The sequence below is a fragment of the Populus alba genome, chromosome 1 (genome assembly GCF_005239225.2).
Source record: "Populus alba chromosome 1, ASM523922v2, whole genome shotgun sequence".
Taxonomy (NCBI): Eukaryota; Viridiplantae; Streptophyta; class Magnoliopsida; order Malpighiales; family Salicaceae; genus Populus; species Populus alba.
This window is the reverse complement of record NC_133284.1, coordinates 29,059,244-29,202,519: the sequence shown is the minus strand read 5'-3', so window position 1 is coordinate 29,202,519 and position 143,276 is coordinate 29,059,244. Positions and strand designations below refer to the sequence as shown.

General features: G+C 32.5%; 13 protein-coding genes, 1 non-coding gene and 1 pseudogene across 19 annotated transcripts in view; 6 read left to right on the top strand and 9 right to left on the bottom strand.

Annotated features, from left to right (window-relative positions):
* Window positions 1-17,561, bottom strand: part of LOC118032890 (transcription factor IIIB 60 kDa subunit) — an 18,626-nt gene extending 1,065 nt beyond the window's left edge. The window contains exons 1-19 of one of the 3 annotated variants that reach the window (XM_035037681.2): window positions 17,329-17,561; window positions 17,138-17,236; window positions 16,949-17,030; window positions 16,755-16,827; window positions 15,956-16,041; window positions 15,796-15,872; window positions 13,793-13,849; window positions 13,577-13,689; window positions 12,968-13,047; window positions 12,760-12,846; window positions 11,584-11,664; window positions 8,392-8,550; window positions 8,219-8,305; window positions 6,489-6,561; window positions 6,279-6,394; window positions 5,093-5,173; window positions 4,428-4,565; window positions 1,802-1,891; window positions 954-1,007 (exon numbers count right to left, since the gene is read on the bottom strand). In XM_035037681.2, coding sequence (XP_034893572.1) covers window positions 954-1,007; window positions 1,802-1,891; window positions 4,428-4,565; window positions 5,093-5,173; window positions 6,279-6,394; window positions 6,489-6,561; window positions 8,219-8,305; window positions 8,392-8,550; window positions 11,584-11,664; window positions 12,760-12,846; window positions 12,968-13,047; window positions 13,577-13,689; window positions 13,793-13,849; window positions 15,796-15,872; window positions 15,956-16,041; window positions 16,755-16,827; window positions 16,949-17,030; window positions 17,138-17,199 — 1,596 coding nt within the window. In that variant the 5' untranslated portion in view covers window positions 17,200-17,236; window positions 17,329-17,561. Of the gene's footprint in view, window positions 1-953; window positions 1,008-1,801; window positions 1,892-4,427; window positions 4,566-5,092; window positions 5,174-6,278; window positions 6,398-6,488; window positions 6,562-8,218; window positions 8,306-8,391; window positions 8,551-11,583; window positions 11,665-12,759; window positions 12,847-12,967; window positions 13,048-13,576; window positions 13,690-13,792; window positions 13,850-15,795; window positions 15,873-15,955; window positions 16,042-16,754; window positions 16,828-16,948; window positions 17,031-17,137; window positions 17,237-17,328 lie in introns of all 3 variants that reach the window. The other 2 variants (XM_035037680.2, XM_035037682.2) reach the window with 2 other exon arrangements.
* A 17,609-nt stretch (window positions 17,562-35,170) lies between these two features.
* Window positions 35,171-35,845, top strand: LOC118032997 (copper transporter 6). Its single transcript, XM_035037820.2, has one exon. It carries the CDS (start codon window positions 35,171-35,173, stop codon window positions 35,648-35,650), a length of 480 nt encoding a protein of 159 aa, XP_034893711.1. The 3' UTR covers window positions 35,651-35,845.
* Window positions 35,846-43,558: 7,713 nt separating this feature from the next.
* LOC118032998 (UDP-glucose iridoid glucosyltransferase) lies at window positions 43,559-45,893 on the bottom strand. The gene is made up of 2 exons (XM_035037824.2): window positions 45,206-45,893; window positions 43,559-44,586 (listed from the first exon to the last, which is right to left on the bottom strand). The coding sequence occupies exons 1-2, from the start codon at window positions 45,684-45,686 to the stop codon at window positions 43,712-43,714; spliced, it is 1,356 nt and encodes a 451-aa protein (XP_034893715.1). The 5' UTR covers window positions 45,687-45,893; the 3' UTR covers window positions 43,559-43,711.
* A 5,711-nt stretch (window positions 45,894-51,604) lies between these two features.
* LOC118032999 (metal tolerance protein B) lies at window positions 51,605-53,260 on the bottom strand. The gene is made up of 2 exons (XM_035037825.2): window positions 53,096-53,260; window positions 51,605-52,739 (listed from the first exon to the last, which is right to left on the bottom strand). Exon 2 carries the CDS (start codon window positions 52,737-52,739, stop codon window positions 51,618-51,620), a length of 1,122 nt encoding a protein of 373 aa, XP_034893716.1. The 5' UTR covers window positions 53,096-53,260; the 3' UTR covers window positions 51,605-51,617.
* A 6,329-nt stretch (window positions 53,261-59,589) lies between these two features.
* Window positions 59,590-67,515, top strand: LOC118033000 (serine/threonine-protein phosphatase PP1 isozyme 2). Of its 2 annotated transcripts, XR_004684755.2 has the most exons (5): window positions 59,590-59,971; window positions 63,790-64,349; window positions 64,431-64,647; window positions 67,151-67,199; window positions 67,295-67,515. XR_004684755.2 is itself a non-coding variant. In XM_035037826.2 (4 exons), the coding sequence occupies exons 1-3, from the start codon at window positions 59,746-59,748 to the stop codon at window positions 64,602-64,604; spliced, it is 960 nt and encodes a 319-aa protein (XP_034893717.1). In that variant the 5' UTR covers window positions 59,591-59,745; the 3' UTR covers window positions 64,605-64,647; window positions 67,295-67,515. The 2 variants fall into 2 exon arrangements, 1 of the variants encoding a protein (XP_034893717.1); XM_035037826.2 differs by lacking the exon at window positions 67,151-67,199 and having other exon boundaries at window positions 59,591-59,971.
* Window positions 67,516-70,773: 3,258 nt separating this feature from the next.
* Window positions 70,774-74,835, top strand: LOC118032947 (pentatricopeptide repeat-containing protein CRR2, chloroplastic-like; annotated as a pseudogene).
* Window positions 74,836-78,855: 4,020 nt separating this feature from the next.
* LOC118033001 (uncharacterized) lies at window positions 78,856-83,890 on the bottom strand. Its single transcript, XM_035037828.2, has 15 exons — window positions 83,803-83,890; window positions 83,622-83,709; window positions 83,485-83,531; window positions 83,240-83,329; window positions 83,093-83,146; window positions 82,264-82,341; window positions 82,092-82,160; window positions 81,860-82,015; window positions 81,663-81,789; window positions 81,461-81,501; window positions 81,122-81,211; window positions 80,915-81,019; window positions 79,544-79,723; window positions 79,269-79,378; window positions 78,856-79,162 (listed from the first exon to the last, which is right to left on the bottom strand). Exons 1-15 carry the CDS (start codon window positions 83,836-83,838, stop codon window positions 79,087-79,089), a joined length of 1,347 nt encoding a protein of 448 aa, XP_034893719.1. The 5' UTR covers window positions 83,839-83,890; the 3' UTR covers window positions 78,856-79,086.
* A 121-nt stretch (window positions 83,891-84,011) lies between these two features.
* TRNAV-CAC (transfer RNA valine (anticodon CAC)) lies at window positions 84,012-84,085 on the top strand. Its single transcript has one exon. It is a non-coding gene; the product is annotated as a tRNA-Val (tRNA).
* A 7,865-nt stretch (window positions 84,086-91,950) lies between these two features.
* LOC118033002 (methylsterol monooxygenase 2-2) lies at window positions 91,951-95,722 on the top strand. Its single transcript, XM_035037829.2, has 7 exons — window positions 91,951-92,161; window positions 92,744-92,881; window positions 93,095-93,240; window positions 93,423-93,542; window positions 93,654-93,866; window positions 93,955-94,035; window positions 95,386-95,722. The coding sequence occupies exons 1-7, from the start codon at window positions 92,132-92,134 to the stop codon at window positions 95,465-95,467; spliced, it is 810 nt and encodes a 269-aa protein (XP_034893720.1). The 5' UTR covers window positions 91,951-92,131; the 3' UTR covers window positions 95,468-95,722.
* Window positions 95,723-97,479: 1,757 nt separating this feature from the next.
* On the bottom strand, window positions 97,480-99,692 carry LOC118033003 (probable protein phosphatase 2C 24). Of its 2 annotated transcripts, XM_035037831.2 has the most exons (5): window positions 99,131-99,690; window positions 98,883-99,040; window positions 98,455-98,763; window positions 98,252-98,357; window positions 97,480-98,164 (listed from the first exon to the last, which is right to left on the bottom strand). In XM_035037831.2, exons 1-5 carry the CDS (start codon window positions 99,426-99,428, stop codon window positions 97,803-97,805), a joined length of 1,233 nt encoding a protein of 410 aa, XP_034893722.1. In that variant the 5' UTR covers window positions 99,429-99,690; the 3' UTR covers window positions 97,480-97,802. The 2 variants fall into 2 exon arrangements, with proteins under 2 accessions (XP_034893722.1, XP_034893721.1); XM_035037830.2 differs by having other exon boundaries at window positions 98,883-99,692.
* Window positions 99,693-105,858: 6,166 nt separating this feature from the next.
* Window positions 105,859-107,780, bottom strand: LOC118033005 (tropinone reductase homolog At1g07440-like). Its single transcript, XM_035037833.2, has 5 exons — window positions 107,555-107,780; window positions 107,104-107,311; window positions 106,612-106,825; window positions 106,388-106,494; window positions 105,859-106,173 (listed from the first exon to the last, which is right to left on the bottom strand). The coding sequence occupies exons 1-5, from the start codon at window positions 107,644-107,646 to the stop codon at window positions 105,994-105,996; spliced, it is 801 nt and encodes a 266-aa protein (XP_034893724.1). The 5' UTR covers window positions 107,647-107,780; the 3' UTR covers window positions 105,859-105,993.
* Window positions 107,781-112,283: 4,503 nt separating this feature from the next.
* Window positions 112,284-114,718, bottom strand: LOC118033004 (tropinone reductase homolog At5g06060-like). The gene is made up of 5 exons (XM_035037832.2): window positions 114,324-114,718; window positions 114,028-114,241; window positions 113,173-113,389; window positions 112,983-113,089; window positions 112,284-112,808 (listed from the first exon to the last, which is right to left on the bottom strand). Exons 1-5 carry the CDS (start codon window positions 114,611-114,613, stop codon window positions 112,620-112,622), a joined length of 1,017 nt encoding a protein of 338 aa, XP_034893723.1. The 5' UTR covers window positions 114,614-114,718; the 3' UTR covers window positions 112,284-112,619.
* Window positions 114,719-115,964: 1,246 nt separating this feature from the next.
* LOC118033006 (protein PLASTID TRANSCRIPTIONALLY ACTIVE 16, chloroplastic) lies at window positions 115,965-118,850 on the bottom strand. The gene is made up of 5 exons (XM_035037834.2): window positions 118,274-118,850; window positions 117,261-117,710; window positions 117,064-117,132; window positions 116,698-116,756; window positions 115,965-116,609 (listed from the first exon to the last, which is right to left on the bottom strand). The coding sequence occupies exons 1-5, from the start codon at window positions 118,715-118,717 to the stop codon at window positions 116,081-116,083; spliced, it is 1,551 nt and encodes a 516-aa protein (XP_034893725.1). The 5' UTR covers window positions 118,718-118,850; the 3' UTR covers window positions 115,965-116,080.
* Window positions 118,851-122,861: 4,011 nt separating this feature from the next.
* Window positions 122,862-128,182, bottom strand: LOC118033007 (uncharacterized). Of its 2 annotated transcripts, XM_035037836.2 has the most exons (13): window positions 128,027-128,182; window positions 127,854-127,943; window positions 127,644-127,766; window positions 127,278-127,445; window positions 127,102-127,194; window positions 126,830-126,963; window positions 125,663-125,701; window positions 125,516-125,569; window positions 124,568-125,269; window positions 124,305-124,475; window positions 124,048-124,197; window positions 123,740-123,940; window positions 122,862-123,638 (listed from the first exon to the last, which is right to left on the bottom strand). In XM_035037836.2, the coding sequence occupies exons 1-13, from the start codon at window positions 128,045-128,047 to the stop codon at window positions 123,041-123,043; spliced, it is 2,544 nt and encodes an 847-aa protein (XP_034893727.1). In that variant the 5' UTR covers window positions 128,048-128,182; the 3' UTR covers window positions 122,862-123,040. The 2 variants fall into 2 exon arrangements, with proteins under 2 accessions (XP_034893727.1, XP_034893728.1); XM_035037837.2 differs by lacking the exon at window positions 125,663-125,701.
* Window positions 128,183-139,772: 11,590 nt separating this feature from the next.
* Window positions 139,773-143,276, top strand: part of LOC118032889 (transcription initiation factor IIA large subunit) — a 6,376-nt gene continuing 2,872 nt past the window's right edge. The window contains exons 1-6 of the mRNA XM_035037678.2: window positions 139,773-140,078; window positions 140,285-140,455; window positions 140,787-141,017; window positions 141,234-141,285; window positions 141,369-141,427; window positions 141,600-141,716. Of these exons, the coding sequence (XP_034893569.1) occupies window positions 139,956-140,078; window positions 140,285-140,455; window positions 140,787-141,017; window positions 141,234-141,285; window positions 141,369-141,427; window positions 141,600-141,716 (753 nt within the window). The 5' untranslated portion in view covers window positions 139,773-139,955. The remainder of the gene's footprint in view (window positions 140,079-140,284; window positions 140,456-140,786; window positions 141,018-141,233; window positions 141,286-141,368; window positions 141,428-141,599; window positions 141,717-143,276) is intronic.

The window sequence follows — 143,276 nt, the reverse complement described above, 5'->3', positions numbered from 1 at the left end:
AAGGGAAGATCTTTAATTCATTTATTGTTTTACTCTAACTAAAATTTGATCTTTACAGTACTAGATTTACTATTTGATGCTTAGTATTCTAAGGGTTAGAGATGGTCATACATTCATTAGTAAACACTATTCCTGATTGCAACTGAACATAGTCGCAAGAAAGATCCTTGAAAATGTGATATATATATGCACCAACTGAATAGTGAAAATGGAAACGAGACATGCATCAAAATCACAAGAAAATTTGAACTTTTCCCTTGTGATACTTTTAGATCACAAAATGGAAATGCTCATTCAAAAATATCCCACAGGAACTAAACTAAACTAAACTTGATCTATTAAAAGTAGGAAAGAAAATAGGAAAACCCCATTTAGAGACCCTGAGTTTGTATCATATTGGCAAATCAAACACTGAGTAAATAATTTTGTGAATTCAATCCTATATTCATCACTTTTAAGGCCTTTGATCCCAACTCCCCTCAATTATTAACATAAATCCATTTGCTATGTTAAAGCTAGCTAAGGTGGAGAATATTAACCATTTGGCACACAATTGACTGAGATGGTTAGTCCCAATTATGATTCATTGAAGAGTCACGAGACTCCTAAAAACCTCAAAAATGCAAATTTGTGGAAAACAGAAAGAGAAGTGTGATTCTTTTGTGTTATTTCCTTTACATTCTTTCAAATTTTTATTTTTTTAATCATTTTCAGAATTGAGTGCCACGTGGCCAATATTTTTCAATTTAGCAAGTTTTAGCATAGCAAATGTGTTCTGTCAACATTGTAGGTAGTTAGATTGGATTGCCTAAATATAACGAAGATGGGTTCAATTCGCAAAATTATTTACACAAGGTTCAATTTGCCAATTTGATACACACATAGGATCTCCGAAAGGGATTTTTACACAGGAAATGAATAATGTGCATATAAAGAAGAATACGATGACATACAGGTTCCTCAAATAGTTTCTCCAATACATCATAGTTGATTTTCGAACTGATTCTCTGCAAAAGAAATCATAATCAGATTCACAGTAAGCAAAAGATAAAGCATATGCCCATAAATTCTTCTTTGGGATTACAAAGAAAACTTAAATACAAGATAGAAAAAATATATTAGTTGTGACATTTACATGGAAAACATGTGTCATGCACGTTCATAACACGCACTAATATTGTAAATAAGAAACCTTCACAGAGGATTTCAATTCTACCATTTCTTTGGTTCCTGCCCCTAAAAAGTACGAAAATTACAAGATGAGCAAGAAATGACTTTAGCTAACCACGTGAAAGAGATCCTAAATAATTAGTCAAACAAAAGCAGCAAGCTATGGTGATAGTTACGTTATATCCTTTCGTTTCTTCTTCAGCATGAGCTACAAGAGGAAAATATAATTATATAACAGCCCTTTGGTTATGAAGCAGCAGAAGGCAGGTGTTTTTTCTAATATCCCACTCCACCTGGATATTTGTTTGTCATCTATCCAGGAAATGGTCTTTAGTGGGACCACTTAGGATGTTCAGGTTGTAGATCCCATGTGATGATGCTTTTTGGTTGGATACACTTAAGAGAATTGATAAACAGACACCCAACTGTGACATGTCACTGTTAACAACCCTAGAGTCTGATTTCCAAATTCTGTCATTCAAATGGTTAGTCAACTAATCTTCAATGGTTAAAACTTAAAACTTCACAGCTAAATGCTGCCCCAACAGTGAAATTAATTAGCAGCTTTTGTTATTGCAAATCAAAATAACAGTAACTTGCAGTGACTTCCCTTATTATCCATGCCAATTACCTTCTTAGTCAGCATTCGATGGACAGCTTCTGCAGCAGATTTAGCAGGAACTGAGTTCCTAGCTTCTGCAGCTCGCTTTTGTTGCATTTCCTGCAAATAAATATTCACAGAAAATTAGTCAAAAAAGTTAAGACAGAACAAAATAAACATTAAACATCATTAAATTCTAGACTTGAAAATAAAGAATTTTAAAGAAGTTTATAACAGCAATGCTAATAGGCTCAATATTGCAACAATTTGTGTATTTTTTGACAAAGTCAATATTCAATCATCACAATTCACATTCAATTTTCTGAACAAAATTTATTGTAACATTATGAATGGCTGCAAGATGAACAAAAAGTTGGACAGAAATACTGCATAGCGATTCACACTCTATTTTTGGCTTTTAATGAAGATTTACTTTATAAATTTGTTTGGCAATCCCTGATTGCTATGGGCATTTGGATAAAAAAAGGGGCATTATTATACAAATAATTTACCTCAACCAAGAAAACGTGTTAGAACTCAGCACACAGGTTGCTATCTCCTAATGGGTAATAGGCAATACTTCAAATGAGCAGCGGTAATTAGTTGAAAAGATTAGAACATGAAACATTTTGTGAGTTAGCTGTTGTTCCTAAACCAATATTAATCTAGGAGGTCTTTTTTTGTCCTTTCTCATATTGTGCTGGTACCTATATATGAATCTCATTTAAGTGCATCAGCAATTACTACTTAAAGATCCAATACTTTCTTCACCAACCTTATCTGACTGATCGTCCTGTTGTTCTCGTATATTCTCTATTCATTTCATATTCTACCAATGATCCAAGAAAATCAGTTTAATTGCTGTCAACATAATCTGAATGATTGTTCAGTAGGCTAATCAGACTCAAAGACATTCCATTCAGAAAGTTACTGCAGGTTCTAGCACCTAACCAGACCTACAGTTGGCCTTTATCGCAGCATATCTCAACTTATAACCAGAGACTCTGAATATCCTCACCAAAATTGCCAGAATGGAATTGAGTGAAAAATGGATGTAATCATGTAATTCAAAACCAAGTGGATTACTTGGATACAAGTTTGATGTTGACACTGAAGAATATAATGACATCCATAAACATGGGACATAATTATGGGGAAAAAACATCTGAATTGCCCCTCATAATTCAAGAATATTGCATGCAGAACAATAGGTGGGTAATTGCATTAATATTGATGAATTTAACAACATGAAAAGTGTAGAATTCAGAGAAATAAGATATAATTGATTTGGAGAAATAATAGAAAATAATTGCAAATGCTGGAAAAACAAAACAACACTTTAGAAATTCTAACTGATCCATTCATGAAGTTTTGAACATTATAATATTATAAATCAAACAATCCAATGACAATACTATCCGAAAATATAGATGCTAAACTCCAAGATGCATGAAAAAACAAATACCATTTCCAGGAAAATTGTATTGATCTGAACATAATTGAATACTAACTATAAAATCAACTTAACAATGTAAGTGGTTAAATATCTCTTAGTTTCTAATGTCAGAAGTTTTATTCTTCTAAAACATTCCAGTAAAAGTAGAAGTAACAGAAACCACAGTTTGGTTGACACAAGCGTGTATGAAAAGATAATGATCAGCAGTATTCAAAAAGAAATATAGTTTGATACTTTCTACCAAATCAATTCCAGAAAGGTACTCACTGAACAAAGTCAACTTATTGATATAGGCCAAGATCAAAATTTCATTTCCATGGAGTCTTTATATTGTTTGGTGATATATATTTAGTTAGGAGGAAGGATATTGAAAAGTGCCAAGTATGCATGTTATTTAGGAATCCAGAAAGAAACTTTCATCTTCTGGTTAGAGTTGGAAGCTCAGAGGTTTGCTGAAAAGATGTTGGCCACAGTTCCTCCCATTCATTAAAAGAAAATAAAAGGTAAAACATAATAAAGAGAGATTTTAACAATAGATGAAACAGCTCAAGTCACAAACCTGAACTTGTGGTGAGTATTATGAAACAAAAATATTTTCACAATATTTTATGGTTTCAGGGATATCTTGGGTTATTGAAACAGTCTCACCAGATGGTGTAGAAAAAAAATAAAATTTAGACTACACCCTTGGAGCCAATCAGCTACATATATTAAATACCTTCACAAAATTTGTTCGTGTTCAAGAAAGAGAAAAATAAAGCATATAGTTATATAGACATTTTATGCACTTATTTTTCACACTTAAATTGAAGAAAATCAAAGAGCATAAACCCTAGCATTTTATGTCACTTGGTGACAAACCATAAATAAATTAAAACACGGGCATGCTTTCTAAGCTATTTGAAACTTTCAGGATTTTTTTTATTCTGAGTTGGAAAGTTGAATGGAAACAAGGGCTCAAATCTAGTTGAGGATTCACAATCACCTATGTCTAAGTTCTACAAATTAAATACAAAACTGTTGAACAAAAAACATCAGCAACAAAATAAAATGGTTGGGTATTTATATTGTTGTTCTGCAAGAAAAAATCCAAGGAATATTATACAATAAGCAAAAGAGGGAACATATTACAAAACAATAGTTGAAATAATCCAATGATACAAAATGCCTCAAAATTCTCCTAGTAAACCAGAAATTTACCTTTTTAGATTTTGCTAAATCAGCTTTTACAGCAGCATCAAGCTTCTTTGCTGCCTGCAAGTCCTCTGGGCAATTCTTGAAATTCTCCTCCCAAGCTTCCTTATGAGTCGCTGTGGCTGCTTCTTTGGCCTCCTGTTCCTGTAAATGGCAATCACCATTGAATTGCAGGCTGAATCCATAGAACTAGAACAAGAACAACAACTGCACAGAAAGCATTTTATCATGCAAAGCCAAATCAAATATATACCAGGCAATTTCCCAGGCACCAGCTAAGCAGATAAAGAAATGGGAAAATGGCCATATAATAAGCTCAAGAAAAACCACCTAACGATTTTAAATGGTTCAAGATATGACATTATTGGTTGCATACAGACAATTATCCATAGCAGCACATTCTTAAGTTATGAGAATATGAATCCTAGGGTATATGTTTTGGATTAAAGTTCGTATCACAGTTTGTTAGAAAATATAGTGGTAATAGTTGTAACACCAGCACAAACTCATTAACCAGTTGTGAGGTCGCTGATCAACCCTTCAGCATTTTTGCAAGAAGTGACTGCTATAAAGACTTGAATTTGCTAGCCCATGTGTTACCATTTGACCAAGAAATGGCCCCCGGTGTGTGATGTAGATAAAGGAAATTTGACCTCAGAAGATTAAATTACCTGAAGATACTCTCGGTTCATTTCTTCCCAAATGATTTTCTTGTAACGTTTTTCCTCCTCGTTGTGAAGGTAGCTATCAACCTATAAAATATCAAAACAATGGAATCAACAAAATAAAATGAAACATCTGATTGAATGGATATAGATGAATAGAAATACAAACCCATTCATGAAAATACAAGGCAAAGCTGAATGAATTGGCGAAATAGCTACCTTTTCAATTTCAATAGCAATGCTCAAATTCACCGAATTAGTATAAGAACAAAATCATGAGAATTACAATCTTATTATTTCTCCCAAAAAAAATCCAGGAAAAAGAGAAGTGAAACAGTGATTGGTGCCAGATTTGTCAAAATCCAGCACTGCCAAAGAAATCTTTTTTTCCTTCTCCATTTTTCTGAGCTAAGGAAAGAGAGGAAGTTTGGTTTCTATGAGGACACTTTTAATAGTACTCATGCACATGAGTGAATGCATGCAAGGACAAGGATGCGAGCACGCGCGCATACATATATACTTAGAAGGATGATCATAGAAGATGTGAAATGTCTACGAGAATCCATTTCAGGAACATGGAATCTAAGAGAAATTCAAATGTTACAATTCCAGTACGTCTGGAAAGATATGACGTTTAATAAAGAAGGTATCACAAGACTACCAGAATGAAGTTTAAACAATTTGAATCCAGAATGACAAATGATGTCCCAATCATACAAGAAAATGAAATTCAGAGCCCAATTACTGTTCTGATTAATTATATTAACATAGAACAAGAAGCGAAGGCAATGAGATAGGTTTGGGATGATGAAGGTGATTTAAAGCTCCTGAAAATCACAGAACACAGAATGTTTTGGTTTCTGAAATTCAGTGTTGCAACTCATGCTTAAAAATGTTTCCGGAACACGATAAAAGCAAGATTTATGAAAATTTGGTTGTGTAAATGTAACTAGAAGGCTTATGATTTATTTTACTTGAAATTTATTACTCCATGATATTTTTGGCAAGAGAGCATGAAAGCAACCATGAGAAAAGCAAATCAAACCATTACTCTTTTTAAGTTTTTTTTAGATCCCCTCCACGGACCTTAATTTTCATGTTTATCACATATGCTGAAGAGTAGAAGATGGGATACATAGGAGTAGTGATATGCCTAAGAGAAAAACAAATTGTTAGACTCTTTAGTTCTCACCTCAGCATCATCAATATCGGAAAAGCCATCTGACTCGTAAAAATCTTTAGAGCTCATATCACCCACACCATCATCTTGCAGTTTATCAGGATCACTGGCTAAATTCCCCATGGAAGCTTCTGAAACATTTTAGTTTCAAATAAATATTTTCAAGTATTTTGGCAGAAGACCATGCCAGTTCCAAACCAAGGATAAAGAGAGTAAACTTACCAACACTTTTGGGCTCCTGTACTGGCCTTTCTTCATCTCTTCTCTCACAGTGGCTGTTCGATTCTTTTGAAAGCTAAAGGATAATGGGGATAAAAGACAATAAAAACTTACAATTAAAAAGCTGAAAATCAAAGATAAGTTTAAAGTTCATCAGAAATTCATATCATAAACATCAGAAACATGTAATCAATTGCTTGATTCTGTAATGTTATCATGTGTACTGTTTCCTAGTAAAGAGCATTTGGTGTTAAAATAATTTCATATGAACACATTCATAACTGATTCTAATGTCCTTGCAAATCATATGTTCATTGATTCCATGGAAAAATACACGAAACACCATGCATGGCTGTGTGTGCAGGCATGCGCACTGGTGAAAGATATTTAACAAAAACAGAAAGAGAGATAAGTAAAAACACTTAATTGACTATTGAAGAAAAACCGACACCTCACAGTGCAAGTTCCATCTTAAGTTTGTTGTCCTCTACATATAATTTATATGCTTGATACAGGAAAGACATTGCCCTATTACGGTCCCACAAAAGCAGGGTATATGGATATAAGAGACAGGGATGGTAAAGAGTGTCCATGGGTCGGGTTTCTATTATATCCATACCCTACCCATTACTGTCGGATAAGAAAATTAGATATCCATACCCTATCCATTAGTTTATGATACAAATGTATATATATCTTAGGTTAGGTTTGGGTCGGGTTTGACAATATCTATACCCTATCCATTGTCAATCGGGTAACGTAACTATCCAAAAAAACATCACCCTTTCATGTCAAGTCAGTATTCATCAAGTTCAGGATAAATTGCCATCCTTAATAAGAGATCTGCATTTCTACATAAAGTAGCTCCTCTATCCATTATTGCAAGATGCTAACTATTACACATGTGAAATACCTTTCAGATGTTTGAATCACATGTTTCACAATACATAAAAACCTCTGTTGCTTGGACTTGAAATTTCACCCTATAATACCTGTGACAACACAGGCACAGGAGTGCAAAATGCGTCTGACACTTCTCAATGTGCCCTCGAGATGCTACATGTCCCATCCAAACCACACAAGCAACATGACTGATAATAACGGTGGTTTGAAATTGAAGACAACAAAAAATGAGAGAAATTTCAAATATAATTAGCGATACCTGTTTCTAATAATTTGTAGATTCACATAAGCCTAGTAAATATTAATTCGCATAACCATAGACTAATTTGACTGGCTAGACTAGTTTTTAGGCCATATTTGTATGGCATATCTTGTTAACCATATTCAACATTTTAGATTTATGAGTTGAGTCCCTGTATCCTAGAATTTGGAATTTAACATGCCTGACAGCTCAATTCAGAATCACACGAAACCCTATAAGCAAATCTGAGCAACATTGCATATAACTAGTACTTGTAGAAGCTCATGAAGCTTGGTACGAAATACAATCGACGTTGCAGCAGATGCCTATTGACTCGGAAAAATCAGAAAATTGCAGCCCAAACAAAAGACATTTTCAATGCTAAAATTTTTATTACGTCAAACAAGTAAATTTTTAGCTAGCGTTTTCCATCTTGACCAACAAACCGGAGGGCAATTTACTCATCAGAATTGATAAAAACACAATTTTTTCAACAGCGACAAAGCCAATGGAGAAAAAAAATGTAAGTATAAGTTTAAGAGTACTCTAGCTTTAAGAAAGATGTAAAAACTGAATTTGAGTCACTCACATTATGCGTAACAGATGATAGCTTCATTCTTTGCCTCTCAGCATTCTGGAAAGCTGGAGGATCTGATCCTCCCTCAAATCCTATAACCTGCATTAGAATAGGAAAGTGGATTATAACATCTTTTTCTGGGTCAAAAAACCCATGTAATTTTCATTAAAGGGAGCATCACTCACTATTGCATAGCAATCTTTACAAAGTCCAAATCCAAAAGGAGGTTTATTTGTACCCTTATGTTGACAAAGCAACTCTTTTGAACTAGATGGCTCCCCAAAAATTTTCTGTGGCATTGAACTCTCTTTCAACTCCTCTGCCTTCGCATTCAGTTCCTCAATCTAATGGTATAGGAAGATACAGAACTTCAAAAGTTTCACACAGCATAATTTTGTAGAGAAAATAAGACACAAATTTTAAAAAAATCAATAACACAAGCAGCTTAGATGATGAATAATGATGTTGGCTTATTTTATTTTATTAAAATTATAAAGAACAAATAATTTTTTAGCTTATGCCTGAAGCAAGATCAGAAAAATAATTTGCAAATCTTTATCTTGGCAGTAATTTTCAACTATAATAAATGTTTTTTAAGACCTACAGTTGTCGTAAATCTTTTAGATAATTGTAGAATGGTTAGGATACCCTTGAGAGAAACAAGTATATGTCAGCAAACCTCATGGGTGAGCTTGAACTGAATTAATAAATAGATTTGATGCTACTAAGAAAGAATACAACTGATGAGCTAGCATTAGCTCAAATAGTTATTCTAAGGGAGAGTCATTCAATAGAAGAAAAGGCAATAAAAAATACAGAAGGCAAGCCCCAGTGGCGGCAGCAGAAATGGATATGGCTGATCCACTACAAGATAAATATATTTTTTTTAACTTCAAACCCTTACTATCTATTGCACTCTGTTTTATATGCTTCAAATCTCCATCCAGTTAATGATTGCGATCAAGGTACATGTTGACTTGCCAATTCTTGCTAATGTTAATATAGTTTGCTTATTATCAAGCACAACATTTACTATAGACTCACTTGTGGTATTAGGCAACAGTTAGTTTAGCCTTCGGGTAGTTTTGTTCAGTGGATTCTATATAGTAAGATAGGGCTCAGGGTAGCATCGTTCATAACCTTCTTGTTTTGTGACTTTTTTTCTTCAAGTTTTTTTATCCCAGTTTCCCCCACTTGGGCTTCTATCTTGGAGCCAAGAGTGGTTTTGCCAACTAAGCTAGAGAGCCCTAATGATTTTCATGCACTGTTTTCTTTTTGCAGCACCAAATGACCATATCTATCCTCTACTTACAACAGCCTTTACATCAATTCATCTTTTTTTTCCTTCTTGTTTTCAGAGTTTTTAGATAAGAGAAGATTATGTTCACTGACAGAAATTACAACAACATGTTGGAGAATAAGTTGTCCAAAATATGAAAGCAAAAGGGAATATCATCAAAGAGCAGCCCAATCCCACCAAATGTCAGCTAAAGAAACCTCCCTTAAAGCACCTGATGCGTAATACCACAAAGAAGAAAGGAAAATAATCCCACCCACAACAACTGTCTCGAATGGTACTGCTTTTTTCTCTTCTTTCTTCTTTTTCTGAGTTACATCAATTTACCTATGAATTAACACTTACTAATTAAACAGTAAGTTATAAAGAGAACCCTTCAAGTCAAATTTATCATCCCAACACGAGTCATTAGTAATGATAAAATTCTCCACAAGGGAGAGAACAAAAGGGAAACTAATCTCGGCCCTGTGGAGTAATGCCTCTTCCTTAGTTGCCAACCTCCCTTAGAGTTCACAAAATAGAATTTCAGCTCCAGACTTTTATTCCATTACCATGCTTGACAGAGTATACAACTAGAGTAGACCTAGTACTCATTTTCCTCTAAATAATCCTATCTGGAATGCCACCCCCTCTTACAGTTTGCAAAATAGAGTTTCAGTTCAAGATGTTTAATCCATTAACCATGCCTAACAGAACATCCAAGTAGAGTAAACCTAGTACTAAATCCCCCCCTAAATAATCCATTAACCATGCCTAACAGAACATACAAGCGCCTTGTTTAGGTATGCTTCCCTAAACAAGTTTTGGGAACCATGGATCTAGAAGGTGTGCTACCCCCTGATACAAGTTTCTTATGTGCTAGCAGCAGTAAAACCTCAGAGCAGTATTTCTTGCATTATGAAAGGCATGAAAACTTTGGACTGGGCTTTTCTCGATATATAGAGAACCATGGATCTGACCAAAAAAACTTAAGGAGTTATTGCTGATCTGATTTGTGGGCTTTGGCAGTAAAGTTGTGACATGTCTTCTATTATATCATGCATCTACTGTGAGAACAATGCCATAATTTTTCAGGAAAAGCAGTTTATATATATATATATATGGTAGTGCTTGTAGCTTCTCTCTGATGCTTCGCTACTGAAGATTTTACTGGTACCTCCTTAGCAGGCATCCAGGAAGACTGGAGCACTCTTTTGCTATAGTTTCCTGTTATTCCGTTTTCTCTTTCTAGGAGATGGCTTAACTGCTTTGCACATTATTTTAGTCTTAGAGAAATTTTTATTTCTACCCAAAAAACACGAAAGAAAATCCGCCTTCTTTGGAGATCAGATGACAAAACAAGAATAACCTACCAACTAGGTAGGGTCAAGTGTAATTTGTTGATCTTCAAATAAATCTCAGTGGAGGTATAGAAAGAATGCAACTTGGAAGAGAAAAAGACAACTTTCCAGTCAAAAGTAAGCAAAAAGGAAATTGGCCCCCTCAAATGGACAAAGAATGTCACCTTGCAAAAGAGGCAGCTTGTCTGCCAAAGACAAATTTTTGTTTACTATGAAATCCACGTGAACTGTCATGGAATTTCAGAGTATCACTAGCATGCTCACCAGTATATCCTAGAAGGAAGCTCAAATGAGCTGCTCATAGGTCAAACATGTGGCAACATAACCTCATCCCAAACCACATCAGTCAACATATGAAAAGTTCTACTGATACATATGCAGGAAGGGGGCTGGCAAGTGGAGATGTGTGGTTTATGTTTTTCCTCAGGTTATTTTCTCAATGTTGATCATGAAAGACATCTTATCGTATCTGGCCAACAACACACTGAATATTATTACCCACACACTACAGCATTTGCCCGTATGCAGGCAAGATACTGGTAGAGAAAGGAGAGGTTGAAGTGTCCCTCTAGCTTCTCATAGTTGATGATGACAGAGAACCCTTTTTAATTTTTGGCCCACAAGACAGTTAAAAGAGTATAATCGCTTGTATATTTGTTATTTCAAGACACTACGCACTATACTTTCATGTTTTGAATAGCTGGAGCCAAAAAAGTCATGAAATGCTTCCAGAAACATACCGTTAAGCTTCCAGACTCTGTATTCTCAAATTCAATCAATCTCTTTGACAGTGTTTTTCCACAAACATGCACCAGCCTTAACTGCAAAAGATTTAAAGCAAACATCAAGTAACCGCAACATGGACAAAATACCAATCTTAGCAGAACTCAAGTAGGGCTAATAGGCTCTCTGACAAAGAAAAAAGGTAGGCTCATAGGCTGGTAAAATTCATATAATACAAGACAAAAGTATATTTGAAACAAAAATTAATGTAGCTGACTCATAAATCAAGTATAATATGTTGCTTTGTAATATACACGTTCAAGAACTGGTACATAAGATTCAAATCTAGAAATAATAAAGTAACCAGTCAACAACATAAATAACAATTGAGAAAAGCTCAATTGAAGCTTCATGGATAATTAAACAAAGCAATCTGAACTATAATTTGTCTAGAAGCTCTTTCCACACCTCACAGTCACCTCTCGGAGACGCCCTTTCCCCACCTTACACCCTTGTCTCAACACTCCCCTTGGTCAATTTTTCTCACCAGTTTCAAATATGAGCATATTGATTCTCATACAGCCAAATATCTACATGGCGCTTCAATCTATGAAGAATGAATTCAAAAATTATTCAGTAAAGTAAATAAACAATTATTCCAATTCTTATGACCTGAATACAATTCACTTCTTTCCTAGTGATTCCAATGATATGGATTCAACAGCAATGTACTGATGACTTTAATCCACCAATATCACAAGAGCTCTAAATTGAATAGTGACTAGGTTATGCTGCAGACAGGTACCAGCACAACTAAAGTGTTCATAGATGCCTTCAAGACAGAAAAGTATCATTTCTAAGCCTAGACATATGCTGACACAAGTGGGTCCACTCTAATCAAGTTCACAACTTCCAAGTCATTATTTGAATTCACCAGCCTCTGCAACTAAAAACTTCTACTGATCTTTTCTTTTCTTCTGACCTCTTTGGTCAGGAACTACTCTGCTCGTTCGAGGAAAAACATACCCCACTAAACAATTACTAGTTAGGCGCAGCACTCAAGTAGCCCTACAGACGAGCTTACATCAATCAAATGAATTTGACACAATTGGGGTGATTTTTCAATGCATTTCATATTTGTCAATCGTCGAATTAATCACTACACATCAACAAATATTTCATGCATGACTTACAATGTCAGATTTGGAACAGTTGAGACCATGTGAAATTGCAGATATATATAATGCTGCACCCCATAACGCACTGGGTCTTCTCCCTGTCTGTGAGTAATATAAAATCAGACAGAAAACAGTATAAGACTTTGGATAGCTCATAAAGTATCCGAAAAAATGACTGAAACTAAATTCATCTTTCCCATAATATCAGAAGAGAATTTCAAACCTGCATCCAGTGATGATTCATGCTTGCAATAATGGTCAGTGCATCATCAGAAATTTCCCTGTTTTTTCCTCCTGATAAACCTTAAAAAACAAACAATGGTTATTACAATCCCCTACTTGAAAACAATATCTATCACATACATTCAGTTCCAAAAGGAAGGGTTTAAAGTCTTCCAAATAAAATTAAATAGAGAGGGGCATCATGATACTCCCTAAGCTTCTAAGAATACAACTCAAGAAGCAGATCACACCTACTTCTTGGATTCAGGAAAGCAAAAACAAAGAGTGGTGGGAATGCCAACACAAGATAGAACCAGAAAAGGAAAAGTTTACACAATAGATAGAGATGGAGTTCTTTTGTGGGAGGGGAGGAGAGAAAGTTGGATGAGGTATCATTGTACACTCACATAAAATAAGCATAATGTGTTGCTTAAATAAATAGAAGGTTTTAGTATGGAAGGGGATAGGGTATTTGTATTGCTTGATAGACCTCCAATCCTTGTACTCCAAAAGTTTCCATTAATTGACAGGAGAACATATTTAATAACCTCAAAATTTAATTACTGAAATACAATCACTAATCAATATGCGAGTGATTGTAGAAACTTACTAGCAGTATATTTGTGTATAAAAATGGAAGGATCGAGAAGTTTCTGACAAATGGCATGCTCAGTAAGATTTAAAACTTTGCAGAGCTGCAAAAATACAGCACCTAGTACATAACTGTAAACAATTTCGAGAAAACATTATGTTATTCACATGTAAGCAAGGGATAATCGTGATGACAACAACTTAAATTTGGCTGTAAAATTACAAGCCTCCTCACATATTTATCTGCAAGTAATTAGAAAAATCAATAAGAAGATACGGTTTCCTGTTTTCCCTGGAAAAAAAAAAGGTACAAGAGTAGTATAAGAAAATGCCAAAGTTGCTAAATCCAAGTATGACTGTACATAGAAGATATTCATGAATAAACTTAAGAGTAAAAATAAACAACTTCCCTACACTAGATGCTACATAGTTATCAATTACCCAATAATTAGTAAGTTAAATTTGAAAAAGTGTCTCACAGTATTAGTGAAGGTTAGTTCAATTTTTATATATTTTTTTATTTGGAGTGTCTTTATGTTCAAAAACAAACACAACGCAAAAGAAGGTAAAGGAAAATGAAAAAAGAATTGAGGCAGCCCCAACAACAACTATGAGTTTCATCTGATAATACCAACAATGATGATGTCAATCAAAACTCCCTCATTTCCCACTATCTTCTATTTTTCCTTGGTGAACACCATCTAGTCAAGCCCTAGTTGAGTTTAGCCTTCTCGTTCAACAAAAGTTTGCAATGAGCAAAATATATTAAGAAAAAGTAGAGACAAAAGGGAACCTTAACTACAAAAACAGTAATGGGAATCAAGGTTAAAATCGTGAGTTAATGCGTAAAATCTTTTTACAAGTAAACATATATCTAACATGCTAAATCGGACTAAAAACTTGAAACTAGTAAAATCGGACTTAACTCGTGCAAAATCGGTAAACTCAGTCTGATTTTACAAGTTTATTAAATTTGTGATATGAACCAAGTTAGGTCCAAATTTGGCCTTAAAATGTTTGCTGACTAGTTTTGCAAGATTGAGCATATCTTTCAAATCGTATATTGGATAAAGCTGAAATTTTACAAGGAAATATTAGATACATGAAAATATAGTGGTAAATTTTTAGGTCAAATAGAGTTAGGGAAAATAATATTTCAGAGGGTCAAATTAGTAAACTAATATTGTCAAATATGGCAAACAACACCTTTGTGTACTGTTTGGGACATATCTAAAGTTACTGATGGAATTTTGCTTCGATTAAAGTTAGGATAGAAATTAGACATTTGAAACTTTCCAATTATATATCGTAGGCCCAATAATTCATCCAAACAAGAGAGAACGACATGTTTGAAATCAGGACTCAAATCTACCAAGAATATACAAAAATTGAAAATTCAAGCTACATGGAGGAATTTTAACATAAGACTTTTTTTATTATTCTATTTTATTTATTTATTTAATTTTAAATAATTATTTTTAATTTTAATTTTTTCTAGTGCATTAAACATTATTTAGGAATTTATTTCATTATTGAATTTATGTTAGTTAATTACTAATTTAAACTCAATTAGCTTGCAACCCAAAAGGGGTCTATCAAGACTTATTGTGATGAGAACAACCAGGTTGTCACTAGATTTATGTGTGCTTCCTACCTTTTAGTGATTCTCTTGTATTGAGAACTTTTGTTCTGAGACTTTATTTCTTTATATTATTCATTTATTAATTCATACTATCTCTCTCTCTCATTTTATTTTGATCACTCATTGATTATAATATTGTTGACTCATTTTATCGGATTTTAATGTAATTTAATTTCTTGACTAGAATTATCAATATATAATTAGTTAAAAAAAGTTGCGATTTTACGATTCGAGTTTACAATCCGAGTTTATATTGTATTTTTCGTGTTATGTCAAAAAGGTGTTTTTGACAACCTTGATGGGAATAACAAAACAAATGAAACAAAAAGTAGTCCTCCAATCCTGTATTTAGTGGTCCGCATTCTATAATGGAAAATAGAAAACTGTTTGTTCAGGTCTTTTTCAAATTAAAATGCTTGTGAAGAGTTAAAAACTACCTTTCATAAGTGTGATTAGGAGAATCAACAAGGGTGCTTTCAGAAGATTAAGAAACTTTTGCTCACTCTTAAATGAATAGGAACACATACATAGCATGTTTCCTTAAAAAGATGGGGTACTGGAAAGGCACAAAGGAATTAGAGATATGTATTCCTTACCGACATGCAATGTAAAGACAAGCAGCCTGTACTTGATCTGTCCTGCGGCCCTTAGTGAAATTCCGTTCTACTGCTATCTTCACATAACAGATTAAGAGAATTCAATAAATTGATCAGAACATGCATGTGATATTGAGGCTTAAGTGGCAAGTAAACATACTCTATAATACACCATAGCTTGGTCAACTATGACAACATTTGGACCCATGTCTAAGCCATTTTTTATGTTTAGCAAGTCATCACGTGCTGCAAGATAAAAGGGAATTAAACAATACCAAAAACATTACACGAGAGTTCATGATATTCATGCAATTCCACTGTAGATGTTCAAAATGGAATGAAAATGCATAGATCCTTAGACATCAAACAGTTTTTCTGGTCATGAATAGTGAGTGGTGGCACCTTACCTTGTAGAGGAAAGCTAGGTGATAAAACAAATAGGACAGGCTATTAGTTGAGTTTTTCTTTTCCAATCAAGGCTTATCCTGTCTTATCTCTTTTACTGGTTATTTTACTGTGGTCCTTTTGACAGTTAAGATTAAATTATTTTAAGAGGTAGAATTACTTCTTGCTGGGGCTTCTCACTCTACAGAGGCAGCTATTGCAGTAAATACAAGGATTATTGTTCATATCTAAAAAAACTTGAAAATAGCTTCTTTGCTTTTGATTTCTTCTCTTTTTCTCTCACTTTAATACAGAACTCTAGATCTCTTTAAGATATCTTCATTACCGGCTTAATTAACCCAGAAAAGAACACTTATCAGATATCAGGAACCTTACAAAATTTGATAGAAAAACCTCGTTATTCATCAACAGAATTTTCGTCTTCTGACTAGTAACTAATTTCTTTCACAGTTTTCTATCTGCCTGGAAAAAATTAAACAAGCACAAACACTAGAAACGCATGTCAGGGAAAGAAATCGACAACAAAATTAAGCAGGAAAACAAACAAAGCATACCTCTCTCAAACAACCTCTCTCGAGAAGCATTTTCTCTTTCAACAGACCAAATTAATGTTCCTCCAGCACGGCTCTACAGAAACAGAAACCATAAGAACATAAAGAGAAGAACATCAGGAACATTGATTAACCACATCATTAACAATGAGTAGACAAGAAAATAATACATAAAAAGAAAAGAGAAAAAAGCAGACCTGCCCCGTCTTGTCTTTTACAAATGTGGTTTCAGTAGAAAAATTAGTGAACTGCAAAACTTTCCCACAGATGCTACATGACCTTCACGAAACCAAATATACATACACAACACAAAACTCTAAATGAATAAACAAAAAAAATCAAAGAACCAGCAAAAATTTGAAGGCGATGACAAACAAAGCACTTACAAGATGCCAGTTTCGTCATAGCTTGTAGGAACGCTTTTTCGACAAGAGCTGCAAAACACCATTGCGTGCCGATACCGGGTAAATACAGCAAGAAAAACCCTATAAATTCAACAGCAGGTCAAGAACAAGCTATTATTAGAAACTTGATTGGAAAATCAACTCAAATTCAGAAACGCATCGGTTTTTCTTACCACTTTTCGTTATATTTCCTTCGTTTTCTCTGCAAATTCAGAAGAGATTATGGCAAGGCTGACGAGAGGGAGGGAAAATTAAGGTTTAGGGTTTATCGCAAGTGACAGTAGTGAACCACGTAGGAAGCTACTTGCCCGGATAGAGGTGAGCAGGTGCGGGTAACGGTATGTGGGGAAGACGGACGGACCTCGCGCAAATCGTGTTTTCACTTTCTAGTCTTTTTCTCAAAAAAAGAATTATTTCATAATTTTTCGGTTTTATGGAGATTTTAGTCCTTCAAGTATTGAATTTGCACCATATTGAGACTTATACTATCAACTTAGTCAATTATATCAATATATTATATCTGTGTGCGTAAAATTTGTTTAATTTCACCACTAGGTTAATGGAACAAAACTTTGACTTTTGGCTAAAACTCATCCTTAAATATTTTATTTTTTAATTTTATATACATAAAAATACCAAATGAATTTATTTAAAAGGAGATGTAGAATTACTTGTCTCCTTGAATCTTTGAGATTGACGCATATTACAGGCTTTTCATCACTCTGAAAGAAATAATATATTTTTTTTTATTTTAAAAATCATTTAAGATATGTTAAAATAATTTTTTTAGCATACCAGAATAATATGAAAATATCAAAAAAATATTAATTTAAAATAATTTTTTTAAAAAATACTTTTAAAATATAATGTCAAACACTAATTAAATTTAGCTTTAAGCTTCAAGTCCTTTCTCTTTCACTCTCTTAACTCAACCATCTTCATTTAACATGTGTTGGCTATTATTTGCTAAAAATTAAAAAATATATTTAAAATTATTTTTTTATTTATTGATATTAAAAATAATTTTTAAAAAAAATATTATTTTAATAAATTTTTAAATAAAAAATACTTTAAAAAATAATATTACCAAAATACTAAATACAGTATTTACAGCTCTTTCTATCTACCCTCTCTCCAGTTCAATCTCAAACTCAAAGCCTGTCCCCCTACCCCATACGTGACTCACATATCTTGCATTCGTACTTTGATCCCCGAAACATGGTTTGCATACAATCTAAACTCCTTATGCCTATGTTGCTCGAACTTAGGTACAGATGCGGTATGTGTCCAAATGTCTCACACCAAAAGTATTAACAAAATATAAAGCGTGCAGAGAAAACATTATAACTTTGTTTACTGTTCATCCTTACCCAATATATTTTGGTCTTCAAATTATTGCTTTACACAATTAAGCCCTTAAATTAGCCCCGATTGCATTTTTTTTTTTTTGTAGGAACGGTTGAATTGAAAAACAGAAGATTGAAGTAAAAAATACAAGTAACATAAATGGTGTGTTATAATTTATTTGAAAAGTATATTTTAACCCCCATCTTTTTTATCTATTAAGTGATCGGTCCGTTGATTTTAGAAAATTAATTTTAATACCTAACTTTATTTTCATTATTTTTAGTCTTCTTTTGGGTGGGATAAGTTAAAGAGGCTTGTTGGATTCCAGCCTTGAGAAAGGAAATTGTTGTCATGACGATTTTAGCCACTAAAACAATTGATTTTTATATCCAATAATCCCATGTGGTGAGGGGAGTTCAAATTAGATATTTCGTTTTTTTTACCTTGAAGCGCTTAAAAAAAACAAATACGAGCTTATGAAGTTTTTTATTTTGGGTTTTGAGATGGGTTTTTGTGTTTTAGAGGTTACAAGTTGGTTTACCAAAGTTTCCAGAATGTTTTTTAGGTGTTTGGGGCAAAAATGGATTGAAAATAGGTTATTAGAAGAAAAATTCAGCATCCTTGTTTTTCTGGCCATTATGGTAAATTGGATTTTGAAGATTCTAGAGACACGTCGTCTATTTTTTAAGTTGAATTGGGGCGGATAACATCCCGTTGGCCCTATTAACTTACAAAAAATAAAATAAAAGCATGTACGCGAACCTTTTATGAATGGGCTTGATGTTTGGTCTGACCTCATTCTTTTTCTTTTGATTTTTTTTACTTTAAATATTTTTTTACATGTCTTTTAAAAAACATTTTTTAAGTTTGTATTTTACTTTGTGATTTTTTTTTTGCTTATTTAGCTATTTTTAAATAATGATTACTTTTAATTATATTGAACAAGTTTAATTTTTTAAGGGATTAGTATGATTCATGTGTAAATTTATTTATATTTCATATATATTAAATTTATTTTAAAAAATAAGAAATTTTTATTTTTTTTATAATATTTTTATTATGTATAGCCTTGTATATGATCTTTTTAATTTTATTTAATTCAATAAGTCTTATGTGTATCGATTCCTATTATAAATTGATTTTAACAAATAAATTCCTTAAACACAACTAGATAAACAACATGTATTGCGATATTAAATATCTTGATCTATATTTGTCTCTTAGTTTTTTCAATTTTATCTTTATTTATTGTTAATAACTTTTTTAAGAATTTGTTTACACAATGTTTCTTGATTTATTTAATTAGACGCGTGAATAAATTTTTCAATTTATATTTAGGAATTTTTTTATATTAAAACTGTGTTGAAAAATTCTACATGTTTCGTTTTTTTTTTTTTTTTTTATCATGTATTGATGTTTTCAACTTGATTCTTTTATAAAAGTTTTATTATTTTTAATTTCACTCTTCAATCAAAGTTTATAGTGTTTTTTTTTTTTTCATTTTGGTCATTATTCTATTTTTTTCTTTTGTTAATGTTTATGTTATTTACAATTTAACTCTAAAATTAAAATTTTTTGTTGCCCTTTAATTTATTTATTTATTAATTTTAATCTTAATTGCTATTTTTTTTTCTTTTTTGGGTAATTGTTTTTATTAAATCCCTCAATGTTTCATTTCTTAGGGATTAAGCTTCATGATTTTTTCATGTATAATGTTTCTAGTTTGATAACTTAGGTTACGGGTTTGAAAGCTTAACAATGATTGATTTTTTTTTTGTTTTATTTTCTTTTTCATAGCTTTCCTCTAGGCAATATTTTTTTTAAAATTTATTTTTTTGTTGCTTGATATTTTTTATTATATTATTAAATTAATCAAGATTTAACCTGACTATCAAATTTCTTTCACTTTTTTAAATATATAATTGTCTCAATTTTTGTTTCTGAGTTTACCAGGACTTGGTGATGAAGTATAAAAAAATTGGATACGGTTACAGAACTTGGGTAAATATGTTATGAATAATAGAAATTAAAAATTAAAACATATACATCTAGTATAAAGATAAAGTAGAATTAAAATAGAAAACATTATTAGGAAGGGTAAAATAGATTTAGCAGGTCAAAAAGATTATTATATATCAATAATTTGGAAGTGAAAAAACTACCAAGTACATCTCCAAAAAGATTTAAAAAAATAGTATGATGCGATGCTTTTAAAGCATTCAGAATTACAGATTGTGTCCCATACTTGAGGTATAAGAAAGCTCGAAGAGATTTGGATATCTAAGATAAGTTGTAATTTAAATAATATTTAATAGTATGATAGCGATTGTGTTTTAATATATTTTTTTATTTTTTAAAATATATTTTTGATTCGATATAAAAAACACTCAAATATTAATTTAAAATAAAAAAATAAAAAAAAATTCAAAATTTTTAAAAACCACGAAGACGATATCTTAATAATAACAACAGAATATTTAAAGAGTAGACCTAGAGATAGTTATATATGTAGGCCGAATTGTAACTTAAGAACCTAGGTTAATATAGAAAAAGGCATGGGCCTTGTATATTTTAACCTTGCAGGTTAAAAAATAGGACATTAGCGGTCTCTCTTCTTTCTTGTATCGTTTCTCGCCATCAGCTCGTCTTCTTTTTACTTCTTCACTGTCACAGCTATGTTAATTAGTTAAAAGTTCAAAAAATATTATTTATCAAATACAAATACCATAACTTTTTAAACTATTTATTCAAGTCAAAATGCTTACGTGGATAAGAAACAAGTTGATATTGGCAACCCACATAAGATCAACAAGCATTTTACCATGAAACTGATGCAAATTTACAAGCAAGGGTTTTCATATAAATGATCTGCAAGTTCCAGGTTTTTTCCTTCTTTCTTGATGTAGAAGGTCTTGTATATTTGATTGTTATTCAAACATTTTTATAATGATTTTCTTTAATGTTATGGAAGTAATTTGGTCATATTACCAGAGAGTTGCATTGTCATGTTAAGTAGGCTTAAATGATCAATTAATCATAAAAGTCTTCAAGTTCAGGAATTTAAGCTATCGATAGTGTTGAATGCTCTTTTGCTGAGAACACCTTTTAGAATGAGAGAGAAATAGAGAAATTTGTAGGAAATGATCCTAAGCTGATTTCTCTTAACTTGTTGACAAAATAACATAACAAAAGAAGAATAAATATTGGTACGGATTATGCCCAACACACTTGATATATATTGATTAATAAATATCGGATCAAGAAAAATATATGGGTATTATTTTTCTTGAATTCTCAAGTGTGTTGGGCTGGCATGTGCTAGCACCAAACACGTCCCGGTGAAGGCATGTTGGGTCTAGTACTAACCAAACCCAACTTCAGGTGGGTTTGGCAGCATGTAAAGCCTAGCCCCTAGAGGGCTCAGTAATGTGTCAAGCCTAGTCTTGAGTAGTAGGCTTAAATCTATCATGGCTGGATAAAAAGAGTGAAATATAACTCATATATGCAACTTAAAATATATCAAAGATGAAGTTACGCTCCAGCTCATTTTCTCCACAAAATGACAAAACTCACGGGCTATAAATACACCACGAGATCTTTAGAATAAAGGTTTATAATTTTCATTCTTTACTATATATATATATATATATATATATATATATATACTAGCCTTGGTACCCGCGCTATGCCGCGGGTCATTTTTTTTGGTATAAAAATATAAAAAAAAAACAAAAATTTAAAAATCTTGGGTTTTTTTGCAAGGCCATACCCAAGAATCTTGGGTTTGGCTGCAACGCCTGACCTAAAAGTAATATTTATAATATTAATAATAAAATTAAACTTGCATGACCCAAGTTTAAGTGAGCCTAATTGCAACACCGGACTCAAGAATTTTGCATGTGGGTCTGGCTATAAGGTCGTGTTATAAAAGTGTGATAATTAAATAAAATAATTAAAAAAAAACAAAGAAAAAAAATCAACAGAAAGGAAAAAACTAATGAAGAAAAAGAAAAAAAAATGAATTAATTGGGTTAACCCTTTAAACCAGGTTATCCCGTAAAACCTGAGATTCACGTAATGAAAGTTTGATAACTAAATAGAAAAATAATGACGGGTTTACCCAGAATTAATTGGGTTAACCCATCAAACCAATTTAACCTGTCAAGCTCAGGATACGTATCATGAAAGTATGAAAGTCTGATAATTAAATAGAAAAAAAATTAACTTTAACAAACTAAACTAAATGAAAAAAATAACTCGTCAAATCAGGTCAACCCATCAAACTCGAGATCCGTATCATGAAAATCTGATAACTAAATAAAAAAATTTAACATTAACAAACTAAATCAAACAAAAAAATTCATTAAAAAAAATTAAATTCTATTTAGTTATCAAACTTTCATGACGCAAATCCCAGGTTTTACGGGATAACCTGGTTTAAAGGGTTAACCCAATTAATTTAATTTCTTTTTCTTTTTCTTTATTAGTTTTTCTCTTTTAGTTGATTTTTTTTCTTTGTTTTTTTTTAATTAATGGTTTGGCTGCAACGCCTGACCTAAGAGTAATATTTATAATATTAATAATAAAATTAAACTTGCATGACCCAAGTTTAAGTAGGGGTGGCTGCAATACCAGATCCAATAGTCTTGGATGTAGGTCTGGCTGCAAGGTTGTGTCATATAAGTGTGATAATTAAATAGATTGATTAAAAAGAAAAAAAAGAAAAAAAAAACTAACAGAAAAAAAAACTAATGAAGAAAAAAAAAAATGAATTAACTGGATTAACCCGTCAAATCTAGAATTCGCATCATGAAAGTTTGATAACTAAATAAATGAAAAAAATTAACGGGTTTACCTAAAGTTAACTGGGTCAACACATCAAACCAAGTTAACCTGTCAAGCCAGGATACATGTTATGAAAGTTTGATAATTAAATAGAAAAAATTTAATACCAACAAACTAAATCAAACAAAAAAAATTCATTAAAAAAACAAAAAAAAATTCAAAACGAAAAAAAATAAGACAGTTAAATAATATAATATAATATAATATAATAATAATATATTAATAATGAGTAAAGTGAGGCGTGAAAAAAAAAACACTTTCATTCACTGATGCTTAGGAATAATATAATATAATAATATATTAATAATGAGTATAGTGAGGCGTGAAAAAAAAAAAAAACACTTTCATTCACTGATGCATAGAAGGCGTGGGGAAAGTCTGAACCTGGAATTCGCGTCATGAAAATTTGATAACTAAATAGAAAAAAAAATCAACAGGTTAAAAAAAAAATTAAAAAACTAAACTAAACAAAAAAAATTGATTAAAAAGGAAGAAAAAAAAATTCTGAATCAACTGAGTTAATCCATCAAATCAGGTTAACTCGTCAAACCTGGAATTCGCGTCATGAAAGTCTGATAACTAAATAAAAAAAAATCAACAACTTAAAAAAAAAAATTAAGAAACTAAACTAAACAAAAAAAATTGAGTAAAAAGGAAAAAAAACAAAAAAATTTATGGGTTAACCTGTCAAACCTGAGATTCTTGTCATAAAAGTTTGATAATTAAATAATTTTTTTTTTCACATTAACAAACTAAATTAAACAAAAGAAAATTCATTAAAAGAAAAAAAAACACAAAGAAAAAAAAAACCCATAAAGGCATAAAAAACACACAAAAAAATAAAAACAGGAAAAAAAATTAAAAAAAAAAAAAGGTTAAGAGTTTCACTGTGCACTGTGTGCATAGTGAAACACTGTTTCACCGATATATTACAGAACCAATCTTCACTTTTCAACCTCTGTACCGATACATTACAGAACCAATCTTCACTTTTCAATTTCTATAATAGATATAATATAATAATAACTAAGTGGAAAACACTAAAAGGTTATGAGGGGAACGGATAAAACAAAAACAAAAGGTTGCGTGGGAAAGCTACAGTGCTGGAAGGCAAAAACCTTAGAAATCTAATGGTATAAAAATAGATGAAAACTGCTTCAGAGCCCATCACGTGACTCTCACGATGGAGAGAAAACGACGACATCTTTTCATTCCACCCCTGTACTCAGCCCCATGGGATCCCCACCTCATTCTCACTCCTCTGTTGGCCGCCACTCACGTGAATCCTCTTCAAGCCGGTTTTCTGGGTCGTTGAAACCTGGATCGCACAAGATCTCACCAAATGATGCGTCTACAGGGGGTCTAAAGGGACAAAAGCAGTGGAAGGAGTGTGATGCTATCGAAGAAGGACTTCTTGATGATGAAGAGCGTCGAAAGGGTCTCCCTCGTAAATGCTATTTCCTAGCTTTTGTTCTTGGATTCTTAATCCTGTTCTCGTTTTTTTCTTTGATTCTCTGGGGGGCAAGCAAGCATCAGCAACCCGAGATCACAATGAAGGTATATTATATTTTAATTTCTTCTCACGAAAATTATTACAATTGAGGAAATTGGTTGGCTTTAATTGGTTTATTCTCTTGCAGAGTGTTACATTTGAGCAATTTAGAATCCAAGCTGGTTCTGATTCAACAGGAGTGGCAACTGATATGATCTCTGTGAACTCCACTGTGAGAATGACCTATCGCAACAAAGGAACATTTTTCGGAGTCCATGTGACCTCAACACCTATGGATCTATCATACTCTGAAATCACTTTAGTACCAGGAAGAGTAAGCCAACTGAAATCTTGCTTTTCCTATATTAGTTCAAAAGAAATGAAGACATTTCTGAAAGTTCTCTAATTTGGTGATTTGGGTATTGCAGATCAAGAAGTTCTACCAGTTAAGGAAGAGCCAGAGGTCGGTAGCAATATCTCTTATCATCGATAAAATTAACAATTATCAGAAAAGAATAATTAACGAAATGGCTATTTCCTTTGGCAAAGCAGATTGCAAGCAACAGGTAATTAATTACTCATGTATTCTGCAGTGGGTGAGAACACATCCGCAAAGAACCAACTCCCTCACCAGGTTTTCAGCGTCTCAATTGACACCAATCGACGAAGTGGTTCCGAGTGGTTTGATGATGATGGCCGCCCCAAACAAACTGGTAACTTTACTCTTCTTTATTTAATATTCTGGACAACTCTGAAAGAAAAAGAAAAAATATTAGCCATATGGTCGTGTTTTTTATCATGAGTCTTTCTTTTGTTGTTTCTCTAAACAGGAACTGTGTGGACTGCAAGTGCTCACATCATAACAGCTGTTATAGGGTCCGGAGTTCTCTCCTTGGCTTGGGCTATTGGTCTGCTTGGATGGATTACTGGACAACTGTGATGCTTTTGTTCTCGCTCGTCACTTGCTATACTTCGACTCTGCTATAGAGGTCGGAGCTGAGAGATGCATGATTCGCCTGGATAAGCAAGAAGAGAAGAAGCTACCTGGCCCGGGGGAGGTGCTTGCTGCTGTTGCTGGTTTTATCGTGAGGATGGTGGTGCACGGTGGAGCTGCTGGTGATACACTGCAGCCACTGGAGAAGGCAGAAAAACAACGGTGGATGTTGATTGCTAACGTGGTTTTTGGCTGGGGAAGAGGAGAGGTGACAATGAAAACCGAACAGCATGTATGTATAATGATGCCAACGCCACCAAAAAGATTGGCCAGCTTTACTTTATATAAATAAAACCTGAAAGCATTTAATGCAACATTAAAAAGACACTGTAATCAGTCGTTTCTTTCAGTCTGATTTTTCAAAGCATTTAAGACATTGTAATCATAATATCGTTTTTTTCAAACTTGTTCAGTGGTAATATATTTTATGGGAAAGTGAGCAAGATATTCAACAGCAGAGACAATATATGTTTTGGCGGAGAAAACCGTGGGGAAAGCTACAGTATTTTCCCCACGCGTTTTAGAGTTCTTTAATATATATATATATATATATATATATATATATATTTAAAGCATCTTTCTCTGTAATATTATTATATTTCTTCTATTAAAATATATTTATTTAAGCATCAAAAAGTCCTTACTTCTACCAAAGGGAACCTTTTGTAGGTATTAGCCACAAGTCACCTTGGCCTACCAAGCATTAAATATAAGTTATCAACCACCTTGGCTAAGAATAATGGATGAAATTAGTAGAACCAATTGATTAACTGACTATCCAATTCGAGAACCATATTCCCAGGCTACTTGGTTTTTGAGATTTCAACATTAGTGTCTGAATTACAACAAACAATTTAAGCTAACTAATATTGTTGTTAGACAAAAAAGATTTAAAGCTAATGAAGAGACAAAAAAAGCTAAGAAAACAAAGGCAATGAAAAAGAAGAAAAGGCTGAAGAATAGAAAGAATGGAGGTTGAAGTTTGAAAAGTTGCAACTCTGCAAATTTTATTTAATCATCAACAATTATCTAACATTTATATATATAAAAAATGATATAAGATAAATGGAGTAACTAATATGATATCATCCACTACTCTTTAAATACCATAAATTTTTTTGTTTGGAATCCATTAGATATATTATTTATTTATTTTTTTGTAAAACCCATGTCTCGATCTTTTTCATTTCCTTTATTTTCAGAAAGAAAACAATAATATAAAAAGTAGAAATACTTGAAAGAAACCTTCCTTATATGTTGACTTCAATTGCCTCCACCACTAAACTAGATTAATGTTCTTGGAGCATTTTTTAAGCTAAACGGCATAACTAAGAATTCGTATGCACCATACCCCATTACACACATCATTTTATGCTCACTCTCTTCAACAATTCTTACTTGCCAATACCTGAATCGCAAGTCCAACTTTGTAAAGTTAGAAGATTCACATAACCTATCTATCAAATCTTGAAACAAAGGAACTAAATATTCATTTTTAATTGTCACCTTGTTTAATGCTCGGTAGTTCACACACATGCGAAGACTCTCATCCACCTTTTTTTGAAACAAAACGGAACACCGTAAAGAGCCTTGAAAGGAAAGACATGTCATCATCAATTAACTCTCCCAGCCACTTTTTTAATTCCACCATTTTTGTAGGTGGTATTTAGTGGGGAGAATGAGATGGTGGGTTTGCTCTTCACACCAACTCAATGCGATGATCCATAGCTTTTCTTAGTGAGAGTTCTTTCAACGGTTGAGATGCCATCACATCCTTAAATTTCTATAGTATATGAGCAATTTCATTCGATACCTCATCATAACAGTTGGTTTTCTCATCTACTACAACCATAAGTAACACTTCCCAATCTTTTTGTAAAGCCTTTTTAATAGCAATGGCCAAGATCAAGATTTTTCCACATTTAATGGCATTTATCGTTGTGACATTATAACATGAGATAAAAAATAGGCAGACTCAAAATCATAACTCCGTTAAGATATGACATCAAAGTTATATTGGTTGTTCTCAAGAAATCAAGACCAATAATAATATCATAGTCATATAAACTCTCAACCAACATATCTTGCTTACTTTTCTATTGATCCAACACAGTTGACACATCATAGGACATACCTATAATCTTTTTTGCCTTAGAATTCATTGCATTCATGGAGGTGTGGATGTTGTTAAATCTCAAACCAAGATCCTTCATCGATTGATCAGCTATGAAAGTATAGGTTGCACCTGATAATAACATGACAAAAATTGGTTACTCATTTTCACTGATCTCTACACACATTAGATCTTATGCCCCTGACTTTCCCTCTCACAACGCATCAATCCTCACCAAGTATTGACTAATAAGACTGGTTTCAACAGTTGTATCTATGGCTTCAGCTATTAGACAGTTGAACACACATATATGATCGATATGCATAACTACCCTCTTATCATTATTGTTATCTCCAACTCGAATATCATTTAACTTCTCCCTCTTTGGACATTCCTTAACAAAGTGAGGACCATCACAAATGAAGCAAGCAAAGCTCAATTTAATACCTTTACCTTGTGCACCCATTAACTTAAACTATGCTCTTATTTATAATAGCCTTCGATGCACCCCCACCAAACTTTTTCTTCTTCTTTTCCTCATTGTCTTTTTTCTTAGATTTGAAGGAGGCTAACACATAGATCTATCTAGTATTTGATTTAGAGTCAACCAAGCTATTTGCAATAATGATAACAGAGGATAACTTTTTTATCTTTTATCGTCTTAGTTTAGCTTGTGCCTAAGGTTATAGTCCAAATATAAAAGTTGAATAACCTGTCCTTTTTTAACATATTATCGATATCAAAAATCAAAGAACTAAAAGATTTAACATACTACTGAACTAGCCTATCACGTTTTATCTTCTTTAATTCCTCTTATACAATCCAAGATGCGTTGTTTGAAAGGAACTACTTTTTTAGCTCTTGCTTTAGACGATACCATGTCTTAATCTTTGGACATCCAACATTTAAGTCCTCTTCCTCCATTAAAGTTTAGCATCACCTATGAGATACATCACGGTGATATCCACTTGTTCATCCATGTTGATCTTCGCAACACTAAAATATTGCTCTATGTCCCACAAGAAATTTTCAAGTTTTTTGGAACTTATTGCACCATTGAAAGACCTTGGTTTAGGTACTTTAAGCTTAGATGTGCTTGCCCTAATATGAGTGTTTGTTACTATCCATTTCAGAATGGAAATGGTTCTTCGATAGCTTGTAATTGTTTACTTGATTATGCCATAAGAGAGATATACAAACTTTCAGCCATTTCATCGCTTTCTGTAGCTTCCCTCAATCAATCAATGATAAAGCATTTTTCACTTACCCTATCAAAGTCTCAAGATGCATCAACCATTCTCAAATAAATTTTATGACTTTAGGTTGCATGATCTTAGAACCAACTTAGCTTTGATATAATTTATTACAAGGTTAAATTTTTCACCCTAAAAGTTAGCCTTATATGGCAGTCTAGTCCCAACTAAACTAAGCATTGCCTCTCCTTTTCACTCGTGTTATCCTACAACTATCTGTTGCACTCACCCAAAAAGGTTCCCATAATTGGCTTGTTGTAAGTAAAGAATTAACATAAGTAAATAAATTGAAAAGCACATAGCATATACAAAAAAATATCCTATCCTTTATTATTCTCATAAACATAGGACTTACATAATACAAATATGTGTGCTATGTATAAAGATTTCATCATATACAATCAAGGCCTTCGAAGCTTATTTATAAACAAGTATGAGAGGTTGCGACGCATACAACTACCATCCTTAATTTTTTAGAAGTAGTGGAGCATTTTCTCCTTCTTATTTCCCATGAACCTAATTGGTGCTTTTAGCTCATGATCCTATAATCTTAGTGTTTTTGACAGCAATCTTAGCCATGCCCTCATGATTTGGACACCCATTTCCCCTATGAAGCCTTATCGTAACCGGCATAATAACCAACTACACTGCTGTAACTGTAACTCACAAACTATTTGTCTAAATAAAAGCTATCTACTAACATTCCAACTGTGTTTTTGCCAACTTAGAAAGTACATCAATCAAGTTCAAACTCATGCTAAATTGAAAACCCATGACTCACACGAAACCAATACTTATCCTTCGTTACTAAATCTTAAGCATAATACATCCCTTAACACACCCTCACCCTAGTCCTCTAGTATGAGCCATTTTTTAAGAATTCAAAGATTCAACCTTATGAAGAGTGATCTTATCTCCCTCCGTTAAATGGCTAATTAGGTAAATAACATGTTTATCATTGTATTATTGTCTTTACACACACACACACACACACACACACACACATAATTTCAGATCTTTAATCTAGATGTAATATGATGAAAATTAATTCAAATTTTAGCGATGACACAAGAATTTGTTTTTTTTTTAAGGTCTAAAAACAAAAAATAAACTGTGTTTTCTTTTAGGCTTTTCTTGCTCTTTGAATTTTAATTTTTTTTTGTTTCAATAAATAAATGTTCTACATATGACAAATAAACTAATGAAATTAGATGGAACGACACAATTCTTTTAAAAAAACTAATTATATAGTGACTTGATCTATGAAAAATAGGAGTCTAGTGACGTGGTAATTGATATGTACTATATCAAACATTTTGGTGCAAAAATATAGATATTTCATTAGTTTTATTTTCAATCCTTCATGAATCACCGAGTCATACAAATAAGAAAAAATAGTGTATTGAGTTGCGCTTCGCCGTGGGTCAATATCATATTTTTTTTAAATGTAAAAACAATATTAAAAGTACGAGGAATTTTTTTTAATAATATTATTAAACCTAACCAAATGAGTTAATTTTAAAACCTCATGACTCAACTCTTCGTCTAATTCAACTTTTTTAATTAAATCGTGTGAGAGCTAGTTTAATTTAAATTGATCGATAAAAACATAATTTAGTTTTTTAAAAAGCTTCAAGTGATAATTGTTTTTTAAAAAGATATTGAGACAATGATAGATTGGATCGACCTCCCCTTCGCACGACCTGGGTTATGGACTTTATTGGATTTCATAAATTTTTATATTTTTTATTGAATTATATGATAAAAACAAAAGCTCACAAAATTGAGTCTCAACCTAAAAATAGACTTTTATTTGAGACAAATATCCCTAGAAAGCAAACAAAAATCAATAATACAGTTCATTTCCTAACCAATCCAATATTAAATAATGAAATTGAAAAGGAATAAATTAAAAATAATTAAAAGATCAAAAACAAAAAAAATATATCATATTGGTGGTTAAACTTGTCAAACCTTTGAATCAGGTATGAAGAGCTAGTACGCCAAACCTATGAATTGAGTTATGGACTCTACTAGGATTATAATTTTTTTTTATTAATTTTTTTATTTAATTACATAATAACAAAAAATAGATGATTACGAAAAAAAAAACTAACCCAATACCATGATTTTTTTAGATTACAATAACCTCATAAAAAGGCATAACAAAACTATTTATGAAACTGAATTCTCAATTAATTCAATATCCAAGTATGGAAAAAAAGTAATTTTAAAAAATTAAACTTGTCAGACCAACGAATCAAGTCAACTAGCTAAACCCGTGAATAAGTCTGTGGAATTTATAAAGTTTAATAACATAACTTTTTTCTGAAACTATTTTTTTAACTATATGAGAAAAATATTGATAATAAAAAAGTCAAGTTCAATAATAAATAAATAAAAAACACCCCACCAAACTCATAAACTAGGACAACCCAGCTTACCCTAACAAACCCGCAAACCATACTAACCTTATAGAAAGGTAAAATAAAAAGAAACAAATTATGAAGTCAAATTTTCAACCATCTCAATATTAAAAAAATGAAATTGACAAAGACAAATTTGAAAAAAAAATCATGAAAAAAATTTAAAAACATAAAGAAAAAAATAAAGAAAGCAAAACATTGTAGGTTGCTATTGTCATTCACAGTGCATTGTGTGTGGGTGAACAATGGTTTCCTCACACCCTTTAATTTTTGTTACGTTATAATGTTTAATAACATGATTTTTCTTTAAAACTATTTTTTTTAAAACTATATGAGAAAAAAATTGACTATAAAAAAATTTTAGTTCAATTAAAACAAAAAGATAACTTACTAAACTCGTAAATTGAGGCAACCAAAATTACCTTGGCAAACCTGTAAATCATGATAACCTCATATAAAGAAAAAAAAAAAAAAAAGAAGCAAATTAAGAAGCTAAATTCTTAACAATCTCAATTTTAAAAGATGAAATCAATAAAAATAGATTTGAAAACAAAATCATAACAAAAATTCAAAAAGAAAAGAAAGAAAAAGAAAAAAGAAAGGAAACCATTGTGAATTAGTATTGTAATCCATAGTGCAATTGGTATTGGGTGAATAGTGGTCCCCCCATATCCTTTATTTTTTTTATTTCATAAAGTTCAATAACATGGTTTTTTTTCTTTCTAAAATTATTTTTTAACAATATGAGAAAAAAAATAGACAATAAAAAAGTCAAGTTTAATTAAAAAAACTCATAAAATTCATAAACAGGGACAACCTGAGTTACCTTAACAAACTCGTAAACCACACTATTCAAAAAATGAAATCGACAATTTTTTTTTTGAAAAAAATCATAACAAAAAAAACAAAAAGAAAATGAAATAAAAACCATGTGAAAAAAAATACTAGTGTGGGGAAACACTATTGCAATCCACAATGTTTTGTGAGGAAAGCAACAATGCTTTATCTATATCATTTAGCTTTTGTTTTAAGTATGATTAATATATGAGAAATGGTTTGGGATTTGGGAAAATCACAATTGATCAATCATGTCACACCTGTGATTTAGTTACAGGACATAATTGTTCTAATTGTTCTCTTCTTATTAAATTATCTAATTTAGATTTAAATATTACTAGCCATGATTATCTATAAAAAGTCAAAGCTCACTTAGGATTGTGATTTGGGCTCGATATTATCTCAAATAACTGAGTTAGGCTTGGTCTGTACTTAAACAAAAATGAATAAGACTAGTGACCAACCGGGCCTATAAATAGCTTTACATTCCTCTCTTTCCATTTTTTTTAGTTAATTTTGAAAATATTTTAGATGATAAACTAGATTATTGACATGTGCTATATTATTGGTCAGGTTAATTTTTTATTGAATGTAAAAAAAAAAATATTCAGATATTGCTAATATTTTTTTTCTTCAAGAAAAAAAAAATCAAATTGTGTGATGGTTAACCCGATGTAACCTGATTGACTTTGCGATTCCAAAAATAAATCATAAAATCTATAAAAACATAATTTGAAAAAACATATTTCAAAATGACATTGTTTTTTAATATTAAGATAACAATATATTGAGTTAACATGAGTCAACTCGAGTTAACATGTAAAATCCGCGACCCAGGTTATGAGACTATGATAACCTTATAGAAAATAAATTAAAATATATTATGAAGCATGATTTCCAATTAACCCAATATTAAATGATAAAATTGAAAAAAAATCAATTAAAAAATGATCTAAAAAGACAACTTGAGTTAACATGTCAAACATATGATCCAAGTTATAAGACCAAGATAACCTCATGAAAAGCAAGTTGAAACAAATTATGAATTTCAATCCTTAATCAGTTCAATGTTGAAGGATGAAATTAAAAAATAAATCAATTAAAAAAAACATAAAAAACCAACTTGTGTCAATCCGCCAAACCCATGACCCGAGTTATTAGATTGAGAGAACCTCATAAAAAAAAAAAACGGCTTGACTTAACCTGGGTTAACCTACCAAATCCACGATTTTGGTCATGAGACTAAAATAACTCCATAGAGAGTAAATCAAAACAAATTATAAAGCTCAATTCTCAATTGCTCCTATCGAACCCAATGTTTAACGATGAAATTTATAAAAGTTTTAATTAAAAAAATAACACAAAAAATGAGTCAATTCAACCTATGTTAACTGGTTAAACACTATTTCTAGGTCATGAAGCCAAAATAACATAATAAAAAGTAAACTAAAACAAATCATGAAGTTTAATTCTCAATTAAACACAAAGTTAAATGATGAAATTGAGGGGGAAAAGTCAATTAAAAAACTAAGTCAATTGGATTAACTAGCAAAACTTGCAACCCGAGTCATGAGATAAAGATAACCTAATAAAAAGTAAATCTAGTGTTGAAAATGAGACTAAAAAAATCTTTTCGCAATAGAATTAAAAAATGACATGATTTAACTAATTTAAATATATGAAAATCTATAACCTTGATCGTGAGATCAAAATATCTTTATAGAAAGCAGATCAAAAAAATTATAAAATTCAATTCTCAACTGATTCAGTATTGAATAGTGAAATTAAAAATAAAAAACACAAAAAATAACCCGAATATATTTAAGATACCCCCTTATCTTTTTAATATTAAAAGATAAAATACAAAACTATTGATTGAAAAAAAAAAGAAAAACAAAGAAAAAATAAATAAATTATTATCCTAATAATTATTAGTGTTTTGTGACTATGGGTAAAGTAAAACCTCATTCCTTTTTAGTTAATAGTTAATTTGCAGCATTTTCAAGTTCAACGAAGCAATGTTTTAAACCATTTAGTTGCATGATTTATATTACAGGTTTGATGGGACGAGTTGAATCAATTAAAATAATATTTTTTAATTTTTGTTTGAAAATAAATAAGATTTTGACCACCGGTTTGTTCGGATGTTAATTTCTAATAACACTAATAGAAGGATGAGATCCGAGGAGACGAAATCCCGTTCCTGATTGGCTGATTATACCGTTGTAGCATCAAATCGCCCAATCACAGATACGACTCCCAGTATTTGTACTACTACTAAAAATACGACTCCCAGTATGTGTACTAAAAATACGACTACCCTAGATTTCATAAATGGAATATTAATTTTTAGTCCCTTCTTGTTGAGCACTATTATCACTTGATCCTTCGTGTTTTTAAACCTACAGTTTAGCCTCCTTTACTTTTTCAAAATATTTTTTTTTTCTCTAAACCTCTATGATCATGTTGATTTTTCTCTAATAATTTAAATTGTCAAAGGGTGCCTATCGGATTTATGAATAGCTAAAACAGGTTTTATGTTAAAAAGGAGGGTTAAGTGATAATTATGTTAAAAATACAGGGACTAACTGAAAAGAATAATCTACTCTTTCATTAAATAACCTCAACCTTCTCCATTGTAAATGGAAATAAACTCACATCATCCCTGAACAGGAAGGAAGCTTTTTTTTTTTTTTTTTTTAGAGAGCATGGATCATGGTCATGAAATGCCAGGCACGGGGGGCATGGCTGCACCGCCCCCCATGAACAACACAGGAATGATGCACCACCATAAGATGATGATGATGCACATGACATTCTTTTGGGGCAAGAGTGCTGAAATTCTCTTCTCGAGCTGGCCTGGAAGCTTTGAGAAGAGACCATACATGTATTTTGTGGCTTTGCTATTTGTGTTTGTGCTTTCGATTCTTGTTGAGTGGCTATCCCATTGCCGATTGATCAAGCCTGGCTCCGGCCCTGTGGCGGCTGGTCTGGTCCAGACTCTGTTGCACGCTTTGCGGGTTGGTTTAGCCTACATGGTGATGTTGGCTGTCATGTCTTTCAATGGTGGCGTGTTCTTGGTTGCAGTGGCTGGGCAAACTCTGGGGTTCTTCTTTTTTGGCAGTAGGGTTTTTAAAAAAACACATCCTCCAACAGAAACCTCTGATCTTCCTCCAATGAGTTGTTGAATTGTAGTAATTAGGTATCTGGTTCTTTGCAGTTCTCTCTAGTTATAGTAATGGTGGTGTGTTTTTCTTTTTCTTTTTTCTCTTTGAAAATTTTAAGAATAATTGCTGTTAGAAGAACGTGGGGTGTCGATTATTATTTGTGAAAAAAAAATCCATTTTTTTATGACGTCGCTGTTATTATTACCAGTTGATGAATTTTTAGGCCAATTAATTACGGAAAAAGCCAAGGCAAGAAAGCAGAAATTTGTGTTTATTTTTGGTCAGGTATAGATTTACTGAGTGGCTGTGAACATAACTTTAATTGATTTTTTCCTATTGACCTATTAAATTTATGGTCCACCCATCTGTATACTGTTTGGGACAAGCGAGTCCACGCTCCGAAGATTAAATTTAAGGATGATAATTTCTTTAAGGAAGAAGCAAGTCTACGAGAAATGCCTTCAAATTGAATTTAATTTTATATATGATTTGAATTTAATTAATTTATTTATTATAATTTAATTATTTGAAATAAAATAAAAGATTTTAAAATTAAATTTATTATACTATTTGAAATAATTTAAAAATAAATTGAATTGAAAATCTTAACTATTTTTTCTTAAATCAGTTTTTATTATATTTTTTATTTGTTACAAGATCCCTTATATTCACAACTTTTTAACTACTATATTTGTAATATTTTTATTATTTTTATGTTAATTTTCCAGTCTAACTCTAATATCCGAGCGTGATCTTAAAAAAACAGATTTAAGAATATTAATAATAGATTGAGTGCAGAGCATTTAATACAAGTAGAAATCTCAAGTAACAAACTTCAAACCATCCATTCATAAAATAGAAAAGAAAATTTAAGTGAATAACTAACATAATTTTGATAATATTAATAACCAAAAAAGATACAATAATTTTTAAATTCTAAAAAAAAAATATAGTATTCTTCATATCCATTGAAATTTCAGGTTAAAATTCCCTATGTTTTTATTGAATTTTTATTGCTCTCTTTATGATAAAGGAAAGAATAGCATAGATCTTTGTTTTTGAAAGAAATTGATTAAGAGTTAAGTTGAGATATGGTGATGAGTAGTGTTGGTATAGTTTATAAGTGAATAAAAAAGGAAAATATTTCTATTCCATATTGAAAAAAAAACATTCCATCCTAAGTGTTTATAAATATGGGATTTTGTTGTTTAGTAAATTATGTGAAAGTCATGATAAATAGAGCACTCGGAACTTAATATGTTAGTATGATTAATTCTTGTTTTTTAGTTTATTTATTTTAATTTTTATAATTAATTTTGACATTTATGGATGTTTGGATAAAAATAAATAAAAATTATTTAATTTTATTTAAAATATAATTGTTTCATTAACAGTTATATAGTTTCATCAACAATTATAATATTTCATTATAATATTAAAGTCTATATAAACATGTTATTATAGAGAAAAAAAAGATATACAAAAAACATATTTTTTTTCTATCTTTTTCTCTTATTCTTTCATAGGTTTAAAAGGTTTAGTTATATCCTCGAGATTTTGTCTCTATGTAGGATACATAAATACATTAAGGATAGTTATTCCACGCATTCAAGTCAACTCTTTATTTGTTTCTATACTCAAATATTTTAAAAATAACTTTAAGGTGTTTAGTTGATGGAGACAAATTTGAATTCAAATGTCAAGATTGCTAAGGATATCAAAATTCAACTGGATTATTTTAATGGTATGAATTACAGAAGATGGATAAACAAGATGGTGTTCCCTTTTATTTCATTAAAGATTTACTATATTGTTTATCCAAATCTGTCTGCACTACCTGAACCACAAAAAGATGAATCTATTGTTAATAAGACTAAAAGACTGAAACATGAGGAAGATGAAGTGCTTTGTTTATGGCATATTCTAAATACTCTAACTAGTCAACTTTATGACATCCTCTCTAAATTAAAGTTGACAAAAGAAATTTGACCAGCCTTAGAGACACACTATAAGTAAAAAAAAAACTAGGTTATGATCGTTTTCTTACTTTAATTTCTTTTTAGTATAAGATTATTGACAACAAGTCAATCATGGATCAAGTCCATGAAACTCAAATCTTGATGTCAAGACTCGGTGATCGAGATATTCATTCACTTTAAATGGGGATTATTTTATCAAAACTTCCTCAATCCTAGAATGAATATAGAAAAAAAAATTGCATTCGATAGACAATTATACCTTTGAACAGTTTCAAACACACATGCAAATTGAGGTTTAGTCTTGTATGTGTGAACTACAAGCAATGAATTCTAAAGTAAATTTGATTATTGAAACTGGTTTGAAAATAACTCAAAACAATCTAAAGGTGAAAAAGAAAGGAAAAAAAAACCAAGAAGAAACAAAATACTACCTAGAAGAATATGATTTGTTTCTATTGTGGAAATAAAGGGCACTATATAAAAGAGTGCATATTCTAGAATTTCAACAAAAGAGATGGTGCTAACAAAGTGAATATGATTAAAAATGATGAAGTCAAAAAGTTGGTTGCCATGGTTTCAAACTTTCAAATTAGAATGATTATTGAATTAAATATGACAACCACTATTGTGAAAACTTTAGATTAGTGGTTGGATTCTAGTGCAACAGTTCATGTCTGTAACAATAAAGTATAGCTCAAGACTTATGAGGAATTGAAGAAACCCGAAGAGGTCTTGATGAGCAACCATACTCTACCAAAGTTTTGGAAAAAGGAACTATTGAGTTGTACTTTATTTTTGGACAAAAAAATTATCTTTAGTTAATGTGTTGCATGTTCCTGAAATTAGAAAAAATCTTGTATTTACTAATATTTTGAGCAAAAAAGGGTTCAAAATTATTTTAGAGTCTGATAAGGTTATTATAACTAATAGTTAGGTGTTTTTAAAAAAGGGTTATTCTTGTGATGGCATGTTTAAGTTTAATATTTAATGAATCAATGTTGTTTCTACTTACATGGTTGAATCTACCTTTTTTTTTTGGCATGCCATATTAGGTCACCTAAATTACATATATTTGAAATATATGTGTAAGCATGATTATACTTTATATCAATATGATGATAATGATAAATATGAAGTATGTATTCAAGCTAAGATGACTAAAAAGCATTTTTCTAAAGTTGAAAAAAATTCTTAATTATTTAAGGTAATGCAATCTGATATATGTGAAGAAAATGGTATATTAACAAGGGGTGAGAAAAGATATTTCATAAGTTTCATTAATGATTATTCTTGTTATACCTATGTTTACTTGTTAAGAACTAAATATCAAACATTTGAGACATTCAAAGAATTCAAGAAAATGGTAGAACATCAGAAGGAAAGGAAAAACAAAGTTATTAGAATAGATAGAGGTGATGAATACTTTTCTTGGGAGTTTTTTATATTTTGTGAGGAAAACAAAATAATTCATCAAATGAGCACCTTATATACCTATAATTTAATAGATTTGTTGAAAAGAAAAATTGGAATTTGGTGGATATGGTCAATGCTATGCTTTTGAATGCTAAGTTACTAAATAATTTGTGGGGTAAAGCTTTGTTTACTGCATATCACATTCACAATAAAGCATTATCTAATAAATTAAATGTTTCTCCTTATGAAGTATGAAATGGTAGAAAGTTAAATTTGAATTACTTTAAAGTGCAAAGGTGTATAGCTTTTTATAAATTTATGATGATTAAAGAATAAAATTAAGACCTAAAGGTCCTAAAAGTGCTTTTGTTGGTCATGCATAAAATTCAAAAGTTTATAGGCTTTTGGATTTAAAAAATAATGTGATAGTTGGATCTATACATGTTGAGTTTATCAAAAATAAATTCATAAGTGATTTAAATATGCAAGAATCAGATCTAATAGTGATAACTCTTAGCTCAACTCTAAGTGAAAAGTATAAAAACTAAAAGTAATCGATTTAAGTGAACCTAGAAAGAGTCAAAGAGTTAGAAATGAAAAACATTTAGATACATATTTCATTTCTATTCATTCAATTGTAATTTTAGTGAAAGGTGATAGAAACATAGTATTAAAAAGGACACCTATAATCGTAAATATGAAATATAATCTAAAGATATTCCATGAAGCTATGTCTTTAGAGATGTTGCTTTTTGAAAAGAAACGGCAAATGATGAAATAGATTCAATATTGTCTAACAATACTTTAGTCCTAGTAGCTTTATCTTCAGGTTCTAAGCCAATATAATGTAAATGAGTGTTTAAAAGAAAATACAATACTGATAGTTATATACAAACTTTCAAGGCAATATTAGTTGCTACAGACATTACTCAAAAGAAGGGTGTTGATTATTTTGACACTTATTTTCTAGCTATAAGAATTACATCTATTAGATTTTATTTTCCTTAACATCAATTTATAAATTGTATGTTTATCCAATGGAAATTAAAAATGGCTTTTTTAAATGGAGATTTAAAGGAGGAAGTGTAAATGAAGCAAACCGAAGGTTTTATACTTTCTAGAAATAAGAAAAAAATCTATAAATCAGTAAAGTCCAAGGTATAAAACAATGGCATGAGAAGTGTATTTATTCCTAATTTACAAAGGACTTTGGCGTGATTATTTGTCTCTACATAAATGACATGTTAATGTTTAACATCGATATGATTGGAATAGTTGAAATCAAAATGTATTTCAATTCTATTTTTAAAATGAAAGATCTTGGTAAAGTTAATACAATTTTAGGTATCAAAGTTAAGAAGCATAGTAGTGGCTATGCATTTAATCAGTCATAATATATTGAGAAAATGTTTAATAAGTTTATGCATCGCAACATAAAAGGAGGTTAATATCCCATTTGATTCTAGTGTGAAGTTAAATGATAATTATGATAAAACAATAGTACAACTAGAATATGTTAGTGTCATTGGAAGTTTTATGTATGTTATACATTGTATAAGAACATATATAGCTTTTTTTATATGTAAGTTATCAAGATATACAAGCAAGCTAAATTCAGATCATTAAAAAGCTATTACAAGAGTCTTTGGTTATCTCAAAAGAATAATTAATTAGGACTTATTCTATTCCTATTTTCTAGTAGTGTTGGAATGATATTGTGATACAAGTTGGATAACTAGTTCGAGTGATAATAAGTCCACATCATGATGGATTTTTTCACTTAGAGGAGGTGCAATATCTTGAGCATATAAGAAACAAATTTTCATCTCTTTTTATACTATAAAATCAAAATGTATTGTTATGGTTGCTGCAAGTAAAAAAACAGAATGGATTGGAAATCTATTGTTAGATATTAAGTTATGGCTACAACCTATGTCAACTATTTCCTTATACTGCGATAATAAAGTAATTATGTCTTGAGCTTACAATAATATTTATAATAGTAAATCAAGACATATAAGTATTTGACATTAATATGTTCATAAGTTGATTACAAATGGGATAATCACCATTATCTATGTAAACTATGTAAATAATATAGCAGATCCTCTCACAAAAGGACTATCTAGAGACATTGTAAGGAAAACAAATGGTGAAAAGGGTTGAAACATATTATTAAAGATACTGGTAATGGAAACCTAACTTTGGATTAATAAGAAGTTTATCTATAAGTTTATTTAGTAATAAGAAATTAATATTTAGTATTTGTTAGACATTGATAATTAATTTTAAACCCTATTATGATAGTATTAAGTGTGTTCTATTACGTAAAGAAGAATGAACATTGGTTCTTAATAGAATTTAAAGTTCATGTTTAATGTAATAAAGACATGCATAATTCCACCTATAGAAATATACAAGTGGTGTTGTTTTTTACAAGAGTTAGGATTTTTTTTTGTAAATATTTCTAAAAATGAGATTTTAGCACATGACCATAACAAGTGCTAAACAATTGTAAACCTCTTTAAGCGTTCGAATGGTATTGTGTGTGTAATATCTTAGATTCTATAATAAAAAAATTAATTTAATCTGCAAACACCAATAATTTTAGTAGGATTTAAGTTCCAACACTAATTGAAGGTTTAAATTTCAAAATATCTTTTTGTAAGCATAATTCTATCAAGTGAAAAGATATTTATTACAAACTAGTGCGAGATTGTTGGTGTAGTTTGTAAGTGAATACAAAAGGAAAAGATTTTTATCTCACATTGAAAAAAAAACACTCCCTCACAAGTGTTTGTAAGTGTGAGTTTCTATTATGTGGTAAATTAAGTAAAAGTCATGCTAAATATGGCTCTCCTAGTAAACTTTCTAATGCTATTATATGAATATTTATAATACAAAAAAAGATGACACTTGAAACTTAATATGTCAGTGAGATTAATTTATTTTTTTTATATGTAATATTTTTCTTTTAATTTTTGTTATTAATTTTAACATTTGTAATTATTGAGATAAAATTAAATAGTAACTATTCAGTTTAATTCAAAAGATTATTATTGATGGATCAATATTTTTTGTTTTTACTTGGATCCTTTTTTATTAAAGAGTAACCAAAGATAAGGTAATAACTCAGTTTTTTTAGGTTCAATTAAGCGTTGAGCCCATACATGTATGGGTTTGGCGAGCTGCCACACCCCCTATCTCTAGGCTCAACCAAGCATTAAGCCTACAAATTTTCTTAACTATAAAGAATCTTAAGCTTCATAATTAGATCATGAGTCAAAGATATTTTATTGTGGTAAGTCAGAGATATTTTACTTTGTGACGAGTTAGAAATATTTTGCTTACACTATAACTCCTTTTTTTTGAAAAAGAATTACGCCTCATGAGCTATAAAAAGGACAAGGATATTTATAAAAAAAAGAGATTTTTTTCCCTGAATCTCTATTCTCTACGATATATTTATTTTCAAAATCTTTCTCTAAAATATGATAGTTTCTCTCTCTCTCTCTCTCTCTCTCTCTCTCTATATATATATATATATATATATATATATATATATATATATATATAAAAAGTATTGGAGAGTCTCCAAATTCATTAAAAAAGATCTTTAACATCTATCGATACTAACCATCCTGATTAGAAAAAATGATTTATATTATCATAACCAAAAAATCAATTATCTAAGACATGAGCTTTGTCCCTAAACTAGTTGAATTTATTGAGATATCATTAATTATCAATACTTAGGAAGTGAAAATATTAGCAATAACATCATCAAAAAGATTTTTAAAAAAATAGTATGATGCTTTATTTTTAAAACATACAGATTATGTCCCATGCACGACATATAAGAAAGGTAACATAGTTTTAACAATAGCCCAAAGAGAATTGGATATCTAGACCGAGCTGTAACTTAACATATGAAAAAATAACACTAGTATGTTTTAGTAGACTTAAAAGAGATTTGTATATATTGGCCGAATTCTAGCTTAAAACCTGGCCTAATATAGAAAAAGGCCCAATCCTTATATATTTAAGCTTTGTAGGTTAAAAAATTAGGATATCAGCTGTCTCTCTTCTTCCTTGCATTTGAGAGAGATTATGCTTTTGTATTTGAGTGTTTTTTTAAAATGTTTTGGGTTTTAAAAAATATTATATATTAATATTTTTTTAGTATTTTTTGATAGAATAATATTAAAAAAAATCTATAAAAAAATTATTTTAATATTTTTAAACAAAAAAACTAATTTAAAAAAACAATACTACAATCTCGAACACTCTTGATATCACCATCAGCTCGTCACATAGGTGTCCGGAATTTTGACGCACTGTCCGACTAGAATCTCTTGTCCGTACCTATGTAATTTTCTTTTACGTTATGGAGGTGATTTGGTCCTATTCGCAGAGAGTTGCGCTGTCATTTTTAGTAGGCTCAAATGATAAGTTAATCACCAAAGTTTTCAGGTTCGGGAATTCAAGCTACCAGTAGCGTTGAATGCTCTTTCGCTGAGAACACCTTCAAGAATCAGAGAGAAGTGGAGAAATTTGCAGGAAAAATCTGGAAAAGATCCCAAGCTGGATTTCTTTTAACTTGTTGACAAAAAGCTTAACAAAAGAAGAAGCACACATGAGCACAGATCATGAATGCTAGTGTCTGATTTATACCAAACAATTTAAGAAACTAAAATGACATGAACTCTAATAGCATTTTCAAGTTATTGTAGGAGGAACCACCTTCCTTTATACAAATCTCAACCTTTTCCTTTAAATTTTGAGCCTTATGCCTCATCTCCTCTCCTTCAGAATCCACCATCAGCCTTCTTATTGCCATTTCTATCTCCTTGCGCTCCAACTTGTTCTCCAGTTGCAGGCCTATTCCCCATACGTAACTAGCATATCTTGCATTCACTCTTTGGTCCCCAAAACATGGTGTGCATATCATCGGAACTCCTTCGGATATACTCTCCAGGGTTGAATTCCACCCGCAGTGGCTCCAAAATCCTCCCACTGCAGGGTGCGCCAATACTTCCTTTTGGGGTGCCCATCTCACAATACAACCTCTTCCTCCAACTATTTCTCTAAAACCCTCCGGCAACGATTCAGTCCATTCCGATCCCGGAATTGAGCCAGGCCTGACGACCCACAGGAAGCGCTGCCAACTGTTGGCGAGACCCCAAGCCATTTCTGCTACCTCTGTTTCATCTATGGAAGCTAAGCTTCCCAAGCTTATGTAAAGAACTGAATTACAAGGCTGCTTGTCAAGCCAGGTAATGCAGCTAGTGTCCTCATTTAGTAGACTACTAGAAGAGACTGGTGCAAATTTGTGCAAAGGGCCTATTGGAAAGATTGGAATGGGGCGATATCGTCGTTGCTGCTGTTCCAATGACGATTGTTCAAGGCAATCTATGGTGTTCCATATAACAGCTGAAGACGTTCTTGCATTGTACGTCTGGGATATCAGGTCCAAGAAATTATCTGGGACTCCAAATATGGAAACTGGTAAATCCTTGAACCTAAGAGAATGAAGGTTAGGAACTCGATCCTGTGACATAGAATCTGTGTTCCAAATTCTGTTAGAATACTATAAATAAGAATATATAACAAAGTCTAGATCAGGAGACTTGAAATGTTATCAGTACTACTCCAAGGAACAAATCACTAATAACTAGATTGGATCTCAACATGATAGAGAGAAGTCTTTCTATACCTTGTATGATAATTTATTGGAAAGTTTCTTACATTTGTGTTCTCTAACGCAAATCAAATAAAATCAACCGTTCACTATTAGAGATTGATAATCTATTAATCCTATTTCTGGAGTGCACACGAAAAACTAAGAAGAGTTCAAATACAAATTAATTGAGCTCGAGCTGTTAAAACTTAAAATACCTGCTCATGAAAGTATTGTTGTAACCGGACATGCAACAAATCTTAAAAATTCAGGATGTCTTTGGTAAGAGTATGGATTTGAATGAAATATAATTGATAGATCTATCAATCATTTTTTATTAGTGTGTGAAAAGGGACAGTTTGGGACAAGGCAAATTTAACAAAAGCAGCTGTTCTAAGACCATTGAAACTTGAAATGACTCTGCTGATGGTTTATTTTCTGCATAGTGAACAGCAAATGGGTTATATAGATTCTCTATATAAGCAATATATATTAGACATATACCTGGCCAAGGGATGCAACCTTCTTCCTTGAGTTGGCGAATGGCAACACGAGACTGAGCAGTGGCAACGCTGGTGGTGCACAATATCAAACTTGAAAGCTTCAGATGATTGGCAGCAGCTTCAGCAAAGTACATGAGCTCGTCGTATATGATGCAGGTAACCCTATCATCTGGCTTCTGCTGCTGAGTCATCCAAGTCATGCATTCTTGAAAGGGTGTTTTGCAATTGCAATTAAGTGCTAATAAAATAGCTACTAAATTCCCAGAGCTAATTTCATCGGGGGATAAGCAATCTTGTATAGGTTGAAAGGTGAATTCATGGTGGCAGGACGGGTTAGGTGAGTTGAATTTGGTGTGAACGACGGTGATGGAGAAGCCCTGGGAGTGAAGTATGGCGCCAAGCTGAAGCATTGGATTTAAGTGGCCTTGGAACGGACACGGCACCAGGACCACGCGGCCATGTCTCGGTGGTTGCTCCTCCATCAATCTCCTTCTTAACAATTTCGATGCAGCTTATTCATCAAAATGAAGAAGGAGATATGAGGCAGCTTGTCAGAGATGTGTTCCTTTTATTCTTCTTCGGATTATAAAATCATTAGACTGGATCTCAACTACTCGCGCGCATACGTTAAATATTTGATACTGACAGATTTAATTATTCTTAGGATCATCGAATCTTTAGAATGGTTCTCAAATCTCAACCACTCGCTTACGCTAAATATTTGATATCGGCAGACAGAGAGACTTAATTTAGTGTTGATTCTTAAAAGTTATTATTGGTGGACAAAATAGTAAGTTTATAATTAATATATCATAGAACAGCTCATTATTCGAGGTTGTTAACAGGTACAATCATAATTATTACACTTGGACTGTTTCAACGGATTAATTTAATGGTTGAGTTCAAATAAAATAAAAAATCAAAATTAATATTACTAAAAATATTTTTTTTACATTATACGAAATATACAATATAAATTTAAATCGTAAAATTATAAGTAAAATATTTTAATTAATTATACATTAATAATTTCAGTCAAGTTGTAAATAATAATTTAGTGTAGAGTTTAGCGATTGTTTAATAATAAGATAAATCTTGTTTTTTAAAGTGTTTTTAACTTTGAAATGTATTAAAATAATATATTTTTTATTTTTTAAAATTTATTTTTAATATTAATACATTAAAACAATTAAAAATATTAATTAAAACTTAAAAAATAATTAAGGATCAATTTCTATGACTTTACTCACAAAATCAATCCATAGTGTTTTTCTTCTGTCTTTCTTTCTTAATTGATGTTTTTTATTCACAAAATAATATAAATCATTGAGATTGGGTAGAATCTCAATCTCACAACACGACAACAAAGAAAACATAAAATCTTACTAAATAAAATATACAAATATGATTCGCCTTCCTCCTCCTTTTTCTCTACTTCGATGGCACAGACCAACAATCAAGAATTAAAGGAGAACCAAAGTAAGGATATGGACGAGAGATTGGCTTTAGCAATGGAGATGATGGGAAAGGAAAGGGAAAGGAAGAAAAAGAATATGAGAGAGAAAAGAGGCCTTCCCCTTTGTTAAGAGTTTCCACTATTTGTAACGATGCACGTGCAGGTGAGGTATCAACAAAAGATAACAACCTCGCACTAGCTATGGAACCACCACCACAACCTCAGCCACCGTCAACAACCACTATCTTATCTTTCACAGCCAACATCACCTCCTCTGAATTTGTCAACCAAATGGAACAACTTTAAATGTTTAGCAGCAATTAGCAAACAAGCCCAGTGTTTCTTCTCTACAGTATTGCCCAACGTTGCCACAAGAAATACTCTAGCTATTAACCGTTTGATCAAGAAACTTGTAGCATCATTACCAAAATCAATTGCCCTTGATGCACTCTCTCATCTTCTCTCCCCCAACTCCACTCACCACCCTCTGTTGTATCTTCTCACTCTCCCTGAAAGTAATAACTCAAGATCCATTAGATCTGCTTGGTAGGGACTTGGTGTTGAGGGTTTTGAACAACCTCAATGCATGCATGCAGCATGGCACAATGTGTCGTCGTCTCTCGTAGCTGGAACTGTGTTGCTTCTAGTGATCTTCTCTGGACCTCCAAGGTGTTTTTCTTCTACTTGAGATGGACACAAATATCAATAGAGAGTTGAAGAGTTTGTTAACTAACAAATACACAGAGATTTGAAGAGTTTGTTAAACTTGTAAACTCGGTTCAAGTATACCAAGTTAACTGACTTTGCTGGTTTTCGAGTTTCTAACCTGATTGTATACGGTATATACAAGTTAACTCATAAAATCGGATGATTTCAGGAGTTAACTCGCGAGTGTGACAACCTTGACCAGGATGAACAAAAACCCAGCAAAACCTGATTGACCTACCAGGTTGACCCATGACTCGGGTGACCAGGAAAAACCCAGTTAGGACCCTTTTTTTCGAACGTGTTTTTCCTCCCAGCCAGAGACCCTTTTTTTTATATATATTTTTTAGTTGGTTATTAACCTTTTTCAAAGTTCATTATATAAATACTAGAAGAATGTTTTATTTTTTCAATGTGAAATTTGAAACTTTTTAGTATATATACTTTATGTTCACAAGAAAAAAGTTATGTTTTTTCAATGTGGAATAAAAAATCTTTTTGGTTTAAATACTTCAACTTAAAATGATAACATACTAGCATAATATCTTTTCAATGTGAGATAAAAAAAACCTTTTGAAATAATCTTTTAAACTTTATTATTTATAACATATATAGCATATATTCACATAGATTGTTTCTTAATTTTTTCATATGAAATATTAAAACTTCAAATATTTTTTTTTTAATTTTTCTGAGTTGACCCGAGTTGACTCAGGTCAACTTGTATAACCTGAGACCTTGCTACTTGGCCGGGTCAACTCTCAGGTCGAGTATGATAACTATGGTTACAAAGCTAAAAGCCACTGTAAAGCTTTCTTTAGCGTTGAATGGTGAATTACTTTTTAAAATATTTTTTTATTTGAAAATATATTAAAATAATATATTTTTTTATTTTTTTAAAATTTATTTTTGACATTAACACATTAAAACGATTTAAAAATACAAAAAAAAATTAATCAATTTTTTTAATTTTTTTTAAAAGCATAATGCCACCACAAAAAAAACATTGCCTTGGTTATAAGATTTTTTTGGAATTAATTAGCAGTGAAGTTGATGTATGAGCTTTTTTTTAAAAAAATAAATAGATATTTTTTCCTAATAAATTTTATTTCTTTCTATTTTTTTCTCTTATTTTTTATTATAATGTTTTTTTTTTATTTTTCTATTTGAAGAGGATATTTTTTTTCTAATTTATTTTTTTTTATATTCAATATTATTAGGGTTATCTAGTTTTTCTTTATATAAAAGGATGTGATAGCATTTTAATAAAGGGGGACATAGAGGAATAAAATTAAGTATTTTGAGATTATTTTCATATTTATGATATTCTTGGTCTTTGAGGATTTTAACTTGTAAGTTGTAACAAACCTCTTATTCTTCACTTCGCCAACATTAATTGGTATTAAAGTCCAATGATGCTTGATGGTTATTTGACTTTGTTGTGTGCTGTAGAAGAGATTGTAAACTAGGACATGCTTGTATAGGTAGGGATGAGTTGTCCGCACAAAAATGTTGTATTAAGGATCCATGATGATGTGGTTGGTACAAAGATATTAGAGATGATAGGGTGGCTCACGCATAAAAAAGATATTCTCGATGAAAGATAATTTTTAATTGAAAAGTGAACTCGATGATGAGTTCCTTATAACCTAAAGAGACTAATAAATGAGCTGTTTTTTAGAAAAATAGATATTTTTCTTAGTTAATTATATTTCTTTCTATTTTATTTGTCTATTTCTTATTATGATGCTTTTCTATTGTTTTTATATTTGAAAGAGATATTTTCTCTAATTTATTTATTTTTATTCAGTATTATTAGAATTTTTTATTTTATTTTCTATATAAAAAGTTCCAATAATTTTTTCAGAAAAAAAATTAAAAAATTAAATTAAATATTTTAAGATTCTTCCCTCCATTTATTTATGGTATTCATGATATATATGAGACAATGATACTTACAACCAATGTCTTTCCATTCTAAGGAAAAACTTTGTCAATTATACGATGGTCTGTGGTCCATGCAGCAACAAAAACCAACCTTGCATAAATGCAATAGTAATCATATGATACACGAGGATTTCAAGGTCAAGATTATTTTTCTTTGTTATTATTATTTTTTATTTAATTAAAAAAAGTATTTTTTTATAGTGATTTTAGTTTTTTCCTATTTAGTTTAGGAAATCAAATATTAAGATTCATAATTTTATTTTTCTTAATTTGTTTAGGATTTCTATTATTTTTTTATTTTTAGGTTTTCTAGTTTGTTTAAGTTGATTTTTTGGTTTATTTAAGAACTTGTAAACCTCTTAAAGAGGTATGCCACAATAGAGTTTTATCTTCAATAATAAATTTATGAATTAAGGTTCTTGTATTTCATTCTATTTTGGTCATTAATATGTTTTCTCTTACTATTGTCCTATTGTTTGCGCTTTCATTTACATCAGTTTGTGCTTGCGCCTGCATCAGTTGGAATCATAACCTAACTATCATGACCTGAATTCCAGGCTCGTGATCGTCAGCGCATGAGCGATGCCACAAAGATACTCCACTTAAACTAAGCCTCAAAACTTACATTTTATAAAACAAATATATAAAATTTCACAACATTTCATAAATTTTCAAAATATTCTTCAATACCAATATAAATAATAATTCATAATAGTTATTACAATATAAAAATCCAAACTTGAACTTAAACATTAAAATAAAAGAGAATTCTAAGTTATCAAATTAAAGATATAAAAAAAAAAAAACCTCGTGAAAACAAGTAAGACATACCAACCAAAAACAAAAAAGCATGATTTAACACCCCCCCGCTTTTCCAAGGAGAAATCTAAGTTATTCAAGTTCATTATCCATGGTAAATCACTAATTAATGGCTCATTAATTCAAATTTTTGTAAGCAGTTTCTTTTTTATATATATAAATAAAATCAAATATGAAATTAAGTTGAGAGGTTTTTTTCTATCGATTTTATTTTTTCAATTTCATCTTCAAGATTTTTTTAACGGTTAGTCAAGTTATTTTTAAACTGATTAAGTCAACTAGATTATATCATTATAATTTTTACATAATTTAATTCGAAATCTAGACTAGATAAGAAGTTAAATTTAAAAAATTTTAAAATTAACATTTTGAAGCAAGCATAATAACAATGCTAGATAGTTTCCTACAACCTAATATTTTTTCTTACTATAAATTTTTTTTGGATATCATCCACAGCATAACGCGGCAGCCCTGTAATAGTAACTATAAAATAAAGCAATTTAAACTTGTATCTATTTGGTTATATTTTGGGGGAGATTTAGTCAATAAAACCATTCGTATGTGTGTTGAGAAATGGTTCATGTATTGGACATTTTCTTTTTAACAAATGATCCACTGGATGCATTCGACGAAGAATCAGTCAATATCTAAAAAACTAGTTCAAAATTCTTTTAACATATAAACGGTCCTTTTTTTTTTTTTCACTAAGGTTGGTATCTTCGGTCTAATTTTCTAAAAAGATTTGTTGTATCGAATACACACACACACACAAATATCCTAACACCTCATTTACACAGTACTTTGTTCCTTTATTTGGACCTCTGTTATGATATGTAAAATTTCGTAGAGTGGAATGCCCAACAGCCAAGATTGCTCTCCTGTTCAAGCATCAGAATCAGCTTTTCTGGGCAGGCATGCACCAATCTCCGATGCATACACAGCCTGCATTGCCTTCCCATTAATTTCATGTGGTCAACAATGGCGTGCCTTGAATAACCAATATGCGACACCAAGCCATTAATGGCATCCTTTCCTTTCAATATGAACTACATTTTTCACTCTCATTTATGAGGTCATATGAATATTGCCTTAGAAGGTTTGCCTAATTCTAGAGTTCATATGCGAGGCCACGGCCCTTTCTTCTCAGAACAACGGGCGAATTAAGCAATTTTAGGACTGCCGTCCGTAGAAACGTTTTAAATTGGCCCCTTTCACGCCCTCTTCATCTGGTAATGGGAAATTAAATAAGGTCTTATGATTGTGCAAGAATAAGATTTCAGATCATATCATGTCAAGTCAAATGATCATATACAGAGAAGCCGGCAAGGGAGTTGACTCTGCTACGATATCAAACTATTCTTCTGGTTTTTTTCTGCTAGCGTCTACTACTTTTTCCTGATATGCTTTGTTGCCATAAAATGCATCAAAAATAAAAATGATGAAAACATGTAAAAGAGAAAATCCAGTTGTAGAGATCTGAAAGCTACTACTCAATTTGTATTGTTATATTGTGAATTCTGTGCATTTTCTCACAATATTCCCCAATCTTACGAAGGATTTCAGGAGAGCTGGCTCCAGGCTCAGCCATGACATGGCAAGACAATACTAACTTCCCTGCTGTTATGGACCATACATGCAGGTTATGAACATCTTGAACTCCTTTAATACACTTCAGAGCACTCTCCAGCCTGCCAACATCGATTTCATATGGTGTCCTCTCCATTAGTATACAGAAGATATCTCTAAGCATTGGTAAAGTAGTAAACAGAACAAAAGTAGAGAAGAGTAGAGTGCAGAGAAGATCAACCACCAACCAATCTGGCTTGGCCCATATAATTGCTCCAGCAATCATCACCCCGACAGACTGAATTAGATCAGCCATGACATGGACGTAAGCCCCTTGGATATTTATGTTCCAAATCTTTGTCTTTGCTGGGGTACCTGGTACCAGCTTAGTCTCCTCCCCTTCATATGTTGCACATTTGTCCTCGCCCTCGTGGTTGTGAGTATGATCATGATTGTGATCATGGCATGCGTGGTGAGAGTGATCATGACCCAGCCACATGACCATGATAAAATTAATGATAAATCCAAACAAAACAATTGCAAACATTAGTTCCCCGTTCACCCTTGCATTTTTGTGAAGAATTCTATCAATAGCTTCATAAATTAAAACACCAGAAATCAGCCATATGAGCTGAACAGAGAGAAGGGCACCCAGAACTTCAAGACGACTGTATCCAAAAGACTGGTGTGATGTTGCCTTCCAACCCGACACCCACACTGTGAAAAGGGAAATAGAGAATCCAGCAACATCAGTCAACAAATGTGCAGCATCTGTAATAACGGCAAGACTATTGGCTTTCACTCCACCAACAACTTCTACTGCCATAACTATTAAATAAAAGATTATGAGTCCAGAAAGTTTCGTTGCTGACTTTGATCTCTCTTCTGATTCCACAGTGAAATTTTCTTGTTTGGGGAAGATACAAACAGACGTCAGCTGTGCTTCAATGGGAAGGATGACTTTTTCCTCGGATGCAATAGCAGCCATCTCAATATCGTTTTGGTCTTCTGATCTCAAAATGGAGACTCCGTCATGTTCCATCTGCTTAGAGAAGATGTTATCAATTCAATGAGACAAACAAGAAAATGTTAACAAAATTATCTAAAATATGCGATTGCCTAACTGGCTCCGCAAACAGGTAAGCAATACGAGTGATTTATTTCTCCAAATCACAAGCTAAAAAATGGAACCTAACATTTTGGAAAAACCACCATGGAGAAACCAGCAAAATTTGTCTAACCAAGAAATTCAAACATAGAAGTAAGGTAACTGGCCAGCCAGTGAAATTAAAATGTTTGATCGAGCATTTTTTTTTTTTGTGGAACCATGCCATAAACCCATTTCATAAAATCCAAAAGACATCCAGGAAACAAAATAGAAGGGAACGATGGTTATACCTGGGCTCCACTTTAAGGCTTGAATCTCAAGAATTGAGGAATTGGGTAAGATCATAAATTGACTAAAAATTTCGTATACGGAGATACAGAGAGAGAGAGATTTGAGTCCATTCCATGTTTCCTCTGTTTTTATTCGAAGAAACATCGGCCGGCAGGGACCTGTTATTGAACAGGAAAGGCATTTAAAAAAAATAATAATAGTGGTGGTGTAATAATACTTTCCTGGCACCGTATGTTTTAGCTATTTTAACTAGCTGTGGGTAAATTTTTTTTATATATATATTATGCATTGGGTCTATCTGTTACTCTTAATTCAAAAGTTATATTAATAATAATATTAAACTTGCATATCCCAAATTTAAGTGAGTTTGGTGGCAACATCAAACACGGAGCCTTTGATATGAGTCTGGTTGCAAGGTTTGTTATAGAAGTATGATAATTAAAAAGAAAAAAATTAATATTACATAATGAAATTAAAAAAAATTAATTGAAAAGAAATAAACAATAAATATTATTCTGATGAATAGTGCTTTGCAAGGAGGGGCACGGTAAAATCCCCTCATGAGATCACAATAATTTAATGATAAACAAATAAATCACAAAGTTTAATTCTTAATCAAATCGATATTAAAAAATAAAATTGAAAGAAAAAAACTACTTAAGAAAAAGAAAAAAAATTAATTAACTGGTTTAACTCATCAAACCTGGGATTCGTGTTATAAAATTGGAAGAAAAAAGATTGATGTCTTTTATTTATTGTTAATTACAATATTTAAAGAAAAAATTGGAAGAAAAAACTAATAAAAAAAAAGAAAAAAAATATGAATTAACTGGGTTAACCCACCAAATCAAGTTAACTCGTCAAACCTGAGATTCATGTCATGAGAGTATGATAACTAAATATAAAAAAATTAAAATTAATAAACTAAAATGAACAAAAACAAAGGAAAAAAAACCTACAGGAAGAAAAAAAAACTAATGAAGAAAAGAAAAAAAAATCTGAATTAATTGGGTTAACCCGTCAAACCAGGTTAATCCATCAAACCTGAGATTTGTATCATGAAAGTTTGATAACTAAATACAAAAAAACTTAATATTAACAAACTAAATTTAAAAAAAATAATTAAAAAAAAATACGAAACAAAAAAAATATTAATTTTTTTTAAAAAATCCTACATGAAGAAAAAAACTAATGAAGAAAAAAAAAATCTGAATTATCTGGGTTAATCCTTCAAACCAGGTTAACCCGTCAAATCTGGGATTCGTGTCATTAAAGTTTGATAACTGAATAGGAAAAAAATAATTTACGGGTTAACCCAGAAATAGCTGGGTTAACCCGTCAAACCTGGAATCCATGTCATGAAAGTTTGATAACTAAATAGAAAAAATTTAACATTAATAAACTAAATTAAACGAAAAAATTAATTAAAAAGAAAAACAAAAAAATTCGGGTTAACGCGTCAAACCCATATAATGAAAGTTTGATAACTAAATAGAAAAAAATTTAACATAAACAAAAAAAAATTAAACTAAAAAAATATTCATTAAAAAAAACAAAGAAAACAAAACAACTTAAAAAAAAAAAAAAAAGAAAAAAAAAACAACTTAAAAAAAAAAAAAAAAAAAAAAGACAGCTAAGCGTTTCACTGTGATTGCACTCAAAAAAATTAATTAAAAAGAAAAACCAGAAAAAAAAAATCCGGGTTAACGCGTCAAACTCGGAACCAATGTAATGAAAGTTTGACAACTAAATAGAAAAAAAATTAACATTAACAAAAAAAATAAAACAAAAAAAATATTCATTAAAAAAAACAAAGAAAACAAAACAGCTTAAAAAAAGAAAAAAAACAACTTAAAAAACAAAGCAAAAAAAAAAAAAATAGCTAAGCGTTTCACTGTGGACTGTACCTGAAAAATTTAATTAAAAAGAAAAACCAGAAAAAAAATCCGGGTTAATCCATCAAACTCAAAACATGTATCATAAAAATTTGATAACTAAATAAAAAAAATTTAATATTAATAATTTTTAAAAAAAATCATTAAAAAAAATAAAAAAAAAATGAAACAGCTAAAAAAAAAAAAGACAGCTCAACGTTTCACTGTGGACTTGTATAGTAAAACACTGAGCAGTTTTAGTTTATTCTTAATTAATTAATTAATTAATTCTCTGATGCATTTTTACCCTCTCCTCTTATCAACTGCGCCACAAAAGCCAGCAGTTATTTTCTTCTTTAAAAGAGTGAAATTGTTTATCAAGTTCCGAAAAGTCAGTCAATATCTTGTCAAATCTACTTTACGTAATATTTTATATTTGTGCCAGAAAAAAGAAAGAGATGGAAAAGCTATAACCTGTTAAAAAAATACATAAAAATATATGGTAGGAATATTGTCATGTCAACAAAACAAATGAAAAACAGTGACAGAAAATTGGTCGAAATTGTAAGAATGAATTTTAAATGTAAACAGTGCAATCTACAGTAATTTTAGACATAATGTACAGTGATTCACTGATCTCTTTTAGTTTATTTTAATATATATATTTTAAGATAGTTTTTATGCATTGATATAAAAAATAAATTTAAAAATATTTTTATAAAAAAAAATAATTGCTATTATAATACAAAACAAGCTTTTTATTTATTAATAAATGCGATGGTTTAGCTTACTAGAAAATAACTACATAGGTGGCTACTGAACTTTTTATAATCTAAAAAGATAATATTTAAGTACTATTTTAAAGAAGGATTATAATCTAAAAAGACAATATTTAAAGTACTATCAATGTATTTTAAAGAAGGGATAAAATTCATGATTTGACATTATAAAAAAAAATTAATTGTGAATCCCCAAAAATCCAAACATATAATGATAATATCAAGAAAAAAATAAAAAAATAAAAAACTAAAAAATCCAGGTGAGGTCAAAACTCGCGAACAAGATCATGCCAACAAGATAACCTAAAAGAAGGTAAAATGATGGGTTGACCCGTGACACATGTGAGTTGAAGCTTAAGGCGAGTTAGTTTTCAAAAGAAATTTAGGAAGAATTGACTTGATATGAAACGACAAAAAACACGAGTTGACTTATGACCTGGTCAACCCGTGGCAAACCGGGTCATAACTTGTCATCTATTTCCTTTATTTTATTTGTTTCAAAATAATTTTATTTTTATTTTTTGAAATAAAATAAAAAAATTTTAAACTTGAGTTAACTCGGATCAACCCACTTAACACGTGACTCAGTACTTGCCTCGGACCAATTCCTGAAAAATAAGAGGACAATTCAAAATTTCAAATTAAATGGAAAAAGAAAAAAGAAAAATAAAATTAACAAAAGAGTCCAAAAAAAATCAAGATTATGGATTCAGTGATAAAATTAAAAATAAATTAAAAATATGATAAAAGGATTAAAAATCAAAATTTAAGATCAAAACATTAAGGGCGTAATTGAATGGTAAAATTGAAAAGAAAATTCAAAACAAAAATCAAAATAATAAAAAATAAGGACTGGATTTGAAAAAATAAAAACCAAGATTATGGATTCAAGAATAAGATTAAAAACAAATTAAAATTTGATAAAAGAGCTAAGAATCAAGATTTTAAATCAAAACATTGAGAGCCTAACTTTAAAATATTATCAAGCTTTGAATTGAAGCGTAAAGTCGAAAAGAAAAATCAAATTTACAAAAAAATCCAAATCCAAATCAAAATAAAAATCAAGAAAATAAGAATCATACTTGAAGAAATTAAAATCAAGATTATGGATTCAATGATTAAATTAAAAATATATTAGAATTTGATAAAAGAGACCGGAATCAAACTCATAAATCAAAACATTTAGAATCAAATATGAAATGTCATAAAATAAAAGGATAGAGTTGATTTTTTTAATAGCCAACATGCAATTCATTTAGGAGGAATGTGATGCCCCCCTGTAATCATATAAGATAACTAATAATATACCACATAAGTAATGTGAAAATATATTTTTTTAACATAACCTCGGGCAACCCACAACATAAATACATTGAACTTAAATAACTATCCATCAATAATAATGACAACTTCATCAAAAAAAAAAAATAATCCATAATAATTTAATTATTTTGTTTATTACAAACCCTTATAAGCTACATAAATAATATAAAATATAAAGATGCTATAATTAAATAAAATTCATTGAAAAAGTCCTAGAACCAAATATAATAATAAGCCATCTAGTTTTGAAAAGTATACACATGAACTTGTTAAAAATAAAATACAATAAGAAATAAGAATAATAGTCAAATTCACATTAATTATTGTTTTTTTTTTTTATATATATAAATACACATGTTTCATATAGTCCATGACATACACAACGTAACTTTACGGTGTATACTATCTCCGCCAACACAACGCATAACTTGTACGCACACAAATATACTTTAACAACACGGGAAAAAAGCCCTACCTCTTCATTCTTCACATTATATATTTTCATAATGCCAATATGCTAGAAGGGAGGAGGGATCTGGACACGACGTGCAAGTACAGCTCATTAATATATATATTATTAAAAAAATATCATAACCCAATAATTTAAGTCTATGATACTATATATTATACACACACACACACTAAAAAATGATTTGGGAGAGATGGAAAAAAAAAACTCCTCGTATGATTGGTTGAAAAAATAGTCATCACTGTCGAAAAGAAAAGGTGAAATGAAAGTATGTAAAGTTATTTTGAAGAAGAGAGAAAAAAAAAAAAACTCCGGATTAAGGCAAAAACCATGCAAATAGACTTATTTTACTACCACAGTAGTGAAATAACTTTTATGTTTTTTTTTAAAGAAACCAATAGTCTGTATTTTGATATTTTTACATCACGCATTTAATCATTAAAAATTTATATGAGTCACAATCATCTTTTAACCTTTTTTAAATATAGCGGAATGATTTATTTGGGTCTAAAATTTTAAATCTAGATAAAAGAGGTTATTTGTTCTTTTTATTTTTAAATCATAATAGAATTACAATTTTGCTACTAGAATAAAAATAACTAAGCCATGTATTGAGGGGTATTTTTATCTTTTCAAATAGTTCTTGGTAAAACTTTTATCTTTCTAGTTTCATGAATTATTTTTTAATGCAAAAACATTGTCATCGCATGTGATGCATGCACAAGCACATGAAAGGTGTTTGCATAATTTGGATGACGTCTCTATTGGCCAAAATTAATTTTTTGTTCTGTTGTTGAATGTTTCACCATGGTTTTTTTTTTAGTAATACAACGCGTATCAATGGAGGTGAAGTAATCTATCGTCAGTTGGGTATAATGTAATATATTTTAATTTGATTTTTATTTTTTTGATTTATAATAAGATTTGAAAAATTAGAGTTGGATTAAGATTTGATTCATTGAACTATACTATTTTTTATTTTATTTAAAAAAAATATTTATTGTGCTTGGGTGAACTAGTATAATTTAAGATAAAAACTGAGAGATCTGGATCCACATGGTTTCTGGATGGTCAATCCAAATTACAAGTCCTGAATCTCTGCACACGTGGAAATTTTAATATTTGGACTTGCTGTTGCATAGATAATATATTATTTGTTTTTATATTTAAATAATATATTTTTAATATTTTTAGATTATTTTAATGCACTAATATTAAAAATAATTTTTTTAAAATAAAAAATATATTATTTTAATATATTTTAAAATAAAAATTATTTTAAAAAATAACCTGAACTCATAAGAAACGGTTTTGCCGGAAAGGAAACCAAGATTGCTTTGCATTTTCCCAACCACCGCAAATAAAAAAGGAACCCACTTGCATAGGCAAATTCGCAACGGTGGATCCAACCGTCCGAGGAATTTTATTATCCAGCCGGACCCACCTGCCCCCTTACATTTTCTTTATTTTATTTTTCTTCATAACATTAAAGTTATAATATTAGGCAGCACGTATTTACATCTTATAGTATACATCTCATTTCTAACCCGGTTTAAGGTTAGGTCACACAAGTTGATCGTAAATTTAAAATAATATATTTTTAATTAAAAAAATTAAAAAATATATTATTTTCATTTTTTTTTAATAAAATCAAATAAAATTTCACTGATTCTTATTTGGTTTACCAAATTATAAGTTAGCTTACTAAATTATTAGAGTTGAATCTGTTTTTTTGTTAAAATTTTAATTTTTTTGATTAATATTTTATATTATTTTAATGTGTTGATATAAAAATGTATTTTTAAAAATAAAAAATATTATTTTAATATATTTTTAAATAAAAAAAATTATTAAAATAATATATACCATGCTCCACAAACCATATTAGTACAATCCTCTCTCATCAAAATTATTAAAGAACCTAACCTAGATTAGGTAACAAATGAACAAGTTACCGAATGGATTCGTCATGTCAAATCAGGGTTAATATTATTAGCTGTAAAAAACTTATTATTATTATTATATGATAAATAAAAAGCATGCATTTCGTTGTTACCCTCGTCTCCCTTCCACTCTACCAATACATACACGACATTCAAAATCGCCAAAAAGAAAAGAAAATAAAAAAGAAGTTTTCTTTTTATTGATGATTTGAGAGAGGGAAATCGAGCTTGAAGATATACAAGTAGATTTTGTTTGTTATAATGGAAGAGGAAGGAAAGCGGCAGAGGAAGGAGGGAACAACAATGGAGGCTGGTCTTTTAGATAGCATTATAAGTCGTTTGTTAGAATTGAGGCAAACAAGGTTAGCCAAACAACCGCAGGTTCAGCTTAGCGAAAATGAGATCCGTCAACTCTGTGCTGTTGCCAAAGAAATCTTTCTTCAACAACCCAATCTTCTCGAGCTCGAAGCCCCCATTAAGCTCTGTGGTAAACCTCCCTCATCTTTTCCTCTTACTATTATTCACTAAGAAACACTGCGTGGTTTTTTGCTGGATTCATTCCATTTTTTTATTACATATAGGTGAAGACTTATACAATCATTTTTTTTTCTTTTCTTCTTTTTTCTTTGTTGGGATTAAACTAGACGGATCTAGATTGATGGGGGAAAACTCAATATTTGGGAATATTAATTTAATGCTGGCTGGAAGGATTATTGTTTCAAGCAATTTATACAGGGGATCTATTTTACCCTATGTGTCGTTTGATACAGAAGCCAAAATCTTGGATATGGTAATTGATGTGAAGACTGATAATTGGTGGACGCGGAGCTGTGGAGCGGAAGAAATCTCTATTCTAGATCGCTCCATTTTTCTGAAAGTCTTGGTCTTGGTCTGAGACCGAGAGCACGCTTTTTCTTACTTCAGAATTTGTGAGATAAGATTGCTTGGAATTCTCTTGTGAGATAAGATTGCTTGGAATTCTCTTCCTAGGCGCTTCAAGACTGAAGAGCAGCAACTACAAGCATAATCTTTGGTTCTATAATTGAGCAATGTGTTTTCTCCTTTTCTTATCTTGTTCAAGATGTTAGCTTATTGATTATTAGTTCTGGGTATGAAGGACTTGAAGAAAATTATATAAAGAAAGAATAAGGGAGATTGAAGGGTAGGATGGAAGAAATACCTATTCACTTCCGAAAAGAGGAAAACCAAATAACCAGTTCTGTATGAGCTAGTGAAACCAGTTTCACTTGGTTAAGTTGTTTGAAAGTGTGTCCATATGGTTGGGATCTAGGAAGCATTGATCCTTAAAAAATGATCCTGTAGCCATATTGGTCTTCATCATATATCAACCGGATATGGCCTGATAGATGTCAGAGAAGTGGGTATATGGAGAAAAATAATAAAACAATAAATTCAATTTTGGATACATGGAAGATAGTAGGATGTTTTTCTTTATTTCTTGTTAAAATAAGATTTTCGTATGCTACATAAAATATTTAAAAATTTAACATATCCCTCATGAATCATATACTAAATTTTTAAGAGTTTTCATATCTCCATATCCATATCATGCCATACCGGTATTCCATATTTGTGTCCATGCTTCATGAGGATGCACTAAAGGGTTCATATTTATTAAGTTTATGTGGAATTGATTTCATAATGAATAAAATCTATCAATGGTTTAGTTGTTTGTATATTGTTATGGTGAACTTGGGTGGTCATGGATTAAGCTGGATGAGCTTGTCTGTTCACAAACAACTTATGCTTTCTTTGGATCAATTGCATTTGAACAGAAAAAGACCCTCCAAGGTTAAAGCATTTGTCTAGACAACCAGGAGGCCTCATGATGCCTGGTGTCCGAGTATTTGCCCAATGCATCACTGTAAAAAGGAGACACAGTCATGTTTTTTTCATTTGAGAATCCAAAAATAGTAATCTATCCCAAAGTTGTTTGCTGGATATTTCCTTTTTTTGTAATCTGTCATAATTTAATATTTTTATATTTTAATTGTCTCAAAATTGCTAGGACAATATTAGCTAATTTCATAATATGCATAAGTATTAAGTGTATAGAATGAGATAAGACTTGTTTGGTGTGCTTGATATTCTATGTTTCGTAGCGAAGATAGATTTGGGATTTCATGCTTTAGTACCTGCTTGAGAGGCTTTTTTTGGACTGGTCGTATCAAGAGAGTTTGTGCATGGAATGCATAATTTCTTAAACTAGCAGCACCTTAACGTCAAATATGTTTTCAACAAAACATAAGCATTCATATGTACCTTACAGCTGTTTTTGTTTCTAGAATTCCATGTCAGGTTTAGCAATTTTTGGCTGAGCTTGTTCTTGTTAAGGTTTGGCCTGTAGAATTCACACTACATGGACAATTATCCTGGATGCTTATCTTGCATCTCTAGATTCAAACCCCTTCCACAATACTTGAATGAAAACCTCTATTCCTCTAAGTGAAAAGTTTTGTTCACTTGAAAATAAGCAATGGTTGGTGTTCTATGCTTAGAAACTTAAGTGATACTCTCAATCTTAATTTGACTAGCTGGTCTAAATATCTTGTTGATCCTTACATATAAATAGCACAAGCAATTTTAGTTTGAAGTTTGGACTTCTAGTTGATTAGACCAAGCTGAAAATGGTGGTTTGCAATCTTTCTAAGTAAGCCTCTTAGCATTTATAGGTTGATGTTGCTAGTTGGTTGGCATGTGCTAGTGTAATTGTTGTGTGGACATTAAGGGAGTGTTTCTTTTGCTTAAAATATTTTATAGGAAACTAGTCAATGTAGGATATTTTATAGTCAACTTAAAAACTTTATTTATTTTTTGGAAAATAGTTTTAGGTTGTGAGTTTTGTAAAATATTTTGTAGATGATAATTAACTCACAATACTATCTAACTATTTTAATCACCACCACTACATCATTGTTGCTACTGTAGCCAACACTACCAGCTCCAACACCATGCCACATAGATGTACCATGTTACCACCACCACCACCACCTCTTTGAAATTGTTGCTGTCACCACTATCATCGTTTATTTCACTACCTCTATATTTCTCACATCATTACTTATTAAACATTGTGAAATTAATTCCATGTTTAAAAATGTCTTAGAAGTTTTTTTTTTTTTTTTTTTTCCATTTTTAAAATATTTTATGCAATGCAAACAACCCCTAAAATGGGATATTTCAACGGAGCCTTTGATCAGTCCATTATTTGCATTTGCATTTTCCTAAGTGTTTAAAATAGCTTGTGAACAGGATTTAGTATAAGATATAGGATTTTCAGTAATTTGTTTGCACTTTAATATATATATATATATATATATATATATATTTTTTTTTTTTTTTTTTTATTTAGGAAGTTTTATAGGATTATTATTATTAGATATTTGTAAGAATTCTTAGTTCTCAATTGGTTTAGATTAACAGGTTTTGGGTGTCTATGTAAGCACCATGTTCAATGCATTTTGGGAGCAGACAATTATGATGAATCAAACCTTAAATGGAGAATTGTTTTGTTCATCCAGCCCATTACTACTGGGTTTTCTTTTCCTCAGTTCGCTCCTATAGATTCACCCTTTTCTACAGGGTGTTTTTCTTTCTCTTATTCAATTCACCCCTCTCCTATAGAGAATTCTTCAATCTTTTATCTTTGTTCTTACCCTTGTCCTACGTCAGTTAAACATGAGAGTTACCAGTTCAAATAAAAACAAACAGTAAATGTGAGGGTTTGAAGTGCCTTGCTGTTACATAACTCACTTCATTTGGCAAGCTATTACTCTAATATATTCAACTAAACTGATAATTGTTAGTCTCAGGTACTCCTTAATAAGTCACAAAGTGTATGATGAAGAACAAGAAAAGTGATAGAGTAAAGAGACAAACCCTAGAATCCACTAGATTAAACCCTTGAGATTCGTAAAGGATGCACAAATTAAAAAAACCTCCAAAATGCTAGGGTTCTGAACTCCACAATAATAGAAAAGGAGTTGCTTTGCAAAAATTTCATTTGTTGAAACAGCATCTCCATAATGCTAAAATGGCTGTTTATATAAGTGCACCAAAAACTTCGGAATGGTCCTATCAAAATAGGGAGCAAGCTAATAGTATCACTGATAACAAAGAAAATCCCAAATAATCAAAAGATATCAGAAAATCAGACAGTATGACAAAAATATCTAATTTATTCTTCATTCTATAAAAAGAAGTACATGTTCATGATTCTCTTGCATTTCTATCCTTGTTTCTGGGTTTTGTTAACTGCTGTGCCTTTTCCTCGTTGATTTCCAGGTGACATTCATGGGCAATATTCAGATCTTTTGAGACTTTTTGAATATGGAGGTTTTCCTCCTAGTGCCAATTATTTATTCTTAGGTGATTACGTGGACCGTGGGAAGCAGAGTTTGGAAACAATATGCCTTTTGCTTGCCTACAAAATCAAGTATCCTGAGAACTTCTTCCTTTTAAGAGGAAACCATGAGTCTGCTTCGATTAATCGAATTTATGGATTCTATGATGAATGTAAACGACGGTTCAATGTGAAACTTTGGAAGACATTTACAGATTGTTTTAACTGTCTTCCTGTTGCTGCTCTTATAGATGACAAAATATTGTGCATGCACGGTGGTCTTTCCCCTGAATTAACAAATATGGATCAAATTAGGAACTTGCCTCGTCCAACTGATGTTCCAGATTCTGGTTTGCTTTGCGATTTACTTTGGTCTGATCCTGACAGGGATATCAAAGGCTGGGGAATGAATGACCGGGGGGTCTCATATACATTTGGCCCTGATAAGGTTGCAGAATTCTTAATGAGGAATGATATGGACCTTGTCTGTCGTGCCCATCAGGTTGGTGAAGTTTGCTTCTTCTATCAATTCTTTTAACTCCAGCAGTTTCCATGATGCGTCTCTTTTCTTTTCTCTTGTCAGGTCGTTGAGGATGGATATGAATTCTTTGCAGAGAGGCAGCTTGTAACAATATTTTCAGCTCCCAACTATTGTGGTGAATTTGATAATGCTGGTGCAATGATGAGTGTCGATGAAACCCTAATGTGCTCTTTCCAAATACTTAAGCCTGCAGACAAAAAGTTCATGTTCATGTGACATGATTGCTCTTTGCTGTCCTATAACCACTTACAATTTCTACGTAAGTTTTATGCTATGAGTTCTCTTTTATGTATTGGTTGTTCCTTTAATGGTAAATTATTTTTGTTATCAAACAAAATTCCATTCTTTAGTTAGTTCTGAAGGACAAACGAGCTTTCTAGGGAAGGGTGTGGGGAAAAAGACATCCTCATAGGTGATTATTTAATTTGTAATATTTGAGGAATCAATATCATTTACTAATCACATTGCTGCAGTAAATACAAGTTATAGAGCATGCTTGTATAAATTGGACACGATATAATTTTAAACAGAGTTGTAATCTTCTAATTAAACTGATTTGGCTAGATCTTCTACATGCCAAATACATCTAAAGTTAGTCATTGCTCTCTACGAATTTGATTTTTTTTGTTGCAATAATTTTTTCTCTCTCACCATCATGATCATGATAATGATATAAATTGCTTAGCTACATAATTAGATTAGGTAATATCTAATATACACCAACTATGAGAAGCCCATGTATTGATTCAGCGATGCGGAGGAAATTTTCATATAAAATGTAGTGCGCTTAAATGAAAAATAGAATAAAAAATAAAAGAAAATAAGGGAAGGAGGACTGGTCTAGCAATTCAATGTAGGGGCTTCTTTTATTATCAATAATACTGTGTTGATTTATTCTTTAATAAATGAAAGGATAAGGAGTGCAGCCCCCATTTATTGTATGTTGTAGCTCTGCCAATGATTGCCGTGTAATGGCATAAATGATTCACATTTTAACCATATAATAGGATTCAGGATTGTCTTATATCTTATGGGTGTTTGTGACTCGTATGTTTGTTGTTGATGGCTGCTTTTTGAGTGGCACTATATCTTTCTGTTGCTGTTTTCTTTGCTTGAAGGCTAAGAATAAGCTTCACTTTTTAATTGGTAGAAGTTTCAAGAGCAAAGCTGTCAGGGAAAATGAAGTGACTTCTGAATTTTGTTTAGATCTTTTCTGGGTTTCTGATTTTATCAATTGGTTAATTTTCAGTTTCATGAAAGACATTCTATTTCATATAAAGGCTTACATTGAAGAGCAATTCTTTGAAACTGTAGACTTGTAGGTCTAATCCCATTTCAATGCATGTGCCAACTAAACTGTTCCATGGAGAGGCGTTGTTGTTCCTTTCTGAAGTATGTTTTTTTTTTTTTTTTTTAAATTATTATTATTATTCTTATTATTCTTATTCTTATTCTTATTATTATTATTATTATTTTGTGCTTCCTAGCTTTACTTTACATCAGCATACAACTGGTCAACAATCACTGAGTGTCATTTTACAGGAAAGAAAATCTGTTTTTTTATTTCTCTTTATGATGGACAACAAGAGTTTATTTTTCAAAAATAGCAGTGTTGCTGATTAACAAACAAAAGCTTGTCCCTCAAGTATCACCACTACTTCCACTGGCAAAAGCTATATTAGTTTCATGTTTAAATCTGCCAGCAACTCCTTTAATATCCAAACTGTCAACAAGCTGTGACCTCATATCTTATGATAACCTACACTACCAAAAACATTGATGCATTGCCTTGTAACAGTTTTCCACCACCATTGAGAAGCAAATGAGTCTTTATCTTACCCTCTCATCATTTTCTCAATGCAGCTCCTTTACTCCTCTTCTATTTAGCTGGTCCCTCTACTCTAGAAAATTTCTTACTGTTGTCCCTCTGTATAACTTCCTTCCAATTTACCTCTAATTCTTGACAACAAGTCAGAAAAAGTGGACACATGTATATAATTAATGGTAAATTGGATGGGACTGCATTAAGAAATTTTCTAGAGGAGAGGGGCTAACTACATAAAAAAGAGTAGAAAGGCCACAGTAAGAAAATGCGAAGTATAGGGACCAAATATATGATTAATCCATTTACCATATTCAGTAATACCCAGCACTATAAATACCATGACTTTTACCTTTCTGCCATCATCACTTTTTAACCGCCGCCGCTATTATTTTTTGTCTACTTCATCATCATTACCACCTCCATTATAACTACCTCTGAACTCCTAGTGTGCATTTCATTCATTGGAGCCAATTCTGAAAGATCAACATCATTATCAATTTGCCATGCTACCATCAATACAGCTGAAAGCAACATCTCCACTTTGCACTTGCCTTCATCAAACATATCCATAACCACCTTGTCCTTCACCACCAGCATTTCCCTGCTATTGTGCCCCATTGCCTCCTTTATAATGCTTATTGGATGTGGAACCACCTTTCTTTGTCATGCTTTCTGGTGTACCACTCATGCTTTTATCACATAGTGGTCCCCTAAATGTACTTTTTTTTAAAAAAATTTTGTACAAAGGCTGAATTTTAAACATAACGGTTTTGCTGATTCCAAGAAATATGCACAGTAATAACTGACATGTTTAGATTGTGAGAACTTGAAATATACACAAGTTTTTTAGTTGTTGTATAACTATGCGTTAGTTTAGATGTTGACTCTTCCTTTAGTTTTTATTGATCATTTAAAGTTTGTTTCTTCTATATGACAGTTCAAATTCTTCTCCTTCATTGTTCTTATATTCCTCCTGTACTTGACAGGTTTTGGTACTAATTGCTCTGACTTTTAATATGTTGATTTTATTCTTGTTACATTCGCTTTCTGTTTTGCTAATCCTTGTGTACCTTTGTTGTAGAACTTATTTTCAAGTGTGTTACAAGGAGAATCATTTGGGTATGAAAATGTTGCCATCAAAGCTGCTTCAACTTTGAGCTGCAGCCAATATGCTGTTACAATGTTTCTCGTGTACGGGGTTATTTGTTCAAAATGCTATGTTTGCAGGAGCTTTCCAAATTCCAAAATTTGGAGCTAACTGTTGTTTTATAGCAATGGTGAAGGCCAGAAGTTTTTCCTTTCCGAGTTCTAGCATAAATTATGATGCCCGTGTATATACATTTTATCTGTAAATGACTGCACTGATACAGCAGTGCACGATTGCCTGCCTTTTACCAGAATTTTTCTGATGGTAAGTTCCTAAATGACTGTTGCAATCTAGTGCACTAGGGTTCTGGCCTCTGATTTTCTCGGGCATTTCTGGGGCTCAAGCATCAGATGAAGTTTGTGAATTGACTGAGCTGCCAGCATCGTTTGTTGGCATGTTCGAAAGAAGCCTGAACGATCTTTCTTTCTTGTTTTACTATTTGACTCGCTTTGAGCTTGGTGCCGCCAAGAATCAGTCTAAATTCCATCAGAAAGAGTACTGTAACTTTTTTTCTTTTAACACAACTTGATGGTCACAGAACATGTGAAGAATAAAGTGTAGCTCGCTCGTCTTGTTATGCTTGCAAGGATTGTTTATTTATTCAACTTTATACGAGTTTGGTTTGCTATTTAGGCCTTGTTTGTCATTGCTTTTTATTTTTTTTAGTTTTAAATTAATTTTTTTTGTATTTTTGAATTATTTTAATGTTGATATTAAAAATAATTTTTTTTAATATATTTCTAAATAAAAAAATATTTTAAAAATCTATATTCTAAGTATGTCATCAGCCGAAGGTATCTCCTCTTCAGTTGCCTAGAGTATCAGTCGATGCATTATTAAATCCGATTAGATAAGGGCGTTGAAAAAAAATTATGAAGTTTCAATAGCAGGTTCCGAAGGTAACCTGTTCAAAAAAATTCACATGCTAAAGATCCCCGGAAGCCGAAAATGGTTCATGTATGATATATGCATATAATATTATATACATCTAATAAATGCTTGTAAGCTGGTGATGTTTGGACGAGTGGACCTCGAGAAGGTGACGAGGAGTGGTGTTTGGGTTGGTGGACCTCGAAAAGATGGCGTTTGAGACGGTGGGCTTAGGTGGAGGAGAATGCCTTGGGAATGTTGTTGTTTCAGAAGGCGAACCTCAAAAGGGTAGTGGGTGCCTATAATAATACGGTATTAGGGTTGGTGGACCATGAGAACGTGGTGTTTGCGATGGAAGACCTCTGAAAGGTGGTGAATAATGATAAGATGACAGGGTTTGAGCTGACGGAACTTGAGGTGGTGGTGAGTGCCCATAAAAAGGTAGTGTTTGAGTCGGTGGATCTCAAGAAGATGGTGGATGTCTACGAGAAGATGGGACCCCACCAGGAGGGCTTTGTGATTGTGGTGTTTGTGTTGGTGGCTTTGGATAAGGTGATGAATATGCATGAGAAGGGCTTTCTGCCTCATCCTAAGATGTCCAGGTAATCTTAGTTGTCTCTGAAATTTAAAGTCTCCTGAGGAACAATCTTGTTCTTTCTTTTAGTAGAAAAGGACTGAGCAGAGCACTCTTAGACATATGGTATATTCTAATGACAGGAGGTCTCTAGTAAGTTATTCATGTTTCAAGTTTGAATCGGACATCTTTTTTAGAAGACATGATCTTTATGCCTTTTCTTAAATACATTTTAAATAAGAAAATTTGAAAAGAAAAACAAGGTGAAATGTATTTACCTAAAAGACAATCTTTTTGCATAACATAGAGAGACTTGATCTTGTCATCTAAAGGCTCTTATTATAAAAAATGTAGAAATTTTGGAAAATAAAAAATAGAATTAAAAAAGAAAGTTTATATAAGTCATCGCTTCTTATTCCTACCAATGCATGAAAGATAATTGTCATCACATCATAACTCTAGAAAGGCTAAAAGCCTATTGCATTGATTATACACAGTCGAATTCTTTTCTCAAAAGATTATCTTGCCTCCCATTGACAACATTTAAAGTCAATAAGAGGAGGGGTCCTATATTTAGGGTTTGTCAAGACAAATTTGATTAATTATCTTTCAAAAGGCTTTTTAAATCCTTTTGTTTCAAACCATATAAAGACTTGGGAGATAACTGTCATCACATCGTAACTCTAGAAACGCTAAAAGCCTATTGCATTAATTATATACAGTCAAATTTTTTTCTTAAAAAATTATTTTACCTCCCCTTGATAACATTTAAAGTCAATAAGAGGAGGCACTATATTTTTAGGGTTTGTTAAGACAAATCCGATTAATTATCTATTAAAAAGCTTTTTAAATTCTTTTATTTCAAACCATATAAAGACTTAGAAGATAACTAATGAGTTAGTATTTTTGTCTTGATATTATCAGTTCTTTAATAAAAAACTTAAAACAATAACAAGGTGATAACCCAAGAGAATCTGGGTCTAACCAACTAGAAGACTCAATGTACTTGGATTTAGCCATGTGTTGAGTTCAAGGAAACGTGGATCTGATGAATTGCCAGACCCATTATAATTGGGTTTAGCCTTATACTAAGCCCAAGGCAACATGAATTTAGCTACTTGTTAGACCCAACATACTTAAATTTGTTTATATGTTGAGCCCAACGCAACATTGGTCTGGTACATTACCAGACTTGTCTTCCTTAGACTTGGCTACACATTAAATCCAATTGGTCTAAAGGCTGTTAAAGATTCCTATTAGAATCATAATGTTCTGTACTAAGACCATTAACGTGAACTATTCATGTCAGAAATAATAATTTTCCTATATATATAGATGTGTAAAAGATCTTTTAAGGACTTACCATATTTTCATCCTATTCATGATCTCTAAAGGATATTTGTCCCTCATTAATAAGATGTAAGAGACTTCTATTCCTCATTAATTCCATCAGGACCAAATGACTCTTCAATCCCTTCACTCTATTAAAACGAGAAGCTTAGAGGTTATAAATACCTCCTAAATCACTCAAGTAAATGGTTCATGATTTATACTCTCCAAGCATTCATATCTTAACTTTAGAATATTTATTATACCAAAACAAGAAAAACATTCTTGTTCTTGGAATTTAAATCTCTTTCTTTTATTTATTATATTTCTCTACTTAAAAATTATTGATTTTATTATCTAAGGTGTCCCTAAATCTTACCATAAGGATTGTTTTACAAGTATTGAGATTTCTATCACCAAACATATATTTCTTGGACCATGGAGAATAAAATATTGATATGAACACATGATTAACAACTATCTAAATACTAAATAATCTCATTCCTAATTTTATTAGATTTTGAAACATCATCACAATCCTCGAGAGAGCTTCATTTTGCATACTTGTTATGCATGTTCTTTTCTATGGACTATTCATGTTATAGACAATCTCATTCTATACTTGTTTTCAAACTGTTTGATGACGCTGCTGAACAAGGAAAAAGAGATTCATTACCATATTTTGCGACATGTGTATGATGGATATGTCCATATTATGACGACTTTGGTTGATATGTATACAAAGTTTGGTTGTGTCTTATGTGAGCTATGTTTTTTATGAGATACCAGTGAAAAATATGGTTTCTTGGAGTGCTATGATTGCTTGTTATACGAAAATTAGGGGGCACTTTTGAGGCATTGGAGCTCTTCAAGGAGCTGATGCTTGAGACTCGAGATTTATGTCCTAATTTTGTGACAATGGCTAGTAGACTTCAAGCTTGTGTTGCACATGCAGCATTGGAGTAAGGGAGGTTGATGCATGGATATATTCTTAGAAAGGGACTTGACAGTATCTTGATAGTAATTAGTACCCTTGTTACTATGTATGCTAGATGTGGGAAGCTTGAATTGGGGTAACGAGTTTTTGACCTGATGGATAAGAAAGATGTTGTTTGCTGGAATTCTCTTATTTGAAGTTACGGGGTTCATGGATTTTGAAAGAAAGCGATCAACATTTTTGTTAGTGCAGAACCTAGCCTCTATTAAAGAACCATTTCAACCCAATAGCTTAAGCTGTTAGGTAAGGCCCTAGGATATGATTTATATATTATCTAACACACCCCCTCAAGTGAAAGCCATTTGGACTTGAAACTTGCACAGATCTATATTACCTTATGCTTGATTTTTTATCAAATAAATAGGGATGGTGAGGTTTGAACTCGTGACCGCTTGGTCATTAAGGCTTCGATACCATGTCAAAGAACCATCTCAACCCAATAGCTTAAGCTGTTAGATAAGGTCTCATGATATGATTTATATTATTAACTAACAGCTCCATATCTTTTGTTAGTGTTTTAGGAGCTTGCAGTCATGCAGGACTCGTTGCCGAGGGGAAAATCTTGTTTGAGTTAATGCGTGGAGAGCATAGGATATGCCCTAGCGTGGAGCATTATGCTTGTATGGTGGATCTTTTTGGGCGTGCTAATAGGTTAGAAAAAGCTGCTAAAATTATAAAGAATATGCGGATTGAGCTAGGGCCTAAGGTTTGGGGTTCTCTTCTTGGATCATGTAAGATTCACTGCAATGTCGAGCTTGCAGAGAGGGCAAGCATAAGGCTTTTCAATCTTGAACCTACAAATGTTGGGAATTATATGCTCCTTGCCGATGTTTATGCTGAAGCTGCTATGTGGGATGAAGTAAAAAGAGTTAAAAAGCTCTTAGAAGCTCGGGGACTGCCAATGGGTCGCGGTTGGATAAAAGTTAAAACCTACTCTTTTATCTCTGTTGATGAGGTTAATCCACAGATGAAACAAATCCATGCTTTACTGGTTAAAATGTCAATGAAAACGGAGGAAGGCTACGTACCACCGACCAAAGTTGTGCTCTATGATTTAGAGGCGGTGGAAATGGAACGGATTGTACTAGGCCATAACAAAAAACTGACAGTTGCCTTTGGATTTGTCAATACTAGCAAGGGAGAAACCATTCGGATAACCAAAAACTTGCGGTTGTGTGAAGATTATATGTGAAAAACCAATAAATTATAATTCGAGTAAAATAAATAAAATATCGAATAGATTAAATAAAATGATTTCAAGTATTGTAATTGGATACACTAGAATACAATATAAGATGTTATGGTGTAAATTAAGTAAAAAGAAAAGTTGGGTGACAAAAATAGAAATGAGAAGAAATGAGGGCTAATGTGTAAATAGATAAAAGTTAGACCATAAATTCTCCATCTTTTTCTCTTTTGACCGTGAGCTTGAAACAAAGAAAGGGGGAAGAATTATGTGATTTTTCTACTTAGATTCTCATTTATTTCACTAATTAAAGTGAGTAATTAGAGTGATTAACTTAATTAAACATCAAGAGGGGATGATTTTAAGGTGGTGAGTGCATTGGAGGAAGGATTTCAAGCTAGGGTTTGAAGAGGGAGGAGAAGAAAACTTGATTTTTCTTGCATTCTTTCCTTAAATCCTTACTAAAGTGAGGTAAATAACATGCTCCAAATGATTAATTCCTCAAATTTTATGTTTGATAAAGGATTATGCAAAAATATGATTATGTGAAGTTGTGGATTTATGTTATAATTTATGGGAACAATGCAAATTATGATTGAACCATGTTAGAAAGCATGAATTATGATTGTGTAAGTGTTTAATTTTAAATAAAAGAAACAAAAAATATTTTCCCCATTTTAATTGAATGTTCAGCCAAAAAAAGAATAATTTAGGGGATTTGAGGTTTTAATACAATTATTTGAAAATTATGGGAAGATAAAGGTTTATAACTTATAAGTGTTATTATATGAATGCAATAAGAATTTTTCAAAGAGAAAAGAAAAATGTTCACTTTCTTCCTTAGGTTATTTTCGGCTAAATGGAGAAGAAAAAAAATAGAAAATGGAGTTCTAATAATATTATTGAGAAATTTTGCTAAATTAAAGACAATTAATGTTTATAGGTTAAATTGAATAAGAACTTTTATGAAACAAATAAATAAATGATTCAAAAAATAGGGTTTTATCCTCCTTGAATTAAAAGTTAATTAAACTTAATTAAGGGTGTTGGATTTAATCAAAGAATATATAATGGGTATTAAAATTTTACCAGTTCAAATGAATGAACAATGACAAAGTAAATTTTGTTGGTATAGAGGAGGCCACAAGACCTCATCAGCAACAAGGGATCTCTTCACGCGCACAAACACCAGGTAAGTGTTCGACACCTTGGAGTAATTAATTAGTTTATATTTTTTTTATTGTAGAAGAAATTTTTATAGATTGTAATTTTAGTGTAAAATTCAAAAAAAAAAAAGGGCAGACAAAATAATGCCCTGTTGAATGGGCAACCCGTGAAAAATATTTCTTGGTTACTTGAAATAATACCCTGTTAAATAGGCAAGCCTTGAAAAATTATTTCTTGGTTATTGGAAATAATACCATGGTGAATGGACAAGCTCTGAAAAAAAAAATTATTTTCTAGTTACTAGAAATAATATTCTGGGCAAGCCTTGAAAATTATTTCTTGGTCACTGGAAACGATGCCTTGTTGAATGGGCGAGCCGAGAATATTATTTCCTTATTACTGGAATTAATGCCTGGTTGAATGACCATGCTAAGAAAATTAACTTACGAATTAATAAGATAATCACTCGATGTAAAATAGATTAATTATAAAACTTTGTTTTGAAATTAAATATACAGGTTTATGGGAGACACTCTTGATATTTTTTTTAGTAGATTTATCTCTATGTCTAGAAAAGAATTTATGAAATTAAAAATTTTAAAAAGAAAATAAGACAATTTATTCGATGATATGAAAATCACTTTAATGTGCATGAATAGTTAGTCCTTAGTCAATTACTTATTGAAATGTGCAATTTTAATCATGTTTAATGTGATTATGTTTTTAGGTACATTGCGCCCTCGATCTGGAAAATAGATGCTTGGATAAATAATTTTGTTATGTAATTAATTTAATTGGAAGAACTAATATTTTGTTGTAATATACTTTTATATCTAAGAATTGTAATGTTTAACTTATTATCTTGTGTATGATGTAATTTATAATGTTATTATTATTAAGTTGAATTATGGTTGGTTGTATATATATATTGAGCACAAATACCTTAAAAAAAAAAAAGAAAAAGAGAAGATGTATTTTATGAATTTATTAGCTTTTAACATAGTGTTTTATTGAAAATAGAAATGAGATATTGAAATATGCTTACGTTTTGGAAGTCCAAATGACGGAACGGATATTGTGATTGATGTTACAAGTTGAGAAATGATTAAATCGATAACTTTGTATCTAAAAAATACAAAGGAAACTCTACCGAAATTTCAGGAATATATATAGATATATAAAAAAATTGGTACCTACGAAAATATGTCATATATATTGAGTTTATAAGTTTGAGACTATTGCATTGTCACTCCTTTACCAAGTTCACAAATAACAAGATTCTAGTAAGAGATGCGAATAGATTTCACCATTTTCATGACGGGATTTGTTCCTGTAGGGTACTATGGCGATGATATGCAGTGATGTTTTAAAATTTGATGTGCACAAGTAAAGTTATTTAGTTTTTGGATAATTATTAATCATGTACTCTAAACAATATTACATTCTAAATTGTTTAGAAAGTATATGTATGGTGATAAAAGTTCTGATATCTACAAAATAGTTCATTTCAATGGAATTTAGGGACCATCTAATAATAAAATCAATGATTTTTAAGTAGGGAAATATAATAAATAAAAGAGAAACTTAATTTCTAAGAATAAGAGTATTTGTTTCTATTTTAGTGTGATAAATGTTCAAATGTTCAAAGAGTTTTTAGTGTGATAAATGTTCAAAGAGTTACAATATGAACTCTTGATTACACGCAGTCAAATTGTCGTTTTAAAAAGATTGTTTTGCCTCCCCTAAACATCATATAAAATCAATAAGGTGAGGCCCCGTATTTATAGGGTTTGTCAAACAAATTTGATTAATTATCTTCCTAAAAGCTTTTTAAGTCTTTTTGTTTCAAAACGCATAAAGACTTAAAGGGAAACTGATTAATTGAATCGGATGCAACAAACAATTATGGTAGGTTTAACAAGAAAAGGTCCAGGATGTATTTAGGTGGAGATGCATTTCACATCCTGTAAGGAATGTAAAGATACATGAGATCAATAAATCATGCATAAGTTAAGCTCCAGTCTTGTAACAATCTCAACAATTTTGATTGTGTTCTTGGTAGGTGTTAATCATCAATCGAAAGGCTATTTAGAGTGAGGTTTCTAATAGGCTGACATTTTTGGGATTAGGACTGTTGATTTTGAAAATATATCATATAAGGGTTATTCTGAGAATGAAACATAATGCTTGAGTTCTGCAAATACTATTGGAGAAGCCCCACATACTCGTTAGTATTATTGACTCGATATTATCAATTCTTTAATAAAAACCCTAAACCCATAACAAGGTGATAACATAGGAGAACGTGGGTCTGGCCAACTGTCATATTCAATATACTTGGGTTCAGCGATGCGTTGAGCCCAAGTTAACATGGGTCCAACAAGTTGCTAGACCATTATACGTGGATTAGCCATGTGCTAAGTCCAATATAATAAGAATTTGGTAAGTTGCTAGACTCAATATACTTGGGCTCAGCTATATGCTACACCTAATACAACTTGGGTCTACCAACTTGTCACACCCTATATACTTGGGCAAAACAATGAGTTGCGTCAAAAATCACGTTAGTCTGGCAAGTTGTTAGACCTAACATAGTTAGGCTCAACCATGTGATGAGCTCATTGCCACGTAGATCTAGTAAGTTGTTAGACCTAATATACCTGAGCTCACCATATGCTATGCCCAAGGACACATGGGTCTGACAACTTGCCAGACACTATATAATTAAGCCCAGCCATATATGGAGCTCATGACAACATAAGTCTAGCGAGTTGCCAAACCCAATATAATTAGGTTCAAGCATGTGTTAAGTTTAAGGCAACATGAGTTTGGCGAGTTGTCAGACTCAACATACTTGGGTTCAGCTATGTGCTAAGTCTAAGACAACATGAGTCTGGTATATTACCATACTTGTTTTCCTTAGACTTGGCTACAAACCAAGTTCAATTGGTTTAAAGGTCGTTAAAGGTCCTTATTAGAACCATAAAATTCTGTATTAAGATTATCAACATAAACTATTCATGTCAGAAATAATCATCTTCCTATACTTATAAATTTGTAAAAACTTTTCCAGTGGCCTACAACATTTTTATCTCATTAATGATTTGTAAGAAATATTTATCCCTTATTAATAATGTGTAAGGGATTTATATCCCTCATTATTCTATCAAGACCAAATGACTCTTTAGATCTTTCAATCCATCAAAACAACAAGTTCAGGGATTATAAATACTCATTAAACCACTCAGGTAAAGGGCTCGTGATTTCTACTTTCCAAGCATTCATATCTTAACTCTTAGAACATTTATCATACCATAACAAGAACAAACATCATTGTTCTTGGAATTTAAATCTCATATATATATATATATATATATATATATATATATATATATATATATATTTCCGTACTTAAAAGTTACTGATTTTATCATTGGATGATCCCTAAATCCCACTAAAAAGGCTATTTTACAGGTATCGAGACTTCTACCATCAAACATATATTCCATGGGCTATAGAGAATGAAACATTGATATGAACAAATAATTAAACACTATCCAAACTCCAAATAATCTCATTCCTAAGCATATCAAATTTTGAAACATCATCACAATCCTCTTTAGAGCTTCATTTTCTTAAATCTTATGGTAGAGCTAAGTTGGACTCAAAATGAACAAAAAATATCCCTTGTAAATTTTCACAAGGGAAACGAGTATCCAAACTCGTATATACACCTGAAGACAATAATAATAAAATTACCCCCCAATAGTTTGGTTGGTGACTTGGGTAACTCAGTCATCAGCCTCAAGCAACAGGACCATAAGTTCCTTATTTGTCTAAAGTTAGCTAAGATTACTTGTTCATATAATACCGTGCTTTCTGCCTTATCCTAAGACATCCTAGGTAACCTTAGTTGTCTCTTGAGATTTGAAGCCTCTTGAGAGACAATCTTGTCCTCTCTTTTAATAGAAGAGGACCGAGCAGAGCCATTTTCAAACATAGGGCCTATTCTAATGGAAGGAGGTCTCTGTCGAATTATTCCTATTCAAGGTTTGAAACTAAAATATTTCTCAGAAGACATAATTTTCTTGTCTTTTTTAAAAGACATTTTAAAGAATAAAGTTTGAAAAGAAAAATAAGGTGAAATGTGTTTTGTGTTTACCTAAAAGACGATTCTTTTGCAAAACATAAAAAAACTTGATTTCTAAAAGCTCCTATTACAAAAAGGTGTAGAAATTTTGGAAAGAGATTTTTTTAAAAAAAAAAGATTAAAGAAAAAGGTTTATATAAGCCATCGTTTCTTAATCCCACCAATGCATGAAAGAGAATTAGCATCACATCATAACCCTAGAAAAGCTAAAGGCTGCATTCTTATTGTGCAGTTGAATTCTCTTCTCAAAAAAATTATTTTGCCTCCCCTTGACATCATCATCACAATCCTCTAGAGAGTTTCATTTTGCGTACTTGTTATACATCTATTTTATGGACTATTCATGTGATAGACAATCTCATTATCTTGTTTACGTATTCAACATTCAAAATTTTTGTTGAAGTAATAATGCAAAATGTAATAAAGTCATTCTTTTGAAATAATATTGCCCCACCTATGCATCCAATTTAATATGCTTGTTATCAAGAAGAATTGGAGTTTGGATTGTTGTCATTGTAATATTCAAATTATTTTTGAAAAATACAATGCCAATAACAACGTCAAGGAATTTTGATCTTTTGTTGTCCAACACCACAAAGTAGATTATCCCTAGCTTGCCATGATTCAGATTGTTTCTCTTGAAAAAGCATTTCCAACTAAACTCAAGACCGTCTCTCCCCTTGATCCCCCCTCCCACACCCACCAGGACTTCTCCTTTACTGATTGTGACACTAGTTTATTGTGTTGTCTTCCATTCCTTTTTATTTTATAATGCATTTAATGGTATTGTGGAGCTCAGTAGTTTCTGACTTTATACCACAATCGAGAATTTGTCTTTATACAGTAAGGTGTTTGGGAGTGTAATTACAATTTTTTTTCAAAATAATTTTCATTCCAAAACATATTAAAATAATATTATTTTATTTTTTTTAAAATCATTTTTAACTTTAATACATGGAAATAATCTAAAAACATTAAAAACATATTAATATAAAGGAAAAAAAATTAAAAAATTTTAATTTTTTTCAAAAACACTTTCATGCCAAACACTTGTCACTTGATATCAACTTCTAAGTATCTAAATCCAACTTTCGTTTAAGGAAATGAGAAAGCCTATAGATTTCAGGGTCCAACCTCAGAGCATATTGATGTTGTGCGACAGAGATGTTACCACTGGGGAAGATTGCCACATCACACTGTGATGGCAAAAACATTCTAAAAATAGGAGCAAAATCTATTTATAGTTAACAGAGTAATCTTGTCCTTTTATTTTCCTTTTTCTCTGTTGGGCGTTTCAAACCTATTAATAAAATGTAAAACCTGGTCAAAACATATTTCTTTAAATAAATGTGATACTTGTTCCTAAAACCAGGCAATGTTTTGCAAGAATTCTAATACAAAGAATTGCCACGAACTGGTAAAAAAGAAACATCTCCAGCAAACTGCTTTCTTTTCACTGCACAACCACGGAGCCATCTCGCTTCATTTTGATGAGGCTGCTCTCGATGTTCCGAAGAACTGGTTTATAGCTGCAATGGTAAATGGATTCAGTGTTTAAGCCTATTGCTAAAAATCTTCAAATACCAAATTGTGTTTGTGCTGCTCTAAACGGGAAAATTACTAGGAAAAACTTACAGGCGTGCAAGACCATTATATGCTTGTGTGGCTTGTTGCAGTTCTGCTGATAGCTGCATGACCTCTGCTGATAGTGCTTCTGCTCTGCTCTGTTCTTTTGCAAGTTGGCCCTGCCAATAACAGTCATTTGAAAAGAAAAGAAAAAGACAGGCTAAACATTAATTTCTGCTTGGAATAGCTGTAACAATTTGTACTTCATCTTGCAAAAGGGTAGTTTGGAATGTGCTAGGATAGGCATCAAAACTCCTTAAAAGAAAACTCCCGTCATTGAGTACCTTGAGTGATAGAATTTCAGTTGCATGTGCTTGTGAGCCAGTCTCAGTTACCCCATCTCTATGCCTTTCTGCTGAGCCTCCCAGGATCTCCCTATCGTTTGACAGTAAATTGGCCTGTTCTGTTCTCAACTTATCAAGCATTACACGAAGCTCTTCATTTTTCTTAAGGCAGTCCTTCAACTGCAGAAGTGGCATGCAAGCCAAATTGTCAGTTTCAAGAACCAAAATACCAGAAAAATAATGCAAATGTTGAAAAACATGATAATGTCAACTCCTTGAAAGATTTTAGAAGCACGACACACATGCTCACCAAGGACCATCATGAAAGTGAACCCTTGGGTTAAGCCCGATGATCATTCATCTTTGATGTAGAATCAATTGATTAAACAATAACAAAATCCCAAGAGAACCAATCCTCTGAAAAAACTCAATTTATATGACCAATCAATATTAATAGCATCCTTGAATTTATAGGTAGGATGCCCATTTATAGGCACCAAACCATATAGAATTACAACAACTGAAGCTATAGGAACACCTAATAAACAGAAAATATAACCAGTATATTAAAAATCTACTTTAATAACTAACTATTCAAAAAAAGGTAGAAAAAAAAAACAAACAAAATTAAAATTCTTAGATAATCAAATGCTACTATTGAACAGAATAGTTGTTCTTCATTCCCATCACCCTCCCTTAGTGGAAAGGTCTTAAGTTCATACATAAGATTCAGCATTTACCACACTAAAGTGGAGATTTAACAAGTTACCCCTTCTCGTCTAATAACTAACTTTAACAACTTGAAGAAAAACAGAGAGAAAGAAAAGGAAGGGAAAAAAAGGACCTGATGAAAGCATGTAAACAATCTGAAATCAAAGCTACTTAATTGAACTAGATTGAGAGCATATGTTGTCTAAATAAGGAATAGTAATATGAAGAATTAAAGAATAGAGAATAGTCTATCCGAGAACATGTCTGATCTTTCCTAGAACTAAAGAAGAACGCATAAACCATGCAATCCCCTCATTACTAGTGTAGTTAATAAATGGACAACTGGAACATATCTTCCATCTCACAACATTAAGTAGTTGGAAAACAAATTTTGGTTTCCTCTAGTACAATTAATCAATCATACCCCAAATCTCCACTATCAGCTATCACTTAGTTCATGCATCCACCATAGTTTACAAATAATTTTCGGTTACCTCCAGTTTATTCTCTCTAATTCATGCATTCAACCATGCCCCAAACTCCACCATGAACTATTTCTATACTAAACAATTGGTGATTAATTAATAATTGCACAGGGCAATCAGATTTCATCAATACACAACACCTAAATGAACCAAACCTAATCACTGAAAAGCCCACCTGATTCTCCCACTGTTTTGCTATGCTCGTGGCCTCTTGACAAGAAGATGAGAGACTGGAGTTTTCCTCAAAAAGTTTCTCTATCTCTGAAGATTGGGAATCAATCTGCCAATAGAAGTTATGAAACAAAGTCACCTTCATATAGCAAGCGCACATCTAACATCCATTCACATTACTGAACGATAATCAAGTAAGCAAATACTTCACCTCCATTAGAAGTTTCTGTCTACTACTTTCCAACCGCTCAACTGCTACAGCCATATCATGCAACTGCTTCTCAAGTTTCTCCTTGTCTTCCTACAACACATAGTATGAAATCATTCAAGTCCAATAACAGTAAGTGCAAAACACCAGAATTCAGTCTACCAATAAAAAAAAACAAGAATCAAGAATCACCCAGAACATATTCTGGAAAACAGAAAACAACTTGAGAGAACTTGGACCGAATAGTAATACTATATATATATCGCAGATACGTCATGGTAATCAGACACATGCGCTCAACATAGTGACAACAGCAACCAGCAACCATAGGCATTGTCTTACCACTGTAAAGGCCTTAGGGACCAGATTTTGTGATGCTTCTTCTGCATTGCACAAAAACAAAGTTGATGACTAAGAGAAAAGGAGTAGAATATATAAAATATGTATCTAAATGGCTAGCAAATGAGACTTTTGCATGCATATGCATGAAATTGACAACAAAAACTTTAAAGGCTACTACTAGGAAATTTCTGTAGGAGTGCACCTGAGACTGTTCTGGATAGAGCTGCAAGTTTCTCAACCAACTGCTGCTTTTCAGATGCGAGGGCAGAGGTTCGGGATTGCTCCTCTGCTAATCTTTGTTGCTCTTGTTGCCTCAATAATGACACTTGCTGTGAATTTTGAACCACCATCACAGACTGATATCAAACATAATTGGAAAAAAAAGATGATTATACTAACCTGAAATTCAGACTTTAAGCCAGCTAATTCCTTTTCCAAACTTTGAACTTGATCATGTGATACACTCATAGAGCTTATTTCACCAGGATGATTACTCATAGCTTGTCGCTGCATTGAGTTTAATTCTTCTCTCAAGACTGCTGCATCTTCCTCAGCCTATTGCAAAAGAATATATTGAGAAGAAAGAACTACGATGTTTTTCATAAATAATAGCCAAAAGGTGCTTGCATACTCTGTATTGTTCTTCTTCTGCTTCCTTTAGACGTTTCTTAAGCGTGCGAAGCTGGGCTGAAAGGTCCTCCTACACTAAAAAATCACACTTTGTGGGTGGTGTGTGAAGGCAAAGCAACAAAAATAGAGCAGGCAACAGCAGCAGCAGCAGGTGGTGAAACAAAAATGTGTACCCGTGAAACAACAGCTGCATCTTTCTCCATTGCAACTTCTCTAAGTGCTTTTCTTAAAGATGGTACAGTATTTTGTTCCTGCAATTAAAAAAAAAAAAAAAAAAGCTAAAAGGTATAGTATCCGGCATTTAATAAAAAAAGATAAGGTTCTGTTTTGGTATGACTTTGCAAATTGATTTTTAAGTTGTTTTTTTAACTTTTGACTCAAAGAAAGTCACAAGTATGTTTAGCTAGAAATGACTTTTTACTTGAATCGAAGGTTTGATTCAGAATTGAGTCAAAATTTTGCTTTAACCAAAAGTTAAAATGTTCAACTTTTAACTCATGAGTTCTACCATGTACTACCTCCCTCCTTCAAAGAATTAAAAAAAAAAATATAGTTCTGGATCATTTTTACAGAACTTACTTCCAACTTAACTCATTTTTGTCACAAGTTATTTATGAAAAACACATTTTGAATCATGACTCAAAGTGAAAGGTTATTTTTTATGAGTCACGTCAAATGGACTCTAAATCCTGTAATCATACAGCCAAGAAGAGAATGGTGCTTTTCAAATCCTTGAATTGCACTTCTTATCTACAATGTTGCATCAATAAATGAGACACCAGATCACAAAGATGCCTTACAATTGATAGAAACACAAAAACCCTTAGAGCCCACATTATTGCACCAAACCCAGCAGGAACATTCTCATTCCAATGTTATTCAGGATACAGATATGTAACATCAGATATGCCTCATCTACTACACCCTCAACCAAGAGCAATGTCGATAATTTGCTAAACCACGAGATAAATGAAAACAAAAAAAAACAAGTCCGGTCCTTACCAGATCATTTAAGCGCTTCTGAAGCGTTTCGTTCTCAACATCCTTGGTTTGAAGCTGCAGCGGAACAGAAACAGTTTTTTTCTTTTCTTTTTATTGAGAGACTAGCACCGAATTCAGAGCAAATAATGATCAACATCACGACCATACCTTTAAAGATAAGATGCCGTTGCTTTCCTCCAAGTCTGCATTCCTTTTCTGTAGGTCTTTTAGCTGAGATACTAAACCACCAATATCCGTCTGCACGATTCATTCATTTAAAACGAACAGCAAAATGGCTTTTCAATTAATAAATTATGCAGGTTTTCCTAATCAATTAATAATATGCTTTAATCAGTTTATTTTTGCATTTCCAATAAATTGAAGCAAAAAAAAAAAAAAGACTGAAATCGTACCTCGGAGAGACGATTTCCGCTCTCAGATTTTCTCATTCCAGCATTATCTACACAAAAAAAAAATGAAAACTTGTAAAGAAATTGAAACAAATTAGTGTTGAACGGGGAAATAAAAAGAAAGGAGGAGGGAGTGAGACCACTAGGGGTTGGAATTTTGGTTAGATCTGGACCAGATGAAGCTTTGCTTAATCTCTCAGCTGCTCTCTTTTGTCTTATCTCTTCTAACTGCCAAAAAAAAACGGAGAGAGAGAAATATTAGATATCAGATTTTGTAACAGCAGATGATCATGGAGAAGAAGGTGGTAAAAAGAACAGTACTGTTCGCCGGCCTAGCGATGCATGAAGCGCTTCCATCGGAAAAGAAAACAAATTCGCAACGTATGATTTCGATTTTTCTGTGCGTCTATCTATTATTACTTTTTATTAAGGGTTCAAATTTGTTAAAAAAACATATTTACAAAATAACCAGTTTAGTTTACTTTTCTAAATTAATATTATATATAAATTTCTAGAAATCATATCAAGTTGTCTGGGTGGTGTAGTTGGTTATCACGCTAGTCTCACACACTAGAGGTCCCCGGTTCGAACCCGGGCTCAGACATTTTTACTGATAAGATATCATTTGAAACGACACCGTTAGGATTTAATCATGGTCTTCAGTTCACCTTAACTGGGTGTCTGGGTCTGCTTCCGAATACATTACCTTTTATGAGATTAATCTAAAACGACGGCGTTAGGTTAGGTGTTAATCGCTTACGTTAATTTAAAGGCAGGCAAAGGCATGTTTTACACTAGTTGATGGCAATGGGCATTTACGCAGGAGGTTGGATTTTTTTATATTTATGTCATATTTATTATTTATTAGATAAATAAGTTAAATATTTATAAATTATTTGTCGGGTTTTAGGTATTTATTATTTATTATTATCAATAAAAAATAAAATAATTAATATATATATATTATTATATTATATTAAAAAATCTAAATATTCTACAAATATATTTATATAATATAAATATATATCTTGGATTAGATTTGAATGATTTTTACGTTGGATTTGATAATATCTATATCTTACCTATTACTCATCAAATTTATTAAAAAAAAAAACTCAACTATTCATGTTTGATCAAATTAATATTTATTGGATTCAAAATAAATTATTATTTTTATATACACTCTAATTTGATACTGAATATGATTAAATGAAATTAGAATGATTTTTTTTTATATAAATTTATTTACGTGTATAATTATTATAAGATTCTAATATACATCAATCCAATCCAACCAATCAAGTGAAGTTGGGATGGTTTTTTCTTGGATATTCAATCCAATCCAATCTTGGTTTTTTTTAATCTCTTAAAAGAGTTTTCTCTTTTAATTTTTTCTTTCCACCTTGTAAAATCATACTTTAAGATATTGGTGCAAAACTGCAAATAATCTTACAAATTTGACCGCTAATCTTGTTTTCTAAATCATTATTAAAATAGAACTATGTATGATTTTAAAATATATAATTATAATGTTAAACATGCCAATGATCCATATTAAATAGAAAATCATTAGTGATTGACATAGTTATAATGCGAATTATTCAATATCTATTTTAAATGTAAAAATGGCAACGTATATATGATGTTAAATCATATATTTATTATTTAACTACCAAGTGATGTTTTTAATAAATTTATAATCCTTGTAATGAATGAATCAATTCAAGCTAATAATTTAAAATTTTAAAATATAATTTATATTATTTTTTAAAATATATCTTCCAATAAACATAATGTACATTTCTGAATGGGGTTAGTGTTACCTGCACATGAAAATCAATTGGCAGGTGATGGCAGTTATGGTCCTTGATCACCAGCTGGATTCCATATTCGCCGAGATACATGTATACCGTAAGCTAATACATCCTTAACAGGATTAAACTCAATCATTCACGGGTTCCCGGCTTTTAAAGGAATATAAACCTTTTTTTCACTTTAATGTTCCTTGGAATAAAGCTTTACAGCTTGGGATTGATTTTAAATCTTCAATCATTAAGCCTGGTAATACAAGGTAAGCTTGTTAATTTGGCCATGCAAATAGTTTAGTACTGTGTTAGCTTGCTGGCTTGCAAATACATTTGAGGTGGTAACGGCATGGTGGACCAGCACCAGCAACGAAGGAAGAGAAAAATATGAAAAGAAAAAGTTTTCGCATAATTCCTTGTTTTATGCCAACAATGCTTGTTAACCAAGCAATCATTACAATAATTAAGGACTGTAGAGCCTTTTTATTGCGTGCTTTTATAGTAGAAAGAAACGGGCATTTGGGCAGGAAGGAGATTGATCTGAAGTAAGGCGTCAGCACCCCCTTGGTCCGGCGATGAGGAGCATAACCAGCTGGTGTACTGCCTGCATCCCAGGCCGCAAGCGGAAAGAAATCAAGATTGAAGAGCCAGAGAAATCTTCCCTTAAAAAATCTAGTGATGACCAAGCTGAAGGCAGCCATCAAGGAACCACCCTCGCTGCCAGTAATGATACTGGCGGCGCAGCTGTCACGACTGCAGCCCATATGTCTGCCAGTAATGATACTGGTGGCAGTGGTGACGGGAGCCGCGGTGGCCATTAATCAAGGAGTAATTCCCGTTTGATTGTGTTGTTTACTCATGGTCTTACGTTCTGGGTTATGGTTATCATTGCTTCTTTACTTTCATAATTGTTAAGTTTTTGCTCTAGGAGTGGCTACAGCCGGCTGCGATGCGAGATCGGGGAATTTGTGGTGGAATCTGTAAGAAGTCAAGAGCTAGCTTGCCAGATATCTATTGATCCATTCCATGCGTGGAGTGGAAACTGGAAAGTGTGTTTTGTTTGCGATGGTTTTTTTTTTTTTTTTCCTTTTTAATTTTTGCTACAATTTCTATGGTGTTCATGAGTAAGAGAGAGTGTATTCGTGCCTTGTATTCAGAATTTTTCCTGTGTTTATTTTTTGCCCACCTGATTTTATTTTATTTTATTTTATTGACTTGGTGCTGCCAATGTAATTGCTGTTTCAATTGGTAGTGAAATTCGAAATTCAACTTCCATTATCTAAAAATAAAATGAAAGAACTTTTTAATTTTAGATCATCTGTGATTTACTGTTCTTGTTTTATTGTATTTTCCTTTAATTTGCTTTTGTTCATTCCGGGAGGGACAATGCATAGGTATCAACTTAATTTGTACTGCCATATCTTTTAGTGGGCAAGCACTCTTCTTCATCTTTTTTCTCTCTCATTTTTTAAACAAGACAAACAATTCTTTTTTTATATAATTTGTATTGCCAGTACTTATCAAGGTTGTTAAAATCATAATTTTACAAGTATAAATATAGTCCAAGATTATTTTAAATACTCAAAAACCAATAAAATCATATTGAAATTATTCTAACTTGATAAAATATGCAAAATCATAATTTTAGTAGGGAGTTTACATTTTTATTAAAAGAACAAGAATAGTACAAAGAATAACAATAAATCATGGAAGAAAGAGAGAAGACTTGTGAATTTAAATTGTTCCTTTCCACCCCACCAGGGTTCAAACCTCATCGTGAACGTCTGTCACCCCCCTGCCTTACATGCTCACTCAGTGTTCAGTGGGCCGTGGGATAGTCGTGGTGCGAGCACGCTGGCCCGGACACATGTAAATAAATAAAAAAAGAGAGAGAGGAAGACTCCCTCCTACTCACTTTCTATTTCAAGGCCTCTTTAAAATAAAAAGCCCCCTCTCTCTCAACACATTCTATTTACAGAGCTAGTTTTTGAATTGGATTTGCTTCCTTTTTAGTCTCAGAAGAGGCGCAAGCTAATATTTTTTTCTCTTTTAGTAGTTTTATTGAAAGGTTCCAATCAAAGCCACATAAAAGAGAGAATCCCTTGAAATTCAACAGCCATGAAAGGCAACACATATAATCCCCTCTCTCCCTTATTCTGGTTTCAATCTTATAATCATTCATATATTGTGTTGAATTTATTTTTTGTTTGGTGAGTTGCTAGAAATCTTTTGCATGGACAATAAATATTATTATGGGATCAACAAGATAAGTAATTGTTTGGATTTTTTTATGGATGTTTTTGGAGAAATTGGAATTTTGTGTAAAATGGTGTTTTAATTTTGACCCAAGTGATAGAAATTCTAACTATATACAGTTGAGAAGGGAATTTATTGCACATATTTTCTTAGTCATAATTGTTTTGATTTAGAGTGTTTTGTTTGTTATTATCTAGTTTATTTAAAATTTTAAGAACTTTTATATTTATTTAATTCTTGGGAATTAATTATGTTTTTCAGGTGTTTTACTATTGAATTAGGCTCACAATGAAGATCAGATAGTTTAGAATTCAAATCTTAGTTGATATGTTCGAGTACAACTTAAGCATTAATTGATTTTTGGCTTGTAGTTGGAGTTGTACAACTCAATTTCATGTATTGTTTGTCATTTTGAAAAACTAAAAATTATGCTTACAATTTCTGTAAGAGTTTAAAACAGATTCTATTGTTTTCAAGCCTAAAAAGTTGAGTTAAAATACAAAGTTTGAATCAATCAAAAGTCTTTACAACCGACATTATTTTGGTGTTTGCCCCATATTTAGAGTTATAGAATCCAAAAGATTGCAAGGCCAAGCGCGTTGAAAAGATGACATGAAGGGACACAATTGTTATGGAAATAAAAAATTCATAATTCACATGTTTTTTCCTTCAAAATTATCCCAAAATCTAAGATAGAAAAGTCAGCAAAATACATGATAGATAAGAAAAACAAATTTCTTACCTTTGGAGGATATACTCAAGGTATATAAACTCTATTATAACAGCCGTTAAAGATGAAAAAACTCACAAAACAAAAGAACACATTAGACAATACAATAGAAAGAAGAAGACAACATCTTAGAGGAAAGAAAAAGGCAGAATGATTGACATAAGAGACAACTACCTTTCAAGAAGTCAATTTTTTTTAACTCTAGAGATGATGGAATAATTATTTTCAATAGCCTAACTATAATTATGCAAATATTTATTTGATTTTAATTCTATTTTACTAATGAACTTTATGCTTGTGTATGATTAATCATCAATTGCATGATCTGGGATTCAATTTGAGACTAGAAAGTGATAATTATATATATATATATATATATATATATATATATATAGCTACTAATTTAACGAACATAATGAATTATTTTAAGCTCGATAAAACTCTAAAGATTACACAAGTCCAATATATATATATATGATAATAGGCTTGATGTGGGATAACAACATGAGCTATAGATATTGATAAAAACTTTAAAAAGGTTCAATCTAAGTATTATAAAAAATTATCAGTGAGGCATTTTCAGTTTCAAATATCATTTGGCTTGCACTTGTATGGATGTTGAATCATGTCAGCAAGTAGTGCATACAATGTAAAAAAAGATGATTTTTTGTGTTTTGATAAAAAGTCAAGAAGCAACTAGAATGAAAAGAAAACTTTTCGATATATTAGAAAAGATGATAAATATGAAGTGGGGAAAAAATTAGCTCAAATAATAAAGAAAAGAGAGTTGGATAGCAGGAGTGGAAAATACACAACTAACCATGAATCAACTGTTAAAAAAGGATCTTAAAAAAAGAAACATGTCTATAAATTACAAGATTTTTTAAACATTAATGTGATTTTAGTGAAATTTTGGATGACCTTTCGTCTAATGATGAATCAAGCTTTGATTTGCTTGGTATTGTTGATGGTGCAAGATGAAGAAAAATGAAAAAGAAGAGGAAAGTGATGAAGAAGAAATTTCTAATGATACTGAAATGAAAAGTCATGGTACTGGAGATGATTTAGAAACTCAAATTGATGTAAATCCAGATTATTTAATGAGTTTTGAGTTAAATAATATTAACAATATCGATATTGGTATTATTAATGACACTAATAATTATTTAGAAGGTAAAGATCTTGACGAGTGTCTTATAAATTATGAATAAGATGAAGCAATGAGACTAGTTTTAGTTTACATAACACACTAACATATTAGTTATTAATTAATAAAAATCTACGGACATGAATAATTATATTGTAATTTAAAGGTACTTGAATTAAATATTTATCTTCATTTATAATTTAATCTCCTTATTTTACACCTTGTGTTCTTTTACCTACATGCCTTTCTACTAAATATTTTCCCATTTTTTTTTATCATATCACATTAATTTTAATTTTTTTTCAATACATTCCATTTTTTTTTTATTGATTTCACATTCTTCTTCCTATTTTTTATTTTATTGAGTACCCAAATTGCCGTATCTGGAGTAAAACCAGAAAAGGAAAATTTAAGCGGAATTGGATGATATAGAAATTTGGATAATGGAGTTACGTGTCCCATCTTATATTCTTCGTTACTGTCGTGCTTGTCTGTGTTGTTTATATCCGTTGAAAAATGGAAAGGATCAAAATCAAATCATGTGATTTTGATATTTTTATTTTATATGACGTGAGATCACGTCGGTGTAGTCAAAGGATCTGCATGTTTCTCAAGCACAGGGGAGGTGTCCCTTTTCCCGTGCCCTCTTTGGCATGTGCATGTGCACGTGCACGTGCACGCACGAGGGCGGAGACCCAACCTTTCTAATATCATGATTCCGTATTTTTATTATTATAACCCAATCGGAAGGTCTAAAAATATGCACAGAAACTCAGCCCCAAACGGTGCCTAAATGCACAGCTATTCAGCTTCTTCTTCTTCTTTTTTTTAATATATTTAAATATTTTTTATTATTAATACCAATGCATTAAAATTATCAAATAATACTAAAAAAATATTAATAACCAAACAAATATATAGTATCTTACCCAAAAAAAACCTCGGCATAAAAATTGTGGTTTGGATTTTTCTAAATTATTTTTAAAAAAATCAGGTTTAAAAATAAACAATATTTTCATCTATCAATTACAAAATCGTAAAATATAAACTCCAATTCTATACATAAAATTATAAAAAATCTGAAGTATTTTATTAAAAAAATAAAACGACAACTTTACAATAAAAAAATAAAATAAACGTAGTAGGTGGGGGTCGGATTGGAACACGAGGGAGATGAGCCTCTCGTCGTATTGGATGTGTGGTTAACTCGTACACGCACATCGATATTATTATTATTATTTTTAAATAAGCTGTCACTTGCGTATTCATATTTGCTATATATTTTATACAAGTCACTGTTTGTGTCGGTAAGATTTTACTCTGTGTGTGTATATATTGTTAGTACCGTCCTCTTTTCTTTCACTGTAATTGATTTATTTTAAAAGAAATTAACAGCAATTAAAAATTAATTTAACTGTTCATATATAAATAATAAATAAATTTAATATATTTTTTTCATCATTTTAAATTAAATTTGTGTTTTAGCTCAAGAAATCAGAGATCACATGTTCAAGATTTTAAAAAATAAAAATTCATTTTCTTTGTAACAACAAAATAGAGTTTTGTATGCTTCATTTTTTTAAAAAAAAAAAATTGAAAAAAATAATTAGACTAGTTGTGCGAGCTTGGCCTCTGGACTCGCGTGTACCCGGGCTTTCGCTTTGTTAATTTTTTTTTATATAATTTTTTTTGAGTTTTTGCCTCTTATAAAAAGTTTTTTAGCAAATTCACTTATTCTTTGATTTTAACGTGGATGCTGTTATAATTTTTTAATTAAATTTTAATAATTTATTTTTGGTTATTATAATAAATTTTATTCTTTAATTTTTAACATGATTTTATCATATTTATATATATTTTTTATTTTTTCATCACTCATAAATTATTAGCATACTATTTTGATATTTTTCTTACTGTATTGATGACCATAAAATATATTTTTTAATAGAACCAATAATTCCAATTAAAAATATTATTTTGACTAAGATAAATAAAAAGATATTTTAATAACATGAAATCATTAATAAAAAATAAAACTACTTGTTTAATAATAAAATCAAACAATTCTCTAATGAATATATTTTTCTAGATTTACAAAAAATTTGGTCCCCAGAGCGCGCGATTCTATAAACTAGTTTATTTGTATTAAAACATTGCTCTTTACATCATCACACATACGATGGAAGGGCGGTGAATATTAATTATTTTGGATATTAATCATTGACACAAAAGTCAAAGTACAAAATTGATTGGCTGGGGAGTTACATGGATAGAAAGACAGCATCTCTTCACTCCATTCAAATTACATTTTTTTTGGCCCTTTAATATCCAACACCTCACTTACTACCCCTTCGACCCTTTCCCTTTATTGCAAAACGAGTATAATCTCCGTATTATCATTTAAAATTATAAAAAAAATAATATATTTTTAATTATTTATATAAATACATTACCAGATAAAGATGTACTGTTTAATTAATTAATTTAATTTCAGCTGTCGTTAAATCCAACACAAAAAAGAGGAGAGCCCAAGAGGAAGAAAATAAAAGAGATGGGCCAGCGATTATTCTCACTCCGGTGACAGACTGTACTGTACTGTCTCATTAACCCTGCGGCCTCGTAAACCTCACTCTCACTGTCACCTCAAATCTTTTTCAAAGTTTTGTAGTGAAAATCAAAGGAACGAGGGAGTAAACGAGCTTCTTCACTCTCATGGCTTCCATCATCGAATCTGGCTGGCTGGTACTTCTCTTTCTTTTCTTTTCTTCCCCTCCTTTTGTCCGCCACCAACACCTTGTTTTTTTTTACCGGGAGATTTGATTTCTCTGGATCTGTATGTTTCCTGCTTACTTGCAATGTGAACTCTAACATACGTATAGTTTTTGAAGCTTTACTACATAAGCTAAGTGAATGTGGAGGAGCTACCTGCATTTTTTTTTCCAGATCTTTTCGTGCCTCAATGGAGACCCTTTTTTTTTTGGGAAATAGAATAAAATAACATTTTTGTGATGGATTTTACATTGCTTTCTGACCATTGTGAGATTGGTATATCTCTAATTCAATTTTTAACCACTCTAAGCTTTTCTTGCCATTATCTAGGTCTGGTTATTAATTGCATGTGGGGTTTTTAGTTTTTCGGTTATATTAGTCAGTGGAAGAAACATTTGACTGATTTTAGTATCAAATGTAAGCATGTAAATTGCAAACTGTGCCTATCGAACTATTAGTCTTCATCTTCAAAATGAGATGATGGATGTGTGTTTGTTTGGTCGTATACTGTGTTCCTGTAAGCTTATAAGATTAATGGTTTTCTTTTTGATGCAGTATTTGATCACGCACTTCAGTGATTTTCAGTTGGCATGTCTTGGAAGTTTCTTTCTTCATGAAAGCGTCTTCTTCTTGTCTGGACTTCCTTTCATATATCTCGAAAGGGCTGGATGGCTGAAAAAGTACAAAATTCAGGTTGCCCTTTCTCTGCTTTGCTCTCATTGCAATTCTTTTACTTGAATTTGACTAAAAGGATCTGCATGATTGATTCCAATTTGCATTGCCATTGCAATGCCTTTAGTTTCTCATTCTGTTTGGGTGAATTAGTGATATTGCGAGACTTCTTTCACAACATTTGCTTGTGTCCTTTAATGCCGCTACTGACTACTAGTTGCTGGTCCTATGCAGACGAAAAACAACACCCCTGCAGCTCAGGAGAAATGTATTGTTCGCTTACTCTTGTATCATTTTGGTGTTAATCTACCAGTTATGCTAGCCTCCTATCCTGTCTTCAGACACATGGGCATGCAAAGTAGTCTTCCATTCCCGTCCTGGTATTTTCAGGTTCTTTATATCCTAAAGCTTTTCTTAGCCAGACAAAGTTGCGAAGAGTTATATAGCTATCCTTTTATTTATTTTTGGAATAGAGTACAGGTTCCTTTGCATACTATTTCCCATTACTTCTGGAGCATAGTTGAAAACATTATGTTTTTTTTTTTTTTTTTTTTTCCTGCAGGAAAGTAATTCTAATGCAGATAACATTCTACTTCATCCTGGAAGATTTTATATTCTATTGGGGACACCGGATCTTACATACAAAATGGCTGTACAAGCATGTGCACAGTATCCATCATGAGTATGTAGAGAGACTTAAATATTCTCTCTGGCATAAATTTCTTACCATCTATATTTACAAGGTGCTTTTATGTTGCACTTATGGTTTTTAACGTTTTTGTTATATGTGCAGATATGCTACACCATTTGGATTAACTTCTGAATATGCTCACCCTGCTGAGATACTGTTCCTTGGTTTTGCTACTATTGTTGGTCCTGCCATCACAGGCCCCCATCTGGTAACTTTGTGGTTATGGATGGTACTAAGGGTCCTGGAGACAGTTGAAGCACATTGTGGTTATCATTTCCCCTGGAGCCTCTCCAATTTTTTACCTTTGTATGGAGGGTGAGTGTTTAATACACCTGTATGGTTTATGATCATTTACACCACATTTATACCATTGGTTCTGACATTTGTTTAAAAACTTTTCTAGTGCTGATTTTCATGACTACCATCACCGCTTGCTGTATACTAAATCTGGAAACTACTCATCTACTTTCACTTACATGGACTGGTGAGTTTGACCCCCTCAAAACATTATTATTTCTGTTATGTCTTTAAAATGTAAGCTATGCTAACATTTTACTTGAGTCATTTGTGATTGACTCATTAAAGTTCACGTAAAAGGCTAAAAGGCCTACTCTGCTCCTTTTCTGGGTATTCAGTCTGCAAACAATCACCTGGCTGGATTTGGGTAGCACCCTGAATCTGCATAGCTGGGTTTCTATGGTTGCTTTGCTTTTACATTATTTTACCAATCCCAGCTATCCCAGGTTGTCATAAGCTTGTGAAAGGTGCTCTCCATTACAGAGACTTACTCTACTTCACATGAATCCTTATTAATTGAAATTATTTCAGTCTAACCCATTGTGAACTCACAAATACCATTTGAAATCCATTGAGGCGATCTTTGCTAAGATATAAGCAAACCAGTCATTCATGTGCCCTTCAAAACCTCTTTGTTGATGCACAGGTTTTTCTCCAGCTTTTGCACCATTAAGCTTGGCATTGTGAGTATCTTTTGCAATTATGGTCATAATCTTGTCCTTTATCTTGATGTGGATATCAGTGCAGTGTAATGCAAAGACTTGCAGAAGCAGGGGTTTCTTGCTAGTCATGTGTCAAAACAAGTCCCAATTTATAGGGTTGTGGTGCCCCTTTTTTGTTTGCATAATTGCATGAGTGGCTGCATGCATTACCCAGTCTTTGCATGTTATGGCTTTTGGGTCCATATCTGTAGGGTTTTTGACTGTACTGATTTTTACTTGTTTGCTTTAGATGACTTTTTGTGCTTTATAAATGTGAGAAAGTTCAGTCTATAGAAAGGGCAGGGGGGTTGTCTCGGCTGTGATAAACTGTGCCAGGATTTAACTTCAGCCCATCATCAGCAAGTATATTAGTGTGTACTACAAGGTATCCAGTAGTGTTTTTTATCAACTGATGTTTTAATGATCCCATAGACTCCTTCTAGCAAAGAATGTTTAGCTTAAAATTTGCCTCTCTTTGACCGTGGGTTACTTTGATGGAATCTTGTTCCTTGTATTGTTCTTGGTCATGCTTGTTGCACCTGCATCATTTGTTCTCCGCCAGTTACAATGATGAGAGAATTTTCAGAGCGTGGCATTCATAAACTATATAGTGTTGGCTCTGTAACAGTGTCTTGCTTTCTGAGGATGATCATTTGTTATGATTGTTTGTGATGTAAGTGAGAAGCATAACTAGTGTCGTCTTTTGATGCTAGGGTTCGCTGCTCATTGACAGTAGCCAAATGTCCAATTTCATACCCTCTATGGGGTGGGAAACGTTAGCATATTTTCTAACTGAACATGATGTAATGGATTTTTCTCTTCTTTTGTACTGTCAGGGTATTTGGTACCGATAAAGGTTACAGAAAGCTGCAAACATTGAAGAATGCTGGTGTGGAAAATGGCGGCAAGCAAATGTAGAGAAGATTCTTTTATTTTATCTTGACATCAGATATGGATTCCTGATATGCGGGCATCTTTGACAAGTTGTGTCCCAGCATTTCTCTTGTGCAAACCACCTTCTGTGTTATGTCGATGCTCATGTTAGTATACTTTGAATCAGTGGAAAGCTTTTTCTAGACATTTTGTGCTCATCTGTTCCCTGCATAAATGGAGTTGCTGTCCCGATTTAAACCTTTTTGTTTCAAATTATTCAGAAGCATCCTTCTTCCTCTCTGGATCCCAATACCCAGTAGGCTATTTTCTAAATGCATTTTTCACCCCCGTGCTTCGCCATGATTTGAGTCTTGAATTAAAGCCAGCCAATTTAGTTGACATTATGCCAGTCCACTTTCAATTTAAATGTACTTTTTGGCGAGAGCCAATGCACGATTCCTTTATTTGTTTATTGCTGTCCTCGTTATCTGCGGAATAAATGTAGTGGAGGCTGGTTGACTGGTCGAAGTATACCGGGCATCATGGCCTGGTAGGATCTTACTCATGGATCTGCATCAAATATATTCTCAAAAACCTCTGTTAGTAAGTGTGATTCTTCCAAATTATACAAGCCTTTCTGGCTTAACCTAATTTAAGTGCAAGAGCACTACTCAGCCTGGGCTGTTATTCTAGTGGTTGACTTTTGGCTACACTCTAGCAGAAAGAAATGTTTGCATGAATATATAGGCACTCCTTGATTTCCAGGAAAACTCCTCCCATCTACCAAACCTAACAATTTATTGCCTTTTGAGATGGTTCCCGTGGATGTGAAGTACAGAGATGGAGATGTATCGCGGCGTAAGGTATCTATCATTTTTCCGAGATAGCTGTATTCTTTTCCCTGCTTTCATTTTTGTGCAGACATTTAGTGATGGTACACTTCTGCTGTCTAAAAGAGTGTTTCTTTTTTTCCAATTTGCGCCTGCACCTAACAGGTTTACCTGTATGTCTGTACCATGACTTGGGGCCCTAGAGCATAAGATATTGGATGCTTTCATTCTTTTCTTTTGGGTTTCGAAGACCCCTAAAGTGTTCTTGACTTCCATATCCTTCTTGGTCCCATTTCAAGATTTTTTTTGTGAGAATTATGCTCCCTTTCTTCATCGAATCATTGAGTCACCCCATGGCTTTTACATCTTTTTTGGACACCACTTCTTCCTGCTATCTATCACTTTCCCTCGTTACTTTTCTTCCCATAAGCATATCAATGGACTCCTTCCATCTGGTTGCCTCCATGAGAAGAGTCTCTCTCCCTCGTTCCACTCTTTCTCGTATGTCTACAAGCCATCGATTAAGGTTTTAGAATTTAGAATTGATTATCTTTTTTAAATAGGTTAACATCAAAAATAATTTTTTTAAAATAAAAAAAATATATTATTTTAAATATTTCTAAATAAAAAATATTTTAAATTACAATCATTATTATAATCTCAAATACACTCTTGGAATTTACTATCAACATCTAAATATTTATTTAAATCTAATGTTAGTTCTTTTAATGAAATAAAAGAATTTAGAAAAATAAAAAAACTATAGAAAAAAAATAGATAAAGAAATCAGGTTTGGGCCAAAAATGAGGCCTAGGTGCTCGATTTAGAGTCTTTTCTGATGCGTATCTTTTAGTGTGAACGTAGAATTAAGCCTAATCATCAAGGGGCAAGTAAAGAAACAATAACGTGAACAGAAAAAAGTCCACTAAATTTTATCTCTACCACTGCTCACTAATGGGTAAGATGCTGTTTGTTTTTATATTTTAAAAGCTTTTGAAAAAAAAAAATTATTTTTTATTTTAAATTAATATTTTTAAATCATTTTAATTCACTAATTTAAAATTGTTTTAGACACAAATCTCCTCTGTGTAACCATCCTCTCCAGGGGGTAAGTCTATTTCCTTTCCCCGGCTTGAAGGTTTATTTTGAGCAGTTCAAGGGCACCGGCAGCTGCTCCGGCCACAAGAAAGAATGATGCTACGATAAATTCATTCCAAATGCACCGGAGAAAGGAAAGGGATGATATCCGTACAACCACATAAATATTAAGGACAACATCTGGGACCTCATGGCAAAAAGATTTCATCTGGAATGGGAAGAAAAAAAAATACAGCTGGTGTCCTGATTTTTTTTTTTTTTTTTTTTATCAGTTGCTGTGTTTCTACTCCCATTTTCCTCCTCACAAAGGAAATATCCTAAAAAACCCACCCACAATTTTTTTTATATTTAAAAAAAGCTAACCTTACCGGGACATTATCACCCAGCCCTCTAAAAAAGAGAGGGGAGAATCAAAGGAGGAGATGATAAGATCCGTGTAATAGGTTGCTTTGCTACGTGTCTTTCCTTAAATTCACCACGACAACGCTCACATTGTCGCTACTATGCCTGGCCAGCGCCATCTTCGTCAGCAACATTGATGCCTCAGAGCACGCCTTGTCCGACATTTCCCCGCTTCCGCTGCTGCCGGCGGGTATCCCCACAGCCTCATTGTTCTCCACCAGTCTAGGAGAACATGGAGCCGGCGCGTGTCTTTTCCCTCTCAAACACGTACGCGCCACCACACATGCTGTCTCGTTGGAGACCACGTCCCAAAGACCATCGCTTGCTATTATCAAACAATCATCCTCTGCCGTTCGATCCATTATTGTTACCTCTGGCTCGCAACTAACGTATGGCTTTAGATAGTTATCACCTGTGGTTCGATCGGAAAATGGTAATGTCAGATCAGTTCATGGTTTCAGCTTTTAACTGAGCAATCGGGTCTTGCTAATATATTTACCTATGGCTCTTGACATGGCCAGAACTCCAAGAACCCTTGGGCCGTCCCAATAGATGACCCGGCCGCCAGCGTTTTCGATCCGTTTAAGCTCGTCTGGACGGTCAGGCTGTTGCACGAATAACGAGGAGATCAAGTGAGTTTTTAAGCTGGAAAGTTACCAGAAATAACACGAAATGTGACTGATGTGGATATTAATCGCAAACCTTGTGATCGGAAGACAAAGGGAGTGGTTTCCCATTACGACACAAGACAGCTCTTGAATCCCCACAATTAGCGACAACGATTTTGTCAGGAGATACAACTGCAACAACAGCAGCAGATCCAACAGCATCACATTCTGGAGTTTGCATCTCACACTTGCAATTCGCCCGAACCTCCACCCCTTGATTCCACGCTATTACTTCCTTGTCCATCCTCCGAAAGCTTCTTTCCATTGCGCTTTTCCACCCCTCCTTGATCCCCAGCTCCTCTTTCACCAGCTCATGCAATCTCTCCTTACACTTTACTGCCACCTACACAAAGACCCAGAGAGACAGAAACTAAAATGAGTTCACATTTCATTTGATTGTCCCAAAAAAAGAAAACCAAATTAAACAAAATCTAGTAGCTGTTTGATTTTTGGAAACCGTACATGAGAACAACCGTGGCCATCGTAGACACCAAAGAAGTGCAACTCAGTTGTGGTTTCCTGGTCTTTCCGACAGAATGAAGGGTGAATCGCTACCGCATCTTCCATGTCTCTTCTCCTTCCACAAACCGAAGCCACCCCGAATTTTGGAAACAGCTGATCTGGATCGATTAAAGATGTTGATAAAATTGAGGGACTTGAAGTTAGATTCAAAGAGTATTGCCTCGAAATTATGTTCTCTGATGATTTACCTTTCTCAAACGGTTTATTTTCATCTGGGTGTTCAGCACCACAGTTCTCCACTGCGTTCTGACAGTCACGAGAACACGGGCTAATATTACTACCACTACGAGGACTACTGTAAACTTGCAGTTTCTGCTTTTTATGGGTGCCCATGTCATCAGCTCCTGTCTCTGTTGAGGCCACTCCTGCCACGAATCTGAGCCGCCGAATCTCCATTCTTCTCCGCCTAGCCATTCTTGAACTTGGGGAGCATGACGTTGACGATGCCTCGTTCTCACTCACTACACCACGGTAAATCTCGGCCATTGATATAACACTGAATTATCACTACTACCACAAAATCTTCAGCGCTAATCTAATTTAACTTCATTCCATACCTCCTCTTCGTTAATTAGTTTTCTATTTGTGGGGTAACGGTATTGAAATTGGGAAAGAGAAATACTGCAGAGATGGATGAGAGCGTTCGCGCGCTTGAGCGAGAGCTTTAAAAGCACAAAGGCATGTCTTGGGCAGCTCTGAGCCTCTGAGCATGGTTGCCACGGGTAGCCTGCCCATCACCGTCACGGGCAAAGCAGTAGTATTTGTGGCGTGGCGTGGCGTAGATGTGGACTGTTTGGAAATGCGCCAGATTTTTTAAAAAGAAAAATATATTAAAAATATTTTTTATATTTTCACATGAAAATAATATAAAAATTAAAAAATCTTAAAAATACAATTAACTGCAATACAAAACATCACATCAAACACATATCCGCCGTTTGATCTAACCTCCTCGTCAACAATAAAAAAAGTCTAGCTATGTGGCCCAATGATGTCTGAACACGACCGTAATAGGTACTAGCTTTACTGACACGCATGTGGTCCTTGGAAAATACCTTTTCGGTATTTTCAACTTTAAATTCTCAAATGTTGAAAAATTTGGATGAGAAGTTGGAAACACGTGTCTACATCGTAGAATACGAGATTGAAGCCAGTGCCTTTAAAATCCCGACTTTATTCCTTCCTGCTCTTCTGGCCCAATCAAAATGCGTTACGTTAACAGCTGTTGACGTAGACGTCTTGGACCCACATGTCCCAGTCGTTGATGCTTGATAGAATATCTGGACATCAAAGTCTCTGATCCCGGACACGTGTCAAGATTGAAATCCTTCAAGGACCCCACTCTCTTCAAAGTTACAGTAAAGTTGATCGAAGGTGCTAACCCATCACGCTCGCCCAGCAGGAGATATTTTCCATCAAGTTTCGTTACTATTTCTTCGGAGAAAAACCCAATATCTCAACCATCACCTATCAGTCTTGTTGATGGAGTCATTCTAAAGCATGATTTTGGTTAATCGTCTGTTGGGTTTTTGTATTTTTAAATTTTTTTCCTTTAAATTAATTTTTACGCATTTTGACATTGTTTTGATTCCTTGATTTTATAAATAAATTTTAAAAAATAAAAAAATACATATATTATTTTAATAAATCTATAAAAAAAAATTTTTTAAAAAAAAATTATCATTAGAACACCAATAATACTCTAAATATTTCCAAAGCTAATAAATAGATTAAAATGTTAAATGTATTGCTGCACTTAAAAAAAAAATTAAGTCAAGCAATGTGGTGGAAGAAAACTAGACTTTACAAGTGTGAAGAACTTTTAAATATTTTAAAAGTGAAAGATTTTTATCATTAAAATAAAAGCTATCGGATAGCTAAAACTCTTTAAAATTAACATTGTAGTGAAAGAAAAGAGATTTAAAGATTGTCTTTTGTGTGTGTGTTTTATATGTGAAGAGATGATGCCTTTTTTCGTTAAAGAGGAGTTAAGTCTTTATATCCAGGTAATGAAGTTTCATTTTGGAATTTAACATAATAATATTTAGAAAAATAACATATTTTAACAAGTCTCAGATAATATATGTGACACGTAAGTTGCTAGTATTAATAGTAGCTCTATCAAATTATAAAATGACTTGGCAAAATTTACAATAAATAAAAGAGAAGAGAGAGAGGACTAAAGATACACTGAAACTCTAATGAAAACACTACTGACATCGTCAAAAGGATATCAATGAGGTAAATTCAATAACACCAAAAAACCAATAATAAACAGAGTGAACCACACAAATCGTTCAAATGTATGGGGTCACTAAACTTAGGGCAGTTTATATGCCTACCTCAGTCAATGTTGGTGACCTTACTTGGTGTTGATGACTTTCTATCATTAAGATCTTTTTTATAGTATTGGTGGTGTCGTTATTGGTATGCCTCCTAGTCTTGTTCCTTTTTCTCTTTCTTTATTTCCTCTCTCTCTTCTAATCTCCTTATAATTTGTGAAGACAGAAAAAAAAATGTAAGAAAAAAATAAAAAGATCGTGGAGACACATTAAAACTCCGATAAGAAGATCATCGATACCTTCAGATATTTCTTAATAAGATAAATTTAAATACACAAAGAAAGGTCATAGACGGTGACAAAGTGGGCCGCATGAGCCACCAAAAAATGGAAATACTCACTTGTTTTTTAATGGTTGGTGCGGCCTACTACGCTCATCATTGGTGATTTTTTTTAATGTCGTTAGATTTCTCTTATTAAGATATTCTTTTTATGATACCTGTGTTGTCCTCATTAGAGTTTTGGTGTGCCTCGAAAGTCTTTTTTTTTTTTTTGGTATCTCTTCTTTCTTTGTTGTAATTTCTTGTAAGCCATTTTACACTTTGAGAGGGTTGCTTAGGACACTTGCAACTCACAATTAGTTGCATGTGCCATCTACGTTCAACATCTTCTCTTTACAAAAAGACAAAATTCATAGGCTATAAATATATCCTGAATCCTTCAAATTCCAAGTTCACAATCTCTTCATTCTTAACTTTTATTTATATGCATATTTTTAGAGTATATATCTTTAAAATATCATTTTATATTTCTCTCTACAAAATTATTGACTGAAACATCCGAGAGTTTCCATACTTATAACATACATGTTTCATGATTTATCTCGTAATATTTTATTTCACATTTTTTCTTTATAAAATTATGGTCTTAAGCATTTGAAAATTGTCACACTCATCAAATAAGATTTTTGCATATAACAGGTAACAAATCATATTAGTTTACAAAACATCACTAACTACCAACTATTAACCACCTAAACTTTCCATATTAAACAACATGACTAAAAAAGATAAATAAACTATTTAAAATGAAAAGTTAATCATTTATCCAATATCATCTTCGCTAATAGACGTAAACGGAGTTTCAAAATCAGAATACGTCAGAGCAGAACACGTGGGACCAAACTATGGATGGTGTAAAAAGGGGGTGTTTGGTGGCAGGGAAAGGGAAGGGGGTTGCAAGAGAGGGGATCAGAGGGAAAGCAACAATGACGGACACGTTTCGGGAAGAGCAGAGACTCGTGGAAGGTCTGGTGAAACACTGAGGTTTGAAAGCAGGGGAAGCTGGTTACGTGGTGGTAAGCACTTGGGTTTAATGAAGGGTGGATTTATTGCATGTTTTGCAATTGTTGCTAGCTGGTTTTTCTGCAGGGGAGACGAGGAGCACTTAGTTTTTCAGTAGCTTGTCTGCATACCATTTGGCGCAGTGATGGAATCCGTGAGCATGCGAATGATAAAGGAAAAGGATTGGTATGAGCTGACGGAGAATCAGAGGCTGACACCTCCACCGGTTCCACAGCTGTATCTGGCATGCTGCACGGCAGCCCAGGGATCTAATGAAGCTTTCATGGCTCTGTGTGTTTTCCGTGTACGAGCGTCAGTGCTGGCATGCTAACAGCTTGCTTGATTTCCCCTCTTGAACACGAAGGTCAAGGAGTCCATTTATTTATTCCTCAAGTGATGTATATACAAGAGGATTGAGGGAGTGATGAAAGACCTGCAATTTAAACCACTAATAATGCCCTAACTAGTTTTATTTCATTTTGGATAATTTAGTCGGTGAACTACGCGAAAATCCAGTTTCCAAAGCCTTTTGCGGCCAAGTAATGAATCTACAGTTCCCCGTTTGTGCATGGGTGTTCATGTTTTCCAGGACGCAGGCAGCAACGCTCCCTGTGCACCAGACATGCATGATCTCGGTCACCGCCATCATCTACAAAATTAACCTGTGTGGCTTTCCTGATCTTCGACACGCGCGGACGGACGCATTACCCTTGGCTGAATATGGTGTTTTCTTTTTTGTTTTTTTTAGAATTTTAGACAATTAATTGTATTTTTTTTTTTTTTCTTTTTTTTTTTAATTTAACCAGTTGATTTGACCATCTCTCTACTTTATGTGGCAGCGAACGTACTACGTAGCATACTGCTCAAAATATGTTAAATTGATATTTTTTTTTTGTTTTTTGTTTTTATAATATATATAAAAAAATATATTTTTTAATATATTTATAAGTTAAAAATATTCTACATCCATCACAATACCAAAAAACACCAGTTTCATTAATAAAACTTAAGATTGATATAAGTAATTCTGGGAACCTTATACTCACAGTTCTAACATTTCATACACTAAAAAATAAAGATTAATTTCTTAACAGCTAAACCAATTATTTAAAATACTATATAATTGAAATACATTAAAACAAAAGTTAAAGGAGCTAGTCCTTTCACTTTACATAAACTCATATTTTCCTGTAGATTCATGTAATAAAATAATTATTCTCGTATAAAATCACTTAACTTGTTGTTAGCGTAAAATATTTTTTTATGGGTTTTATTTGTCATTATTATATTAATAAAGGGATAAGTTAATTTTTTTTACATATTAGATAAAGATGAAATAACTTAAATATTCTTAAAGTAGAAAAAAAATTAAAACTTTCAAAAGAAGGTTTTTTGGTCTTTTAATGCTTTTGCTTGCACGGAAAAATAACTACATTACCCTTTAAAAACAAAAAAAATAAAATTAATGATCCAATGACATTTTTTTTTTTCATCATGTTTTTTTAGTTACATCAATTTTAATAAGGAGCAATTTAATTTTTCAACAAATATAAATATAATTATAAATTTTAAAGTGGTTGGCGCATGCATAATGAGTGGGAGAGATGGCACTCTTTGGGCGACGACTCCTGGATATCAAACATCACCTTTGACAAAAACCTTGAAAGTGCTTGCACCGTCCTCTTTCTTGTGGTCAGGCATATGTGTGAATGACGAAGCAATAATTTAAGCTCTAGTGATATTTTTTTTCCTACATTTTTTCTCTTTTACCGCCTTAAATTTCATGTCAACCTTTTAAGAAATCAAATGTGTCCTATTATTTTGTATTTATATCAATTTTGATCCATTGTTCTTTTTTATTCCTATTTGTTTTGATTTTAAGGCTATTTGAAGATGATTTTTTTTTATTTTATTTTAAGGCTATTTTGTCTTTTAGCATTTCATTTCATTTAAATTTTGTATCCAATTTGGTCCTTATTATTTTGATTATCATTTTTTTAATACCTTTCTTGATTTTATTTTATTTAATCTTTGTATCCAATTTGATCCTCATTCTTATTTTTTTTTTTGTTATTAGTTTTTTTTTATTTGTTTTTCAACTTCACCTCTCAACATTCATTTTCTTTTAATTTTTGTATCCAAAATCTAGTCTTTATTCTTAGAATTGTTTTTTTGAATAATTAGAAATTTTGCTTCGTGATTTTTTTATGTTTTCTTTCTAAAAGGTTAATTTTGGTCTCATAACTAGTCCACAAGTTTTAAAAATTAGCCCAATTTAACTTCTTTTTTTTATCTGATTTTTTTTTAATTTTATTTGTCAATATTAGGTTATTGAACCTTGAGCTTTCGTGATCTTTTTTTTATCATTTATGTGAGGTTATTCTAATTTTATATCTTATGTCGCATAAATTAGTTAAGTTGATCCATGTTTTTTTTATTTAAATTAATTGATTTTCCAGTTTTGCCTTTCATTATATTAGTTTGTTTTAGAGTATCACTCTATTGTTTTATTTAATTTTTTATGTGCATATTTATCATGGTCTCTTAACAAGGCACGAATTCAATATAATGACTTGAGTTATGTTTTTTTAAAAAAAATATTTTTTTTTTTTAGTTCATCTTTCAATATTGCTTTAGTTCTGAATTTCTTACATCATTTTATTGAAATCAAACGATGTCCGATCCAACGGCTTTATTTATTTACTTGTTTATATCGAGGTATGAATTTGCAATCCTAATGAGTTTGGTAAGCGCACCAACACTCATTCAAATATTGGGTCGGTGGGACAAATACTCTTTCTTGTGTCAGCAATAAAAGATAAATCAAATTAGCATTTTTTTAAAATTTTAGATATTAAAAATAAATTAAAATAGTAATTATAAAAAACATTTTTTAATATATTTTTAATTAAAAAATTTTAAGCATCCCGTACTTCTATGCTTTGAAGACAATTAAGACTTTTGTTTAACCAATATTTTTTTTTAATTAAAAAAGATACATTTCATTAATTTAAACATCATATATATACGATTAATCGAATTCTCGAATAAAATGATGGGCTAAACCTAATAAGAGGGCATAAAATGCATTACAACCAAATACGTACTTATCGATAGATTTCTAACTCATTGTTAGTTGCCTGCTGCAGATACCAAGAAATTCTTCACAGAATATTTGCCAGTTTTAATAAATTCTTCACAGGATGATAGTAGAAATCATTGATTTACAGAGGCTTGTTAAGGGAACAAGAAATTCTCCATGACATGCATCGATGAAGCACCAGAGCAGAGCTGGAAAAAAACTGACTTCTTTATTTCTCAAGACCCAAATACAACTAGTATATGAGACTTAAATACATGTATATGATAATAGCAAGCAAATACGATGGACCGTCCAAATCCCTCGCATAATGGTTCTAATTCAAGTTTATATAGTGAGACCATTCACAGTAAATCCTCCATCAACACAAATGACTTGTCCTGTTATATAAGAGGCTGCAGGCATGCATAGAAATGCCACCAAAGAAGACACTTCCTTCGGCTCTCCAAGCCGCCCCATTGGAGTGCGAGCCTCAACAGCCTTCAAAAACAATTCATTCTCCAGATCCTGAAACGCGTTAAAGAATCACTCAATCCCCAAAACTTAAACTGCCAGGTGATAATCTATGTATAACAGCATTGATTTTAATTCAAATCATAAAAGTTACATTAATTAACAACAAAAGGCACTTGGGTGTATTTCAGCAATGTCCATGCTCGCTAGCTAGCTAGCTAACAAAGAGCACAGCACAATTACACAAGCATGTATAAGACATTCTTACACGCTCAACAAGTGGAGTTCTGATTAACCATGGCGCAACGGAGTTAGCCCTTATATTGTCTTTTGCCCACTCGCATGCCAAGTTCTTCGTGAGTTGGTTTATTGCTCCTGCAAGTAAGCACACAAAACTCACAACCTTCAAATATCTACTCTTCATTTCTGAGCAGATGGCTAGCTAGGTTGAAACAAAATTCTATCAGATTAAGAAAACATTGAACTGGGTACCTTTAGTTGCTCCATATATGCTAACACTCACTGATACCACACCAGAAACAGAAGACATAAAGACGATGTTTCCTGCTCCTGAGTTTTTCAGAAGAGGATGTGCAAGTTGGCACAGATGGTAGGCAGATTCGAAGTTGGTACTCAGGTAAAGTGAGATATCTTCGGGAGTGACGTCAATGGTCCTCTGAAAATATAGCATCCCAACATTGTTGACCTAGAGAAACAGGATTTGGTATTATTAATATTATTAGCTCGAATTAATTTTCAAGAAACAACATAAAATTGAATCGGTACAAGAACAGCATTTTATATTGAGCTCTTAAGCAAGGCAAAATTAAACATGCTATTAAATGCTAATGAACCAGTGGGGATCAGAATTGAACCCAAAACCTCCAAGAACTGAAAGTTTAGATCTTAATTGCTCTTTAACACTAATAAACTAGCTTATACTCACGATGCTCTTGCAAGAGCTGTCAATAAAGGGTGACTTACTAGGATATTAAGTTTCCCATCGAACTGAGAGGAGACTGTGCTCATTAACTTCTCTCGTTCAGTTCTAGAGCTAACATCGCAAACCGAACCCGTGACTTTGAAACCCTTCATCTTCCATTCCTGTAAGCATTCATTGAGCACAGACTCAGTCCTCGCACATGTATGGATGGTGGCACCCAGCCCTGCCAATTCCTCCACAATAGCATGCCTGACCATATAAAACAATTTCAGCAAATAGTTAGCCAGCACAAGGAAAAGTCGGACAAAGTAGGCTAAAGTCTCAGCGAGGAAACAGGACGAATCGTAAGATCATATATTTGCGAACAGTCATTAAGTGACTGGCTTTTCGGAGGAATTTAACATCAAATTACACTGAGCTGAACTGAACTGTAAGGTTTCGATGAACAGGGACGAGTGAATAGCAAGGAAAAGAAGGAAGGGAGATATTTACCCGAGTCCCTTACTTCCACCGGTGACGAGAGCTGTCATTTCGTGGAGCAGCCATCTATTGTCCCTGCTGGAATTGCAATCTGCTTGGGCCATCTTCTCTGATTCCTCTCCAACTTCCTTGTCCTTTCGAACTTAGATATGGCATAGCCAAGATATAGATCCAATCGAATTAGACGTGGAGAAAGGTTACAAATTTCCAATCGAAGACTGGGTCTGCATACGACATCAACAATTTGCAATGGACAAGAGGTGGGGCTCCACGCGCACCTTGACTTCAAAATGAAGGAAATTAAGGGTGTGTTTGGTATTATGATTGTTGTTGTGGTTGTGATTTTAAAAAAGTTGTTTTATAAAAAGTGCTTTTAGTTGAGGTTGGTTTGAAAACTGTGGTTGAAATTGAGGTTGAACAAAAAGTAGTTTTATGTGTTTGGTTAAAAAAATGCTTTTCAAATTGAGGTTATAAAATAATTAATATATATATATATATATATTAATTATTTTAATTTAAATATTGTAGATTTAACTATTGTTATTACATTATGAAATAAATAATATTGATATCAAATATTTTTTATTATTCCATTAAACTATGTGCAATGTAATTACATACGAAATTTATCCAACAGGGACTATATTTTGTGCGCAACAACAAAAACTAAATTTTTTAATTTATGTAGTGTTATTAAATAATAAAGATTGTGATATCTTTATTATTGGAATTGCGATCAAATTCCACAAATGCTACGTCATCTTGCGATATCGTTCTAATTTATGTAGTGTTGTTAAATAATATTAAATACTAGTTTTTTGAGTAAAACACAATTTTTTAAAAAAAATTTACAATTTCATTACGTACAAAAATCATTCGATAAGAACTACAATTTCTATATGATTTTTTGAGCTTGCAATAAAATTAGGCAAAATATTATCAGGAATAAAATTAAGATTACAATACGAGTAAATTTAATTCACCTTAAACTAATTTTTTTTAAAAAAAATATTGTTCACGATTAACTGTACTGGTTTTTCGCCGGGGGGAGGCTAAACTTTTCTCGCTAGTTTTCAAAAAAAAAAGAAAAAAAAGAATAAGGAACATTGCGATGAGTGAACTCGATGCTAACAGAGAAGGCTACCTCCTTTCAAAGAATTGTTGAAGCTGTCGGGCATCTACGTAGGACCTGTTGCGAAGTATTTCAACAGTGGAGCTCCACTGTTCCTAAAAGTAGCCACGAGCAGCAGCAAACGCTGCTTCTCAAATTCTGCGGCTGCGCAGCAAAAATTAGTGGACCTACCACCTAAAATCAAGTTTATTTCCTTTATCAAACATTAAAATGTGTGGCTGCGGGTGAACCTCACTCGCAGCACATTGCCAAACTAAGATGGTGCTAAGAAAAAATATTTTTTAAAATATTTAAAAATTTTATATTTTTTTTTTTAAATTAATATATTTTTGATGTTTTCAAATTATTTTGATATGTTAATCTTAAAAATAATTTTTAAAAAATAAAAAAATATTATTGACATGCTTTTATGAGTGAAAATCACTTTGAAAAGTAACAACAACCACAATTCTAAAAAAGCTTTAAGAAAAGCGGTTGTTTTTTCCCGACATATTTCTTTTTTGTTCAAAAATATTTTAAAAAAAATTAATTTTTTTTATTTTTTACTTTAAATAAATATTTTTATTTATATAAAAAAAAAAAAAATAAAAAATATTTTTTAATTAAAAAACATTTAAAAAGAAACCACAATTATCCTTCCAAGCAATATAAAAATATTAAAAGATAATTTAAGAAAAAACCAAGTGGTCGAAACGCTATTCCAAGCACTGACAGGCCCGTGGGCCCCGTTACCCATGTGAAAAGGAAAAATTCGGAACGAGGAAGGTTCTACGCCATATTAGTCAAAAGCAGCCCCGTTACACTCCAGCACTGCTTCGAGACCGTCTGTGCAAAAAGGCAGTGTTAATTATGAATCACGCATGACCTCCTAAATCGAACACGAAATCTCCGTTGCCCTTTGTTTTTCGTGATTTTATTTCGGATTGTGATCTTGAAAAAATATACTAAAATATTTCGGACTGTTCGAGTCTGAGAAATATATAAAATATTCTATCTATATATTCTTTTATTTATATAGCAAAACGAAAAGGAGACTAAATCCAACCTTTTGATTCGATGGAAAACATATTATCCAAACTCGGAAAATACACAAAGTTCTTGGATAACAAATGACGTCCGTTCGTTAAAAGGGTATTGGAGGGATCACTCCTTAATTCCATGGCGGGCGCCTGGTCAAGAAAGGGGTGCCCCGTATAATCCAAATTCTACTCAACTTTTCAAGTTCGTAGAATGTGGGTATTTCTTTTCTTTTGGGTCCAGTTTTCCTGCTGACCACACGGAAAAGCTTGGAGTGTATTTTGTATTGTGGTAATTTTTTTTTAAAATTAAAAATATAGGTTTTTAAAAATTATTTTTAGATATAATTTGTTTGATTAAATTATTTGTTTGATGAAAAATATAATTGAAATTGTAGTTGAATAAAAATAGTTTAAAGATATTTGGTTAACATTATGGTTGGAAATGATTTTACTAGTAAAATAACTAATAAATAGAATTTGGTTAAAATTATGGTTGAAAATAATGTTAATTGTAAAATGATTAAAAAAAACATGTATTAATTTTTTAGTTTGCAATTATGTTAATGTGCATTGAATTATTAATACATTATAAATACAATAATGTGATATTACGGTCTTATTTTTATTATCAAATTAAATTAATTGCAATTTTAATATAAACATAATCCATTCAAGAATGTCTTTGTTATTCATGACATGGCTTTGAGAATATGGAAAAATATTTATTTATTTATTCATGTTTGAATGTCTATTTTAGTGGTCCTAATCTTTGGACAATATTGTTAGTGTTCAAAGTTTAATGGTATAATTAGGAAATATGTTGAATTAGTGGGTTGTTAGTTGTTAAAATTCAATACGTGCTGAAGTGGTAGGTTGTTAGTTACATAAAGTTGGTTGTTGTAATGTCTATCTATATTCTTATTCTTAATACAAAGCAATAAAGCATTTTTCCCAGATTTTATATGCTGTAGGATTTAGCTCATTTAGAGGGTGTTTGGAAGTGTGGTAGCGATTGCTTTTCAAATAGCTTTTTGTGCCGAAAAGCATGTCAATAATGTTTTTTCATTTTTTAAAAATCATTTTTAATATTAGTACATCAAAACGATCCAGAAAATACAAACCAAATTTAATTTTAGTAAAAAAAAAAAATTGAATTTTTGTAAAAAACTGTTTGGACCTCATTGCCAAACAGCTTCTTAAAGTGACTTAGACGGTTATCTACCCCGTCTAATCAAACACCTTACAAGGAGACCCGTCAGAGAGAAATTTTATACATTGCAGACCAGAAATGACAACCAACTCCCTAGATGCCTGAGACCTATTTAGCTATAGTGGATTGATTTGAGAAATCCAAGCTTGAAACTTGATTATGGCCAGCTTTTAATTAAATTTAACAAGATAGTGAACAAGTTAACCTAATTAAATTTAATTGATTATTCAAAAAACTAATACCCTAGTGATGTTAGTGTATGTGTCCCAAGACAAAAATCATTATTCATTACTATAGTATAATTAATGTATTGTCTCTTAGTTATTTTTTTTTTTTATAATAACCATATTCCACTATCTTTATACGTTTTTATGAACTAAGAAATACTTTTATTATAATACACCAATTATCATAATTATCTTTGGTGAGCTTCGAAATAAGTGTTTGTTTATTTTGTATAGTCATATTATTTTTTGAATGACTTTATCATTTTCTAAGAGTTAAATTTGGCAACACAAACATTATAGATGAATCCAAAATGGTGTGGGGATTTGGTCTGACTTGATAAAAAAACAAGTCAAAAAAAATTGAATCGATCAAAAAAATCAACTATGGATGTTAGTTGTTTTGTTAGGGTTGAACAAAGAATATTCTTTAGCCGATGGTCTGATAGACTGGTTTGGTGCAACTCACAACTCTCTAAATAGCTTGTAGGCTTAGTTAATAGCTTATTTGATAAAAAAAAAATTTAAAATATTTTTTAAATTTTATTATTTATAACATGTATAGCTTATATTCATATAGATGTTTTTTTAATTTTTTTTAACATAAAATATTAAAATTTTAAATATATTTTTTTAATTTTTCCAGATTATCTTGAGTTGACCCATAAAACTTAAAATTCAGCTTCTTAACCGGATCAACCTACCAAGTTGCATAACTATACCATTTTATTCGGGGTATAATATAAAGCATTATAAACGGCTAAATAAAATATAAGAAATAATATTTTTAATTAAAAAATAAAAAAGAGAGAGAGAGAAATCATGATTCTATATGTCTTATTGCGTATGAAACACGGGGTGTTACAGTAGCTATGAGAGGTGGCTATTCCTGAGCTGTGTGGTCCCCGGTTGGTTTCAGTCAGCCATTACTGCATTGTTTATCTTGAAGCAGAAGTTTAGCAGATGAGTTCCATGAGCACAGAAATGGAAAAGATACTCTTGAAAAAAGAAAAACAGATATTTTTAAGCATTGATGTCAAAAAAACTTTAATGATCTATCCATATTAATGAGTATGACAGACAAAAAAACTTTAATGATCAATGCCCTATCATATTAATGAACACAAAGGAAAAAAAACTAATGATCCATGTAAAATGCATGAATGGTAGCTAATCTTCTGTTATTGCAAAAATATTAGAAATTATTCTTTAGCGTATTAAATATTATCCGTAAACTGCAAGGCATCCTCAATGGTACAGCTGAAAAGCCCATAAAGCACTATTTAGCTGATCAATCGAGCCTTTCACGTTCAAGGAGGGATACACGAGGTCGCATGAGCAAGAAATGTCCAAGAAGATGAGGAAAATACAATCTAGCTAATAAACATGAGATGGGCGGTGAAATCTCCTTCTGCTGACAAGTCTCCGCAGGAGCTACCCAAAACAAACAAGCTCACCGTCTCGAAAAAAGTAGAAGGTGAATTGGGCACCTCTAACCATGACTCGGGAAGAAACCATTCACCGACATCCCTCCATCAATGCAAATAATCTGACCAGTAATGTAGGATGATGCAGGTAAACAAAGGAATGCCACCAGAGCTGAAACCTCTGTAGCTTCTCCAAGACGCCGAAGAGGAGTTCTATCATATACTTCTTCTAAATAACTTTTGTTGCTGAGGACCTAGAGTGAAGACAACAGAATACATATGAAGAATCATTATTCAGAACAAATTCTATATAACTAAGTCCACTCCACGGCTACACAGTGCATGGCAGGTTAGGAAAGCAGCACCAAATGCTAAATAAATAAAGGGAAAGGATGAAAAAAAACATAAATAACAGAAAAGAGAACTACTTGTTCCACCATTGATGTTTTGATGTACCAAGGTGCCACAGCATTACTTCTTATGTTGTCTTTTGCCCATTCACAAGCCAAGTTTTTTGTTAGTTGATTGATTGCTCCTGGGACAAACATTACGCATCCAGTCATAAACACTTATAATCAACAATCATAAAGCAAGATTCATGTCATATGGGTTAATCACCTTTAGTCGCTCCATGCACAGACATTGATTTCAGTGAGACAAAGCCAGAGACAGAGGATGTGAATACAACACTTCCCTCTCCCGATGCCTTTAAAAGTGGATAAGCAAGTTGGGAAATATGAAAAGCAGATTCAAAATTGGTTGTCATGAGAGTAGAAAACTCTTCCGGTGTAAACTCTACCATTGGTTTTCGAATGTTTGTCCCAACATTATTAACCTACAAATTCAAAATAACTCTGCTTTGAGAATATGAAATTCGAGGAAAACAATTTCAGTCGTTGAGAGAGTATTTAATTATCTCTCCCACTTACTTGTTGAGGCAAAACCGATCCAATTGATTTTGTTAAGTTATGATGAAAGCAGTCAATAAATATAACTTTTGTGCAAATATGACGCGGTTGATCTCATCATTCATCACCGCAAGGTAGCAATGCTAGAATACACTAGGCTATAATCACTACAACCAATTGATTCAATTCAAGATATCTTAAAATGAAATTATTTTTTAAAAGTAACTTTGTTCCACTTCCAAGCATTGTAGTAACTAAACCACTTAGCATATGAAAGACCATTGTTAGATTTCTTTGTCTAGTAACAATTTCTTCATTAAAAGTAGCAGCTCTCAAGACATAAAGATTTTACACTTGCAGTTAACTCTAACCGGCTTCCCTTAGTGACATTACTGAAGTAACATTACCCCTAACAATGATCTTTCATTCCCAAATGAAAATTCAAATGTACAAAACTAGAGCTACAGAAAACACTTCCCTTTCACTGATAAAGACTAGCACTCGCACAAAATTACATGTATAACATTCCATGTAAGAAAAACGAGGAAATGATGAAAGAGCTTACTAGGATATTGAGCTTGCCACCAAAAATTGAAGAAACAGTCTCCATAAGCTCCTGTCTTTGAGCTCCAACAGAGACATCACAGACTGACCCACTAATCATCGCACCAGAACATACATCATTCCAATCCTCTAAGCACTTATCAAGCTCACTTCCATTCCTACAACACGTGTGCACTCTTGCTCCAAAACCCACTAATTCCTCCACAATTGCTCGCCTAAGAAACAAAAAAAAATGGTATCCAAATTCACATTATAGTTTTTTTTAAAAAATAAAATCAAACGTAGATGGATAAGTACCCTATTCCGCGAGTTCCGCCGGTGACAAGAGCTGTTTTTCCGTGAAGGGTCCATCTGTTTTGTCTTGTGCTGCTGCTACAGCTTGAATTGTCTAACATGTTTTGGGGCGAAGTGAATCTTTTCGTAGAATAAAGTGGAGATTTGTTAGAGATATTTGTATGGGCAGCCCTTGATTTTTGGGGCTTGAAAGAAAGGGTTGAATGGGGAGCGGCGTAGGTTTTTAAAGAGAAAGGAGAAGAAAAGGAGGGGGAGGAGAGTGACAGTGGAGTTGATTTCAGTGTGCGAGACATTGCATTGCTTCTGAGTTTTGAGGCCAGTTAAACAAGAACACCCTTTTTATTACTTCTGCAACTTGCACGCGAAAGGAGACCAATTGGCCTTTGGACCGGTAAAGGGGTTACCAGAGTTACCCCATAATGTAAGGGTTTTTATTTTTAGTTAATTCTATGCAAAGCATTTTGAGATTTAGTTGAGGTTGTTTTTTTATTTAAAAATATATTAAAATAATATTTTTTTTTTTTTTTATTTTTTTATATTAGCATATTAAAATGATAAAAATATTAAAAAATATTAATTCAATTTTTTTATAAAAAAATTGAATTTACAAATTAATAATCAAAACAAAACATATTTTGCTTACTGTTTAATTCTAGAAAACACAATGATATATAAAAAAAACATGCAGAGACACATGACAACACAAAAATGTGTGCTCAGAGATGGGGTATCAAATTAATATAATACATGAATAATTTCGACTTTGATTTCATGCATTTTCTTTAATATCTTTGTCTTAACCCTAATCAATCAACTTTACTCGGAATCGATAATAAAAATCTTAGATCACAGGTTCGAAATCTATATTAATTAAAAAAAATTATTTTAAAAAAAATTAAATTAAATCTTAATCAAATTGATAAGATAAAATCAGATCTTACTCCAAGTTACTGCAAAAGTTGAGAAATCTTTCTAAAACCTTCAACAAAATGCCATTGTAAGCGCAGAATAACGAAGAAAGTTTGCTTGGAAGGTTGGACAAATGGAGGGATAATAAACGAAGTAATATATAAACCGAAGGATGAAATAAAATTAGTAATACAGAAGGAGATTATTTGACAACTTCCAAACCTTGAGGGTGAAATTTGTTGGATGTTTGTTTTGATATATATATATATATATATATATATATATATATATAGAGAGAGAGAGAGAGAGAGAGAGAGAGAGAGATACACAGTCACACACACGATGAAGACTTTCTACATGTCAAAATGAATCTTAAAAGACTCACTTGTGGAGACCAATTTAAAATGTAAGATCACTTCTGTCTTTTGTAGTAATGTTTCGAAACATTTTTTTATCTAGAAGGAAGGAGTCCTTGTAACCCCCCTCAACGCAAAGACTACATACAGTAATACACAGAAAACAGCCAGTTCATGAAGAAGAAGAAGAAGAAGGTGCACGCCAAGCAAGATTATTGCTCGATAATGGATACCGATGATCAACTCATCCAAGAAAATCTCCATCAAGGAAACCCAGATCAAGAACAAGAAGAAGGTGCACGCCAAGCAAGGTCCTATGAGTGCATCTTTTGCAAGAGAGGTTTCTCTAATGCACAAGCACTGGTAGGGACATAATGAATATTCAAAAAGGTGCATGATAGGATTAGACTCACGTTCAACAGCATTACAAATTTTAGACCAAATCTACATCAATATAGCCTGAAAGATAAGATGGTTACAAAACAATTAATTGTCTCAATCATCATCGATGTATATGGTTTCTTGCTGAAACAGGCCACCAAACATCTTCCGCAATTCTGTCTTTGACTCCGTCGACTCTTTAGCCTTCGGCTTCGGCTCCTCCTTTGGTTTCAAAGCAGGAAGTTTAGGTCCTGGCCGTTTAACTACAGCTTTCTGGCCCGGCAAAGAACGAGCCTTGGCTTGTCCCCTGACAGTAGCAATCTGCACTTTTGTTTTTTCACCAGTCGTCTGAACCGCAGTTGAAATCTGGGAGCTAATTTTTTCCCAAGATAACCCTGAACCAATTTCTTTTGCTTTACCCAGGAAGCTTTCCACCGACGCCCCTGCAGCCTCAGCCTTCTCCTGGGCTTCTTCAGCTAGACTAGCAGCTTTAGCTTCTTGCTTTGAAAGCTTTTTCACTTCCTCTTCCAGCTTTTTGGCTGCCTCAGATGCTTTCTCAACTGCTATCCTTGCCTCTTCCTCTGCCTTCGCCTTCGCAAAAGCTTCTGCATAGACTTTTCTTCTTCCATCTTCAGGAATGGCACTAGATGCAATCATCACGCGCACAGATTAGCCAATTTTATTTTGAAAAACAGTAGACCAAGTTGAAAGAAAGATTCAAACCCAATTACCTGAAAAGCTCATTTACAGGCCTTGATGGTGCCGATGGACTTGTAAAAACTTCCACAACCTGGTACAGAATACATACAGCAACAACACTATGTAGGTCATTTGCGATCAGTAAGGGTACAATTTTCACAAATGAGAGCAGGAAAGTTCTGCTACAAACTTTTTTTATCACCGTATCATGAAAGAAATAGGAAAGATGTGTGATGTGTAAAGGAACTGAGGTCATTGTATGTTCATCATGAAAATTTAAACCAGCATCATTCTAAATCTGTAATATTTCTTAGTTGTTCCATCTTTTTTTTTAACTTTCTTTCAGTTCAAAACCATGTTTCTATAATTTCCAAATCCCAATCTTCTCATACATGTACCTTATTTTCAGCTGCCGATGTATTTGAGAAAACATTTGCCACCACCAACGCTATCTGGGACTTGGCTACCTAACAATGTGAAATCCAAAAAATAAAATCCTTAAGAACAATGAAAGAACTAATGGAAACAACAATATGCAAACAAAAAAATAAATACTATGAAAGAAACATGAAATTAATTGCATACATTACATTACTTTGTAGTCGTCTGCACTGGTGCTTCTTTCCGCTGACACAACTACATTATAAGAACTCTCTGGTGAAAAGTCTTCAGTCAAACTTGTTTTTATAAAAGTATACTTAACATCTGTTTCAATCACTTTCTGCAAGAACTCAGGTACAGAAAGCTGAGATTGAGAGAACAGGTTGTTAAAGAATGATTTGAATCCATCTAGCACATTGTAAGTCGATGCACTATCTATGTTCCCATTATAGATTATTGCAACATGGCCAACTCCTGCTAGCTGAGCAGCTTCGATTACTTGCAAGGCATCCAACGTGGAGACCTCAGAGGTGGGACCATTCTCTGTAGGACCAATTGTAACCACAACTTTACTTGCATTGCCAATTGCTTTTGCAATTGATTCCGCATCTTGGAAGGTGGATTCAACAGCATTGAGGCGCTTTACTTCTTCATTTGATATAATCTGCGGCAGGAATAGGAAGTTATAACTACAAAAGGATATATCAACTCTGTGTATCATAGTAAAACGTTGCTATCCATACCCATTTTAACTATAGAGAAACTTGTCCCAGACGGACAGAAGAAATGTATACATAATTGAACAATTTTATAAGTACATTGCTATTCTATACTTGAAGGAACAATTTCGACAAAAACCTGTTTTGGAAAATCTGAATCCAAAGAATGGAGTCCTGAATCAAAAGTTGGGAGAGGATTCACACAATCCATGAAGTGGAATTAGTGTCCAAGTTGGAAACCTTAAATTAAATATCGGTACAGCCTGAGTAGGGTTTTTTTTTTTTTCTATCGATTAAGATGCTTTCCTTTCCACTGGTTGAGTCCAGCAATGTATTTCAGGATAATTTGACCTCATCAAGCAGAATGTTCTTTCTTGGATATCCATGTGAACTTGATCCACTAAATATGCACCCCTTAGGATTGGAATAAACAAATAACTGCTATAGTGCTCGATAAATATCAAATTGAGATAGAACCAAAATTCTCCAGCTGTGCGAGGTAGCTAACCTTATACTGGGCGGCAAGACGAGCCAACTCCTGAGCAGCTCCAAGCTCAGGAACCCCAGCTCTTACACTAAAACCTTCACGCAGTAGCGTCTGTGCAATACGAATGCCAGCCTGCCCAGTAGCACCAGCAACAAAAACCGTACCAGGGTCCTTCCTTCTTGAGTTCCCAAATGACAACCCAGAAGCAGGCTTGCTCACAACAGGCACCAAGGACTTCACACCAGGTAACTTGCCAAAGTTGAAATTAAAGGGACTTGAATTGCCTGAACCATCAGTTTGACTTCCTTCTGATGATGTGGCATCATCTTTTGGTTTGCCAAATTGAAATGGAGAGAAGGGTCCAGCTTGCTTGGCAAAGACCGTGAGTCTCGGGTTCTTGGGAGAGAGTCTTGAATGGGGTGTGGTGTTCGGGAGAAATGAATTGGAGGTCAGAGTTGGAGCCATAGAAGGGGAAAAGGGAAGTTTCCAAACGATGCCTCCCTCCTTCGAGTATGTGTTGTTTTGATGTTTTCTAATGCAAATCCATCAAGTCTCACAGCTTGTGTCCTGTGGCCATCTCAGTGCTTTTTGTTTGGATATCATCGGGATGGGGAGGCAACCGATTGCAGCAAATGAACTTGGGCCACGTAGTCACATGTTATCTACTTGGAGAAAATTTGGCACCAGAAGTTTTAATCGCCATTTTTCCATGTTTAGCCCCAAGAAAATGACGCATGTTTTGCACGAATCACGCATGCAAGAGTTAGAACTTGCAAGCTTAATACCTAATATCTGCTTGGCCCACGTAAGCTGACGGAGGCTTACGAGCAATACATCACCCATCCAAATCATTCTTTTTTTAATTTATTAAAATTTTATTGCCCTGATCTGTGTTTATTCTTGTGGTTAATCTTTAAAAAAAAAAAATAGTTTTATTTTTATTTTTTATATATATTTATGTTTAAAATAAATTTTAAAAAATAAAAAATTATTATTTTAATATATTTTTAAAATAAAAATATTTTAAAAAACAACTATAATCATAATATTAATCACTATCATAACTCAATCATTTATAAGAATCAATTTGTTTAGTCTAAAATGTTCTATAGAAAAATATGTTTTTAAATTTTATTATATAAAAATGTTTTTCAAATTTCTATATCTTTTAATAAAAATATTATTCTATGTTTGTTTTCTATAAAATATTTTACAAATAAAAAATCAACAAAAAATATTTTATATTCAATATATATACTTAATTTATATGCTAAAAAATATTTTTAATTTATCAAATATCTTATAAATAATAATTCATTGATAATATTATTTAATTATTTCGATTATTATCTCATCTTGACACAAGATCCTATGAACGACATCCTATGATAAAAAGACACTTAAATCTAACAATTTCTACCGTCGATTCTTCACTTTCCCCCTAGCCACATGTAATATTATATATATAAAAAAAAAAATCAGTGTTTTACAATAGACTATGAGTGTTTTCACTATAAATTGAAGCAATGTTTATTAAGGAGAAGTTAGTTGGTTCTTGTAATAAGTTGTGGGCAGTTTGCTTTTTGCTATTTTTTCATGGTGTGATGTGAGTTGTTGGGTTGTTAGTGGGTGGTTGATGGCATGTCATTCTCCTGATTTGTTCAATGAGAATGGATTGGTAGTTAAATACAAGCTTTACTGCGATGTAGTTGATTGTATGGTAGCTCCTAAATTTGGTTGATTTTGCACAGGATGGCAATGGTTTCATTGTTATTTCTTGTTGTTCTTAGCAAGTATAATTGTTGTTACTATGAAAGTGGCATCAAGTTGTTTATTTTAATTATTTCTTTTGGATTTTATTGAATTCAAGGGTAGAGAAAGGATTTTGCATTTGAGATTTCTTAGGTCTGGCTCCCCAGCCAAACCTTGATTTTCTAAACCTGACATCCAAGCCAGACCTAGCGCATGTAGGTTTGGTGCCATAGCCAGGCCCAACGCAAGTGGTTATTAATAATATTAATATTAAAAATATTATTATTTTTATTTTAATTAATATTATTAATATAATAATTAATTAATTTGAAAACAATATATTAAAATTGAAGAACAACCATAAATTTTATTTGAAAAGATTAAAAACTTAGGTCGGACAAGTTTAATATTATTATATTCATTAATAGTAGTAAATTTGAAAAAAAAATGTTATTACTATTGAAAAAAAACATAGATATGATTTGAAGGGTTAGATCAATTATTGTTGTTATTGTTTTTGTTATTATCTTAGGTCCAGATCCAAGTAACTTGGGTTAGGCGAGTTTAATATTATTATTATTATTATTAATAAATTCACAAAAAATATTGTTACCATTGAAGAAAAACTATAAATTTGATTTAAATGGATTAAAAACTATAAGAACTTGGGTCAAATGAGTTTAATATTATTACTACTACTTACTATTACTCTACTACTACGATTAATAAATTTGACAAAAAATATTATTACTATCAAAGAAAAATCATAAATTTTATTTAAAGAAATTAAAATTTTGGGTCAGACAAGTTTAATATTATAAATATTATCATACTCATCAATAGTATTAAATTTGAAAAAAAAAATATTATTACTATAAAGGAAACATAGATTTGATTTAAAAGGTAAAATAAATTATTATTATTATTATTATTATTTTGTTATTAACTTGGGTTTGGCATCCCCTTCCACACCCAAGTAACTTGGGGCTGAAAAGGGACGCTCGACCCAAGTTGCTTGGGTCTGCCAGAGACACCAGACTAAAGTCACTTAGGTCTTCTAGCCTCATCAGGATAAGACTCTTGGATCTGGCATCCTGATCCCAAGAGAAAAAAGTAATTATAACAAAAATAAATGATTGCAAAATTAAACATCAATCTAATATCAAGATGTTTTTTTAGATCAATGATAACCTAATAAAAGGCAAAACAAAGTCAATTATGAAACTGAATTCTCAATTAATCTAGTATCTAATGAATATAATATTGAATAATGAATTATCACCATTATTATTATAACAATTAATATTCTCATCGTTATTATTATCATTACTAATATTATCACTATAATTACAACTACCACCATTATCATTATTATCAATAAGTAATGTAATAATAATAATTAGTATTATTATCGTGATCATTATCATTATCATTATTATCGTTGTTATTATCATTGCTATTATTATTGTTTATACTATTGTTATAATTAATCTCACCGCCACTATAACTAATATTATTGTCATTGTCTCAATATTTTTTTTAAAAAATTATCAGCTTGAAATTTTTTTAAATGTTAAATCATGTTTTTATCAATCATCAAAGTTGCATTTGAACCTATGAAATCAATCAATTTAAACCGAGTTAGCTCTCACATTGTTTAATTAAAAACTTGAGTTAGATAAAGAGTTGAGTTAAGAGGTTTTAAAATCAATTCACTTGGTTAGGTTTAATGATACTATTACAGGACAATATACTAGTACAAAATGGAAACAATTCACCTAAAACTTGTTCGAATGTTGTTCTGCATACAACCTGCTGAAGCAAGTCATCTAGTTAACAAAATGGGTGAGCAAAAAAACCGAACAACCAATTAAACCAAGATAACAAAAAAAATAACTAAAAAAAAATTAACTAATTAAAAAATCACAAAAAATTTCTAGTTTGGTTTCCAAAGTTTGAAACCAATTGAATCGAATTGGTTCAACTAGACCAATAGAATAATAGAATTTTTTTTTTCTAACTCAAAACCTAAATTAGCATTCCTTGAAGACAAAATCAACCTCCCCATCTGCTCCTTTCATCTCTCTTCTTTCTGATTTTCCTCTATGATCAACAATCCACAATTATTAAGCTCCTGCTCTATTCTCCGCAGTCCTGCTATAAAAGGCACACTCTTCTTTATTTATGCTTTTAATTTTTTTTATTTTTTATTTTTCTATTTCTCACGTAATCTTGTAATTGTTATATAATTTTTCATGCACATGTAACTTAAAAAGATTACTATGTTGAACCAATAAAAAAATTAGGATTAAATTTCTAGATATCATATATGCCTAACCAGTTTAAGAAAAAGTCATCCTTAATGAGAAAGTCAAGATTTCTTAAAAAATAGATAAAGAGTTGTGAAAATATAAACAAGACAAAAATAAAATCTGAAAAAACTCAAAAAAACTCAAATGAAATAATTTTAATAAATTAGTTTGGAAGGAAAAAACATTAAAAACATGAAAAAAAATGATTTCATTTTGATAATTTATTTTGATTCAAAACCAACCAAACCAAAAATACTCACCCTAATCAACAATAATTCACCTATAAATTGACCAAAAAGCCCATTCAGTATCCACCTCGTATTAATTAAGCTGAAATAACCTGTAGGTTCACTTTCCATCCTAAGAAATAACGTCACTAAATGTAATAAATTAAAAGAGAACGGTTGCGCTGTTATAGGAATGATGCATTCGCATATATGAGCCTTCAACATCCATGTCACTGTTAATATTCCCAGCCATGGGAGAGCATTTATTACCAGAAGAACTAGCAGCAAGTCTTCTGCATAAAGGTGCACTCTAGAGAATTGCTCAGAAAATCCTCATTTATCCATTTCAGGTACCAGCAGGAAACAGAGACTACATTAAATCGTTACCAACATATAAAAGAGCTCCCATTCAAAGCAAAAGCTCCTAGCAAATATAAAGAACAGCTTAACATGATTAAAGTATACGAAAGTGCTTGACGTTCAATGCTGTAACAGATTCAGTGACTGGTGCCCTTCTTTGCTTTAAGTGATTCAAGAGCCTTCTTCCGTAACTCAATCTCAAGTCTTCTCTGATTAGATTCTGTCTCTTCATCATCACTTGGATGAGACTCCCTCCTCCCAACATGTTCATCATCAGAAGAGCTAGCATCATCACGACCCTTCAATTTTAGCTTCTCCGCATGCCGTTCCGCTCTTTTACGGCGTCGCTCTTCATGCCGTCGACGCTTCTCCTCCTTTCGCAACTTCTTTTCCTCCTTCCTCCTCCTTTTAGTCTCTTTTCTCTCTTCAATTTCAGAACCATGGCTGCCATCATCATCCAAAGCCACTTCATGTCGATGTGACCTCTTATGCTTTGACTTTTCCCTCTTCTCTCCTCTGTGCTTACCACTTTCCTCAGAACCAGAATCCAATGCACCACTGCCATTACTATGATGCACTTTTTCATCTGTCACTGGCACAGTTTCTGATTTCCGGCATTTGTCACTATCCTTAACATTGTTTAAGCGTGAGTGGTCTTTCTCATTCTTATACAAAGATGGAGACTTTTGTGCTTCGAGAGTTTCTTGATCACCACCTCTCCCAGAAGACTTCCCGCTGTAAGGAATGTGATAGACATCAGAGCAATTGGTTAGTTAATGTATGCCCACAACTGAGGGAGTAGAAGAAGAAAAGATGTTGAGCCAGGAAATATATACATCTTTATATCCTGGTCTTTCTTCCTTGAGTCCATGTTGTCTGGATAGTTTCGGGAATCGGTGGTCTGATGACTAGCTAATCTTTCAAGAGCTTGCTCATCCTTGTAGTGAAACTTCACAGGGGGGTCTCTCTGCTTATCCATGTTAGATGGATACAAAGGTCGTTTATGTGAGGATGTAGAATTATAGTCCCCACCCTCCCTAAAAACAGAGCCACCATTAAAGGTCAAAAACAAATCAAAACATTCAACACACAATCACAAAACAGCTTCAAGAACAAACAGAAAATGTTTAATTTTAAACCTTACCGAGTATAGCCAGTTTCTTCATGGTCTTTGCCAGATTCTGGACTATCCTTGAGTGGTTTCCTCACTCTTTGTTGCCGAGGACTCAAGCTACCATCATGTGTGATTCGCTCTCTTCTTTGCCTGGCAAGACTCTCATATGGACTAGGGGACCTTCATTAGCAACCAAAAATGTGTAAACATGTGCATCCAATATCAGCACGAGTGATCAGAATTCTCAAGGTAACTTAATGCTAAATTTTTCACTGAAAACAAATCACCTTCTATCTTCACTGGCACTCCTCTTCCTTCCAACTGGTGGAGACCTCCTTGGAGAAGGAGATAAAGGTGGCAATCTAGTGTGTAAATCTTTTTGATCCTTTTGATCTCTTTGTTGTGGTCTAAAAGAACTGGAGGAGCGTTGCGGAACAGGCAACAATGTTTGTTGTGATCTGTAACATAAATTTTCTTACTATTACCGATTTGATTTTGAATGTAAACAAATTAAATTAAGAGGCGGTTATCACTATGGAGATTAAATTACCTGACTCTTTCTCCAAGGGACTGCATGGGTGATCTCTTGAGTTCCTTTGGAGATCTCCCTGGAGAAGGAGACCTATGTTGTACAGGAGATGGAGAGCTTGATCCGTGAGGCAAAGGAGATCGATGAAGAGGAGTTGGAGATCTCTTGCGTGAAATGACAGATGACCTGTGCCGCACGGGAGGAGACATGTGGTGAGTAGTAGATGGAGACCTTTGATACCTTTGACGTACAGGAGATGGTGATTTGCGTCGCATGGAAGGGGATGATTTGCGACGTATAGGTGAAGGTGATTTGCGGCGCACAAATGAAGGTGATCTGCGGCGCACAAGGGAAGGTGACCTACGGCGCCTAACAAGTGAAGGAGACCTACGGCGCCTAACAAGTGAAGGAGATCTGCGGCGTCGAACAGGTGAAGGAGATCTGCGGCGTCGAAAAGGTGATGGTGACCTACGACGTCGAACAGGTGATAGGGATCTATCATGTGAGGGTGAAGGTGACCTACGTCGAAAGGGAGAACGCAATCTATGTTGTATAGGGGATGGTGACCTGCGTCTAAAAGGGGATCTAGGCCTATGCTTAGAGTATGATGATCTCCGAGGAGGTGTAATTGAGTGCCTTCTTGGTGTGCGATACACCCTATCAGAAGACATGGAGCGTCGTCCTCGAGCTTCGGGTGATCTAGACACACTTCTTGAGTTATGCCTGTCATTAAGGTATGAATAAATAAAGTCAAAGTGCTATGCATCAAAAAAATGAAAAGGAATAATAGTCAATCAACAAAAAATAAAAGGTAACTCAAGCACTCTATTTTATTGTTATGTTTAGAAATGTTTGCATGTGGCATGTTCCCTAACACCTAAACAACATGACCAAAAAAGGAATAAAAACTTCAAATCCAAGTAATTAAATGATAAGACTAATATTAATTCTGCTGCATAAAATACATACCCCGAATGACTAGTCGAATTTGAAACCGACCTGCTGATCCTAGAAGTTGAACCTCTGCACAAGACGACCCAAGTTATTGGTAAGCTAGATTGTCCTCTAGATACAAGCCAAGAAGCATGATCAAATGTTACATGGCAGGAATATTACATAGGTGATGAAAATGAATGATCAATTGAATGACAAGACCTAGAAACATGTAGAAGTTTTATCATTAGTATTTCACAACTCCACTCTTAAAAAAAAATGTCGATACACATGCAAATTACATCTCATCTAACAGTAATGCTAAGACAAGAAAGAATTCACCCCCTTTTTTTTTGGAAAATTTCCTAATGGCTAAAAAGAATGTCAATGCTCGATTTTAGTTTCTTTCAACTAGTTAGTTAAACATAATTTTGGGCTATTTCATCACCATTGGAGGGTATTTTAACAAACATATAATTGGTTTACATTAGAAATCTTCTACTCAAATCAATGTTGGATTGCTTTGACTATGCCCATCCAAACAACTGTTCTCATTTTGAAAATAGCAAGATGCCCAAGTGCAGTGGTCAAAGCCTTAAAAGGTGGGTCCAGGGGTGAGCAGATAGGAAGCTCTGTGGTCTTCCCTGTGTATAAGCAAGGAAAAATTGTTGCCCCGGGTATGGGAGCTGCAGTGTTGAAGTCCCCTACAATTCATATCCATTATTCAATGTCAATGTCAGCCACTAAGACACAAAATTGCACTTCAAATGGCATCTGACATTATCCTGAAACACTGTTCTATAGAAACCACCAAGATTTATGTTTTGATGTTAGCATTAATGAACCTTGCATATGTATCTCAGGATAGGTTCCTAGATCCAACAAGGAAGATGCAATTACGTGCCTGTGCTCCATGAAGCATCCAACAAAATTTTAAACTAAGCGGAATTCTAAGTTATTGCTAATTAGCATTGTTTTTTTCACCCTAGGCACATTATGAACAATGTAGGACATCCTATACAGCCACTACTAACACAAAAGGAGGGCATAAATGAGAAACAATTCATCCATAAAGTACCAATGAAATACAGTACTCATGAAATGTACTATTCAGCTGATCTTCCTGTATATAAGATGAGCACTCATTTAACATACTCCGGAATCACATCCTGATAACAACTTGTACAGAGATTTACCTACATAGATAGGGTTAAAGCCCACATTAATGCAATATTTTCTGATATAAATTTGTAAAATTGAAAAGTTGGCAATAACATGATAGATCTTAAAAATCAATTCCTATCCAGCTCCTTCAGAAAAAAATTAAAAAGATAAAATAAAAATCCTAACCCTTTCCTTCCTCTTGCACCATTCCTTGTGCCGGTTTCTTTTTCATCCTCAGCACGGCCACTCGAACCCTTAGGCAGCATATGCTTTGAAGCTGGCTCCATAGCATTATTGGCTTTCTTTTCAACCTCATCGTCCTACAGTAGTTTGAGGTAAAGGACATGAACCCAAATAATTGCAGAAGCTAGCTGAGTACCACGAAAACACAAACTAAAGTTAAAACCAAAAACTCAATTCTACGGAATCTAACTCCAGCATGAATAAGTAAGCATTACCATCTTCTTTGATCTTTCCCTCTCAAGTTCTCTACTCTCCTCCTCTTTCTCTTTCTTCTTTTGGATTTCATTTGCTATCCTATCCACCTCTGCCTGCAATAGTCCAGGTTAACACAGTTAGGAAAGATCAATTCCAATATTGAATGTCACACCATCATGACTAAAGCATTTCAAACCTGCTTCTTCCGTGTTTCTTCTTCTTTGGCATCCAAAAACTGTTGAGGAACGCCGCTTTCATTCTTCCCCGCACTAAGAAGAAGTGTCCAAAGCTCTTTCATAAACTTCCCAGTGTTTTTCTCCATGAATCCTGTCAGCGATATTTGAACTTCCTTCCCATTCACTTCCTGCATCAACACAGTACACAAAAAACAAGTGATAACTAAACCACGCTTGACTATCTAAAACTAACAAAACGCTTAACACCAAACAAACTCTCAACAGTAGTTCATCGTTAACCATCATGTCCTTAGTTCATTGGGATACACGGTGAAACATCAACTCTTTCAGAAAAATAAAATATATAGGCAGAAAATCAATAATACCTTTCCATCGAGCAAACCGTAAATAAAGTTGATAAGAACTTCATCCTCAAACCCTAGAAGCTCCGTCACTCTATTAGCAATCCATGGTTTAATAACATCCATCTTCACTTTCTTGGTGTTAACCTAGAAATTTAAAATTAAAAAAAAGGCATGAATTGAATAATTGCAATCTCAAGAATTCAGCAACTTAATTCAGAAAATAAAACGAACCAGATGGTCCAGTTCAGGAGCGAACTTCTGTGATTTCAACAGCTTCGCTTGCTTGTTGGAGAACCGAGTGTCTTGATCAGCAGAAGTGCCCTAAACAGAAACAAACGTCAAATCAAATTTCAAGATCTGAAAACTTCAAATTCGTATTCGCATCTGAAAGGAATGGAGCTTACCCTGAAAAACCCGCCCGACATTTTTTTAGGGTTTTGATGGTTAAGTGATTTGTGATTGCTTAGAGCGAGACGAAATGAAGTGCCCTCCAATTCTAGGTGGAAAGTGTTTTAAAGATCACGCAGTTTTTTTTTTTAATTGTTGTTTGAGATATGTGAAAAGACATGAAAGGCCTTCCCTTGCCGTCGGATTCTCATTCTGGAGTTGAGACTAGAGAGCTTTGTTACAATGATCAAACTGGACCGGCCAGTCCACCTCGTAAACCGGACTGTGGACGGGTCCGGTTCAGGGGCATTGATCACTAACGCAATTAACTTGATAAAACTAGCTTGAATCGAACTGAATTGGCCTAGAGCTGGGTTGAAGCGGTTCAAGGTCATGCACTGGGTTTTAATTGAGAAAAAAGCAAAACAAAACAAAAATTATCTTCGTGCGTGTTGAATCGAACCAGTTGAATCAGTGAACAAGTGAGTCTGACACCTTCATCTATTCGAGCTCGGATTCAGTTTTAGTAACATTTGTAAACCTAATCAGCTCTAACAAAGTTGATTTATAATTATCACCACTTGTAAGGGTTTGTGTGTGTGTGTATATATATATATATATATAAAACTTCTCAAGGTTGAGGTTTTATCCAATTATATTTTGTTTAAAAATTATATTTTATATTTCGAGTCGGATGATAAAAATTAATAAAATTACCTTTGTGTTATATAATATTTAATTTTTTAAAGGTCCAACTACATATCACTGGTGCTGATTAAGTTTTAGACACCTATCAGGCCACTCTTTATTATCAAATGGCCTACAAGGTTCAAAATCATGCTTTTGATTTAGAACTCGTTTGGTAACATGGAAGCGTCCACGTTTCCAGCGTTTAACTTATGCAACCTGTTTGGTTTAACAGCAACTACCGTTTTATAACTCCATGGGGCCCACATAAATTGAGTTTCAAACGCAGGGTAAACAAAAGCATGTGAGGGCTGCTTTTTACCGTTGCTGCTGTTCAGAAAACACAGCAAACTTTACCAAAAAATTTAATTTCACACCAAAAAATTAATTTCACCCTATCTGTCCTCAACTACATACCATCGTCTCCCCTTTTCTGCAATATTCGTCCCTGAGCTCCCGATCCACAGCTGCCCTCTTCTCAAAAAATTAGTTCTCCTCCTCCCGATTAAACACACCCACAAAACACACCCACACACTCTTTTCCTTCTCAAGACAAAAGGTAAAAGAGAGACAGAGAGAGAAGGAGAGAGTTGGGCTTCTTCCTCATCATCTCTCTTGGCTGCGAGGGAGAGAGATAGTTTACTGTTGTTTTAAACAAGGTTAGACATCACTTAATCCTGCTTTTGTTTGATTGATTGTGATGCGTCGTCCATTCTCTAACAAAGACACGAATTGGTTGTTAGCCGACTATAGATCAAGCCCATCTGCCACCGATCTGCTGTCATGATGAACTCATCTCGCGTTTGAAGAAGACATGCACTGACCCAGGTAATTTTATTCCCACTTGACCTAAAAAAATTTTTAGATCATTTTGTATCATCTTAAACTAACTGTTTTCCCTAACAAAAATGTGCTCTTCCTGTGACTTTTATTTGCAGAACCAACGAGATCATCGAAATATTATCTTCCTGGAAAGCTCAAGCAGAAGCATCTTACGAAGCTCATTCTCGGTTGCACACGAAATTACCAGGTTAGTTGCTCTGTATCGGTTCAACAATTACTGTATCTGTCTCATTGGAAATTTGCATGTGATTGTGGTTCTGCGTGGTGTTCAAATTTGACATGTGAATATTTGCTTACACTTTTATGCATACATAGGCATAAATACATTTGATATCCTGTTGGTTTTGATGTGGGTTTTTTTTTTAAATGGAGCTACCCGGTCATTATCTTCATTGTCTCTGCTAAAATTCAATTTTAATCTCTTCTGTCATGCATTACTTTATTTTTCTCCGGGTTTTTGTTTGTTTTTTCAAATTACTTGTGTTTACGAAATGTGTCATGTTTCTAAACTAATATATATTGTCAAAATTAACATAAGGATGTATTTTTTATTAACAAAAAATAGTTTTAGGTACTCAAATTAAAAAAATAAATTCATGGATTAAGTTTTGTTTGGCTCAAATTCAGTATATATATATATATATTTTTTAATTTAGCCAACTTACTATTTTAGATTCCATTCTCGAGGAGTTAGTCTCTTTTGCTGTAGTTTTAGACTAAAAACCGAGTTGACTATTTATTCAATCTCTTATCACTATTTTTTTGTTTTCTTGTCACCAAACACAATTGAGATACAGTCTTATCTGTTGTTAGTTAGATTTCCTTCCGAATTGAATTTGTTTTGAAGCTGAAATTATTTCTATTTTTGATGCAACCAAGTGCTCTTACTGGCAGTTGCAGTCCCTGAGTGCCTGCCTTAATGCTTTGCTTCTATGGAGCATACACATAGATTTCAAGTATTATCTTGTGTGTTCTCTGCAATTAGCATTACTAGAATGATTATTTGTGTTCAACATAGTTTTCACTGGGCATGACCTAAAAAGTGTGTAGATTATGATATCTTATTGTAAAGCACAACTAGTTCAACTATACTTCCTCTGCATCCAGCATTAAGAATTTGGAGGTATGCTTTATGGTTACAATTCATTTACACTATCTCCATAAATACATTAATGTCAGGAGTTTGAGTGTTTTTTTATTTTTATTATTATTAATATGTCAAGTACATGTAGAATTTAGAAGTAATCATCTTGAACTTTGATACAATTATTGTAGTTCTGTACTGAATAATGCTCTTACTATCAAGTCAGAATCCAAAATACAATAGGAAGGAAAGTTTTGGTTTATTGCTCCACAGAAACCTGTCTCTCATGTCCCTTCTACTTTTGGTCTCTTTAAGTCATAGCTACTTACAATTTATTTTTATCCTCAATTTTAAAGGAAATGCCTTTTTTTATTAGAGGAATTTACACTTTGTATTGATGGTGTCTGAACTGGTGGTGAAAAACAGTATAATTTGTTAGTAAAAGAGGCTGCAACTTTCAGGATGAAGGCAACCCTGTTTTTGTTCCCATTTCTTTTAGTTTAATCAAAATGATCTATTTTCTTTTTATAGCTCATGCATATCACACGAGTTGTGGTAATTTTGTCATTAACATTTTATTTAGATTTCATACATGAGTCTCATGTCCAAAATCTGTCATTTTGGATGAAAAGGTTTGACATAATTAGGGATGTAGGGATCAATTGTAGACTCACCTCACCCTCTTATATGTACACAAATTAGGCAAAAACGAGAACATGGACGATTCTCAATCACAAGATAAGGCTTGTTGGACTAGAGAGATGTTGCATGTTTTTTGCGACATATGTATTAAAGCAATTGAGCAAGGTATGCGACCCAACACACATTTCGACAAAGCTGGGTGGAAGTTTGTTATGAATAGCTTTAAGGATCAAACTGGCCATGCATTAACGAAAGCACAATTAAAGAATAAATGGGACGAAATTAAAAAAGATTGGAGAATATGGAAAAGGTTGATTTCCGAAACAGGAGTAGGATGGAGTGCTGAACTTGGAACAATTGCAGCTCTTGATGAATGGTGGAAAGCTAAAAACCAGGTCTGTTTTTTTTTTTTGTATTTTTACAGCTGTTCTTTACTGTTTGGTTGCATGCTTTCACATAATTTTTTATGCATTTTTTCCTTCATTGTCCCGTGTTGTAGGAGATACGCGGGGCAAGAAAATTTAGGCATGCTGGGATCGATCCAACTTTGTGTTGTAAATATGATATCATGTTTACAAACACTGTTGCAACCGGTCAGTATACTTGGGCTCCATCGCAGGGTCTGAATTCTGATGAAGATGGTGTCGGTCAAATGCACACTAACGCAATGAATGATGACCCTCATCTTCATGAAGGTAGTGGAGATTCTGAGGAGGGTAGTCTTCCCAATTTTGTTGCCGATGTGGAGAATATGGTGGCTGGTGTGACTTTTGCCAATAGCACAAGCAATCCCACCGGTAGTAGTGGGAAAAGAAAAGGTGTGCAACAAAGTTCTAGACAAAATGAGAAAAAAAAAAAAGGAGTGCCGGAAGGGGATCGCAATTATTTTCTCGATTAGATAAGTTAGTGGATAGTGTTTCTACCAAGAGTGAATGCACGTCAAGTGTTTTGGATAAAAAAGGTTGTAGCATAGAAGAGGTGATGAAGGATTTTCACTCCATTGAGGAAGTGGTGTTCGGTAGTGAGTTGTATTGTTTTGCAACTGAGTTTTTTTATGGTTAGAAGTAGGAGGGAAATGTGGGCAACAATTGGTGATATGGACCGAAAATTTCAGTGGCTGAAATTAATGTTCGATCGAAGGGCAAACTACCGACCTTCAAGTAAGTTTACATTTCATACATGGAAAACTTACATTAATGTATGTTATTGTGTGTTGTATGTTGCAGCAATGAAATTCTGTTTTGTGTCAAAAAAATTTCAATGTTTATGTGTTTTTTTGCAGGTTAAAGTGCAGCTCAAATTTGAGGTTCATGAGGTGTTGCTACGGCTGTAGAATTGGAAAATGGGTTATGCAAACGGTTCTGCCTTTGCTATTTTTCCCAGGTTTCATAACTTGTAACTTATATCATATGTTGAACACTTTTTATGTATTTGTAGTTGTCGGCTGTTTGTTATGTTTGAGAAATTGTTAACAGCTATTGTTGTTCCTTTTAGAAGCTGTTATTGTAGGTTTAATATTGACTTCTATAGTCTACTTTGAATGCTGGATAAATCTGTGTTCACTTGGCTTTTTTCAGCCTTGAATTTTATATTGTAACGTAATGGATTGCATTGTGTTTTATGTGTTGAATGGCTGCTGATTGGTTGAATGTATGTTGAGTTGAAAGGCAGCTGATTGGTTGCAGTATAGTTCCTTACATGAATGTTTGAAAGTGAGTTGAATGGGAGTTGGTACCTTTGAATGGTTGGTAATGGTAAAAATGTTTGCTGCTGGGTTTGGCAGCAGTAAATATATGTTGGTGTGTGTGTTTCTATTTAAGATGCATTAGAATTCCTTTGCATTTTCATTGGCTGGACACAAAATTTGCAAGCATTCCAACGTGTATTGAGGGCTGTTTCAGGAGGTTTTGTTGTTGTTTTTACACTGCAACGTCAAGTGCATTGACTTTAGAAGGTTGGTTGTTAATTTTATGGATGCTTTTTAGTTAATAATGCTTTATATTTATGTTTTGTTAGCAGAAGGTTGGTGTAAACAATTGTATGGCTGCTGCTCTTGTCAATTAAACAAGTGCATTTATGGTTTTTTTTCAACTGACATCATCCCCTTCTTTTTATGGCTGCTGTTATTGTCAATTAAATAAGTGCATTATGGTTTTTGAGCTTGCTTGTGCATGTACTTGAGAAAAGCCTTAAGTTTTTTTTTCATGCATGTGCATGTTAATGTGCAGTTCAAGTGGTCAAAAGTGCTTTGATATTAAAAGGGTTGAGTCATTGAGAGTAGGCAGTTCTGAAGCCTCTTTGGAAAGATTATACACATGCACAATGTGCTCTTGTCTGCTAGTGCATTTCCCTACTGTTTTTGGGTCTTTGTATACTGCAGAATCGGTAACATTTTTTTCACATAACAAGCTTATCTAATTTCTGGCCAAGTCATGGATAATTAAGTTGTAATATGAAAATGAAAAATATTGCATTAACATAAAGAGAAAGTCATAGCTTATAAGAAAGTACCTGAAGACTCTTCTTATATAACTAATGTTTTAATCTCAACTCTTATAAGAAAGTTTTTCCACCAAAAAGTCACAATAAATCTATTGTTTTTTCCTTAAACTAATTGACATTTCATATAATAAGTCTTAAGTTTTATATATATCCTTGTTTGAACTTTGAAAGGGAAAGTCATAGCTTGATGATAGAACTAGATGGAGGAATGTCTGTTTTGAAAGGGAAAGTCTAGGAAACTAAAAATTGTTTTCTACGTTTTACACCTTGCTACCAATTCGGGATTGCATGGCATTTCAAATCAGAACCAAGTTCTCTGAATGCATACTACTCTAAAATAACACCGTGATAGGATACAAGGGATATGAATATAGGCCCTATATAGTGCAGGTCTTAATTATATAACAAGGGATTCTAATGTTTTTGCATCAACTGTTCTAAAAAGTTAGCTAATTTCTGATATCAATTGAAAAGATATTCTATATTCTTCACATATTAATTGAAAAGATTTGATATTACCCTGGCGGTGATAATCGTGTATATTACAATTATTGTTGTGTTAAAAAATAATGGATGAGTTACGTATACGTTAAAGATGCTCGATCTGTACTGCTTGATCGAACATAGATGTTTTATGTTAAGACCGTCATGAACGACAAAAAAATTCAAAATAATTTAGTCAATGAACATTTATTTTATATCGGTACGATGCAGGTTAAAAATTGATTCAAAATTTTTTTTGTAGATATGGATGCGAACTGGTTTAATGCACTGTTTGATGACCATTATGAAAATGTTATGAATAATGTTGGTCGGCATGTGTCCGATGGGTTTGCTGGTACAAGTTCTGTAAGTGGATTTGGAGGAAGTTTCAGTGATGGTTATGGAAACTACAATAGTGAGGTTCAGGACGACATAAATCAACAGGATGACGATGACAGTGGAGATTTATTTTGGCGTAGAGAGTGTGATCGTAAAAAATTAGTTATCTGCACTGCAGGAGCAATGGCTTTATATCACGAAACGTATATTTATAAAGAGCCATGTATGAATTCATATAACACTGGCATGTGATGGTTGATGGAAATTATAAATGGTCATTGGATACGTTGTGTGAACATGTTTCGGATGGATTCTGACATATTAAAAAGTTTGGCTTTGGAGTTGGAAACGATGTATGGGTTGAAACCGTCTAGACGGATGAGTGTTATTAAGAAATTAGGCATGTTTGTCTACACTTTAGCTCTAGGAGCGTCGAATAGGGAAGTGCATGAGCGTTTTCAGCATTCAGGTGAAACTGTTTCAAGAAATTTCAATGAGGTGCTTCGTTCTGTGTGCTTGATTGCAACGTATATAATAAGACCAGTAGATCCAGAATTCACAACAACTCCATTGGAAATTGCAATGAATCCGAGATACATGCCCTATTTCAAGGTAAGCAATACTGTGTACAAGTAGTTGAATATTTCAAAAGCTTATAATAAAATATTTACGTGCAATTAAATTGATTCGGCAATACACTTTATGTTTTTGTAGAATTGCATTGGAGCGATTGATGGAACACATGTACATGCATGTGTTTCACAAGAAAATCAAATACCATTCATTGGTAGAAAAGGTATACCGACGCAAAATGTAATGGCAACATGTAGCTTTGACATGCAATTTACATTTGTTTGGGCTGGGTGGGGAGGTAGTGCTCATGATACAAGAATATTTTATGAGGCGATTGGAAATATAAACATACAATTTTCGAGGCCACCGGAAGGTAGATTTTCTTTCAAAAAATATGTTTGTTTAGTTGTTCTAATTTTTTTTTTTATGAAGTTTTTTTGTAAGTGGGAAAAAATTCTGACATCTATGCAGGGAAGTATTATCTTGTTGATTCGGGATATTCGAATGAGTACGGTTACTTGGGTCCATATAGAGGGGAAAGATATCATCTTCCAGAATTTCATCGACGAGGACAACCCCGAAGTCGAGAGGAACTATTTAACCGAGTCCATTCATCATTACGATGTGTGATCGAACGTACATTTGGAGTTTGGAAGAAAAGATGGCAAATCTTGCAAACCATGCCTGAGTTTCCTTACAAATCACAGGTTAAAATTGTTGTCGCATCAATGGCGCTGCACAACTATATTCGACGGAAGTCGAGCCAAGATGTTGCGTTCAACAACTTTGATAACCACCCTGATTTCGTTCCTCAAGATACTTTTCCCGATGTCGTTCCACAATCACAAACGAGTTCACACCAGAGGGCATCGGGTATGGATGATATTCGTGATGGCATTGCAAATTGTTTGATGGGGCAATAATATGTAATTGTAATAACAAAGCAAACTTTGATTATTTAGCCGGTATTTATGTGCAAACAATATTTTATTTCCTCTTAACAAAAAAAATTATTTTATTTATGTCCTTTTTAGTCATTTTAGTTCCAAAAGCAACCGCAACCACAATTTAACCAAACATCTTTTTAACCACAATAAAGTCAAACCACAACTTTAACCAAACACTCAAATTATATACACAAACCACAGAAAAAACGCTTTTTTCAAAAATCACTTTTTTCCAACCGCAACCACAACAATTCCAGCAAAAACAAACACTCTCTTAGTACTTCCTTGGCATGCATTCCGTTGGAGATAGAAATATTTTTAAAAAAAAGTAAGAAAAAAGATTATTAAGAGTGTTAATGAACTTTTTAATATTATTATTAATAATTTTGAAATTTCTCAATCTAACTCGAGTATTCAAGTGGGAGCTAACCCAAATTAAAATAATTAATTTTATGAGTCTAAATGCAACCTTAATGACTGGTAAAAACATGATTTTTAATCAATAATTTTTTTTTGGATTACCTTATTCTTATGACACGAATTACGAATTTAATGATCTAACTCCATTGATTTAAGTTTTTTTAAATTTTTTTTTAATGTTATCTTTTAGTATTAGGTTGAACCAATGCTTTTTTTATTATTATTTTATCCTTTGATATTATATTTTTTTTTATTGGGTTATCTCACTCTCTTGATATGTATTGTAGATTTGATGGGTTAATCGAATTGATTTTGAAATTTTTTCTTCTTTTTAATTAATTTTTTCTTCTCAATTTCATCTATTTAATACTGGACTAATTGAGAATTATGATTTTTGATTTGTTTTTTTGTTTTTTTTTTTGCTTTCTATTAGGTAATTTTGGGCTCTTGACTTAGGAATAATGTTTAACAAGTTATCCCGAGTTGATTCAAGTTGTTTTTTTGTATCTTTTTTTAAAATTGATTTTTTTAATTTTACCATTTAATATTAGGATGGTTAAGAATTGAATTTCGTAATTTGTTTTGATTTGCTTTTTATAGGGATATATTAGTCTTATGTTTAAGGTTATAAGTTTTTACATTTTAACCACGGTTAAATCAGGTTATTTTTTTTATAAGAGGTTATTCGATTCTTATGACTCGAGTCATAGGTCCTTCAGCATTGAATTTATTTTTTATTGGGTTGTCTCCATCTCATGACTCAAGTTACGTGTTTGATATGTTAGTTCAATTGCCTCGTTTTTTTTGTTGACTTTTTTTTCTCAATTTTATTATTTAATATTCTGTTTGGTAAAAAATTAAGCTTTATGATGTGTCTCAACTTGCTTTTAATTAGGTTATTTTGTTCTTATGACCAGAAAATAATGCTAAACAAGTTAACCTAACTTGACTTGGTTTATTTTTTTCTATCATTTTTTATTAAAAAAATTACAAAATAAAATCGTTCACCATTAGGTCTAACATGGTCAATTGGAAATTAAAATTTATAATCTGTTTTAATTTACTCTATATAGGACTATCTCAATTTCATTACAAAGTTGTTAATTTGACATTTTAACCTTGATAAATCATGTTATTATTTTTTATTTTTTATAAAACAATCTTGATCTCATAACTCAGATTATGAGTTTAATGAATCGACTTGGATCAATGTTTATGCTCTTTTGTTAATTGATTTGTTTTTTATTCTTTCTTTTAATGTTAAGTTGATTAGGATTAAACTTTGTAATTTGTTTTGATTTGCTTTTGTGAGATTGTTTCGATCTTATAATCTAGGTTGTTACTGAAATGTTTGTGGGTTGAAATGACTTAAAAATTGATGGTAACTAAAATCCAGGCTGCTAATAGCATGTAGTCTACTTTAGTAGGCAATGTGTTTCCAATGCTTTATTTTTCAAAGAAAAAGGTTGTCCTCTGCTATAAAAAGCTTAGACGCACGGGCTTGAAAGCCCACCCATGCATCTAAGCTTTTTATTACCATGGCTTGTTGAGCTCTTTTTCTAGTTTTTTTTTTTTTTTTTTATATTTAGGTTATATATAAATTAAAAAAATATAAAAAATTATTAAACTCGGTTGAGTTCATGACCTGGATTATAGGTTTAATGGGTTAAATCACTTAACTCGAGCTATTTTTTTTTCTAATTTTGTTTTTTTAATTGATAACTTTTTCATTGTTTTTTTGAAATAATATTTTAATTTATGTTCCTATTAATATCTCTCATTCTAGCCTTTTTTTTGTTGCTTATTTAAACTTTTTTAAATATATATATATATATATTATTATGTATATCTAACTATTTAATAGTTTAATTTGATTTTATCCTTTGTATAGATAAACAATATAAATTATTTAACATCCACCATCATCAAAGCCAACTCCGAAACATAAACCTTTGATTAGTTTTTAAATGAACCTAACGAGTTATGACAACGGGTAAGGTTGAGAAATTAAGAACAATAAGCATAAGGAACCGACAAACAAGAAATTCTTTTATCATAAAATGACCTTTGTGTTTTGCCTTTCTGATTTTAACTCTTGTTAAATTTATGGATTGAGCCCTTCTACGAACTTTTTTATGGACTTTACCTTAAAAAAAAAAAATACTTCCGCCAAGGTTTACGCCATTCTTATTATTCTTTTGTTAAAAAAATATGAAATGGTTGTTTTTTAAAATATTTTTTATTTAAAAATATATAAAAATAATATATGTATATATTAAAATTATTTTTGATATTAATATATTAAAAGAATAAAAAAATATTAAAAACTTAATTTCAAATATATTTTTTAAAAAAATAATAAAATATAATTTTAATTACAAAAATAAACAGTCCGCATGTTTAACCAATAAAAGCGGACTTATTTTTTTTTTTATACGATTTTTTTATGGATTCAACCTTTCTATATGTGTTCCATCATGATTTCCTTCTGTAATTCAATTAAATCTTCATCGACTAAAACACACTTAATTTAAGTGTATATTTTGCTTTCAAATGCAAAACTATTAATTAATAGGAGAAAGGGCGTCATAATTTCCATTCTTAAAAAAAATAGTCACGACTTCCTTCACATGAAAAAAATGGTAACCGAAGAAAAAAGAAAGAAAGAAAACTCACTAAGGTATCGCTTAGAAATACAGTCGGATGGTAATTTTTTATTTATTCTTTAAAATTATAAAATAATATTTTTAATAATATATTTTTTAATAATTTTAATATATTAATATAAAAAATATCAAAGATTACATTAAAAAAAACGCATTCCTCCAATAATGACCTGAAAAGAAAAATAAAAAAGGCTAACATGGCGGTGTGAATGACCACTGCTAGCCTTTACTTGTTTTAAAAATATTTCTGAAAAAAAAAGAAAATTTTTATTTTTTTTTAAAATTAATTTTAATATACTAAGTTAAAAATAAATTTTTAAAAAATAAAAAATATTATTTTAATATATTTTTAAATAAATAATACTTAAAAAAAACTATTAAAAAAAAAAAACAGTTGGTGGATATCAGTCGTCAGCACAACTGGCGGTGACGAAAGGAGGCTAACGAGAGGGAGTGAGTGGGAAAAATAAAATCAAATGTTATCTCTTTATTGGGCAAAACAAATCAAGGCCACTGCAGATCATAACACGTGGACCCATTCCATAAAATCGGATGCAAACCTATTTATATTCCACCCTTTATTCTGCTTTCTCGTCCGTCTAATCTCTCTCCTCCCTCCCTCCCCAAACCCTAGAAACCCCCTTCCCTTTCCAAAACGAAATTTTATGTGATTTATGTCCTGAATCATCTCAATCAGGGCTTCATTTTTATCAATATCAGTGGAATTGTAATTTTGATTAAAAAAATTGTGAGGAGAGGAATGGCGTCATCCGCAACAAGCACCGTTTACACCGAAGTTATAGAAGACGTCATCGACAAGGTCCGCGATGAGTTCATCAATAACGGTGGCCCCGGAGAGACTGTCCTTAGTGAGCTCCAAGGAGTAATCAACATTCCCTATCCGTTTCTTTCTTTTTCCCCCAATAATGTCGCTGTTAATCTTTTAGGGTTTTTTCAAATCTCAAAACTTTTTTTTTCCTGACTGGTGAATTTGTTGGATCTGATGTTATTTTGAGTTCTAGGGTTTTCAGATTTGTGATTTATTTGCGTTCTGGGACCTGTAAAGTTGCTGATTTTGTTTGTTTTTAGCTTTGGGTGAAGAAATTGATGCAAGCGGGTGTTTTATTGGGTCCAATAGTGAGGTCATCAGCTAATAAGCAACCGGTGCCTGGTGGTCTTACTCCAGTCCACGACCTTAATGTACCGTATGAAGGGACTGAGGAATATGAGACTCCCACTGCTGAGATGCTCTTCCCTCCTGTGAGTAATTGCGACTTGCTTTTTTAACAATTTTCTTGTCATTAATACTGAATTTCGTCAAGTGATTCCGCTGGTATACTCGTTTTTAGCACTTCTTTGAATTCTCTTAACCTGAAATTGAAATGAGCTAGTGGAAACACTTTCCTTTCACATTATCCAGTCTTTGTACTGGTAAATCGTGATTTTAGTTGAATTGTTTTTGAATTCCTAAGTAATTGTCGGTGGCAGTTTTGATATCTGTTAGTTGTATGTGAATTTTGAAGCGATTCATGAGTTCAGTTATTTTGGCTGTGGGAATTTCTATTTCTTATGTGGGTTTTTGGAATTGCAGACACCTTTGCAAACCCCCATGCAGACACCATTGCCAGGAAGTGCACAAACACCTTTACCTGGGAATGTGCAAACACCTTTACCTGGGAATGTGCAGACACCTTTACCTAGTAGTGTGGACAATTCATCTATGTATAACATTCCTACTGGATCTAGTAGTGATTATCCCACCCCTGTTAGCCATGCTGGGGGCAGTACTGATGGAAAAGCTGGGAGACCCAGCCATTTCATGGTAAGCACTGATTTGATCGTTCAGCCCTTTTCATCTAGCAGATACTAATTTCAATGTGTGGTTTGCATGTTGTATGTGCATGAGTGCACATGTGGTGTGTTCTTTTTTTTTTTCTTTTTCATGGGAGCTTAGTGAACAGAAGTTAGCTGTATTGATGTAGATTTGTTATTTGGTATGGATGTGCTCACTGATCTTTTTCTTGTTGTCTTCAAACAGCAATCTCCTTCCCCTTTGATGCATCAAAGGCCACCTCTTGATGTCAATGTTGGCAAGTCTTATGTCACATGATCAATTTGTTTAGTGACTTTTTTCTTTGAAGGGTTTTAACTAATAAATGTTGTGCGTTTGTAGCTTATGTGGAAGGGCGGGATGAGGTGGACAGAGGAGCCTCTCATCAAACCTTGACACAGGTATCTCTTTTTGCTTGTATTGTGTAGTTTTATGCTCCAAGGAGAGTTCATGGACAAAAGGTTCTGGGTGCTGAAGGCTAATTTTCAGAAACAATTCCTTTATCATCCAAAATGATAACATATGGTTGCCACTGAAGTAGCTTATCAGTTTTAATCATGGAGAAAATTCCAGGACTTCTTCATGTCTTCTGGAAAACGGAAGCGCGGGGATTTAGCTCCAAAATTTAACAATGGTGGATTCATACCCCAGCAAGATGGAGCTGTGGATTCTGCATCTGAGGTTTCACAGGTTGAGTTGAATATGCATTCTATTTTTTTATGTGTTAACTTGAATACTCGTGGTTATTATTGGCTTCTTCCTGGCATGCAAAATGTTGTCCTCTTTTTCCTACAGTATTTAATTTACTCGGTGATGTTCTACTGTCTCATATTTTGAAAACCGTTCTTTTCCATAAAGGTGTCAGAGCATTTATGCATCCTAACCTTTAAAGTTGAGTTTTGTGATGAGGCAGGCGTTGACTACAAAGTTGAGTGCTTCATATGTATTTAACCTCAATGTTCAGTTAATGTGGTTGAATTCAGATTTGTAGTTAATAAGTTGGAATTCTGATCATCTATCTGCGATGAGTTTGTTCTGTAATTAAACTATACTGCCCTCCTCCAGCAAGTAGAAAATAACAAACAGGTACTCATTGTCTAAGATGTGTTAATTTTGGCTACTACAAGCTCTATTCTCTCTGCTAGCTTGAACCGAAGATCATTGTTATATTAAGGTGTGACATCTGTGGGGAGAACTTTTGGAGTTTTCAAGCTACTTGATAAGCCAGAGGTGGATGATAAGATACATAGAATTTCTCCGCCTTTCATTTTGCAGTGATTTGTGAGGTTTAAGTCCACTTGTTCTTTTTGCTTGTTTGTTGACTCGGTTAATGTTGAGTGCTTTTTGAATATGGTAGCTAAAACCATTACAGGAAAGAGAGTTTATGTTTTACCTTATTCTCATCGTTTTTTGGTGCATTGAAGCAATATTTTCATCGAAGAGAATTTCCTATTACAAAACTTCTGAATATCTGTCTTAAAACTGCTGTTTCCTGGTCTGTTATTGCTTGGTTTTCTTAATTTTATTCATGGAGCGCTTCTGTTCTAATAACTGTTCTTTCTGCATTTCTTTATTCATATATGCCATGTGAGAACCATTGATTTTCCTGTTTTATGAAAAAGTTTTATCATTTGAGAAACATTTCTTCACTTAACTGGGGAAAGTTTTTGTTGGATCACTTCTAGGAAACTATTTAATTGCAAGTATGGTGAATAGGATAGTGGCTCAACCCATGGCATTGACTCTCGGTTTCTTAACTGAAATGGTCAGTGAAAAAGTCATGTGTTTATAGTTATTAAGGGATCTAAGATCTTTTTAAATGTTAGCATGTAATGCATTCTAATGGATTCTTACTCATGAAAATGTACCATTGCATTAGCTTTTCATAAGATCTGGATGTTAATGTAGCTATGACAGTTCTGTTTTCCTTTGGACAAGCAATTAACTAAGACCAATTACATCTTGGCGATCATGCTTCTGTTTCCATTCTGACTACTCCATTTTCAAGTTCATTTCCAAAGTATTTCCTTGCTGCCAATAGAATTATCAACTGTTGCAATGATGCCATTTCAAGTGGAAAAGAAAAATTATCTGCTGATATATCTTCCACCATGAATCTATTGCCTATTCTTAAATGAAATGGAAAAATATATTTCTTCTATTGGTCCTTAAAATGCTATTGCGATCCACTGCTTCTAAATTGCACCAGTTTTAGCTTCACTGCCACCACAATTGTTCCCTCCTCTTCAT

Coding starts and splice junctions, on each gene's coding strand:
- LOC118032997 (XM_035037820.2), top strand. CDS start 35,171: ATGGATCATGGTCATGAAATGCCAGGCACGGGGGGCATGGCTGCACCG.
- LOC118032998 (XM_035037824.2), bottom strand. CDS start 45,686: ATGGAGGAGCAACCACCGAGACATGGCCGCGTGGTCCTGGTGCCGTGT. Junction 44,587..45,205: donor AGGTTGCATCCCTTGGCCAG/GTATATGTCTAA, acceptor TTTGGAACACAG/ATTCTATGTCACAGGATCGA.
- LOC118032999 (XM_035037825.2), bottom strand. CDS start 52,739: ATGGAACATGACGGAGTCTCCATTTTGAGATCAGAAGACCAAAACGAT.
- LOC118033000 (XM_035037826.2), top strand. CDS start 59,746: ATGGAAGAGGAAGGAAAGCGGCAGAGGAAGGAGGGAACAACAATGGAG. Junction 59,972..63,789: donor AGCCCCCATTAAGCTCTGTG/GTAAACCTCCCT, acceptor GTTGATTTCCAG/GTGACATTCATGGGCAATAT. Junction 64,350..64,430: donor TTGTCTGTCGTGCCCATCAG/GTTGGTGAAGTT, acceptor TTCTCTTGTCAG/GTCGTTGAGGATGGATATGA.
- LOC118033001 (XM_035037828.2), bottom strand. CDS start 83,838: ATGGAAGCGCTTCATGCATCGCTAGGCCGGCGAACA. Junction 83,710..83,802: donor CATCGCTAGGCCGGCGAACA/GTACTGTTCTTT, acceptor TTTTTTTGGCAG/TTAGAAGAGATAAGACAAAA. Junction 83,532..83,621: donor CAAAATTCCAACCCCTAGTG/GTCTCACTCCCT, acceptor TTTTTTGTGTAG/ATAATGCTGGAATGAGAAAA.
- LOC118033002 (XM_035037829.2), top strand. CDS start 92,132: ATGGCTTCCATCATCGAATCTGGCTGGCTG. Junction 92,162..92,743: donor TCATCGAATCTGGCTGGCTG/GTACTTCTCTTT, acceptor TTTTTGATGCAG/TATTTGATCACGCACTTCAG. Junction 93,867..93,954: donor TTTTTACCTTTGTATGGAGG/GTGAGTGTTTAA, acceptor AAACTTTTCTAG/TGCTGATTTTCATGACTACC.
- LOC118033003 (XM_035037830.2), bottom strand. CDS start 99,428: ATGGCCGAGATTTACCGTGGTGTAGTGAGTGAGAACGAGGCATCGTCA. Junction 98,764..98,882: donor ATGGCCACGGTTGTTCTCAT/GTACGGTTTCCA, acceptor GTCTTTGTGTAG/GTGGCAGTAAAGTGTAAGGA. Junction 98,358..98,454: donor CTTTGTCTTCCGATCACAAG/GTTTGCGATTAA, acceptor TTCGTGCAACAG/CCTGACCGTCCAGACGAGCT.
- LOC118033005 (XM_035037833.2), bottom strand. CDS start 107,646: ATGGCCCAAGCAGATTGCAATTCCAGCAGGGACAATAGATGGCTGCTC. Junction 106,495..106,611: donor CATATATGGAGCAACTAAAG/GTACCCAGTTCA, acceptor GCTTACTTGCAG/GAGCAATAAACCAACTCACG. Junction 106,174..106,387: donor GAACTCCACTTGTTGAGCGT/GTAAGAATGTCT, acceptor AACGCGTTTCAG/GATCTGGAGAATGAATTGTT.
- LOC118033004 (XM_035037832.2), bottom strand. CDS start 114,613: ATGTCTCGCACACTGAAATCAACTCCACTGTCACTCTCCTCCCCCTCC. Junction 113,090..113,172: donor TGTGCATGGAGCGACTAAAG/GTGATTAACCCA, acceptor TGTTTGTCCCAG/GAGCAATCAATCAACTAACA. Junction 112,809..112,982: donor AAACATCAATGGTGGAACAA/GTAGTTCTCTTT, acceptor TCTTCACTCTAG/GTCCTCAGCAACAAAAGTTA.
- LOC118033006 (XM_035037834.2), bottom strand. CDS start 118,717: ATGGCTCCAACTCTGACCTCCAATTCATTTCTCCCGAACACCACACCC. Junction 116,757..117,063: donor CATCGGCAGCTGAAAATAAG/GTACATGTATGA, acceptor ATTCTGTACCAG/GTTGTGGAAGTTTTTACAAG. Junction 116,610..116,697: donor CCTGTAAATGAGCTTTTCAG/GTAATTGGGTTT, acceptor GATTGCATCTAG/TGCCATTCCTGAAGATGGAA.
- LOC118033007 (XM_035037836.2), bottom strand. CDS start 128,047: ATGTCGGGCGGGTTTTTCAGG. Junction 126,964..127,101: donor GGGAAAGATCAAAGAAGATG/GTAATGCTTACT, acceptor AAACTACTGTAG/GACGATGAGGTTGAAAAGAA. Junction 124,198..124,304: donor AGTGCCAGTGAAGATAGAAG/GTGATTTGTTTT, acceptor TTGCTAATGAAG/GTCCCCTAGTCCATATGAGA.